This window comes from Amblyraja radiata, chromosome 1 (genome assembly GCF_010909765.2).
Source record: "Amblyraja radiata isolate CabotCenter1 chromosome 1, sAmbRad1.1.pri, whole genome shotgun sequence".
NCBI lineage: Eukaryota > Metazoa > Chordata > Chondrichthyes > Rajiformes > Rajidae > Amblyraja > Amblyraja radiata.
The window spans coordinates 100013959-100158137 of NC_045956.1; the positions used below are offsets into that span (position 1 = coordinate 100013959).

The window sequence follows — 144179 nt, forward strand, 5'->3', positions numbered from 1 at the left end:
AAGGGTGAGGGTTGGGGTCGGATGAGGGCAGGTGAGTAGATAACTTTATTAACTTTCTTTTAGGCAATGTCAGGTTGACTCTTGAAATGCTACAATTCACCTTTAATAGACAATACCTAACTGATGACAAAGTGTTTGAGCCTTTAGAGCTTCAGTATTAGATTCCTGTTTTTGTATTCTAGCCCTCTTGACTAAGTGCTAGCATTGCATTTGCCTTCTTTACTAACAATTCGACTTGCAGATTAACTTTTTGGAAATCCTGCACAGGCACTCCCAAGTCCATTTGCATCTCCGCCTTTATTCCTACTACCAAAATGCATGACTCCGCACTTTGCTGCATTATATTCCATCTGCCACTTCTCTGCCCACCCTCCCAACCTGTCCAAGTCCTTCTGCAATGTCCCTGCTTTCTCTGCACTACCTGCCATTCCACCTATTTTCGTATCATCCGCAAACTTGTCCATAAAAGCCTTCAATCCCCTCATCCAAATCATTCGTGAAGAGCAGCGGCCCATCACCGACCCCTGCGGAACTGGTGATGGGCGGGCAGACAACCAGAAAAAGCCCCCTTTATTGCCACTCTTTACCTTCTGCCATCCAGCCAACCTGCTATTCATGCTAGTATCTGTCCATTGACACCATGGGCTCTCATCTTCTTTAGCAACCTCGTGTGGCACCTTATCAAAGGCTTTACGAAAATCTAGGTAAACAATGTCCATTGTTCGACTTCTTTATGTGTCCTACTATTTACTTCTTCAAAGAATTCCAGCAGATTCGTCAGACAAGATTTCCCCTTCAGAAAACCATGCTGACTTTGGCCTATTTTATCATGAATCTCTAAGTACTCTGTAACTTCATACTTTATAATCTATCTATATATTAAAACTCTTTAATAAAAGATGGAGGATTTTAATAAAATCCTCCATCTCCCCCTCCCCACTCATTTTGTCGCCTCCTGCTGGCCAGCGACCATAACGCCTGCTGACGCCCGGCTCTGCTCCGAAGATGCCGACATTCTTCACAGCCGCTGGTGCCCGGCCCGGTTCTGTCACGCTGCCTCAAGCCAAACATCGGATCTTCAACCGCTGCTTTTCCAGCAGCGGGGGAACAGCCAGCGCGACAGAGGCCTCAGTCTCTGATCATTCCACAGTGAGTTCAGTTCAGTTCGGTTACAACACCCCCCCCCCCCCCCCCTCTCTCCCCCCTCCTCCCTCCCACCCCCCCTTGTACAGCGGGGTACCGGAGATTGGCAATTTTCCAATCGTCTGGAACCACTCCTGTCTCTGAGGGGAAGGGATGTGCGAAGAGGAGGGCAGGGTGTGGTTGGTTAAGGTAGAGTTAACTAGTAGATAAATTACAAACTTAAACAACAGTTGGAAATGGGCTGAGCGCATGAGGCAAAAAAGATTCCACTCACCATCAGCAAAGCAAAGGAGTTGAAAAATGTTTTAAGGAAAGGAATGACACGAAGCATGCTGGTTAAGCAACATTCATTTACCCCTGAGAAAGTAAAAGTTTTGAGCATTCAGGGTAGGAGATAAAATTGTGGCGGCTATTTGCCAGTAAGAGACTTGGAGTGGGAGGACCAGTGTCCAGAATCAGGATGTCCTGGCATATATCAACAATCATGCAGTGGTAAGCATAGAACAGTAATTACTGCGAAATGATAAACATCTGACATTCTGCATCATTCCCAGAACATCATCTATCCACGCAGGTATCACTGTAGTTTAATGCCCGACAAATTCTTACCATATTTCTGCTGGTTTAACCTTTAGTTATCCGATATTTTTCGTTTTGAAACTACTGTTGTCAATGTCCAAGTATAAGCATTCACATTTTACATTTACTAGTTGTTTCACTGATATATGACCACACAAGTATTGTTTTAGAGATACTTTGAGTTATGATTTTGGTATTGGACTCTTCTAAACTGTTCAAGTATTTCTTGGCTCATGATCGTTTACGGCAGCGTGAGTTCATAAGGAATCACAACAATATAAACTGGATGTGTAGGAAAGAGCTGCTGGCTTACACCGAAGATAGACACAAACTGCTGGAGTAACTCAGCAGCATCTTTCGAGAGAAGGAATTGGTGATGTTTCGGGTCGAGACCCTTTTGCAGACTTAACCCAAGGGTCCCAATCTGAAATGTTGCCTACCAGCCTGAAGAAAGGTATTTTCCAAAACATTTGCCTCCACAGATTCTGCCCGACCCACTAAGTTACTCCAGTAATTTGTGTTTTGCTCAAGATTTCAATATCTGCAGTCGCTTTTGCCTTTCTTCAGACTGATTGACAGGAATCATATGATTTGTCAAAGGTCAAACGCTATAAATAAAAATCAAACGAAGCGCTGTAGATTCAGTGAATATAGTTCGAGTCCAATTTTTTGTCTTTTTTCAGTGGGAGGGGGGGGGGGGAGGGGAGAGGGACAGGGGGAGAGAGACCTGGGGGGTGGGGTCTGGGGGGTGAGAGAGAGACGGGGGGAGATAGACCAGTCCGGCCCGGCTCTTGGCAGCTGCGCGCACAAAGAACTACGCCTCATCCGCAGCCAGGTTCGAACCCATGTCCCCGGCGCCCCAAGCGCTGCCGAATTGCCACTGGACCGGCCCCAGTGTGGTCCCCCCTGCACTCGATTGTCCCATCCCCCGCCCAGGGGGCGGCCGAAGACATCTGGACCGACGGGACACCGGCCCCCATCCAGCGCGGAGAAGCGCCAACCCCAGCTCACCTTCGCCTCTCCCACCAGGCCAACCAACAGTCCAGGCTGGACCGACAACACTAGCTGCCCCAGGCCCACATCCAGCGCCAACGCCAGCCCAACCCCGCTCCAACTCCTGAGGAACCCGCTCCCCGATGGGCCACTACGGCGACAAGTGCCAGTTCGCCCACGGCCTAGCCGAGCTGCGCTCCCTCAGCCGCCACCCCAAGTACAAGACGGAGCCATGCCGCACATTGCACACCACCAGCTTCTACACGCTGCCACTTCATGCACAACCCCGAGGAGGAGCGAGGGCCCTGGCCTCGTCTACGCCAGAGCACCAGCCTGGGCTCGGCCTCCTCCGGAGCTCCGACACCGAGATCCTGCTGAAGATGGGCAGCCGCCAGCACCACCGTCACCAACAGCACCAGCAGCTCCAGCAACAGCACCAGGAGCCCGTCCGCAGACTCTCTCTCCGACCAGGATGACTCCAGCAGCGGCTCCGAGTCGCCCATCTTCGAGCAGGGCCAGCGGCTGCCCATCTTCAGCTGGATTTTGGTGTCAGACTGAGGGGAGAGGGTGGAGGTGGAGGGCTGCAGACCAACCCAGCGGGACAGGCAGAGCGAGCTGGAGCCAGCGGCTGCAAACCCAGGGCCGCCCCGCCAGCCCAGAGCCACACCAGACACCTCAGGACAGGGATGGAACACCGGGGAGGGGACAGAGACGGCCCAGCCGCAACTCAGCAGTACCTGCAGCGACGGAGAGCTAACCCCGACCCTGGACGAAACGCAATTCTGCACACAATGCAGTACCACCGTTGCCGAGACTGTTTTTAGCTAGTGACTGACGACCTGGGCTTGTGCAGTCGGAATACCGAACTCGCTTATTAAACTGTAGTTAGTGTTTAATGCAGGCCGTGAAAGTGTTGAAGTGTTCATGGGAGGGATTGGAACACTAGGAATTGAATTTTATTTTCAAAAATAAACTTTATTCAGAATAAAAAATACACAAAACAAGAATAGTGCAAAAACTCTTCAATCGTCAAGTGCTTTATTGTCATATATACAAATCAGAACAATGAAATTCTTACTTGCAGCAGTATAACAGAATATTTAAATATAATAAACAAAAAAATGCAGTAATATATATATATATGTACCTCACACATACATTCATACATGGACATAAAACAAACAATAAAGGTGCAAAAAGGCAAAACCAATGCCCCCAAGTCTCTGTAGTTCAGAACATATTTGGAGGTTGAAGTGTTTCATAGCCTGATGGCTGAAGGGAAGAAGCTAGTCCTGAGCCTGGATGTTATAGTTTCAGGCTCCTATACCTTATTCCCGATGGCAGGAGTGAAATGAGTATGTGGCCAGGATGGTTAGTCTGATGTTGCTGGCTGCCTTTTTGAGACATTTACATACTCTATACATTCATTAGTGTCATTTTCAGTGGTGTTCGCAACTATACTTATAACAAGCACTCTTGCCACTCTTGTGGTCCCCTGTGGTGATAAGGTGTGAAAACAACTGATCAAAGCAGAATGGAAATGTAGATCAAGGAAATGTAGAATGGTTCATTGTTAGCTGAGGGGAAGGTGACAAGGAGGCATACTAACAGTAAAATTAATCAGGACAGTGAAATTAGTTGGAGAACTTGGGGGGGAGGAGGGACAAGGGAAAGCAAGGTTCTTGGAGAAATCAATAATCATACCACTGGGGTGCACGCTGCCCAAGTGAAATATGAGGTGCTGTTCCTCCAATTTTGTTGGGCCTCACTCTGACAATGGGGGAGATCCAGGACAGAAAGGTCAGAGTGGGAATGGGAAGGGGAGTTGAAGTGCTGAGCAACCGGGAGATCAGGTAGGTTTAGGCGGACTGAGCGGAGGTGTTCAGCGAAACGATAGCTAAGCTTGCGCTTGGTCTCGCCGAAATACAGGAGTCCACACCTGGAACAGCGGATACAGTAGATGAGACAATAGACAGTAGACAATAGGTGAAGGAGCAGGCCATTTGGCCCTTCGAAACAGCACCGCCATTCAATGTGATCATGGCTGATCATCCCCAATCAGTACCCCGTTCCTGCCTTCTCCCCATATCCCCTGACTCCGCTATTTTTAAGAGCCCTATCTAGCTCTCTCTTGAAAGCATCCAGAGAACCTGCCTCCATTGCCCTCTGAGGTTGGAGGAGGTGCAAGTGAACCTCTGCCTCACCTGAAAGGACTGTCGGTGTCCTTGGACGGAGTCGAGGAGGAAAGGTATTGGGCCAGGTGTTGTGTAGGAAGAAACTGCAGATGCTGGTTTAAACGGAGATAGACACAAAATGCTGGCGTAACTCAGTGGGAGAGGGAGCATCTCTGATGAAGGAATGAGTGACGTTTCGGGTCAAGGCCCTTTTTCAGATGGGTGTTGCATCTCCTGCCGTTGCTGGGGAAGGTGCCTGGGGAGGGGGTGGCAGGGCCGAATTTACGTAAGCTTCATAGGCTTAAGCCTAGGGCCTCAAGATCTAGGGGGGCCTCGGCAGAGCCAGATTTACCACTAGTCTTCATATGCTGAAGCCTAGGGCCTCGAAATCTAAGGGTACTCCGGCCAAGGCAGGACACCTGCCGTTCAACTCTGAGCTGGCCCCCCCCTCTCTATCTCTCTCTGTCACTCTCCGTCTTCGCCCGCCATCCATATCCGTGTCCGGGCCGCTTGGTCTCCGCTCTCCGCTCGCTCCTCATCCGCCGGCATGGCAGGCCGCCTTGCACATGCGCACTGCTACGGCCAGCACAAGCGCACTTGCTGCATGTCATTGTGGTATATATCATGTCTTGATTGGTGAATATGTATAATTTGTGACTTTATTTGAAGCAGAAATAATATGTGAATGCTTCATTGAGCATAATTCCGGCTGGTAACTACGCACTTCGTCTGAGCACATTATTGCAAGCCGTCTTAAATTACCCCTAAACTGTCATTTGGCAAATTTAAAAGCTGCCAAGATTGCCCGGTTGACAGCAGAGAAAACAAATTAAGTGAGAGCCCTGCAAGGTGTATAATATTTTTGACACTGTCATAGGATTTTCTTACATATACTGTCACAACGTACTGTAGTCTCTAAACAACCCTTCAGTAATTTCCCTTGTCCTCCATTTCAGAATAATAGTGTTTTAAGCCGATAACTCGACACTAGCACTGGAAATATAAAAAGTGCAGCTTTCCAGCCCCTTATCACATTGGCCACGCTCGGGTGCAAATCGGTGCCAATCCTTCTGAACCTTCTGAATTCTGTAGTCAACTTGGACAATTTTATATTTTTATCAAGCCAACAAACCTGTAGGTCTTTGGAGTGTGGGAGGAAATCTCGGCGAAAACCCACGCAGATCACAGGGAGAACGTACAAACTCCATACAGACAGCACCCGTAGTCGGGATCGAACCCGGGTCTCTGGCGCTGCATTGTGCTGTAAGGCAGCAACTCTACCGCTGTGCCACCGTGACCTCCGGTGGATTGGGAGGGGTCTCACAAGTGCAACAGCCGAGGGCTTCTCTTCATCTAAATCCGGCCCTGGTGGGCTCTGCTATAGGATCTTTGCTGGTGGGTGGTTTGGGTGAGAAGTGATAAATTAACCAGATAATTCATGCATCGTTGCGCCGATGTAGAAAGGGCAGCAAAACTGCAATACCAAGAGCCCCGCGCGACTCCCATCCGAAACTCGCGCTCCGCACCAAAGATCACTCACCTCGGGCTGGCCGGACCCGCCATTGGCTGTGGACGTCGCTTTCCGGCGGGCTGGGCTGCGCTGAGCAGCGCTCAAGGTTCCGGGTGCAGGATGGGTCTTGGCTGTCGACGTGGCGGCGCCGCCGGGGAGGGGAGGGCACGGCACGAGCGGTGGCGGCGGCGGAGTGCTCGCGCGCGCTGACAGGTGAGTCTCGAGGCCGCTGCAGGGGTTTAAACGCCCAACGGACGCCGGCGGGATCCCGCGCGCGGGGCGTTCACCGCCCGGGGAGGTTGCAGGTTGCCAGCGGTTTCCAGGCGAAGCGACAGATCTCCGAGTTCTTAGCCCGAGGGTGGCGGATGCATGCAAAACTCAGAGAGAACTGACACTCCTCAAAAGTGCTTGGCTCTGCACCGATGTGCTGCAATTTACAAGACAACGGACCACGAGTTGGATTAGTTTCACTAACTTTTTGCTTGCATGGATTCGATGGGCCGAATTTCCTCATTCTTACTTATTTTTCTCGAATAATAATAACCGGGTTGAGCTGTTTATAATCTATGGGTAAGGAAAGCCTTATGCTGGACACGGCTAAGCTTCGCGGTATTTTATTGCAATTTTGTATTGAATTGATCTCCATTTCCCGGATCTGACTTCATCCCAGTTTTATAAAATGTTACCTATTTGAATTCGGTTAGTGAAATATCAGGGGGACTGCCATCAAGACAGATAAGGTTGGGGCAGGAGAGTGCAGGGATAAGCCAGATAATTACAAGTGTTGCAGAACTTATTGGAAAATATTACGAGGACCTGGACGAATCTGTACTTTCAGAACCAGGAATTGATCAGGTCCTATCTGGCTAATTTGGTAGAATTTTTGAGGAGGTTACTGAGAGTGATGCAGTTGTAGTGTGCATGAACTTCAGTCAGGTATTTGGCAACGTCCCACATTGAGACCAGCCTAAAAGGTTCAAGTGTTTTGGATCTAGAGCAGTTTAGCTAATTAGATCTGAAATTGGCTTGGTAATTTGGGAACAAGCTAATGGTGAAATATCAGGGGGACTGGGTGGAGGAGGGGAGGGGTGTGCGTGGGCAGGGGGTGTTGTGGAGGAGGGGTGTGTGGGGGGAGGGGTGTGTGGGAGAGAGGGGTGTGTGGGAGAGGGGTGGGTTATGGGGGGAAGGGGTGTGGGCGGATGTGGCGGTGCGTGGGCAGAGGGGTTGTGGGGGGGGAGAGGTGTGTGGGATGGGGGTATGTGTCGTGGGGGTGTGGGTTGTGGGGGAGGGGTGTGTAGGAGAGGGGTGTGTGGGCAGGAGGAGGTTTGTGGGGTGTGTGGGCAGGGGGGTTGTGGGGGGGAGTGGGGTGGGGGTAGGGGTGTGGCCGGTGTGGGGGCAGGGGGGAGAGAGTTCAGAGAAAAGACGGGGGAAGAGCCGTGGGGGATAGTGCGGTATCACACGGGAGGGGGGCAGGAGTCAGCGAGGGAGACCAGAGGGGAAGGGTTGGTGGTGCGATGGGGACTCACAGCGGGCGCTGGCTGCTGGTCGCACTCCTCCACCGGGATCAGAATCTCTGCTTTCCGTTTGCCGACATCGGCGCCATCTCCGACTCTGCGTCGTGCTGGGTCGGGCCGTTTCCAGTCCCTTCCTACGAAAATTGTGTCCGGTTGGAGACCTCCGACCTCTGCCGGCCATCCAGAGCCTCCCGCAGCTGCAGTATAGATGCGATGGCGCAGGAAGGGGGGGGCGGGCGGACTGTCCCGCGGAGAAGGAACTAATCCACGCGACGCTGAATGGTAGGAGAGGCAATCAATCTGCGCACATGTGGTTTTTAAACCTCGATAACTCTTACCAGCTTCCACCGATCGGAACGAAACTTGGTGCAATCGCAGCGCAGGAGAACGGTGAGTAAGCTGGCGAAAAACCGTAGCACAATACGTACCGTTTTGGCGCAAATAGAATGACCGCCAAACCGGAAGATAACAAGATCAGAGTTTTAGTTAGGTACTGGACCAAGTGGGACCGACCCTCAACGTGTGGGGGGTGGGGGGGGGGTGGGCGGCCTGTCTCACACACACACACATACACACACACACACACACACACACACACACCAACACACACACACACACACTAACCACCCCCCTTGATATTATATTAATAATATTAATTTTCTCCTTTCACCCCATCCCCGCCCTATCCACTCACGTATAGACCCCAACTCGCAGGTGCTTCTAGAGAGGGAGGGTGGGGTAGAGAGAGGGGGCAGAGACCGAGAGAGGGACAGAGACGGAGAGAGAGACAGAGACCGAGAGAGAGAGGGGCTTGGCCTTCCCTGCATTTGGCTTTTTTTTTTTTTTTTTTGAAATTTATTATAAGACTTGACAACTTTCAACTCAGAACTTCCATAGAACTGTTTTTCAACTAATATTTAGTGGCTTTAGTTTTTTTTCCCTTATATTCCCTAACAAATTTAGCATGGTTAGCTTCTATTCCATGGAAATAGATGAAAAGTAATTGTATAATTCCTTTGCCGTTTCCTTATTCCCAACTATAAATTATGCTGTGTTTGTTAGGGCCTTTGTTTATCTTTTCATTTTTATATCTGTTTAAAATATTTTAGTCTGTTTTTCACCAGTCTACTTTTATTCTGTCCTGCCTCCTTTATCAATTTCTTGGTCACTTACTGAGATCTAAAATATCCTTGGTCCTTTTGCTATTTTGGGCATCTTTACAGCTGCTTAATTTAATATTTTCTTTAATTTTTCTTGACAGCTTTCCCTTTTGGGTTTTAGGAATAATTTTTCAACATACTGCATTATTTGTTTTAATGCTCACAGTAAAAATGTATGATGGCACAGTGTATTCTCCATGGCCAACTCTCCTCCTATTACTTTATATTTACCTTTTTCTATTTAAGATCCTAGTTTGCATTGAATAGCATCGCTTTCAATTCAAAGCGAAATTCTATCACATTTTGACATGATATTAAAGGATAAAGAAGGTTGAGATAAAGAATTCCAAAACTTAAGACTTTAAGAGAAAGCCTAATTACCAGTGGCTGCACGATCTAAGTTCATGATGAATGCAAGATCTAAAAGAGAACTTGGAGGTATTTATGTCTTGAAGTAATGAAGAATTCAGAGTGGATTCCTCAGGATCTGAACAACAAGGAAGCTAAGCGAGAGCTAGCTGTCTTCGTTAACAGCAGGCGCTTGGACTTCCAACAAACATCCACTTACCTCGGCGTAAAGCTGGACAGGTCGCTTACATTTCGTCAACACCTGGCTGGTCTCCGCGACAAGGTCATGGCACGAAGCGGCCTCATCCGACGCCTGGCAGGAACAAGTTGGGGAGCCAATCCATCAACTCTTCGCACCTCTGCCTTAGCTCATGTGTATGCCCCAGCTGAGTACTGCGCATCCGTATGGAGTAGTAGTAGACATACTAGCCTGATATGCACAAGCCTGAACAGCACCTCCCTATACTTGCAGGCATTCCACCTGCAGGGATCCGAAGGCACTCGTGGATCCAGATCACCTCCTCCATCAGGCTATCAGCAGAGAGCAGAGGCCACCCCAACTGAAGTCCCGTCACCCCTTTGCTCCACATGGAAAACAACTAGCATCCATCCAGCCAACTGAGACAAACTGGATAGCCAGCAAGTGGTCACAGGAGTGGAATACAACCTCATCTCCATTACACAGCTACATCTCTTCACCAGATAAAAGCTGTCCAGGGCCTGACCTCCCCAGAGGAGCATGGGTGAAGCTCAACAGACTTCGTACTGGAGTTGGGCGTTTCAATGCCAGCATGTGGAGATGGGGCACTGCCAGAGCCCAGCCTGTGAAAGCGGAGCAGAACAACAGACAGCCAACCATGTCATCTCTGGGTGCCTGCTCTACCACCCACCAAATGGAGCTCAGGGCCTGGCATACAATGACGCAGAGACAACAACTTGGCTGCTCAACACCCGGCTTGAGATCTAACTATTCCGTTGGTTTATGTTTCATTTGTACGAAGAAGAAGAAGAAGGATTACAAAAAATGTCGTGGCAGCTAACAATATGATTCGGCCTCATCCTATAAACAGAATGTGGGAAACGAATTTGTGACAAGCACCAAATATTTAATTAGTGGAGATTGCTGTTCATTCAGAACTAGATGTGCAACAAACTGCATGCTATATTCGAGGGAATAGAAAGTTTGAGATGTACTTCACCACCATATATTGGGAAGACCAAAACTATGGTCCATACTGGGATTTTTATTCTTAAGCCACTCTCTCGAGTAACTATTTCAGTGCAATATTTAAAGTTCTAGATTATTTGTATTCGTGTTATCATACTTAACATTGTAACCACTTGTCATGATTAATCCAATGCACGCCAGGCATGCTTCTAAGTTTCTACACTCTAACTCTAATGTAAGGTTATTCACAAAACTTCTGTCCATGCTTGCCTCATCAATTCCCCTTCAAATGTTTTTAAATTCTCACCTTTATTTCTTATTTTCTCCAACCTTGAAAGTTTCCAAGATATTTCCTTGAATTTTACCTTGCGACCATTACTGATGTCAATAGCTTAATCCTCAATAACTTTTACTTTGGGTGCCAAAGCTCTAAACTGTACAGTATCCTCCCAAGTCTCCCATGTTCTCTGTCTATATCCTGCTTTTAACAAATGTCTTAAAATTCACCATTTGGACCATTACTGGTGAATGGTATTGCATATTCTTTGCGATGAGTGACAAATTTCAGCCTTTCCAAGTACACTGGGATGGTGACGTGTTTTCGGGTGACCATATGCCAATCCCAGGAATTAGTCCCCTAGGGCATTGCAGCTTCACATTTTGGGCGGCACAGTGCTGCAGTTGGTAGAGCTGTTGCCTCACAGCGCCAGAGTCGTGTTCAATCCTGACCTCGGGTGCTCTCTGTGTGGAACTTACACGTTCTTCCTACGACCACGTGAGTTTCATTCAGGTTTCCTGCCACATCCCAAAGACGTGCTGGTTTGTAGGTTAATTGGCCTCCGCAATATGTTCTTAATGTGTTCATTTGTCCATGACCTGTTTAGTCACCAAGTTACGAAGGGATTATGCTGATTATGAAATTGTCCACAAGGTGGACCAGCAATGTACAAGCAAGAGGATTCAAAGGACCTTTTACAAGGCAGAACAGGTTAATATTGGCCAAATTGTTACCAACATGCTCGTACAAATGAAATACTAGTACACAGAGACCATTCAATGTGCAGTGAAATCAGACAATGTTCATTTGACATCACCAATACAAAACATTACTATGTACAAAAGGCTTGCAAATGATATTCGTCTTGATTGGTAAAACAAATCTCAACTGCAGGGTTGAGGCTTACTTCAGTGATAATGGACCTAATTTTGCATGTATTGCTGCTAGGAAGTCAAATTTGTCCATATTCATTCATGGTGATGTTTTTGTTAACCTGCATAGTAGTTGCTCCCAATGGCATTGAACCTTAGCAACTGCCAAGGTCTTCAGATCCTCACTCTCCAACATCAACATCCCTACAACAATCCACACCCAGCTTAAGTACTCTTGAGTCTCAATCTTCTCTCCAAGTGCGATCTCTCTTGAATACTTCCAATGTTATCTCCTTTGGAATGGTGGTAGTTAATGGAGGAAATTTTATCAAGCACTAGCTCAAAGGCCTTGGGACATAGTGTTGCTCCGAGGGTGGGCGGCGCGACTCAAGTCACAGCGGCCTCTGCAGTCCGTCTGTCTTTTTTTATTTTTTGTCTTGTTTGAATGTAGTTTATAGTTTTTTGTTTTTTTTAACTGTGTATGTGTGTGGGTGGGGGGGGTTGGGGAAACTTTTAAAATCTTTTCCCTGTACGGAGGACCTGACCTTTTCTCTGTCGGGTGTCCGTTGTCGTTGGGGCCTAGCACCGTGGAGCGGCCTCCAGCCGGTACGACCGGGGGCTCCAGTCGCGGAGCCTGCGGACTTACTTACCATCGCGGAGCTGGCTGAGTTCGGAGCGGGAGGAACTGTGGTGGCGCGCTGCTGCGGCCCGACCCCGGAGATTCAGAGGCTCCAGCCGCAGGTCTGGTGGACAGTAACACCGGCAGCCCGCGGGTCTCTGGTGGGAGACCGCTTTTCGGGGCTTCCGCAACGGCGACTTCTCCTGCCCGAGTTGCGGGGTTGAGGATGACCTGGAGCGGGGCCTTACATCGCCCGGCGCGGCTATAAATGGCCGCGGGACTTGCTAGCGCCCGCCGGGGGCTCCAACACCAAGACCCGGAGCATGGCCTTGCATCGCCCAGCGCGGCTTTAATGGCCTCGGGACACTTACCATCGCCCGCCGGGGGCTTTGACTCTGACATCGGGAGGAGAATGGGGAGTGCAGGGGAGAGATAAGACTTTGCCTTCCATCACAGCGAGGAGGAGATTCGCTGTGATGGATGGTTGTGTAAATTGTGTTGTGTCTTGGTTCTTCTACTTGTTTGTATGACTGCAGAAACCAAATTTTGTTTGAACCTCAATGAGGTTCAAATGACAACAAATAAATTGTATCATTGTATCATTTTCTGTGGGTCCAGGCAAATGTCCCCAGGTGTCAGATTTGGCCAATGAGACATTGATTTGAAACTTCAGTGCTACTCCAGCTAGAAAGGGGATAGCGTTGTTTGAATGCCTTTAACGTTTGTTTGAGAGTGTAATGATGAGAATAAATATGTGGCAATAATTAATATTTTATTTGATAGATATGATTGACGATGTCTGAGGCAGAGGACGACATTTCAGTTGCGGTAGAAAATATATCTATTGAAGATAGGTCCAGTGCACCACATGAAAATTGTGCAGAAATTTCAACTGATGTCATATCCTCTCAATTGAACGATTCTTTGGAGCATGACCGTGGTGTTGTGCCAATTGACAATCAGAGTGGTCTAGAAGAAGAGGCTACATTAAAAGATCCATTGTCCACTGAAGAAGCAATTAACATCACATCCGCTGAGAATAATGAGCTTATATGTCTTGACTCAGATTCCGACAGAAATCAGATGTTGGATACACATATATCAGCAGAGGAAAATTTCACTGAGGTATGTGATGCATTCAAAGAGTAAATTATGAATGATCAGAATAGAAAATAGCTCTCAATACTTGGGTGTTAGAGCTAGATTCTGGTCAGGACACTCTATAATTGAAGTTTATTGTGCCCATGGGCAGCAAATTTAATGATGCCATAAGCTAATTGCTGATGACTGAATATTATCTAAACTGAGCTGCCTGTTATCTTATATTTAGATAATTGAGCAAGTGTTTAAATAAATCATTGGTGTAACATTTGCATTTAGTATGTGATCAGGTTACAAGTCCTCCCCACCTCATGAACACCTGACTTATCAGCAGCCTGTACATATGAATGAGTATTTCGGAGTACAGCAGTATAAGTTTGCAGGCTGCTGTGGGGCTGCAGGCATATTTTGCACTGAGGGGACCCAGTTAGTGGCTGCAATTCACACTTGCAAACTGGTCAGATAATGAATAGTTCTAAGGAACGGAATTTGTACATGTCCAAATGCCTCTTGCAGCTCATTCCATATAGCCACCTGCTGAGAAGTTGTCTGTCAAGCTCCAGTTATTTCTTTCTCCTCTCACCTTAAAGTTTGGCCTGCAGTACTTAATACCCCTATGCTAGGAAAAAAAAACTTAGCATTCACTTTATCTATTCTGATTTTATGCTCCTCTATAAGATCACCATTTAACCTCCTGTACTCCGAGGAATAAAATCCTAAACTGCCTACTCACGCCCTCTACCAAAGGCTGTCAAGTCCTGTCAACATCTTTGTAAATCATTTCTGCACTCTTTCCAGCATAATAGCATCAATAGCAGGGTGTTCAAAATTGAATACAATATTCCTTATTGATGGCTAGCATTCCAAACGTAATCTTAACCATCCTATCAGCCTGGAATGCCCTTTCAGGAAAATATGTATTTGTACTCCTAGATCCCTCTGCTCTACAATGCTTATCAAGATCCTACCATTCACTGTAAAGGGCCTGGCCTCGTTTGACTTTCCAAAATGCAACACTTTACTCTCACCTAAATTAAACCATTTCCCATTCCTCAGCCCATTTGTCCAACTAGTCAATATCCTGCTGCAGTTCTTGATAACATCTTCACTGCCACCTAGTTTAATGTCATCTGCAAACTTACGAATAATGCCTTGTACATTCTCATTCAAATCACTGACATAGATGACACACAGTTATGGACCCTATACCTGTAGGCATAACACATCACATAACACAAAACAAACTTTCACCAACACCATCTGCTTGCCACCAGGAAGCCAATTTCAGTCTGCTGATACAGTGGAAATAGGCCCTTTTGTGTTCACGCTGACCATCGATCACCTGTTATTGCTAATTTTACGTTATCCGAATTTCTCATCCACTCCTTGCGCACTATTGACAATTTAGAGAAGCCAATTATCCTGCAAACTACCACATCTTTGGGTTGTTGAGGAAACGGAGTACATGGAAGAAACCCACATGATCACAAGGAGAATGTGCAAACTTCACCCAGACAATACCAGGATCAAACCCAGGTTTCTAGAGCTGTGAAGCAGCAGCTCTACCAGCTATGTCACTGTGCAACCCTTAACATCTGTAGTAGGAAAATTACTGGACAGGTTTCCAGTTAGCTAGGTCTCCCTGGATCCCATGCAACCTAACATTCCAGAGCAGCCAACCATCAACCTTCTTGGTTTGTTCTTCAAAACAAACTTTTTTTTTAAAAAAGTCAAATTTATGAGACACAATCTCCCACGCACAAAACCAAGTAGACTATCCCTAATCAACTAAAGATAGACACAAAATGCTGGAGTAACTCAGCGGGACAAGCAACATCTCTGGATAGAAGGAATGGGCTATGTTTTGGGTCGAGACCCTTTAGTCCGATGTTAGGATTATTGGTCTGTAGTTCCCAGGTTTTTCTTTGCAGTACTTCTTAAATAGATGCACAACATTAGCCACTTATCAGTCTTCTGGCACCTCGTCTGTATTTAATGACGATTCACGTATCAACGTTCTGCGTTTTCCTGTTGAGCTTTGGTCACGTTTTGGGTCGAGACCCTTCTTCAGACTGAACGGTCCTGTTCTTAGCCATAACTATTTTAAAGCTAATAGAACTGTGGTCACTGGTCCCAAAAGGCTCTACCATTGACACTCCAGTTAATTGCCCTGTCCAATTCACTAAAAGTAGGCCATGTTTTGCCCTCTCCATTGTAGCACCTTCTATATATTGCCTGAAGAAACTTACCTGAACATATTTAACTAATTCCACCCTGTCTAAGCCCTTGACACTATGGCAGTCCCAGTCTATATTGGGAATGTTTAAATCTCCTAATATGAGGAACCTATTGGTTTTGCTGTCTGCAATCACCCAGCATTGTTATTTCTCCAATTCCCATTGACATCTCAGAGTCATAGAGTGATACAGTGTGGAAAGAGGCCCTTCGGCATAACTCTCCCACACCGGCCAACAATGTCCCAGCTACACTAGTCCCACTTGCCTGCGCTTGGTCCATATCCCTCCAAACCTGTCCTATCCATGTACCTGTCTAACTGTTTCTTAAACGATGGGATAATCCCAGCCTCAAGTACCTCCTCTGGCAGCTTGTTCCATACACCCATCACCCTTTGTGTGAAAAAGTTACCCCTTGGATTCCTATTAAATCTTTTCCCCTTCACCTTGAACCTATGTCCTCTGGTCCTCGATTTCCCTACTCTGGGCAAAAGACTCTGTGCAACTACCCGATCTATTCCTTTCATGATCTTATACACCTCTGTCAGATTACACCTTATCCTCCTGCGATCCATGGAATAGAGTCCCAGCCTACTCAACCTCTCCCGATAGCTTACACCCTCTAATCCTGGCAACATCCTCGTAAATCTTTTCTGAACTCTTTCAAGCTTGACAATATCTTTCCTATATCATGGTGCCTCGAACTGAACACAATATTCTAAATGCGGTCTCACCAATGTCTTATACAACCTAAACATGACCTCCCAACTTCTATACTCAATACTCTGACTGACGAAGGCCAAAGTGCCAAAAGCCTTTTTGACCACCTGATCTACCTGCGACTTGACCTTCAAGAAATCATGCACCTGTACTCCTAGATCTCTCTGTTCTACAACACTACCCAGAGGCCTACCATTTACTGTGTTTGCCCTTGTTTGACGTACCAAAATGCAACACCTCACACTTCTGTGTTAAATTCCATCAACCATTCCTACGCCCACCTGGCTAGTCGATCCAGATATTGCTGCAATCTATCACAACCATCTTCACTATCTGCAAAACAACAAATTTTTGTATAATCAGCTAACTTGCTAATCTTGCCCTGTATGTTCTCATCCAAATCATTGATGTAGATGACAAACAGTAATAGGCTCAGCACCGAACCCTGAGGCACACCACTAGTCACAGGCATCCAGTCTGAGAAGCAACCTTCCACCATTACCCTCTGCTTCCTTCCATGGAGCCAATTTGCTATCCATTCACAGGGCTCAAAATTAGCAGTTGCCCGGTTGCCAATGGCAACCTACAGTCCCACCGGGCAACTTAAAAGCCATGCCATTTTGCCCGGCTTGGCAAGCACCCGGGACACCTATTGTTTAATTCTGAGCGGGCCCCCTCTCTATCTCTCTCTCTCTCTGTCACTCTCTGTCTCCGCCCGCCACCCTTATCCGGGTCTCGGCTCTCGGTTCTCCCCTCACTCCTCATTTGCCTTATACATGCGCACAACCACGGCCAGCACCAAAGATCCTATAGCGAGCCTCGCTATAGGATCTTTGGCCAGCACATCATCGGCCGTGGTTGTGCGCATGTGCCGACCTGCACAGGCGCACTACCACGGCACCATTGTCGGCGTCGGCCACTTTCTCCCTCCCTTTGCATTGTGGGAGGCCTGGCCGCCATTGCTGTCCAGTTGGCGCCTCACCGTGACCGCTGAAAACCAACGCAGAATCACTCCCTGGAGCTGGAGTAACTCCCTGGAGTAACTCTTCTTGGTTTCCTGGTCATCCAAAAATATTCAAAATGGAATTTAAACTGGAGTGGACCCACCAGCAAGCAATAATTTCATTGTCCTATCTGGGACACATGACAATAAAACTCTCTTGACTCTTGACTTGGACTTAAGCAAAAAGGGGTTCTTGGGAAATAAGAGCTACCTTAAATTTAGTTGTGTCTGGTTGGGTACCTATGGTAGGATGAAGATAATTTAATTGTGCGGGGAAGAAATTGGGTGACGTTTCGAGTAGAGACCCCTCTTTAGATTTCCTCTGGTTTTAGTTTAATTTAAAGATACAGCGTGGAAACGGGTCCTTCGGCCCACCGAGTCCACGCCGACCACCGATCACCTGTACACTAGTTCTATCCCACACATTAGCGACACAAGTCAAGAGTCGAGAGTGTTTTATTCTCTCACGTCCCAGTTGAAACAATTAAATTCTTACTTGCAGCAGCACAATAATGTTATAAACGAGAAACCAAAACAGTCTATATTTATATATAAATATATAACTATATACACACATATACACACACACACACACACAATTTTCCTCCTAGGATTAATAAAGTTCTATAGTATTGGTGTGTAGGAAGGAACTGCGGATGCTGGTTTAAACTGAAGATAGACAATAAAGCTGGAGTAACTCAACAGGTCAGACAGAATCTCTGGACAAAAGGAAAATATTACGTTTTGGGTTGGATCTGAAAAAGGTTCCTGCACACCTTTGGAATGTGGAAGGAAACAAGAGCACCCGGAGAAAACCCATGCGAGCAAAGGAAAATGGAGCAAACTCTCTACGGACAGCGCCCATATTCAGGATCAATTCCGGGTCTCTGATACTCTTAGGCAGCAACTTTATGGCCAATGTACTGCCCCATAGACTCGAACTGAATTAAAACATACAGTAGCTGTAAAGGGGGACATAGCGTCACTTGGAGATTTAAGACTGAAAATGGATAGTTTCTTTTCTTTTAGTAACCAAAGTTAACGTATAATTTTTCGTGTGTTGCAAAATAAAATATAGTGGCACAGCTGGTAGACTTGCTGCCTCACGTACCAGATATCTGTGTTTGATCCTGTCCTCGGGCACTGTCTGTGTTGAATTTGCACATTCTCCCTGCAACTTGTGTGAATGGGTAGACAAAAATGCTGGAGAAACGCAGCGGGTGAGGCAGCATCTATGGTGCAAAGGAAATAGGCGACGTTTCAGGTCAAGACCCTTCTTCAAACTGATGTGAGGGTGCGGGGGGAAGAAGAAAGGAAGAGGCGGAGACAGTGGGCTGAGGGAGAACTGGGAAGCGGAGGAGAAAGCAGGGACTACCTGAAATTGGAGGTCAATGTTCATACCGCTGGGGTGTAAACTGCCCAAGCGAAATGTGAGGTAATGCTCCTCCAATTTACGGTGGGCCTCACTCTGGCCATGGAGGAGGCCCAGGACAGAAAGGTCGGATTCGGAATGGGAGGGGGAGTTGAAGTGCTGAGCCACCGGGAGATCAGGTTAGTTATTGCGAACTGAGTGGAGGTGTTGTGCAAAGCGATAGCCAAGCCTGCGCTTGGTCTTGGAAGTGGAAAGAGAATAGTTTGTTTGGAAGTGGAAAGAGAATAGTAGAAATTGCATTAATTGCAACATGTAAAAAGAGATGAAATACTGTATTGTAATTTTTCTGCATGTCATTGTATATATCATGTTTTGAATGGTGAATATGTTTAGTTTGTGACTTTATTTGAAGCAGAAATAATATGTGAATGTTTCATTGACCATAATTCCGACTGGTAACTACGCACTTCGTCCAGGCACATTATCGCACGCGTCATGCAAGCCGTCTTAAATGACCACCTAAACTGTCATTTGGCAACCTAAAAAGCTGCCGAGGTTGCCCGGCTGGCAACAGGGGAAAAAAGTTAAGTGAGAGCCCTGCATTCAGCTATCTCTCCTTGGATCCCATGCGATCTAACCTTCCAGAGCAGCCTACCATGCGGAACTGTGTCGAACGCCTTACTGAAGTCCATGTGCACAATATCTACAGCTCTGCCTTCATCTACGTTTTTGGTCATGTCTTCAAATAAATTAATCAGATTTGTGAGACACGACCTCCCACGTACAAAACCATGCTGACTATCCCTAAGCGCTTGTCCATACAAATGCCTGTATATCCTATCTCTCAGAATACTCTCCAGTAACTTACCAACTACAGATGTTAAGCTCACCGGCCTATTGTTCCCAGCATTTTCCCTGCAGTCCTTCTTGGAAAGATGTACAACATTTGCCACCCTCCAGTCTTCCGGCACCTGTCCAGTATTTAAGGACGACTCGTAAATTTCAACCACGGCTCCCGCTATTTCCTCTCTAGTTTCCCACAATGTCCTCGGATATATATCTGAGTAATCCTTCAGTAATGTAATCTTGGACCCCTGCCTTGATGTTCTCCTCAATTAAATACCTACCCCCCCCACCCTTCTCTTTTACCCCCACTCTTCTATCTCGCCTTTAGCACCTGTACACTGGAAGACACTGCCAGTCATGTCCCACTCTTAGCCAGTTTCTGTAATGTCTATAACATCTGAATCGCATGTCCTATCCAAGCCCTGAATTAATTTGCTTTACCTGTCAGGCCTTTATTGTCATTGACTTCTGTACTGATTTGCTGTCTCCCTACTGCATTGGATCATGTCCCATTATCAATCTAGTTTCCCGAGTAGCACCAGCAAACTGCCCATCAGGATATTGGTTCCACTACAGGTGCAACCAGTCCCTCTTATACAGGTTACTTCTGCACCAGACAAGATCCCAATGGCCCAAACATGTGAATCTCTGCTCCCTGCACTATCTCCTCAACTATGCATTCATCCATTCATATATTCCTATTCCTCACTGAGAGTAATCCAGACATTACTACCCTTGAAGCCCTGTTTTTTAACCCTTTGCCTAACTTCCTATATTTACTGTACAGGACTTCATTCCTTTTCCTATCCATGTCAATTGTGCCAATGTTTACGATTTGTGGCTGTCACCCTCCTCGAAAAAGTTCTATAGCCTCTCCAAGGCAACTTGGACTCTGGCACCAGGGAGGCCATCCTAGAATTCCTAGACTATATTCTGAACTAATGAGCTTCCACTGTGACCTGATGGCTGTTGCTCTCCTCTGAGCAGTTATTTCACACACACCCTGTTGAAATAGACCCGCGCCGCTGGACTCCGACCATCGGGTCCGTTGACCCGCGCCACTCCACCCCCCTCCAGCAACCCACAGCCGTCGCCTTACCTGGAGCCTGGACTCTGCACTGGGCCTGCAGCCTTCACGCTGCTTACTCCCACTCTCCTCGATTTAATTCCACCGGGTCCTAGCGCCCGTCTGCCCAGCCGTGCTAACCTCAGTGGCTGCTCCACTGACCCTCCCCCATCCCCCCCCAACCATGTCACACCCGCTCTTCCCCACCCACCTTTCAGCCCTCTCTCCCCCCCCCACCCCCTGACCACCCACCACCCCTCCAACACCCACAACCCCGTACCCAGTCTACCCACCTGCCTTCCTCTGGCCCCAACTCCCACCCCTGCCGGGTGTTCACCATCCCCCCCGACCTCCCCCTCTCCCCCACCCAACGGTCTGTCCTCAGCAGAGGTCTCACCTTTGTCCCCCTCCGTCCCCATCTCAATGAGTTCCGCGCCCACCATGACTTGGAGAGCTTCTACCGTCGTCTCCGCCTCACAGCGCACTTCCATGGGAAGGAGTCCTCGCCCCCTAATGATGACCCCTTTTCCCGTCTCCAACGCACCCCCTCCTCGTGGAACCCCCCTCAGAAAGTCCCGGCTCTGGAACTCTTCATTCAGAACTGCCGCCGCGACGTCAACCGCCTCAACTTCTCCACTCCCCTGTCTCACTCCAATCTTTCCCCCTCTGAACGCACTGCCATCGAATCTCTCCGCAAAAACCCAGACTGGGTCATCAAACCAGCCGACAAGGGAGGTGCCGTGGTAGTCTGGCGCGTCGATCTCTACAAAGCTGAGGCCACGCGCCAACTCTCGGACACCTCCTCCTACTTACCCTTGGACCATGACCCCACTGACGAGCACCAGGCCACCATTTCTAGCACCATCACCGACTTCATCAATTCCCACGCTCCAAACTCATCGTTCCCCAGCCCCGCACGGCCCGTTTTTACCTTCTCCCCAAAATCCACAAACCCGGCTCTCCCGGCAGACCCATTGTCTCTGCGTGTTCGTGCCCCACCGAACTCATCTCCACATACCTTGACTCCATCCTATCCCCCTTGGTCAAATCCCTCCCCACCTATGTTCTAGACACCTCAGACACTCTCCGCCGCCTCCACGCATTCCACTCTCTGGGCCCTCACCCCCTCATCTTCACCATGGATGTCTGGTCACTCTACACCTCCATCCCCCACCAGGATGGCCTCAGAGCCCTCCGGTTCTTCCTCGACCAGAGGAGCAACCTTTACCCAGCCACTGACACTCTCCTCCGCTTAGCGGAGTTGGTCCTCACCCTCAATAACTTTACATTTGACTCCTCCCATTTCCTCCAAACACAAGGCGTAGCTATGGGCACACGCATGGGCCCCAGCTACGCCTGCCTCTTTGTCGGGTACGTTGAACAATCCTTGTTCAATGCGTACCAGGGCCCCATCCCCGACCTCTACCTCCGCTACATTGACGACTGCTTTGGTGCCACCTCCTGCACCCACACACAACTGACTGACTTCATCCACTTCACCACCAACTTCCATCCGGCACTCCAATACACCTGGACGATTTCCGACACTTCCCTACCATTCCTTGACCTCACCATCTCCATCGCAGGGGACAGACTCCTGACCGACATACATTACAAACCCACTGACTCACATGGCTATCTGGACTACACGTCTTCCCACCCTGCCCCCTGTAAAGACTCCATCCCCTACTCCCAATTCCTCCGCCTCCGCCGCATCTGTTCCCAGGATGAGACATTTCATACCAGGGCATCGGAAATGTCCTCGTTCTTCAGGGAACGGGGATTCCCCTCCGCCACCATAGATGAGGCTCACACCAGGGTCTCATCCATACCCCGTAACACTGCTCTCTCTCCCCATCCCCGCACACGCAACAAGGGCAGAGTCCCTCTGGTCCTCACCTTTCACCCCACCAGCCGGCAAATACAACACATAATCCTCCGCCATTTCCGCCACCTCCAACGTGACCCCACCACTCGCCACATCTTCCCAACTCCCCCCATGTCTGCCTTCCGCAAAGACCGCTCCCTCCGCAACTCCCTCGTCAATTCTTCCCTTCCCTCCCGCACCACCCCCTCCCCCGGCCCTTTCCGTTGCAACCGCAAGAAATGCAACACCTGTCCCGTCACCTCCCCCCTCGACACCAAACCAGGTCCCAAGCAGTCGTTCCAGGTGCGACAAAGGTTCACCTGTATCTCCTCCAACCTCATCTACTGCATCCGCTGCTCTAGATGTCAGCTAATTTACATCGGTGAGACCAAGCGTAGGTTGGGCGACCGTTTCGCCGAACACCTCCGCTCAGTCCGCAATAACCTACCTGACCTCCCGGTGGCTCAGCACTTCAACTCCCCCTCCCATTCCCAATCCGACCTCTCTGTCCTGGGTCTCCTCCATTGCCAGAGTGAGCAACAGCGGAAATTGGAGGAACAGCACCTCATATTCCGTCTGGGGTCCTTGCGCCCTTATGGCATCAACATTGAATTCCCCCAATTTGGCTAGCCTGTGCTGTCCCCTCCCCTTCCTTCACCCTCTAGCTGTCTCCACCCACCCTCCCATCCGCCCGCCCTCGGGCTCCTCCTCCTCCTCCCTTTTTCCTTCTTTCTTTCCCCACCCCCCATCAGTCTGAAGAAGGGTTTCGGCCCGAAACGTCGCCTATTTCCTTCGCTCCATAGATGCTGCTGCACCCGCTGAGTTCCTCCAGCAATTTTGTGTACCTTCGATATTCCAGCATCTGCAGTTCCCTTTTGAATACCTATTTTCAGTGCTCTTTTGTAAATATGCATAATTAATAAACATGTCATATGGCCAGAAAGAAAAAAAAAAGATGTTTGGCTTTATAGTGGTGCCCATACACTGTACAAGCGCACACTGTCACAAGTAAAGCATTGCCTGTTTTCTTGGGGAATTGCCACAGGCATTCTTGAACTCTTTACCTATTCCATTTCTTGGTGGTCACCCATCTCCTTTCTGCCTGCACCTTGTGTGTGACCATCTCACTATAACTCGTCGATAGACACAAATTGCTGGAGTAACTCAGTAGGACAGGCAGCATCTCTGGAGTAACTCAGTAGGACAGGCAGCATCTCTGGAGTGACGGAATGGGTGACATTTCAGGTTGAGCCCCTTCTTCAAACTGAAAGTCATGAGAGATGTAGGCGATGATGTAGAGATAGAACAAATAAATGAAAGATATGCAAAAATCTTATATAAAAATAAAAAATTATGATAAAGGAAGGCCATTGTTAGCTGTTTGATGGTGAGAATGAAAGGCTGGTGTGACTTGGGTGGGGGAGGGATGGAGAGGGAGGGAATGCAGGGGTTACTCCTGTCTATAAAGCCCTCTGTCTCCCAGATAATCCTGAGGTTGTCCAGCTACAGTTTCAGTTCCCTCACATGATTAGTGAGGAGTGCAGCTGGGTGCACTTTCCCCACCGGTGTAATCTTCAGGGACACTAGAGGTTTCCCCATACTTCTCACATTCTCACAATGTAAGCTAGCCAAGAATATAAAGCAGGATAGTAAAAGCTTCTTTAGGTATGTGAAGAGGAAAAAAATAGTTAAGACCAAAGTTGGACCCTTGAAGACCGAAAAAGGTGAATTTATTATGGGGAACAAGGAAATGGCAGATGAGTTGAGCAGGTACTTTGGATCTGTCTTCACTAAGGAGGACACAAACAATCTTCCTGATATAGTAGTGGCCAGAGGATCTGGGGTGACAGAGGAACTGAAGGAAATCCACATTAGGCAGGAAATGGTGTTGGATAGACTGATGGGACTGAAGGCTGATAAATCCCCAGGGCCTGATGGTCTGCATCCCAGGATACATAAGGAAGTGGCTCTAGAAATCGTGGATGCATTGGTGATAATTTTCCATAGACTTAGGATCAGTTCCTGTGGATTGGAGGGTAGCTAATGTTATCCCACTTTTTAATAAAGGCGGGAGAGAGAATACAGGGAATGATAGACCAGTCAGCCTGACATCGGTGGCAGGGAAGATGCTGGAGTCAATTATAAAATATGAGATAGCCGCACATTTGGATAGCAGTAAAGGTTCAAAGGTTCTTTATTAGTCACATTAGTGAAATGCGTATTGCCATTGCAGCACATAAAAAAGAAGACAACATAATAGTAATAAAGAAATTTAAACATAAAAAACATCCCCCCACAATGATTCCCATTATGAGGGAAGGCACAAAGTCCAGTCCCCATCCCTATTTCCACCCATAGTCAGGCCTATTGAGGCCTCTGCAGTTGCCTTTACGGAGGCCCGATGTTCCAGGCCATTCTCGCCGGATGATGGTGCTCCGGCGTCGGGAGAATCCTCTCAGCAGCTTGGGATACCTGGAACGGCCGCTTCCTTACCGGAGACCGCGGCTTCCGAAGCCGACAGGCCGCGCTGGACGGAGCTCCACCACTGGCGATCTCGGTGAGCGATCCCAGGCTCCCGATGTTAAAGTCAGCGCCGCCACCCGCGGCTTGCCGTTCCACAGACCCGCAGCTCCACGATGTTCAAATCGCCGGTCTCAGCATTCCAGCGTTCCAGCGCGGCGACACGGGCAAGGCATCGCCCGCTCCGCGATAGCGCTCCAGCGCTCTGCCGCCGCCAAAGCTGTGTTTCTGGCCGGTCCCCTCAGGAAACGCCGCTCCAGCCGTAACAGGATCGGTCCAAGTCAGCATGGATTTACGAAGGGGAAATCATGCATGACTAATCTTCTGGATTTTTTTGAAGATGTAACTAGGAAAATGGACAAGGGAGAGCCAGTGGATGTAGTGTACCTGGACTTTCAGAAAGCATTTGATAATGTTCCACATAGGAGATTAGTGGGCAAAATTAGGGCACATGGTATTGGGGGTAGAGTGCTGACATGGATAGAGAAGTGGTTGGCAGACAGGAAACAAAGAGTAGGGAATAACGGGTCCCTTTCAGAATGGCAGGCAGTGACTAGTGGGGTACCGCAAGGCTCGATGCTGGGACCGCAGCTATTTACAATATATATCAATGATTTGGATGAAGGGATTCAAAGTAACATTAGCAAATTTGCAGATGACACAAAGCTGGGTGGCAGTGTGAACTGTGAAGAGGATGGTATGAGAATGCAGGGTGACTTGGACAAGTTGGGGGAGTGGGCAGATGTATGGCAGATGAAGTTTAATGCAGATAAATGTGAGGTTATCCACTTAGGTAGCAAAAACAGGAAGGGCGATTACTATCTAAATGGCGTCAAGTTGGGAAAAGGGGAAGTACAACGAGATCTAGGGTTCCTTGTACATCAGTCTTTGAAAGTAAGCATGCAGGTACAGCAGGCAGTGAAGAAAGCGAATGGCATGTTGGCCTTTATAACAAGAGGAATCGAATCTAGGAGCAAAGAGGTCCTTCTGCAGTTGTACAGAGCCCTAGTGAGACCGCACCTGGAGCATTGTGTGCAGTTTTGGTCCCCTAATTTGAGGAAGGACATTCTTGCTATTGAGGGAGTGCAGCGTAGGTTTACAAGGTTAATTCCCGGGATGGTGGGACTGTCATATGCTGAGAGAATGGAGCAGCTGGGCTTGTACACTGGAGTTTAGAAGGATGAGAATGGATCTCATTGAAACATATAAGATTGTTAAGGGCTTGGACACGCTAGAGGCAGGAAACATGTTCCCGATGTTGGGTGAGTCCAGAACCAAGGGCCACAGTTTAAGAATAAGGAGTAAGCCATTTAGAACGGAGACGAGGAAACACTTTTTCTCACAGAGAGTGGTGAGTCTGTGGAATTATCTGCCTCAGAGGGCGGTGGAGGCAGGTTCTCGGGATGCTTTCAAGAGAGAGCTAGATAGGGCTCTTAAAAACAGCAGTCGGGATATGGGGAGAAGGCAGGAACGGGGTACTGATTGGGGATGATCAGCCATGATCACATCGAAGGGCCAAATGGCCTACTCCTGCACCTATTGTCTATTGTCATCCTGCAGGAGGAGAATACCAGTGCCCTAGTTACCTTCCCTACTGCACAAACAAGAGTCCCCCAAACAAGAAATACGCAAAAAAGACCTTGCCTGTAATAAAGCGGGATTTTATTGAGTGTTGAGCCATGTCAAATGATTTATTTTTTTTTAATCTGATGCTGCATTGTATAACCATTTTCTATTGTTCTATTATGCAGGCTTCAATTTCTAATACAAGTACTTGGGGATCCTGGGGAGCTTGGGGGAAATCACTGATCTCTACAGCTACAGCAACTGTGGGTAAGTGTTATAATTGCTATTCATTCAATAAGAAAACATGAATCGGTTGGATTTATATGTTTCCAGAGAAGAACAGCAACTTTACAAATTAACAGTAACTTTACACATTAAGCAATGTGTCCCAATGATGAGAATTCAAATAGCCCCCAATTTATTCGTACGCGGTGTGATTTAGCATAAAACGTAGGCAGTTCCGAACTAGCAACAGCAGGTAATCAATAGGTGACACAAAACAACTGTTGATTTTTAATTGAGGGGTAATCAAACCTTTCCACTTAATTATGTCCTCCAAAGGAAGTGACTAATTTTTCTTTGAAATAATCAAATGCTAGGTTTATATTGTGACAGAGTTTTGATCAACTTGAGTCTAAAAGTTTGGGAAGGGTGGTGATGTCATAGTCATGTAATAAGTAGAAATGCAAGAAGAAAGATAGGATGAGAAGACATTTCTGGAAGTTTCTAAATCTTTAGAATTCTGGAACTTTACATCTGAGAGTGCTCTGGTTGAGATTGATGGCATCAATCAGTATGGGTTTAAGGCGTTTGAAGATAGGACAGAAAACCAGAGTTGATGTGGACATTTGGCAATTGTTCTATCGAAAGCCATGCCTCAGAGCTTTGTGGGTTATTTCTGCATTATTCATATTCTAGTGTTTTTTAATCTAGGTTTTGAATACCTAATTGCAGGTCATGGACTGAACACTGTAAAGGAAAAAGCTGAAGCATCGCTCAAAGTACATGGCGGTTCCCCAGCATCTGAAGAGATGAAACTACCCGAGTCAGATGAAGTTGCTATTGCATCAGGTAACTGAAAAAATAAAAATTTCCCGTTCTGTTCCTGAAGGCAGTCATTTCTTCTATGTGAATGCTTCAAATGACGTAATGCCTTTTTCACCCACCTTTTCTGTGTATTGTGAATCCCATTAGGCTATTGAGTGCAGACCAAGCATGGGCCTCCCTCAGTTACATGATTCCCAGGGAGGGCGGGGTAAATTCATGGTGCTATTGAGAGAACAAAAAATATTATTTCAAAGTTTTTACCCCACCTTATTTTATCTGTAAAATATATTTAACTGGATGAAATATAATGCCATTATCTTTGTGCAGATTCTAAATGTATAACTTTTCCAATTATCTTTCATTTGTACTGATTAACGATTGTGATGGTATGTTAGCATTCATAGCAAAAGGATTTGAGTATAGGAGCAGGGAGGTTCTACTGCAGTTGTACAGGGCCTTGGTGTATTGTGTACAGTTTTGGTCTCCTAATCTGAGGAAAGACATTCATGCCATAGAAGGAGTGCTGAGAAGGTTCAGCAGACTGATTCCTGGGATGGCAGGACTTTCATACGAAGAAAGCTTTTACTCGCTAGAATTTAGAAGATTGAGGGGGGATCTTATAGAAACTTACAAAATTCTTAAGGGGTTGGACAGGCTAGATTCAGGAAGATTGTTCCCGATGTTGGGGAAGTCCAGAACAAGGGGTCACCAGTTCAAGGATAAGGGGGAAGTCTTTTAGGACCGAGATGAGAAAAACATTTTTCACACATAGCGTGGCGAATCTGTGGAATTCTCTGCCACAGAAGGTAGTTGAGGCCAGTTCATTGGCTATATTTAAGAGGGAGTTAGATGTGGCCCTTGTGGCTAAAGGGATCAGGGGTATGGAGAGAAGGCAGGAACTGGGTACTGAGTTGGATGATCAGCCATGATCATATTGAATGGCGGTGCAGGCTCGAAGGGCTGAATGGCCTACTCCTACACCTATTTCCTATGTTACTATGTGATATTTGTGAACTAAGAGTAAAAAGGAAATTTCTACAAGATATTTGATTATCTTGCTTTCTTATCTTTACTAAAATAAATACAATAAGATTGTTCCAATTTTAATATGTAATAAATTTGTGTTTACATGTAAGTTAAATTCGAGACCCTCAGCCCCAAGCGACAGTAATCTCAGTCACCGAGGCCAATCTAAGAAAACTTTTCACACGGATGAACCATCGGAAAGTGTCCAGTGCTGGTGTACCTGGATGTAGTTTTAAAACCTGCGCAGAGCAATTGATCGGAGTTTTTTGCCAACACATTCAACCTCTCACTAATTAGGTGACTTTTTGTTCCCAGATAATTGTTTTTAAATATTTTTAATTTCTCGGATAGATACCCAAGAAGCACCATCTGCAGATGAGTCACCCTCTTCTCCCGCTGCCGAATCTCGTGGCATGTTGTCAGCCATTTCTAATGTTGTTCACAACACGGTAAGAGAAGTCAGATACTTGATGAACATGGTAGCCAGCTAACTCGCCATTTCTCATTTTTAATAATGTTTCTAGCCTTCGTTTTGCTCAACCTATTAAAATGGGTCAACACGTTCAACGTGAAAGAGAATGAAAGTCAAAGTATGACACGAAGGGGCAGGAAAATAGATGCAAAGGTGTATGGCAGAATGTGAATCCAGATGGAAAAAGTCTTTTATCTGAATACATCTGACATTTGTAATAAGATAGAGGCAATGGCACAAATAATAGCAAATACAGCATAACCAGGATTGCGAATTAAGTATTCTAGGTAATCTAATATGCAAGAAGAATAGGCAGACAAGGAAAGGAGGTGGTGGACTATTGTTAATCCAAAAGTTTCAGTGCAGGTAGTGAATGTTATTTATTAAACATAATAACAACAACGGAGTAAGTACCTAAAACAGTAATTTGCTAACGAACTTCAAACATTGTGCATCACCCTAACTTGAATAAAAGTGGCCGCAGCTTAACAAACTGTATCCTGACCGAAATGCTGTGCAAGGCCCACATCACCGTCCTCTGATTGGATGGTGTTCCCAGTCTACATTTCAGGCTGGCAGAGATGCTGGTGTGCATACACGTAAGATGCCGGCGCGCATACACGCAAGATGTTGGCGCACCAACATGGAAGTTAACCGTTCAGGACGGTTGGTGAGCAGATGTGGGTGAATCGTGATGTATTATGGGTTTGGGTAGAAATAAGGAGCTGTGGGGAAAGAAGACCTGGATAGAAGCATCCAAAATGGTGCATCTCGAATAGACAAAGCATAAATGGGGACATATCGGAAATGAGACGAGTACAGCATTCATCATGGGTGATATTAATCAAACTGGCAAGGATGCTTTGGATGTTTGTGCTGTACATCAGAGGGATTATTTCAGGGAGGTTCTATAGTGGTCTGCTTTAGAACTTCCTCAAGATCAGACTGTTTTTGTTTAAATCATGTTTAATGGGATATGAGTGATAGGAGATTTGTAGTTAAGAATATCTTGGGGTGCAGTGATTACAACATGGTAGAATTCTGGATACACTTTGAGGAAGTCCTCAATTTAAAAAGGGCAAACATAATAGTACAAAGATAGTTGCCTGGAATGGATTGGGAAAATAGAATAAAGGAAAGGTGAGAAGATGAACAGTGCAACATATTGAAGCAGCTATTTCATAATGATCAGAAGAAACGTATCCAAATTTAGAAAGAGCAACTCAATGAGAAAGAGAGGCATTCAAGTTAAATAAAGGAAGGTATTAAAACAACAAGTCGAGCATACATACAGTGCTCTCCATAATGACCCATTTATTTATTTGCCTCTACTCCACAATTTGAGATTTGTAATAGAAAAAAGCACATGTGGTTAAAGTGCACATTGTCAGATTTTATTAAAGGCATTTTGGTTTCACCATGTAGAAATTACAGCTGTGTTTATACATAGTCCCGTCCCATCATCCCCCCCCATTTCAGGGCATTATAATGTTTGGGACACATGGCTTCACAGGCGTCTGTAATTGCTCAGGTGTGTTTAAATGCCTCCTTAATGCAGGTATAAGACAACTTTCAGCACCTAGTCTTTCCTCCAGTCTTTCCATCACCTTTGGAAACTTCAATTGCTGTTTATCAACATGAGGACAAACATTGTGCCAATGAAAGTCGAAGAAGCTATTTTGAGTGAGAAACAAGAATAAAACTGTTAGAGACATCAGCCAAACCTTGGGCTTACCAAAATCAACTGTTTGGAACATCATTAGGAAGAAAGAGAGCACTGGTGAGCTTATTAATCGCAAAGGGACTGGCAGGCCAAGGAAGACCCCCACAGCTGCTGACAGAAGAATTATCTCTATAATGAAGAAAAATCCCCAAACACCTGTCCGACAGATCAGAAACACTCTTCAGGTGTGGATATGTCAATGACCACTGTCCGCGGAAGACTTCATGAACAAATACAGATGCGACACTGCAAGATGCAAACCACTGGTTAGCTGCAAAAATAGTAGGATGGCCAGGTTACAGTTTACTAAGAAGTACTTAAAAGAGCAACTGCAGTTCTGGAAAAAAGGTCTTGTGGACAGATGAGACAAAGATTAACTTATATCAGAGTGATGGCAAGAGCAAAGCATGGGGGAGAAAAGGAACTGCCCAAGATCCAAAGCATACCACCTCATCTGTGAAACACGGTGGTGGGGGTGTTATGGCCTGGGCATATATGGCTGCTGAAGGTACTGGCACACTTATTTTAATTGATAATACAACTGCTGATGGTAGTAGCATAATGAATTCTGAAGTGTATAGACACATCCTATCTGCTCAAATTCAAACAAATGCCACAAAACACATTGGCCAGCGGTTCATCCTACAGCAAGACAATGATCCCAAACATACTGCTAAAGCAACAAAGGAGTTTTTCAAAGCTAAAAAAAATGGTAAATTCTTGAGTCAATCAAGTCAGTTACCAGATATGAACCAAATTGAGTATGCCTTTTATATGCTGAAGAGAAAACTGAAGGGTACTAACCCCCAAAAAAAGCATAAGCTAAAGATGGCTGTAATACAGGCCTGTCAGAGCATCACCAGAGAAGACACCCATGAACTGGTGATGTCCATGAATCGCAGACTTCAAGCAGTTATTAGTCTCCCTGTTCCTGCCGCTGAAAAAGACCCCGGCAGCATGATGCTGCCACCACCGTGCTTCACCGTAGGTATGGTATTGGCCAAGTGATGAGCGGTGCCTGGTTTCCACAAGACATGACGCTTGGCATTCAGGCCAAATAGTTCAATCTTGGTTTCATTAGACCAGGGAATCTTGTTTCTCATGGTCTGAGAGTCCTTTAGGTGCCTTTTTGCAAACTCCAAGCGGGCTGTCATGTGCCTCTTACTGAGGAGTGGCTTCCGTCTGGCCACTCTACCATAAAGGCCTGATTGGTGGAGTGTTGCGGATATAGTTGTCTGGAAAGTTCTCCCATCTCCACAGAGGAACTCTGGAGCTCTGTCAGAGTGACCATCGGGTTCTTGGTCACCTTCCTGACCAAGGCCCTTCTCCCCCGATTGCTAAGTTTCGCTGGGCAGCCAACTCTATGAAGAGCCCTGGCGGTTCCAAAGTTCTTCCATTTAAGAATGACGGAGGCCACTGCTCTTCTGGACCTGTAATGCTGCAGAAATTGTCTTATACCCTTCCCCAGATCTGTTTCTCGACACAATCCTGTCTCGGAGGTCTACGGACAATTTATTCGTCTTTATGGCTTGGTTTTTGCTCTGATAATAATAATAATAATAATGGATGGGATTTATATAGCGCCTTTCTAATATGCACTGTCAACTGTGGGACCTTATATAGACAGGTGTGTGCCTTTCCAAAACATGTCCAATCAATTTAATTTACCACTGGTGGACTCAAATCAAGTTGTAGAAACATCTCAAGGATAATCAATGGAAACAGGATGAATGTAAGCTCAATTTTGAGTGTCATAGCAAAGGGTCTGAATACTCATGTAAATGTGATATTTCAGTTACTTTTTAATTTGAAAAAATTTCTAAACATCTGTTTTCGCTTCTTCGTTCTGCAGTATTGTGTGTAGATAGATGATAAAAAAAATGTATTTAATCCATTTAACAATAAGGCTGTAACGAAACAAAATGTGGAAAAAGTGAAAGGGTCTGAATGCACTGTATGTTTGGTGTGTAATTGCTATTTAGATATATAAACCATGGCAGTTGAATTGTGTGCCGCAAGCCCCCACAAATATGTTAATAGCTGCCTAATGATTCTTTTGGTGATATTAAGTGATTAAATGTTGGTCTTAATGCCATAAGCAACTTTCCTTGCCATTTTTCAAAAGGTGCTGGGAGCACAGTTTCAGTTTAATATCTCTCAGTTTCACTTTAATTCCCAGAACCAGGGGTCACAGTTTAAGAATAAGGCGTATGCCATTTAGGACCGAGATGAGGAAAAATGTCTTCACCCAGGGAGTTGTGCATCTGTGGAATTCTCTGCCACAGAAGGCAGTGGAGGCCAATTCACTGGATGGTTTCAAGAGAGAGTTAGATTTAGCTCTTGGGGCTAAAGGAATCAAGGGATATGGGGGATAAGCAGGAACGGGTTACTGATTTTAGATGATCAGCCATAATCATATTGAATGGCTCGAAGGGGCTAATGGCTTACTCCTGCACATATTTATATTTCTATCTCATCGGAAAAATACAATCTCCCATAGTGCAGATTTCCTCAGTAAAGCGTTAAAGTGTCACTTTAAATGTTTATGTTGGAGATTCTGGAGTGAACTTGGAATCTCAAACCTGACTTGAGAGGTTTGAATGCTACCACCTTACCCTCCCATTCCAAATCCGACCTTTCTGTCCTGGTCAAAGTGAGCACCACCGGAAATTGGTGGAGCAGCACCTCATATTTTGTTTGGGTAGTTTATACCCCAGCAGCATGAACATTGACTTCTCCAATTTCCGGTAGCCCTTATTGTCTCCTCCCCTTCTCAGCTTTCCCTCAGCCCTCTGGCTCCTCCTCTTCCTTTCTTCTTCCCGTCTCCCCCCCCTTCCCACACACACACTATATTAGTCTGAAGAAGGGTTTTGGCCCGAAATGTTGCCTATTTCCTTCGCTCCACAGATGCTACCGCACCCGCTGAGTTTCTCCAGCACTTTTGTCCACCTTATTGATAGTTGACCTCTGTTGTATGTCCTCACTTTCCACCCCGTCATTATCCTCGCCTTCCACCCCATCAGCCGTCGCATACAGCACATAATACTCTGACATTTTCACCACCTCCAACGGGATCACACTACTAGCCACATCTTCCCATCTCCACCCCTTTCTGCTTTCCGCAGAGACCGTTCCCTCTGCAACTCCCTGGTCAACTCGTCCCTTCCCACCCAAACCACCCCCTCCAGTGTGGACTCCTGTAGATTGGCGAGACCATGCGCAGGCTCGGCGATCATTTCGCTGAACACCTTCGCTCAGCCCGCCTAAATTACCTGACCTCCCAGTTCAACACTTTAACTCCCCCTCCCATTCCCACACTGACCTTTCTGTCCTCGGCCTCCTCCATTGTCAGAGTGAGGCCCAGCTCAAATTGGAGGAACAACACCTCCTATTTTGCTTGGGTAGCTTAAACCCCAGGGGTATGAACATTGACTTCTCTTCCTTCAAGGAGCCCTTGCTTTTCCTCTCTCTCCAATCCCTCCCCCTTCCCAGTTCTACCAGTCTTACTGTCTCCAACTACATTTTATCTCTGTACTGCCCACTCCCCTGAGATCAGTCTCAAGAAGGATCTCAACCCAAGACGTCACCCATTCCTTCTCTCGAGAGATGTTGCCTGTCCCATTGAGTTGCTCCAGCATTTTGTGTCTATCTTGGATTTAAACCAGTATCTGCAGTTCTTGCCTACACATTCTGTTCGTATTCATTGGTTTATGAATTTTACAAATGTTGTCTTCAGCTCTGGGCACCATGTTATAGGAAAGATATTAACAAGCTTGAAAGGGTTCAGAAAAGATTTACGAGGATGTTGCCAGGATTAGAGGGTGTGAGCTATAGGGAGAGGTTGAGTAGGCTGGGTCTCTATTCCATGGAGCGCAGGAGGATGAGGGGGCATCTTATAGAGGTATACAAAATCATGAGAGGAATAGATCGGGTAGATGCAGTCTCTTGCCCAGAGTAGGGGAATCGAGGACCAGAGGACATAGGTTCAAGGTGAAGGGGAAAAGATTTAATAGGAATCCGAGGGGTAACTTTTTCACACAAAGGGTGGTGGGTGTATGCAACAAGCTGCCAGAGGAGGTAGTTGAGGCTGGGACTATCCCATTGTTTAAGAAACAGTTAGACAGGTACATGGATATATAGACCAAGCGCAGGCAAGTGAGACTAGTGTAGCTGGGACATTGTTGGCCGGTGTGGGCAAGTTGGGTCGAAGGGCCTGTTTCCACACTGTCACTCTATGACTCAAACAATTACAAATACTGCACTTTGCTTGTGTTTTACAGGGTAAAACTGTAATCACGGGTGGCTTGGACGCTCTGGAATTTATTGGCAAGAAAACAATGAATGTCCTTGCAGAGAGTGACCCTGGATTCAAGAAAACAAAGATATTGATAAATAAAACAGCCACTTTGTCCCAGGTACTTAGAAGTGCACCTCATATAATTGCCTTTTTAAAGAAAATGCAAAGCAGCTTTATTGCTTTATTATGCTTGCAGTGACTTCAAAAGCATGTAGTTGGATTTGTACTAATTGATGTTTCGATACTACAGTAAGTGGTCATTGTCCAGTTGGGGAACTGAATAGTATATTGCATGCTTCACAGAAGCACTGTTGTGTGATGGAATCTCCATTGCCTCTTCTGCATCTATAATTTCTCAGAACTATTATTTAGACTATCACACACCTATTAATGTCTTTTGAGGATTTTAATGACTGATGAAAGAAACTGAACATATTTTGGAAATTCCTGTTGCATGGACAAGACTCACCACAAATATTCATAGTCGTACAGCACAGAAACGGCCCATCAGTCTGCCATGACCATGCTGACCTTTTTGCCATCTATACTAATCTAATTTGCCCGCATCAGGTTGTATCCTTCTATGCCTTGCCTATTTAAGTGCCTGTCTAAATGCCTCTTAAACAATACTCTTAAGTGTGATCTATCCCGTCTTTTATAAAGTTGCAACTCAGAGAAAGGAATACCTTCTTCAACACCCTAGCTACCTGTGATGCCACTTCCAGGAAACTATGGCATTGAACTCTAAGGGCCCCTCTATTCATCAACTTTCTTTAACCGCATGCTATTTGCAGCATATATTCTAACCTTATTTGACTTCCCCAAAATACATCACCTTATCGGGATTAAAGTCCACCTGCCATGATCTATCCAACATGTAGCTGATCGATATTCCGTTATATAGTTCCTCATTATCCATAACACCATCAACTTTTGAGTCATCCACAAGCTTCCTAATCATATCTCTTAATTTCATAATCAACATCCTCCATTTCCTAACACCAAGACAATTTTGCATCCAGTTAGCCAACTTGCTTTGGATTCCATGTGCGTAAACCTCTCGATCAGTTTTCCATGAGGGTCATTCATATGAACCAGCAAGGCATTTGATAATGTCTAGCTCTCTGCTTTCATCAATATTCTCAGTTGCCTCCTCAAAACAAATAATCAAATATGGCAGGAGCTCCCTTACACAAAGCCATGCTAAATATCTCTGATCAATCCCTGCTTTTCCAAATGTATCTTATCCCTTTGGACTTTCTCTGAAGCAATTAAAAGCAATGTCTAGTCATTTGTTAAATATATTCATGATTGTAGTTTTGTGAAGTAACTAGATTTTCTTTACATGCTCACTTCTGATATTAAAATTCATCAAGTCCTACTTGAGAGATGTTAAGAGTTTCATTGGGAGAGGGAGCTACTGATAGTACATTGGTGTCAAAATTGTATCATAGTTGAATGTTTCTCATCTGGAATACAGTGTAAAAGATGGGCTAGTGCCTGATTATAAAAAAAGATCATTCATTACAAATTAAATAACTGCTGATAAACCTCTATATCCATCAAGATTTTCATTTTGCGATGTAAGCAACGTGGCAGTAACATTTCATAACCTTAAAATTGTTTAGGAAGGATATTTTGATTTTTGGTCCATGTAGGTGTTTCACTGTATACATTGGGGTAGACTGTGAGTATTATATCCAAGAGCTAACACGTGTAATTTTATTGTTTAAATAGATGTTAAAAGAAGCAAAAGAAAAAGAAAAACAACGACTTTTTTGTCAAATTACTGAAGAGAAGACGGCTCACTTTGGGATGATGTTTGATGACTTCCAAGGACTTTCACATTTAGAAGCTTTGGAAATTTTATCTAATGAAAGTGAAATAAAAGTAAGTATTGACATGCTCTCTTACTCTCAAACTGACTTTCTCGTTCTCCTTGAATGGATTTTTAATAGAAACTTTAATAGAAGTTCAAGACATGGTTCTTCTTTTAATGAGTCAATAAATCTGAGTTGATTTTATAATCAACACATACAAGAACTAATATGGTGATCTTCCATATTGGCCAAACACTTCATAGATTCAAGTGATGCCCTGTTAGGAAATCTACTTGGCATGGTAATTTCATGAATGATTTTATTTAGAACTCCCTTGAGTTGGTCCACCGGACGATTATAGAAATGACAGAATACAGTAAACCCTAGTTTTAACGGACCCCTTTATAACGGAACTTGTCGATGACACCCTAGCTTCTGACGCCACCAGCAAGCCCTTCTCCACGAACCGCATGGTTCAGTTGACACGGCTGTTGTGGCTCACGTTGTAGCCCCTGGGGACAGTGCTTTCTTCAGGCTGCTGCCAAAAACAGTTCACCGTGAGGCTCCTTCTCTCACCAGCTGCTGCTTCTTTCTACCGGGCATTGCTTTGTCAACTTGGCCCCCCCTCCACCTCCTCCATTCCCTGTCAACTCGGCCTCTCTCCTCTCCTCTCCATACCTCCCACACTCCCCACCCCACCTCCGTTCCACTGCCATCTCCTGCTCCTCATAGTTACTGGCATACTCATACTCCACCTCGGAAGCAGGGGGCAGACAAAACGACGGCCAACAGGAAGAAGGGGGTTCTGGTCAGAGGGGAAGGAACCCCATGGTGACCGAGTGCGTCCTGTTAGTGCCAACTGAAAGAGCTGATGGCCAGGGGTTACAACAGCCGATTTAATCAGATCATACAGCAGCTGCTGAAGAAAGGCACACGTGCAGACCCTTGGCATTGGCACCTAGTTTTGGGGTGAAACGATGCAAAGTACTGGAGTAACTCAGCAGACTGAATCAGTCTGAAGAAGGCTCCAGACATCACCTATCCATATCCTCCAGAGATGCTGCCTGACCCCCCTGAGTTACTCCAGCACTTTGCGTCCTTTTGTGTATTAACCATCATCTACAGTTCTTTGTTTCAACTAATAACATAGATATAGATAATACCTAACTGGGTTATAGCACACAATCAACAATAACAGACACTGTCCCCTCCCCCCCCCCCCCCCATTGCCCGTTATAATGAGGGTTTACTGTGTTATAGGTGTTCAAGAAATGTAACACTACCCACAACAGCGAAACCCTTTGATTGCCACCCCATCAGCAACTTCAAACATTTAATTCCCTCCAATCACGCAGCCATACCTGGATAACATCAGAATTAGCCAAAGAAAAAGTTAAGTAATATTTAAGCTATGCGATGATTGACTCACAAGAGTGAGTATAGCCACCTTTCTTTGACTCTTGTATCTGTGAAATCAATATTTTGGAGTTGGCAATGGCCAAATGTTTAACTGCACCAGCCATTATTCCTGATTTTTCAGAAAGCCTTTTCATCATCCACAAAGTATTTTTCAGAAGCGTGATAGAATACTCTTGAATGGGTCCAGCCAAAAGGCTCAAATACTTTATCATCAGTTAAGTGTGCATTGTCTATTCAAGGTGAATTGTAGCATCTCAAGAGGCAACCTGACATCGCCTAAAAGAAAGTTAATAAAGTTATGACCTTTACTCTGAGGTGCTTTTTTCCAGTCCTTTTTATTTGGAGCAGTCTTATTATTGCTAGATCAGCTAAAATTAACATAAATACAGTAAATACTGGATTTACCAGAATTGTCCATGGTCTTAATTATTTATATTTTGACATACTATAATTAACATCTACCAATTCCACAGAGCCATTTGATCTGTTTTTAATTGTTTTCAGCCATGTTTTTGTTTTATTCCTGATTATTTTTCTTTCTCCCGTCTTTTTGAACCTCTGAACCAATGCAATAGAACTTTTTAAGCTAACAGAAAATAAAATGAATGCAGGTCATTAACCCAGTAACATTACTGCAATCCGAAACTGCAAACAGCATTCGATTCTTGTGTTCACACATGGAAAGATTAAATGGTAACCTCAGTAAACTAAAAATGCATTCTTGTGCGATAGAACTTGGTTAGATTAGAATGCCGTTCTTCCCTCTTCCCCAGCATCCTGATTTAGTTCTCATTATTATAGCATGGATAGCAGGTTGGCTGGATGGCAGAAGTGAAAGGGGCAATAATGGGGGACTTTTCTGGTTGACTGCCAGTGGCTAGCGGAGTTCTGCAGGGGTCGGGACTGGGGCCTCTACTCCACGTTGTATATTAATGATTTAGATGAGGGGATTGAAGGTTTTGTGGCCAAGTTTGCAGATGATACAAAAATAGGTGGAAGGCCAGGTGGTATAGAGAAAGCAGGGACTCTGCAGAAGGACTTGCACAGGTTGGGAGAGTGGGCAGAGAAGTGGCAGATGGAATATAGTGTAACAAAGTGTGGAGTCAGGCATTTTGGTAGTAGGAATAAAGGCGTAAAGGATCGCAGCTATTTACAATATAAATGATTTAGATGAAGGAATTAAAAGTAACATTAGCAAATTTGCAGATGACACAAAGGTGGGTGACAGTGTGAACTATGAGGATGCAGGGTGACTTGGATAGGTTGGGTGAGTGGGCAGATGCATGGCACATGCAGTATAATGTGGATAAATGTGAGGTTATCCATGTTGGTGGCAAGAACAAGAAGGCAGGTTATTATCTGAAGGGTGTCAGATTAGGAAAAAGGGAAGTGCAATGAGACCTGGGTATCCTTGTACACCAGTCACTGAAAATAAGCATGCGGGTACAGCAGGCAGTGAAGCAAGCTAATGGCATGTTGGCCTTCATATCGAGAGGATTTGAGTATAGGAGCAAAGTGGTCCTTCTGCAGTTGTACTCCTGGTGAGACCACACCTGGAGTATTGTGTGCAGTTTTGGTCTCCAAATTTGAGGAAGGACATTCTTGCTATTGAGAGAGTTAACCTAGGTTCACTAGGTTAATTCCCGGGATGGCGGGAGTATCATATGATGAAAGAATGGAACTACTGGGCTTGTATTCACTGGAATTTAGAAGGATGAGAGGGGATCTTATAGAAACATATAAAATTATTGGGGGATTGGACATACTAGATGCAGGGGTCACAGTTTAAGAATAAGGGGTAGGCCATTTAGAACTGAGATGAGGAAAAACTTTTTCATCAAGAGAGTTGTGAATTTGTGGAATTCTCTGCCTCGGAAGGTAGTGGAGGCCGATTCACTGGAAGCGTTCAAAAGAGAGTTAGATAGAGCTCTTGGGGCTAGCGGGGAAAAAAGGGATATGGGGTGTAATGTATATAATGTAAATGGTGTTACCTGCCTCCAAGTTAAAGGGGGAGCAGTGTGATGTATGTAATATAATTAGCATATGTTATGTCTTGTGCGAGGGAACGCATGCGCTAGGTGAGACTCAAGGTGGCGTCCTGCAATAAAGTAGCTTGTTAATTTACTCCTGTATGTGAGAGTTCTTTTGAGTCAGTTCCACGCACCCAAATACACTACATGGGGAAAAGGCAAGAACGGGGTACTGATTGTTGATGAACAGCCATGATCACATTGAATGGCGGTGTTGGCTCGAAGGGCCGAATGGCCTACTCCTGCACATATTATCTATGACTATTTTCTAAATGGGGGGAGGATCCAGAAATCGGAGGTGCAAAGGGACTTGGGAATGCAGGTGCAGGATTCCCCAAAAATTAATCTGCAAGTCGAATCAGTAGTAAACAAAGCAAACTCAATGTTAGCATTTATTTCAAGAGGGCTTGTATACAAAAACAGGGATGTAATGCCAAGGCTCTTTGAGGCGTTGGTAATGGCCGCATTTGGAATATTGTGAGCAATTTTGGGCACCATATCTGAGGAAGGATGTGCTGGCTCTGTAGAGGGTCTAGAGGAGGTTTACAAGAATGATCCCAGGAATAAGTAGGTTAACCTATGATGAGCGTTTGTCAAGAGTCAAGAGAGTTTATTGTCATGTGTCCCAGATAGGACAATGAAATACTTGCATGCTGCAGCACAACAGAATATTGTAGGCATAAATAAAGATCAGATCAGTGTGTCCATATACCATAGAATATATATAGACACATAAATAAACAGATTAAGTGCAATAGGCTGTTATAGTTCAGAGTTTGTTTGAAGTTGTGTTTAATAGTCTGATGGCTGTGGGGAAGCAGCTGTTCCTGAACCTGGATATTGCAGATTTCAGGCTCCTGTACCTTCTACCTGATGGCAGCGGTGAGATGAGTGTGTGGCCAGGATGGTGTGGGTCCTTGATGATGCTGGCAGCCTTTTTGAGGCAGCGACTGTGATGGATCCCCTCGATGGGAGGGAGGTCAGAGCCAATGATGGACTGGGCAGTGTTTTCAACTTTTAGCAGCCTTTTCCGCTCCTGGAAGCTCAGGTTGCTGTACCAAGCCACGATGCAACCAGTCAGCATGCTCTCGACTGTGCACCTGTAGAGGTTCGCGAGAGTCCTCCTTGACATACCGACTCTCCGTAATCTTCTCAGGAAGTAGAGGCGCTGATGTGCTTTCTTTATGATTGCATCAGTGTTCTGGGACCAAGAGAGATCTTCGGAAATATGCTTGCCCAGGAATTTGAAGTACTTGACCCTTTTCACCATCGACCCGTTGATATAAACGGGACTGTGGGTCCCCATCCTACCCCTTCTGAAGTCCACAATCAGTTCCTTGGTTTTGCTGGTGTTGAGACCCAGGTTATTGTGCTGGCAACATTTGGTCAATCGGTCGATCTCACTTCTATATTCTAACTCGTCCCCTATCAGAGATACGTCCCACAACAGTGGTGTCGTCGGCAAACTTGATGATGGAGTTCGCACTATGCCCGGCTACGCAGTCATGAGTATAGAGTGAGTAGGGCAGGGGGCTGAGCACGCAGCCTTGAAGTGCTCCCGTGCTGATTGTTATCGAGGAAGACACATTTCCACATGCCCTTTTTAAGCAGGTGGGAACCTCAGACCTCAGAATTGGGAGGTTGAAAATGTCCGTAAAAACTCCAGCCTGTTGGTCCGCACAGATTTTTAAAAGACGCCCGGGTATACCATCAGGTCCAGGCACTTTCTGAGGGTTCACCCCTTTGAAGGATCTTCTGACGTCAGCCTCTGTGACTGACCGAAATACCATCAGGGCGAATGGGGGCTCGGGAAGGCACATCAGTGTTCTCCCTATCAAAGCGTGCGTAAAACGCATTGAGCTCTTCAGGGAGTGATGCTTCGCTAACATTTGAGCTGCCTCCTGATTTTGCCTTGTAGGAGGTGATTGCATTCAAGCCCTGCCACAGCTGCCGAACATCCATCTCATCCTCCAGCTTGGAGCAGAAGTCCCTTTTGGCCTTTTTGATGGCCTTACTAAGGTCGTATCTGGACCTTGTAGACCTCTGTATCTTCAGACCTGAATGCCCGGGATCTGGTCTTCAGAAGAATGCGGATCTCATGGTTCATCCAAGGCTTCTGGTTAGGAAACACTCGGAAGTTTTTGTTGGGATGCAATCCCCCACACATTTTTTTATGAAATCTGTAGCGACTGTGGCATATTCACTCAGGTCCGTTGTCGAGTCCCTGAACATTGCCCAGTCTACAGATTCCAAACAGTCCTGGAGTTGTTCCACTGCCCCCCCCCCCCCCCAGACCAACCAGCTCTGTACAGTCCTCACCTCTGGGGGTGCGCTCTTCACTTGCTGCCTGCACCGCGGTATGGTCGGATTTGCCGAAGTGAGGGCGAGGGATGGAGCGATAGGCATCCTTGATGGTCGTGTAGCAGTGGTCGATGGTGTTTGGTCCTCTGGTGCTGCAGGAGACATGTTGGTGGAAGTTAGAGAGCGATTTCTTAAGGTTGGCTTTGTTGAAGTCCCCGGCTACGGTGGTAAATGCCTCGGGGTAAGCCGCCTGGTGCTTGATGACCACGACGTGCAGCTCCTCCAGTGCCAGACGGACGTCTGCCTGGGGTGGGATGTAGACCGCGGTCAGGATGATGGAGGAGAATTCCCTCGGTAGGTAGAAGCGACGGCACTTCACCGCCAGATGTTCGAGGTGTGGAGAGCAGGAGTTGGATAGGACTGCCACGTCTGGACCCTGAGGCAGACGCCCCCTCCTCTCCCTTTCCCAGATGCCTGCATAGGTCCATATGGTGGATGGAGAACCCTTCAGGCTGGACCACTGAGTGTGGGAAGCTGGGGGTTACTCGCTGGACTGGGCCTTACTCGCTGGAGTTTAGAAGAATGAGGGGGAACTTCATTGAAACATACAGAATAGTGAAATGCTTAGATAGAGTGGATGTGGAGAGGATGTTTCCACTAGTGGGAGAGTCTCACAATTAAAGGACGTTCTTTTTGGAAGGCGATGAGGCGAAATTACTTTAGTCAGAAGGTGGTGAATCTGTGGAATTCGTTGCCACCGAAGACTAGAGGTCATCAGATGATATTTTTAAGGCAGAGATAGATAGCATTTTCGTTATTGCTGGTGTCGGGGGTTATGGGAGAAGGCAGGAGAATGGGGTTAGGAGGGAGAGATAGATCAGCCATGATTGAAGGGCAGAGTAGACTTGAGGGGACGCATGGTCTAATCCTACTTCTATCACTGACCTTACTAACTTTACTCTCTGAGGTGCCTTTTTCCAGTCCTTTTTATTTGTATTATTATTATTGATAGATTAGCTAAAATTAACATAATACTTTTAAAGACGTAGCAGCACACAATTACTTTGGAATACGTCTCGATACGTTTGATTTCTTTCTTGCTAATATTACACAGAAGCACTCTAAAATAATTCCACTCTCAGATTTATTTATAATCAATTACTAAGAGAATTTGTTTCTCCCCAGGTTCAATCAGCTTTGTTGTCCCTCACAGGAGAAGAATTGGAGAACATGAAAAGAGACCTTATAAGTATTAAAGAGGTGGTCTTATTGAAAGAATTCAATACAGAAGAAAAACCAGAGGAACAGAAAGGCATGCTAAAATTATACGTGTTTTGTTTTTTGAATCGTAATTAACTAACTGAAAATAATTAACTTTTTGAAAATAATTAATTTCAGAAACCTAACTAACAATGACTTTTGACAAAACAGAAACTAAAGGATTCTAAACTTTACCTTCAAAGCAAATATAATATCAAAGGAGTTAGAAATTTTGGAATCCTCCAGAATTTCTCCAGTCTTTCTCAAACTGTTTAAGACAAATTTAAAAAAGCTGAGCCTTCATATCAGAAGAACACTGAAAGAATTGTGTGCTTTATTTGTGACAGATTTGAATCAACAAAGCTTTGCCTCAACAGAAATTGTCATAGCTGAAGTTGTCTGTAGTATTTGCATAGTATTACAAGTCCTAGATGTAGTTATATTTATTGCCTTATACTTATCGGGAAGTTCACACCATCTGTTTTGCCAGACATAATCTTTAATAATTGAGCAGCAACTGTTTTTTTTCTCTTATCAATGGGCCCTAATGCATAAATAACATGCATTTGATGCATGCATGCTTCAGGAAGAAATCCTTATCACCTTTTCGTTTCTGTAATATTGAATGCAGTGTGAAATAGCAAAGCTTTTATTTTTGTTTTGAGCAGATGATGAGGAGTTTGTGAACATAATAACTGAGTTACTATTCGAGTTGCACGTGGCTGCTACTCCAGACAAACTCAACAAGGTAAATAGTCTTGTATATTGCCATGATATTTGCAGAAATTCATGTTGCTTAGCTGCAAAGTAGTGGGTGAGCACAGGGTTTCTTCATACTTATGTGTGTACTTGTGTTTGCTCTCTGTTTTGTTGATGGCTCCACCTTTTTCAACATTTGAATAGTAGAGATAATGGTGCTACAGTATCCCCAGTTTATTAATGCCAATTTTATATATTCCAAATATAATTCTGAGATCTTTCTGGTCTATGAACTCAATATCTATTCATTTTAGGAGATGAAGCTTTGCTGGCAAGACCAATGTTTATTTCCCTTGAGTAGCAATGTTACAAAATGTAGAGATTTTAAAAATCAAGTCTTTAATTTATCCCATCAGATAAAGCATAAAAATAAGTTTAATTTGACACCTAATTCACTTTCATATCTTCAGTATTAAAAAAGTTATGGCCATTTTCATACTCGGAAATTGGCATCTTGTTCCCTATTGCTTTTTCATTGACTTAACACAAAAGCTGTGATCGAGAACATTTAAAGGCCGATAACGTTCTTAAAATTTAAGAGAACTGAAAGAAATTTTCAGTTATTATAGATTGAAGCATTCTGAAACAAATATGAAACAATCTTACTTAGATGACTTGAAATTAAAGCATATAATTAGTTAGTTACCTAATTGTAGCTAATTACAAAATTCAATTACTAGATCTAAACATCTATCCATTTCTTAAGAATAGATTAACATTTTTAAATAGCCTAAGTGTCCAAATAACATTCACACAATAATTCAGAATATAAGGAATTTAATGTTTAATACCTGTAAATTAATGGCCATTTAAATCAGCTTGCGAGTGGGTTTTACTGGAACGGGACCATTTAGAACGTTCAGATGCGGTGAATTTATACCCCCATATCTGCAGCAAATACACTGCCGGTTCTTCGGGGGGGGGAAATCACCGTTTCGCAACGTAAAATGTGAATTAAATACATCCTAAGCAACACTTTTATACATAAAAATAAACTACTTTCTTTTACCTGGTCCTGCATAAAATCCGTCCCAGTTGTCGGCATTGACGGCTTCAGAAGCTGCTTTTAAAATCATTCCAGCGATTAACTTGTCGGGTGAAATTTTTTTTAAAACACACAGAACGGCCGTAGGAACGATTCTTTAGCAAAATCTTGCACTCCAACAAATATAATTCAGGACCAGGTCGGGAAAAAACCCTGTTTTAACCCCCCCCCCCCCCCTCAAACGCGCCAAAATCGCGCACACGGCCAGTGGCAGAATTACAGCGCCACTGAAGGTAAGTTTTGTAACATGCCTACCTTGAGGTGATGAGCCACTGCCGTGAGTTTTTTTTGAGAAGATGCTTCCTTAATTGTATTGAGTAGGTGCTGTATGGTGCTGTTTCTGACTGCCCTTGTATATTTCTTGAACCATTATTGATCCTCTCACTGAATAATTATGGTGAAGTAAAATATATGCCCAGCCGTAAATTTACGGATTATGATGGTGTACATTACTTCTGCCAGATCTGTTCTGAGTGTCCTATTTAACACAATTGTACAAGATGAAACTGTCCCCAGGCGGAAGATGGGACTTTACCTTTCAAGAACTAGGCAGTGTCACTAAAGTTTAAATTCCATTTGGAATATTTTGGAGGACCAAGAAACCAAGAACCAAGAACTAATGGGGTCATGGATATACGCACAAATAATGTGCAAACTGGATTTGGTCAATGTAAATGAAATGAATTAATTGAAGCTATTTAATCTGCAAGAATTTAATGTGGATGGAGGCACATAATCTCATCATGGAGTATATCGATTAAATATAAATTAATAAGACCAGGAAATGTTTCTCTTCAAATTGCTACAGTAAAGCTAAATTTTATGTACTTATTAAAAACAAAACTGTAATTCCAATTTTAATCTTCTATAATTATAGCATTATATGATTTTAAAGAAGAAATTTACAAAATGCAGTGGTCCTAATTTGGCAGATGATCAATTTTCTAGGCAAGAAGAAAAGCTTATGATTGGGTGAAAGAGACAAATTCTACTCTTGCAGTAGAAGCTGAAAGAAAGATTACAGAAGCAAGTGATGAAAAAGAGGATAAACAGGATGAAAAACAACAACATGAAGAAATTAAAAATCACAAAATACAAACTGAGGTGAGGTTTTCTAAGTACATCAAGTTTATGAAATTATTCAAATTGAAAAATAATTTGAATTAAGTTTTTATCCATCAAATTTGTTTCATTTAAAGAGAATAATGCCTTATTTTACAAATGATTTCTGATGGCTAATTATGTAAAGTTGTACATGTATAAAGTATTTGTTCTAGTTTCAATAAACAGCTAAGTTACTACTTATTAGGTTAAAATATGGGTTAGGTAAGCTTTGTGAAATTTTGATGTGTGCAAGTTGTCTGCTATTTCAGTCCACATAAGCATCATTACACTTCAGAATAATTAATTTAAATAATGCCGCAGGCCATTGGGAAAAATAATGATTGAGGCTTTTCTCTACATGGTGAAAGAATGAATTTTGCTAACCACTTTATGTATGATTGCTCACTGATTTCAGCAAAACCTGTCGCAGCCACTTTCTATCCTTGACCAAATTCACTCTTTTTCCCAGGGTAGGGAAATCAAGAATTGGAGGTAAGATGGCAAAGATAGGAAGTTTATTGGAAGCAATTTTTTCACACAGTTGTGGGTTTATGAAATGAGCTGCCAGAGGAAGTGGTTGAAGCGAATCCAATACAACATTTAAAAGACATTTGGAAAGGTACATAGATAGAAAAGGTTTGGAGAGTAATGGGTCAAACTCCGGCAAACAGGACTAACTTAGATGGGAAATCTTGGTCAGCAGGAAGAGTTGGGCCGAAAGGCCTGTTTCGGTGCAGCATTACTCTGATCCTCACTGAAACACAAATTGGAAATGGGAATTGTTGCAACAGGGCAATTAATATTTAGATAAGATCTACAGAATGCTAATTAATGATTAAGATTTAGCACGTGCAATTAAGAACAGATAGAAAGCTGATAATCTGTGTAAAAAATGAAATTTTAAATGTATTTTCTTGACTGAATGATACGTCACAAATTTAAAATTAATTTTATAGGACCATATATGCTGTTCAGCTCTAAATACAATATGCTGTGCTCTCAAAAACTAGTTATAGTTGATTGTCTAAAGTTCTAACTTTATTAACAAGAATGTAGGATATTTTTGTTCACTCTTTATGATCTAGGTATTACTGCCAGATACACAATTCATTGCCCATTCTCATTCACGTAGCTGGAGAACCAGCTGGGAACAGACTTCGCGGCCTCCGCAATTCACTGTTGCAATGAACACCACAGCCCCACCCAGCTCGGACCTGCCCTGCAAAGAGTGGGTCACCCTGAACCGGCTCCATACAGGGGTCGGCCGGTTCAACGCCAACATGCATTGCTGGGGGCTGCGTTCATCAGCAGCCTGCGTGTGTGGAGCAGACCAGCAACAGCACAGCACGTTATTTTCAACTGTGCTATCCTCCGCCCCCCTGGTGGAGGGGTAGACCTCACGGCCCTCGATAACAGCACATTGAACTGGATACAGTGCCTGGAGGGCGTTACATAACCTCTGCTGCCTCAAACACAAGAAGAAGATTCACCTTAAGAAGATAGTGAGAAGCTATAATCTTAGGGTCCTCATTTGCCTTAAGAAGATAGTCAGATAATGTAGTCCTTGGATGCTCCTAGACTGCTGTTGGGGGAAAATATAGCAGTTAGACTTAATGTTATTGAAGGAACAGTAATATATTTCTAAATGTGGGTGATACGGGGTATGAACTCTGAAAGGGGGAGTTCATAAACTGCTCATGTTGGTGATGGAAGTCATACGTTTGGGAGGCATTGGGAGAGTAGCCTAGGCACATAAGGCATTTTGAACGCGTTAGGGTATTGGTGCACTAGTTGTGTGGAGTGTTTTGGATGGTGATTGGGATGTCAATCAAATGCAGTCCATTGCTGTGGATAGTATTGAGCCTCGCGAGTGGCGTTGGAGCTGCAATCATCACACTCCTTAATTGTGCCTTGTTAGGCTTTAGGGTATTAGATGTGTCGCTGGCTATAAGATACTCTAAATCTCTTGTGCTCCTGTAGCCACAGCATTTATGTCTGGTCCTGCTCAGTTGCTGATTAATGATGACCTCAAGGATATGTTGTTGGAATATTAACCAATGGATATTCCCTGGAATTTCAGGGGTGGATGATAAGGCATTTTTTGTTGGAGGTTGTCACTTTCTAGCACCTTTTTGCAAACGTTACTTACAATCTGTGCCCAAATGCCCTCCGGGTCTTGCAGCTTGCAGGCACCAGCAATTTAATTTGCTGATTACAGTAAAATTCCTTTAATCGAGCACACTTGGGAATTTGGTCCCAGACAGCAGATCTTCCAAACTATCAGATGTTATGTTAATTCACTATCATGTACTTCACTTTCATCTAAAATGTTACACAATGGAATACTACATGTTTTCAGTGAGCTGTAAATATTTTTTTATATATGTTTATTTTATTAGAAGCAATTGTACAAGAATAAAGCAATCGACATGAGAGTTATACAATTTTCGTACAGCTTCATTTTTAACATTTTATAAATTGATATATCAATCGAAAAAAAGGGAAAAAAGGAAAGAATGAAAAAGAAGAAAGATGCAAAAGAGAGAGAAGAAAAGATCCCTGAACTACCAAAGAAGTGCGAGAAGAAAAAAGAGGAGAGAAAAAAAACGGAGATATGCCCCACTGTCCTTTCTTTTCCCCTCCCCACTCACCCATCCCAAGCATCGGTTTTAAATTTGTGTTCAGCCATTCTGTCGTTGAAGAAATTCAGTGGAAGGAGACCATGTTTTGGAGAATTGGTCTATTTTCTCAGCCAAAACAAGCCTAATTTTTTCTAAAAGTAGTGTCTCGGATATTTCAGTAACCCACATCTTCACTGTGGGAACTGTTATCTTTTTCCGGAATTTGAGTATGAGTTTTTTCGCAGTTATTAGGCCGTAGTCAAGGAAACGTCTTTGAAATATCGTTAACTTAGAACAGGCCTCTGACATTCATAAAATTATTAGTTGTGTATATGATTCCAGTTTAATGTTAAGTGTTTTAGAGAAGATATCGAATATTCCCATGAGCTGTAAATTTAAAGGGAGTATACGAATCAAAGCCCTGGTGAGTTCAAACGATTTTCCTGTCGTCTGATAGCGAGTTGCTGTAGAATGGAATATTGTGCAGACACCCTTATTTCTGACTTGGTAATTGAAGGAAGGTTATTGATGAAGCCTGTTGGACCAGGCAGCAATTCTTGCAGTGATGCCCTGGGCTGGGATGATTGATGACCAGTATGGACAACCATCTACATTTGTGCAGTGTTGGCTCCAACCATTGGAGAGCATTTCACTTGGCAACCATGGACTTGGATAAAGGGCTTGGTCAATCACTGACTTGATATCAAAATTCTGGTGAATAAATTGTTCTATGCACTCAACTTGGTATTTAGGTTTTGTACAATCTCTATTAATAAACAGAGTTATTTGACAGTTAACCTTCAAGCCCCCGGTTTGCTTTTATTTACAGTTTCTGTTCGGAATCAATTTCTGAAGAGAACACAGAATTATATAATACTCTTAAATTTGAGCAATAATCCAGGTTCCTAACCCAACTACTTCTAATGGAAGTGCCTGATTAAACATGAATAAAATGGCATGATTAGGTTTGAGAATGAAACCATTGCAGACGCATTGCATTGCTGTACTCCTTGGCTAAGTAATGTAAAACCATTGCAAAATAATGTATGGTGGCTGGTACTATTGGAAAGTGATCCTAGGAGGGTGAAGTGGATAAAAGTTTATCGAGAATCTTTTATAATAGTAACTAATTTCTGAACACAGGATGTTTTGATGTTATCCATTGAGAGTCTGGCTGAAGTAACTGCACGTTGCATTGAACAACTCCATAAGGTGGCTGAATTAATCCTACATGGACAGGATATCGAGAAATCGGCAATGGATCAAGCTAAAGTCCTTACTGCGTAAGACCCTATAACTGATAATTGTTTGGTATAATTTTAATCAAAATTAGGCTGTTTCTATATACCATCATGGGAACATTTGTTTTTATTTGTTAAAATTAATAATTGGAGAAACTCATCTTTTGAAATATTGAAATACTATTTCCAAGAACAGAGTTAATTGACACAGTGAAAGGGATAGTTGTCTCTACATGTCTCATGCAGGAGACTGGACTTCTTGGCAATAATTGTTTTTACTGTTTCCTTCAGAATACTATCAATCCCACTCAAATCAGTGGCTCCACCTCACTACTCCGATACTGCCACCTCACATCCTCTCCATCTCACTTAACCTAAAGAAGTATACATCTGACTTATTTTGGGGTCTCTACCTAACTTTAGCTGGCTTTGGAGAAGTTCAATCGTCCAGTTGCCATCAAGCCAAGGTTCTGGGTTTGTCCACTTTAGAAACATGGTCTCAGAAATGCAGGCTGATTCTGTAGTGCTGTGGGAATGCTACTATCGAAGATTGTTGTATCAGATGAAACTTTGTACTGGTGCTCTGTTTGCTCTGTCACATGAGCTTAAAGGGTTCCATGGCATAGTTTCAAAGACCAAAAGGGTTCTCTTGGGTATTCTGTCTGATATTGTGCCATTATTGCACCGTTGCTGTGAAAGTTTGATGCCACCTCACTACCCACAGCAGGGATTGAATCTTGTGGGTAATTCAATATCAGCATATTGCTTTGAAACATCATGATTTTGTTGCAGGCAATGCAAGATTTTATTTCTTAAAATCATACAATTTTCATTTTGCACAAACTGAAGCTATTTAAAATAAAATAAACAAATGCTTTTTTAATATTGTGAGGCCTGCAGAGATCTTTTGCTTCTCATTTTAAGAACTTCAATCATTGTGTTCAGTTGCAGTGTTTTAAATCTGCGTGAAATAAGAAGTAGCATAAAAATTTGTATCACTAAATTCTATAAAGTATAATCTAAGCAACCTTGTTAATTGTTATCCCAATTTAGTTTAAAAAAAACAGTTGCTGTTAAAATGTAATAATATTTTAATATAACTTCCTTTCATTGCTGCTGATTGAGAAAATATTTGAGCATTTAGTAAAGTCTAGCAGGTTTTCTAAGATTACTTATTAAAGCTTTTCATATGTCTCTCTTCAGGTAAGCATGATTATTTCTGGTTTGCTATACATGACATGTTGTGATCATACTTTTTCTTTTATTGATACAGGTTAACTATTGCTATGTGTAAGGAAGTGTCCACTCTTTCTCAGAAATTTATTTCCTGTTTAATTCGAGCAGGGGTAAGTTATTATAATTATGACTTTCACATAATTTAAAATTTATAAATGTAAGTATAAGGTGCCAGCTTGAACTTAAAAAGTAATCAATGGGCTTTAATAGTGATCTCCCAGTCCACAAAAAAATCAGCACTGTCATAGATACAACAATAGTTGGAGCATCAAAACTAAAAATTGCAGAAAATAAGAATACTTGCTTTAGTTAGAAAATCTGAGGCAGAAGTCTCTTACCAATTCTCAAAATGTGTTTTATGTATATTAATATTGATTATTTTACAAATGAAAACATCATGGATGTACATGCTATTCATTGCAATTAAACCAAGATGTCTTCAAAATTCAGAATGTAATATTTTATCATACTGATTTTAAAATTAATTAATATTTCTGAAATTCCTTCTGATTGTGAGTAGTTGTGTAATTAAAAATGGCAGATTTAATTTAATTGCCTTTGTGTTCTTTTATCCAGGCTAAAATGAAAGCAGAGGTTCTAAATCCACATGTTAATACTATTTTGCTGGAGGTAAGCTTAACATTTTATTTTAAAAAGCCTTCTGCAAAGCTCTGTAGTGCAATGTTTTCTTTTATATTGCATAATCATGACATATCTTGCACTCCATTGACATTTCAGTACTAAGTTCTCTAGTTTAACTTTCAGAAACTGACGAACTTTAAAAACAAAATTAGCCAGGCCCATGTTTAAAATCTGCCTGATGTTCTGTCATATAATTTATTTGACTATGAATAAATTGAAATAGATTAATGGTGATAACATCTATCTATCTATATACTATTAAAACTCTCGTGCCATCCGTCCGGCTGCCTGTCTGCCTTTTGATTCGTTGACTTTCTGCCTTTTGATTTGTTCTTCGTTGACTTTCTGCCTTTTGATTTGTTGACGGCTGCTCCTTCCTATCAGCTTCCAACACACTTCGAAACAAACTTGCAAGACAGGAACACTCTGAACCTTTCACTGCTGCAGCAGGCAGGGGAGGTGCAATTGTTTTTTTTTTAATCCACTGCTGAGGGAGGCAGGGGAGTGCTGGAATCTTACATTTGGGAACGGCTTCAGTTCCATTGGAGGAGACGAGTGCATGGTGGAATATTGGGTTGGGGGATCACACCATTGGGGGAGCAGACCCAACGGGTCTGCACTTGGTCTAGTCTATCTATAAAACTCTCGTGCCATCCGTCCGGCTGCCGTCCGTCCGGCTGCCTTTCTGCCTTTTGATTCGTTGACTTTCTGCCTTTTGATTTGTTGAGGGCTGCTCCTTCCTATCAGCTTCCAACACACTTCGAAACAGCTTCCAACACACTTCGAAACAAACTTGCAACACAGGAACACTCTGAACCTTTCACTGCTGCAGCAGGCAGGGGAGGTGCAATTGGATTGTTTTTTAATCCACTGCTGAGGGAGGCAGGGGAGTGCTGGAATCTTACATTTGGGAACGGCTGCAGTTCCATTGGCGGAGACGAGTGCATGGTGGAATATTGGGTTGGGGGATCACACCATTGGGGGAGCAGACCCAACGGGTCTGCACTTGGTCTAGTAACTCTTTAAAGTTGCCAGAATAGGCATGATAAATGGAATAGCGCCTTGGTATTCTCATTTTATTCCATAACCCAGTGAACAGTTTTAGGGATTTCAAAAAGGATATAGATATATAGAAAAGCAATATTAAGTCAAATGCAATATCCAAGCTGCAGTCATAGTTTGACTTTCACAAGGGATGATCAACGAGGTATGAAAGGTGCATAGGTTGTAACAAAGTGATAGCTTCAGTCTTCCAATTGAAGAGGATTAATGGCTCAAGAGATGGTCGGACTGGATGGCAGCAGTCTTTGCATGTAAGTCAGCCCCACATTTCCCTTTATGGGTCCCGCAAATGCTTTTCAACTTGAATTTACTGCAGTCTCAACTGTTTTCTCATAATGCACATTAACTACCTCTTGCAATTATTACACCTTTTGACCATTTCATCTTTTTTCTTCCTCTTACTAATCCTGAAATATCATAGCTATTTTTCTGTTTTATAGATACTGTGCAGGACTATATCTTGGTTTTGAATATCTATACTCTGCCCTGTTCCATTATAATTTAAATTAGCATTTTGTTTCTCAGACTTTGACTATAAGCTCTAAAATGCAGTTTTCAATGTTCAGTGAATTCAATCCTAGAGAAATGTGTGAATACACATGATACAAAATTATTGTTTTCATAGCACATGATTTTATTTTCATTTGGTTTGAAAGAAATGTGTGTATTTATTTGTGTGTAAAGATAAGGAACTAATGCTTCGGGTTCTTCTTCTCAGGGCTCTAACAGTGCCACCTACATCCAAAGTGCATTTCAGTTGCTGCTTCCAATTCTTCAGATTTGCCACATGCAGTCCAGTACCAACAAAGCAACCAAATAGGATGGGAAATTGTGGCACCACCATATTGGATTAACGATTAAGTTTCAGAAGTTCAAGCAACCAGTAGCAAACTTGCCAAAAAAATAGATTGTCACAAAAATTATACTAAGACTACAAAAAACACTAATTTCTGAAGACACATTGAAACACTAGTTGCATTTGTCTTTGAAAGACTGTTAACAGTAATATAGAGCTTTGTACTTTTAAAAGAAATTATCATTGCAATGTGTGAATCAATTTATTGACATGTTTTATACCTCCATGTGGTGCAATTTCTGCATTACATTTTTGAATTTTTGAAAATATTTTTAATTTCAAATTGTACTTTATCCAAATTTTGCAAACTACAAATTGTGTGAATATTTAAAACCACCATTGATACAAAAATATAGGCTTGCACTCCGCACCAACTGCACTTTTTCATCAAGTCAAAGTACAAATGTTATAGATATATGTACTTCAACACAGGTGTAATATCTGTAGCATTATTGAGTAATGTTGACCAGCACAACAATACAACATTGATAACATTGCAAGAGATTCTCTGTAATACTCAAGAAGCTTGTAGGAATAATTAGGAATGTTAAGTTTTATTGTAGTATGCTTTGTATTTTTTTGTTACAAATTTGAACAAAATAGGAATATGAACATTTTCTAATGATACATTTAAATGTGTCTGGGGTTTGTCTCAATCTCTCTCATTTGAACGGGAGAGTGGCATCATTTTGTGTAAATGATGTCTACAGGAGCGGGGATGCAGACCTCTACAGGCAGGCAAAGTACAAGCTGAGAAGAGGAATCAGAGCTGCCAAGGAAAGGTACTCTGAGAAGTTGAGGAGCAAGTTCTCAGCTAGTGACTCTTCTTCAGTTTAGAAGGGCTTGCAAGAAACCACCAGCTGCAAGAGGAAAGCCCCCCCCCGCTCTTTGGACAATCGTCAGTTGACCAACGACCTGAATGAGTTCTACTGCAGGTTTGACAAGCAGAAACGTAACCCTAGTACCCCCCTCTCCCCAACCAACACAGCCAGACCCCAGTCTGCAAAGACTGAACCCTTCTACACCCACTCCTCCCCATTCACCACTTCACACCTACCTAAAGCAAGACTCCAGTCTGAAAAGACTGGACCCTTTCCCACCCACCCCTCTCCAATCACTACTTCACACCCAATTACCCATCCCCTCCGTGCTGCACAACATCACTTCTCCATCATCAACATTAAAAATAGAGGAGGTGGAGAGGCTGTTCAGAAGACAGAAAAGCCGGAAATCTCCAGGACCAGGCAATGTTGGATGATCAGCCATGAGTTGGATGATCAGCCATGATCATATTGAATGGCGGTGCTGGCTCGAAGGGCCGAATGGCCTACTCCTGCACCTATTTTCTATGTTTCCCCCTCTACTCTCAAGCTCTGCAGAACAACTGGCACGGGTCTACACAGACATTTTCAACCAGTCCCTGCAAACCTGTGCTGTCCCTGCCTACTTCAAAGTCTCCACTATTGTGCCTGTTCCCAAAAGGGCAAGAATTACTGGTCTTAATGACTACAGGCCTGTCGCACTGACCTCTGTCATCATGAAGCCCCTTGAAAGGCTTGTGCTGGCCAAGCTGAAAAATATCCTCCAGCACCAGGGGACCTATGCTAGGATTTTGTTTGTTGATTTTAGCTCTGCATTCAACACCATTGTGCCAGAGCTGCTACACTCCAAACTTTCCGAGCTGACTGTGCCTGACCCCCTCTGTCGGTGGATCACCAGCTTCCTGACAGACAGGAAGCAGCATGTGAGGCTGGGAAAGCACATCTCGGACCCGCAAACCCTCAGCCTAGGAGCACCACAAGGCTACGTACTCTCCCCTCTCCTCTACTCTCTCTCTACACCAATAACTGCACCTCCGCTGACTCCTCTGTCAAGCTTTTCAAGTTTGCGGACAACACAACCCTGATTGGACTGATCAAGGATGGGGAGGAATCTGCCTACAGACAGGAAGTGACAGCTGGCGGCCTGGTGCCATCGCATCAACCTGGAGCTCAATGCTCTTAAGACAGTGGAATTGATAGTAGACTTTAGGAGAACTCTCCCTCCCCTCACCCCACTCACCATCAACAACACCACACATCAGTGGAGTCTTTTAAGTTCCTGGGAACCATCATCTCCAAGGACCTTAAATGGGAGGCTACCATCGATTCCACAGTCAAAAAGGCACAACAGAGGATGTACTTCCTGCGGCAGCTGAGGAACCACAATCTGCCACAGGCAATGATGGTCCAATTCTATATGGCCATCGTAGAGTCTGTCCTCACCTTCTCCATCATGGTCTGGTTTGGCTCAGCCACCAAGCACGACCTCCGGAGGCTACAGCGAATCGTCCGATCAGCAGAGAAGATTATTGGCTGCAACCATCCCTCCATTGATGAACTGTACACTGCAAGGACCAGGAAATGAGCGGGTAAGATCAACTCTGCCCCTCTCACCCTGGCCACAAACTCTTTGAATCACTTCCCTCTGGAAGGCGACTCCGGACTGTCAAAGCTGCCACAGCCAGACATAAAAACAGCTTTTTTTTCCACGAGGAGTAGCTCTACTCAATAACCAAAAATCTGTAGCCTCCTTTTGCTCTGGTATTTTGTTTAATTCACATGTTTAATCAATAATATTTTATTATTAATGTTTTGTGTGTCATTCCTGTCACTATGTCATTGTCACTTGCGGGCGGAGCACCAAGGCAAATTGCTTTACGTGAATACTTGGCCAATAAACTTATTCATTCATTCATAAAAGCAGCAGTTCCTCCATGATCTCTGCCTATCTTTCAAAGGAATTATAATGAGATTGCTCCAAACCATCACTTTTATATTAATTTTGATACTTAAACTAGGCATTCTGATCATGTACTATCTTGAGAATCAAATTACAATCTTATCAGACAAATTTGTGATTGGAATTTATCTAGATTATGTTGAGGTTAATCCGAGAGAAATGGATGAGATTTTTCAAGATCTTATTTTTCAATTATCAATAACTAAACAAAGCCTGTAGTTCATTAGACCTGTGGTTTACATGGATAAATAAACTTTTATCATTTTTCACCTTATCCTATTGTGTGAAATATCTAGCCCTTTTCCTAATGTATTGACGGTTAAACCCTGTACTTGGCTGGTGTTTCATGATATAAAGGAAATTCTGGAACCTCTTGTTCTCGTGTGTTTGTTCAGAGGAATTAATGCAAGCTTGAACTCCATCATGCGCTCAAAATGATGCCATTTGAGCATCATTGGGATGATGATCATAATCTAAAGTGGTACAACTGAATCAAAGGGTTCCAACTTCACAGTCTGCACTTGTGCAGAAAAAGTGCCTCCATTATCTTCATCTTGTAGCAGTGAGGGCAAAATCATCCTAGACTCCTGCACCCAATCACAATTCAGTAAATCCTGCCAGAGACTCTATTAAGAATGTGATCAGGTTTGGTAGTAATATCACATTAATAAATAGCCGTTCGTCATAGCTATGAGAAGGCAAGGCATGAGAAATGATTGTTATGGCAATGAATTACAGATAAACCTATATGCATGAAACCACATGCCAGGAGTCTAAATTCCATCAGAATCAGTAGACCGGTGGTATTTTAAATACATGACTGCCTTGTATCACGTGAAATTATTTAATTATGCATTACTAGTTTAAACAACTTACAAAATATTTACTTAATGACAAAACAGTTAAAATACTATGATTTGTAAATCACATAATATTTTAGTAAAAGCAAATCTGGCTCGAAGGCAGCAGTAAATAAAACTGCTGATTTTGATGTTTTACTTTCTCCTGAATAGAATAAAACAAATCAAATAACATTTTCTGTGCCTGATGTCTATTCTTTCGTTTAAAATAAAACAATGTTTGCAAGTAGAAAAGTGAATTTGAACCTTGCAAAAATACTTTAAAGAAAGTGTAAATTATTTGTAAGTAAGAAACGTGGATTATTTGCAAAACGTATTGTCAGTCACATTGCCATAGAATTTTGTGTAGAATGATAATATTCTGTGATTATGATAACTTTGGCCACTGATTTTTGTATGCAGAGAAACTAGTTGGTAAAGAGAATCTAAAGTTCTCCATTTCTGGATTTTCCTGGAGTATGGGTTTTCTTGGGATAATTTCCAAAGTTGCAAGTTCAGAAAATTGCCTTTGAGTTCCTCGGGTGACTACCTTTCCAAAATGAAATGGCACACATGCCACAAGGTATCTCAATATGGAGAAGGGTGAGGAGGTAATGGGGGGGAAAGTGGGTGGGTATAGATTAAAGAGCTTGTTGAAGTGCTGGAGCGGGGAATGATATTAAGAGCAAATTTGCAAGTAATTATAGAGTCGATGGTTAGTGATATTAGAGAACTTCAACTATCCCGATTATAGACTGGGACAGTAATAGTATTAAGAGCAATGGTGACAAAGAATTTTTGAAATGTGTTCCAGAGAACACACACCCCCACCTTAAATCTATGCCGTCTAGTTTTAGACTCTGCTACCCTAGAGAAAGAGACTGACCATTCACCTAATCTATGACCCTAATGCTTTTATGTATTTCTATAAGGTCATCCCTTCAACACTCCAGGAAATAAAAGTGCTGGACTGTCCTTATAACTCAAGCCATCCAGTCCCAGAAAAATCCATGTGACCTTTTTCTGCGCCCTTTCCAACATAATGACATCCTTCCTGTAGCTGTGCAACCAGGGCTGGTGCTAGGAATTGCGGGGCCCAATTAGAAAATTGATGGCGGGGCCCCTACTCTAGAAAAGTAAAAATTTATGTATGTTTATATTTCGTGTAGTATGCTCGTCTTTAACCAAAAAAAACATTAAATGCTTGATATACTAAAATTTTGAAAAACTATATGAAAGTGTCACACATCTAATAAAATGAGTGGCACTTTGAAAGATTGAATGTGTGTGTGTGTGTGTGTGTGTGTTTATGAGTGTATGCGATTGTGTCTCTGTGTCTGTGTGACTGAGTGTGTGTGTTTGTGTGTATGCGTCTGTGTGTGTGCGTGCATGGCCGGCCTTAGGGGGTTTAAACGGTTTAGAGATGTTTAGAGGGCTTCAGATGGGTTCAGGTGTGTTTACAATTGTTTAGAGGGGAATAGAGGGAAATAGGGGGGCTAGAGGGGGTTTAGTGTTCAGAGGGTCCCAGAGGGGTTTAGAGACGTTATAAGCCCCCCGTGAGAAATTGTATTTCTCTGAAATTGAAGATAGACATAAAGCTGGAGTAACTCAGCAGACAGGCAGCGCAGCGACTCTGGAGAGAAGACCCTTCTTCAGACCGAACTGAACTCGCGTCGGTGAGAGTACTTGTGATTGTCTGAAGAAGGGTCTCGACCAGAAACACAACCCTCTCCCCAGAGCCGCTGCCCGTCCCGCTGAGCCACCTTCAACTTCAGAGCCAAACAAAAAACACAGAGTGCTGGAGGAACTCAGCGGGCCAGGCGAATGCCTCACCAACTGAGTTTCTCCAGCATTTTTGTCTACCGCTAAACATCAATGATTCCGGGAATGCTGAGGGGACAGGGTGATAGAGAGGGAGTAGGAGAGCTAGAGAGAGACGAGACGGGGAGCGGGAGAGAGAGCGCGAGAGAAAGAGGGAGGGAGGGAGTGAGCAAAAGACAGAGACACAACGTGGGTCGGTCGGTGAATGACTAACCTGCACACCAGGAAGAAGCCCCTTCTCGCGGTCCGGGGCCCTCACTCATGATGGTGAGTTAAATGAAATTCTCAACGTGTCATCGATCTACATTCCTCTGTAAATGTAATTGTGTTTTAAACAAGTATTAATGACGCCGCGTGAATTTTATTCAAAGGAACACGGCGTCAATAAATGAGTCTGAAGAAAGGTTTCGGCCCGAAACGTCGCCTATTTCCTTCGCTCCATAGATGCTGCTGCACCCGCTGAGTTTCCCCAGCAATTTTGTGTACCTTCGATATTCCCGCATCTGCAGTTCCCTTTTGAACACGGCGTCATTAATACTTGTTCAAAACACTATAACATTTACTGAGGAATGTGGATAGATGCAGATTCATGACATCGCATAACAAGGTGTTAACTACTTACCGTTAAGAAGTGCTAACAGCACCAGTTAACAAATCGTTTGTGTATGATGGCCGTGCAGCGGTTGTTATGCATGTTCGTTTAAAAAAAATCCGGATGGCGAATTTAAAAAAATCTTTATTTAACAAAGAGAATTCGTATTTCCGTACGAAATACTGAACATTAGTGCGGGGGCCCCCATTAGGCGCGGGGCCCAATTGGGAGCAATCGGTCAAATCGGCTTAACGCCGGCCCTGTGTGCAACCAGAGCTGCTCGCAATACTCCAAATATGATTTTGCCAACAACTTGTACAGTTGCAACATCCCAACTCATGTACTCAATGCCTTGAACTGAGTGTATTAATTGTGGCCTTCACCACCCTGTCCTAGGGTGTTGCCACTTTCAGGGAATAATATACCCGTGCCCCTTGTTTTTTCTGTTCTGCATCACACTCCAGTACACTACCATTTACAGTGTATATCCCGCCTGGTTTAATATATCATAATGCAACACCTAACACTTGTACGTTAAATTCCTTACTTACTTTAACTCTTTCAACCGCCCACTTTGAAAAGATAGGGTTGAAAGGTAATCTAAAAGAAGCATTTGAAAACATAAACTATCTCGACAATGAGAAATTGTTCCCATTACCAGATGGATCAAGAACAAGTGGAAAGAGAATGAAGGTTTTTAGTAAAGCAACCAAAAGTGTAATGAGGCAAGATGTTTTTAGTTAGCATCGTTAGGGTCTACATTGTTTTTCCAGATGTGGTGGGGTTCAATTATAGCATTCAGATGGGAGCTTGATAAACACTTGGATTAATTTGCAGGCCTTGGGGAAATGCCAGATAGGATTAGCTAGTTTACACTTGTGTAGAATCAATACAGATTTGAGGGGATAAATGGCCATGCTCCTGAAAAAACGATTGAGCTACATTGTGGGATGTTTTTTAAGAGTAAGAGTTTTTACACCGTGGATGCAGAGGCCTTGTCACGAGGGATTTATGTGCCGGAAGAACTAAGTACTCATGAGTACATCATGAGTACATCCGTAAATAAAACACTTGGTTTTTTTTTTAATCATCTGACACTTATGTTTAAAACTTGCAGGGCTCGAACGATATTTGCACTGCACTGTCATCAGGTTCCTGATGATAGTTGTCAGCTGTTGAATAATTGAATGGAATTGAATAAATTTTATTAGCCAAATATGTATACATACATGGAATTTGCCTTGGTGCTTTGCTCGCAAGTAACAACACAATATAAAGTAGACAATTTGAGTGTCATAGCAAAGGACGTGAATACTTACGTAAATGTGATATTCCAGTTATTTATTTTTAATTACTTTGCAAACATTTCTAAACACCTGATTTTGCTGCTTCATTCTGGGTATTGTGTGTAGATTGATGATAAAAAAAAAGAATTTAATCCATTTAAAAATAAGGCTGTGACATAACAAAATGTGCAAAAGGTGAAGGGGTCTGAATACTTTCTGAATGCATTGTACATTGGTGCTAAGACCTGCAATAAGATACATGTATCAGCATTGCATCCAGTACATAAATGACTTGCAGTTTGCTCACAAGTGTAAAGGTTTATTGCTTTGTATGTGGTAGCAATGAACACACTTCTAAGATATTTTGTGCTTTAAAAGAAGTTTTATTTTCAGTCACAATTTGAGATATAATACATGCTTTATTGTGTATGGATTCTGTGTTCCTTTTCTCCTGTGTCATTACCAATGCCATCCTCCAGAGGCCAGTCAAATACAACATTCTTTACAAATGGAAGAATAAACCACATGAATGGGCCTTATTCGCTTTAATATCAATGATAATAACATTTTCTTTTGTAATTGTTTAACTGTATTTCCATTGTGGCTTGTGTGATTAGACTACTGCTAAGCTGCAAATTTTCTGGGTTAAGGAAGGGAAAAAACAGTCACGATTAAGTTACTGATCAAGACTTTTTCTTTAGAAACTAAGTCCCAAGATAAGTTGCAGTACTAAAGAAGAGTTAAAACAAAGTTTAATTAACAGGGACAATGATGAATTCTCCATGGATTCATTTATCCTTCCATAGTGGTTATATCCTCACCTCAAGCACTCAATCACCCCCTCTCATAGAGTGTGAAATCCTCCTTTACAAATCTCTCTGCAGTCTTGCCCCAGACTGCCCCTTCTCCATATCCCTGTTCATCATTGCTTGAACTCTGCCTACTTGCCTTCTGCTACTCTAGAACCTTCACCATTCAACCCCAGGCCTATGTTTGCAATTTTCCCTTATTCCTTTGAAAACTCAATTTCTTGAATAAATGCTGTACAACATATTAAGTAGAGCAATTCATTGCAGTTCCAAGGCTTTGTTTTTTATCTTTCAGCTGACAGTTTTAAACAAATCCAACCATCAACAAAAAACAGACTTTTCTGCTTCCCTAGTTAACTGGAACCATAGCTCTGAATTATTCAAAAACCTGCCCATTTTTCAAAAGGCAATTTGTAACAGCTGCAAAATTGATGATAATAGTTCAAATTACTGACAGGATAAGACCCAGACAGCAGCCTCATGGCATAAATCACAATCTAAAACTATAAAGTATTCAAACCCTTTCCTTAACACCTTGCACGAGATGTAAATATTTAAAAGTATGCATTAAAGTCAGACTGGGGAGGAGGCTACCTTCTCAAAGGCAGCTTTTGTCAGAGGTGCACAAACATATATTTAAAGAAAAGGGAGTGTGAAAAACCCACTCTTGGGATTCTTGGGGATCCAGCTAACCTAATCAGTGGTGCTACCAGCAGGTTATGCTGGGTGCTTGACATTGGTCAAAAGAATATTCTGTGCCATTGCTGCTTTCCACAATGTTAATGGAAATGAAGAGGCTCTGACTCATCAGATTAATGAGAATGGTGGATGGTAATTAGGAGGAAGTTTTCTTGCCCGTATTTGGACTGAAATCATGAAGTTCATGGAGTCAAAAGTTAATACTAAGGATTCCAAGGACTACTCCCTCCCAGCAGTGCTACCACTTCCGATGGATTCATCTTGTCAATGGAACATGACACATCCTTGGTACACAAAAATGCTGGAGAAACTCAGCGGGTGCAGCAGATTGTGATGGAGAAGTTTAGTTTAGTTTAGTTTAGAGATACAGCGCGCAAACAGGCCCACTGAGTCCGCACTGACCAGCGATCCCCACACACTTACACTATCCTACACACACTAGGGGAAATTTACATTTATACCAAGCCAATTAACCTACAAACCTGTACGTCTTTGGAGTGTGGGAGGAAACCAAATATCTTGGAGAAAGCCCACGCAGTCACGGGGAGAATGTACAAACTCCATACAGACAGCACCCATAGTCGGGATCGAACCCGGGTCTCTGGCGCTGTCAGGCAACAACTCCTGCTGCGCCACCGTGCCGCCCAGTCTGGGGTACTGTCCACAGAGCATGATTTTTGAGAGTCTGAATACTTCACACCTCTGCTGGTCCAGTGTCTGAAACAACTGTCCTAGTTAGACACATCCGGTAAGGATGGAACATAGTACAGTACAGCACAGGAACAGGTCTTTCAGCTCACAATGTTAGTGTCGATCATGATGCCTAGTTGAACTGATCTCATCTGCCTGCACATAATCCATATCCCTGCATCCCCTGCATGTGCCTATCTAGAAGCCTCTTAAATACACTATCGCATGTGCCTCCACCCCTACCCCTTCCAGGTTCCCACCACCCTCTGTTAAAAAAACTTTCCCCGCACATCTCCATTAACCTTACCCCTCTCACCTTATAGTTATGCCCTCTAGTGTTGAACATTTCCACCATGGGGAAAAGGTTCTGACTGTCCACTCATAATTTCATATACTTCTATCATCTTCCCTCAACCTCTGATGTTCCAGAGAAAACAACCCAATGTTATCTAACCTCTCCCTGTAGCTGAAACCTTCTAATCCAATCAACATTCTGGTAAACCACCTCTACACTCAAGATTCAAGAGAGTTTATTGTCATGTGTCCCAGAAAGGACAATGACATTCTTGCTTTGCTTCAGCATAACAGAATATAGAAGGCATGAATACAGAACAGATCAGTGTGTCCATGTACCATTATATAAATATAGACACACATGAATAAATAAAACTTTCTCTAAAGCTTCCGGCTCTTTCTTGTATTAGGGCAACCAGATCTGCTCGGAATACTCCAAATGCAGTCTAATCAAAGTCGTGTAAAGCTGCATCATGACTACCTGACTCTTATATTCCCCTAGCAGTGAAGGCAAGCATATCATATGCCTTCTTTACCACCCTATCTACTTGTGCTGCCACCTTTAGTGAGCTATGAACTTAGACTCCAAGATCCCTCTGCACATCAATGCTCTTAAAGTCTTGCCATTAACTGTATGTTTAAGAAGCAACTGCAGATGCTGGAAAATTGAAGGTAGACAAAAATGCTGGAGAAACTCAGCGGGTGAGGCAGCATCTACGGAGCGAAGGGAATAGGCAACGTTTCGGGTCGAGACCCTTCTTCAGACTCCATGAAGCTTCAGTCTGAAGAAGGGTCTCGACCCAAAACGTTGCCTATTTCCTTCTCGTCATTAACTGTATACTCTCTCATAGAAACATAGAAAATAGGTGCAGCAGTAGGCCATTCGGCCCTTCGAGCCAGCACCGCCATTTAATATGATCATGGCTGATTATCCTAAATCAGTACCCCGTTCCTGCTTTTCCCCCATATCCCTTGATTCCGTTAGCCCTAAGAGCTATAATCTTAAGGGCCTGTCCCACGAGCATGCGACTCCATGCGGCAAGCGCGACCTAAAGGGCCGGTCCCACCAGCATGCGCCTGCATGCGTCAAGCGCGACCTAACGTGGTCGCTTGAGCCGTACGGCCTCGCGGGGCCGTATGGAGTTGTGCGGAGCTGGTCCCGACATCGCGCGGGGCTCCGAAAAACTGACCGTGTTTAAAAATTCCGCGCGGCAACATTGTGACCAATTCTTTACAAATGGAAGAATAAACCACATGAATGGGCCTTATTCGCTTTAATATCAATGACGCCGTACGTCACGCGTGAACTTCCCACGGACTTCGCTCGAACTTCATGTCACTCACTCAACCTCCGTGCGGCCCTCGCTGCTGGTTTGGTCGCGCTTGCTGCATGCAGACGCATGGTGGTGGGACTGGCCCTTTAGGTCGCGCTTGCTGCATGGTGTCGCATGCTCGTTGGACAGGCCCTTAACTTTCTTGAAAACATCCAGTGAATTGGCCTCCACTGCCTTCTGTGGCAGAGAATTTAAGTTAAACCATGCTGAATTCTATTTGTTTTTGGCCTGACAATAGACGAGAGCATATTTATAATTCTGGACATTTTAAAAATATGTCGCATATCGTGTGTTATATGTTTTGGCAGAGCATTTGCTAGAATATTGGAATAAATTATCTCCACCTTGACAATTGCTATAACCTACAGTGAATCTCTAGGTTTTATTACAGTATAGACTTGATGACCAATATTTTAGTCAATGGGTCAAATGGGTAATACAAACATGAGCTGCAAGCTCACCTATATGAGAGTCAAGAATAAAGTGATACTTTGGAAACAGCCAATAATGGCTAACAAGTCTTGACCTTAAAAGAAGAGCCCCCTCAGTTATCAGGTCACTGCTGTCAGGAAGGGTTGATATGGTTAGTCAACAGGATGACCAGTCAGGTAATCTCTACTTCATGTTGATGAATGATTAGTGGTGGGGAGTCCATCGAATCTCACCCTCAGAGCCCATCTGGCTGATTAGCTAAGTGTCTCGCTTCCATTCCCTTTTGCCTTGCGCTGTCGTCCTCATCATTTAACCTTCGCTTTCATTCATTCCTCTCACCATGGTAACTAATGGTGTAAATGTGCCTGACACTTACCTAACCAGCCAGATTCCCAAATAAATTCAACAGGTGATAACATTCACAAAGGAACATTACAAGGAAATTCACAAGATGCAAAATTGCAAATACTTTGGGCATGCAGCTCCACAAAGGAAGCTTGACGTACTGATCTCACCAAATATTGAAAGCTGCAGAATTACTTTGTTGTGACAGTCACACAACTAAACCATATCTAGTTCAGTACTTGTCTCTTGAAACAAAACTTCACGTATAAATTGATGGCAATCTTGAACTTTCTCCAATTATACATGACTTTATTGTAAACACATTACTGATAGAAAAGTCCCACCTCAGACTGAAAATTATATACTAAAGGATCATTAAACATTAACAAATTTGCTTAGAACTTGCAATTGACGTGTTTAGGGCCGAGGCTCAGTTTGGTTTGTGAAATGACACTCTAAGCCTTGGGAAAAATAATGGTCATGAGCATGGAGATTCCACTTAGGAAATATTGTTCTCATAAACAGCGGACATTTCTCCTCTTTGTGTATACACAGCGCTGTGGCTGTGATCGTTGTGGAAGTTGGGAGGGTATACAAAGGGACAATGTCTTGATGTACCAGTTCAAATAATCAAACAATCAGGGTGGGGTGTAACCCAATGTGACTGGGAGGTTGCCTTCATTTCCAGCTTCTGCACCTATATTCTTCTACCTTCACATTGAGCTTGGGGATGGTACTGTCAAATAATCAAAAACAGAAAGTCAATATTATACTCGTCGTCAGCTACTATTTGCAGTTTTCAATACAGAGGTATGTTCTTGCCCACCGCGACCAATTGAAACATATCAACACATGTCAACAGAAAGTCATATTCCTAGAAGCCCACACATGGGTCTGGACTCCAGTAGTCTGGATTTGTAAACTTTCTGCCTTTGGATAGGTAGCTAATCTTATCCCACTTTTTAAGAATGGCGGGAGAGAGAAAACATGGAATTATAGACCAGTTAGCCTGACATCGGTGGTGGGGAAGATGCTGGAGTCAATTATAAAAGATGAAATAGCAGCACACTTGGATAGCAGTAACAGGATCAGTCCGAGACAGCATGGATTTACAAAGGGGAAATCATGCTTGACTAATCTTCTGGAATTTTTTGAGGATGTAACTAGTGAAATGGACAAGGGAGAGCCAGTGGATGTAGTGTACCTGGACTTTCAGAAAGCATTTGATAAGGTCCCACATAGGAGATTAGTGGGCAAAATTAGAGCATATGGTATTGGGGGTAGGGTACAGACATGGATAGAAAATTGGTTGGCAGACAGAAAACAAAGAGTAGGGTTTAACAGGTCCCTTTCAGAATGGCAGGCAGTGACTAGTGGGGTACCGCAAGGTTCGGTGCTGGGACAGCAGCTATTTACAATATACATCAATGGTTTTGATGAAGGAATTAAAAGTAACATTAGCAAATTTGCAGACGACCAAAGCCTAGTGGCAGTGTGAACTGTGAGGAGGATTCTATGAGAATGCAGGGTGACTTGGACAGGTTGGGTGAATGGGCAGATGCAGTTTAATGTGGATAAATGTTAGGTTATCCACTGTGGTGGCAAAAAAAGGAAGGCAGATTATTATCCGAATGGCGTCAAGTTAGGAAAAGGGGAAGTACAACGGGATCTAGGGGTCCTTGTTCATCAGTCACTGAAAGTAAGCATGCAGGTACAGCAGGCAGTGAAGAAAGCAAATGGCATGTTGGCCTTCATAAGAAGAGGAGTTGAATATAGGAGCAAAGAGGTCCTTCTGCGGTTGTACAGGGCCCTAGTGAGACAACACCTGGAGTACTGTGTGCAGTTTCGGTCTCCAAATTTGAGGAAGGGCATTCTTGCTATTGAGGGAGTGCAGCGTAGGTTTACAATGTTAATTCTCGGGATGGCGGGACTGTCATATGCTGAGAGAATGGAGCGGCTGGGCTTGTATACTGTTTAGAAGGACGAGAGGGGATCTTATTGAAACATATAAGATTATTAAGGGTTTGGACATGCTAGATGCAAGAAACATGTTCCCGATGTTGGGGGAGTCCAGAACCAGGGGCCACAGTTTAAGAATAAGGGGTAAGCCATTTTGAATGGAGATGAGGAAAAACTTTTTCACACAGAGATTTGTGTGCCTGTGGAATTCTCCACCTCAGAGGTGGAGGCCGGTTCTCTGGATACTTTCAAGAGAGAGCTAGATAGGGCTCTTAAAGATAGCAGAGTCAGGGGATATGGGGAGAAAGCAGGAAAGGGGAACTGATTGTGGATGATCAGCCATGATCACATTGAGTGGCGGTGCTGGCTCGAAGGGCTGAATGGCCTACTCCTGCACCTATTGTCTATATGAAGAATATAATTAGCCTTTCATAATTAGCATTTTGACCCTGAATCTAACGTTAATTACTTTTGTGACGAGACTTCTAAATTCTTTATGTTATTTTAACAATAGAACTGAGATATCCATTCACAAAAGGTGTTAACATTGGCCATTGCTCCAGGGATTTCTTAGTTTCTCCATTCTCCATTATATCATCTGTCCTTCTACATTTGCCATCCATTTATATAAGTCTAAAATGCAAAATCATTTTAAACCCCTCTCCTTGCGCCTGTGTGACAATCTGACAATGTCCACTTTATTCTCGCTTTAGTGGTTTTCTAATCTGCCTGTACTGGAAGATGACGGTGGAGGGGAATGGAGGTGGGAAGGAGGGGGCGGGGAGATTGGGAAGAGTTATGAGGAGATGGTGGAGAGCTTGGGACTACTTTCCCTGGAGCAAGTGGGACCGAGGGATGACCTTGTAGAAATATACAAAATCATAAGTTGCATAGATAAAGTGAATGGTCTAAAACTAGAGAGCATAGATCTAAGATGAGAGGGAAAAGGTTTAAGGAAGACCTAAACAGCAAGCCTTTCATACACAGAGTAGTGAGTATTTGGGGCATGCTGCCTGAGAATGTGGTACAATTACAATATTTAAAAGCATTTGGCCATGTTCATAGATAGGAAAGGTTTAGAGCAATAGGGACCAAATGTAGGCAAATGTGACCAGCTCAGCAAATGACATTTATATTGGTTTATTACTGTCATGTGCACTGAGATACAGTGAAAAACCTTTGTGTGCTATTTAATTAAATCATGTAATTCGATACGTGAAAATAATTGAGCCATACATAAGTACAACAGGTGGAGCAAAGAAAAAAATATCACATTGCAGAAAATTGTTTTTCAGTATTACGGTGTTACAGTTCCAGAGAAAAAGTCTGATATCGAATGATCAATGTGGCAGGTTGGAAGATTGAGACTAGACCCCAGCTTGTGGGATGATTGTTCAGAAGTCTGACAACAGAGGGGAAGAAGCTATTTCATGAGTGTGGTGGTACCTGCTTTTAAGCTTTTGGGCCTTCTGCCCAATGGGGGCAGGGAGGAGAGGGAATAACCGGTCAGCATGGACAAATTGGGCTGAAGGACCTGTTTCCCTGTTGTTTAACTGTGTGGCTCTATGAGCTATCTCAGTGCCCAGTGTCGTCATATCATCTGCTGTATATCACCAGAAAGAATATCAAAGAAAATTATCAACTTAACAAGTCATTGTATTTATCTTTCAGAAAATCACACCAATTTTTCTTTATCATTTAAACATTTTCAAATCCTCACATGCTCCCTTTTCCTTTCTAATATTTTTCCACCTTTGTTGTTAAATCATTTATCTGAATCATAACTGATTCTGCACTTTATGATTCAGCAAAAGAAAAGAAGCAGCATTTATCATCTGTTTCCACAGGATATGTGCTTCGCACAGATAATATCAGCCGGATGCTGGTGCGTAAAACATAGCTGTTGTCAGAAACCCACATTAGTCCACGTCAATGCCAGCACTACAGACATTTAGTTGAGGTGATTTATTTATTAAGAGTGTAAGAGAACACAAGATCGCCATTTGATAGGGAGATATGCACACTCTCAGAAATGGTCCAGCTAATAACACATTAATCATGATGAAGTATACACTGTACTATTCCCAATGAAGCTCCTGTTCTCCAGGTTGAACCATTAAGTAGGGGTGAGGATGCTGAAAATAAATATACAAGGGATAAAGAGAGGAAAGTGTAGTTGTTTTTACAATCATTGCACATTTTGCTGTATCATGATTTAGTGAAGATGCCCACTGACGCAGCAGGTAAAGCTGCTACTTCACAACGCCAGAGGCCTGGGTTCCGTCCTGATCGTACAGCTTGCAAATTCTCCCTGCGGGTTTCCTCAGGTTGGTGCAATTTTCTCCTGCATCACAGACGTGCGGGTTTGGAGGTTAATTGGCCTCTGTAAAAAAATTGCCCCTAATGTGCAGGGAGTGGATGAGAAAGTGGGGGAACATCGAACTAGTGTGAACGGGTGATAAGTGGTAGGCATGGATTTAGTGGGCTGAAGGGCTTGTTTCCATGCTGTATCACTAAACCAAAACTAAAAGGGGATATGTCATAGTATTGTCATTAACAAAATCTGCTCTGAGTGGGAAATGAAAAACACATTAATATTGGACTCAGAATCTTCACTTTAGTGGACTTTTTTGTTGTGTGTCATCTGAGGATAATAGAGCATAATCATCAGATTAGCATCCTGCTGCTTTTTACATAATTCCTTCCTATCTATAAAAACACAGCTGAATAAACAAGATTCCTGCAAGTTTCACCCTTTCTCCTGTTCAATGTGTTCTACCTTCACTGCTTCTTTGTATTCAGTTGAAATGGAACCATAATATTTTGCACAAGCTATGTGACTTTCTATTAATTCTAACAGTTAATTGAAAGTAATTTCCTATGTGTAAGTACCTGAAAAATGGTGGTGTATCAGAAACACCTCAAATACAACAGGCATCGGAAAGTTTATATATTCTGTTGGGAGAAAAAGTGAATTTTGCAGGGTACCAGGGAAGTTGATAAGCTTGAAAGGTGATAAATTCCAAGGACCCCAAACCATACATGCAAGAGTTCGGGAAGAGATGGACACAATGAAAGTATGGTGTATGGTGTATGGTGTACAATTTTGGTCGCCTAATTATAGGAAGGATGTCAACAAAATAGAGAGAGTACAGAGGAGATTTACTAGAATGTTGCCTGGGTTTCAGCAACTAAGTTACAGAGAAAGGTTGAACAAGTTAGGTCTTTATTCTTTGGAGCGCAGAAGGTTAAGGGGGGACATGATAGAGGTCTTTAAAATGATGAGAGGGATAGACAGAGTTGATGTGGATAAGCTTTTCCCACTGAGAGTAGGGAAGATTCAAACAAGAGGACATGACTTGAGAATTAAGGGACAGAGGTTTAGGGGTAACATGAGGGGGAACTTCTTTACTCAGAGAGTGGTAGCTGTGTGGAATGAGCTTCCAGTGGAGGTGGTGGAGGCAGGTTCGATTTTATCATTTAAAAATAAATTGGATAGTTATATGGACGGGAAAGGAATGGAGCGTTATGGTCTGAGTGCAGGTAGATGGGACTAGGGGAGAATAAGTGTTCGGCACGGACTAGAAGGGCCGAGATGGCCTGTTTCTGTGCTGTAATTGTTATATGGTTATAATGAAAGGGGGTGGTTTGGTTAGCAGTTTCTAGAGTTCTTCAGAATCTGCAATTGTTCCTGTAGGTTGCACGGTAGTGTGTGTGTGTGTGTGTGTGTGTGTGTGTGTGTGTGTGTGTGTGTGTGTGTGTGTGTGTGTGTGTGTGTGTGTGTGTGTGTGTGTGTGTGTGTGTGTGTGTGTGTGTGTGTGTGTGTGTGTGTGTGTGTGTGTGTGTGTGTGTCCGTCCCCTCTATTGAAGAAAGGAGGAAGAGGGATGACTCATCTGTCAGCCTAACATCAGAAGTGGAGAACACGGACTATTGATCAAATCTATTCGTGAAAAGAGTAACAAGATTGGCCAGAATCAATATGGATTGATGAAAGGAAAATGATGCCTGATTAATCTGGAGTTCTTTGTGGATGTGACAAATAAAATAGATAGTAGTGAACCTGTGTATTTGGATTTTTAGAAGGCGTTGGACAAGGTCTCGAACAGAAGGTTAGAACACATTGAATTGGAAATTTGTGTAGGGGATAGAAAATAATGTGGGAATGAATGAAACATTCTGAGTTGGCAGCCTTAACATGGTTGTTTCTAAGGCCCCAGCCATTCATAATTCATAGATATCAATAATGTGACTAAAGAGACCAAATGTTATATATCTAAATGTGCCAAAAATACTAAAATAGGTAGGATTGCACGTAAGGAGGAGGATGTTAAGATGCATCACAGGTTTGTGGACCAGCTGAGTGAATGGTCAAGAACATGTGCGGTGGAAAATGAACCGATAAGCCAACAATAAGAGTGAATTATTATCAATCACCTGTTATTTTTCAACAAAAATATATGTAATTATAAAATATTTACTTTATATGTAGATATGCTCCAGTCATAATGTTTTACTAGCAACTTACCTTGAATGCAAATTGAATGCCAAATTCTAAATGTCAAAATTTGAGTATGACTTCATTTACATCCATCATTAAGATTTATTTCTAGTGGAAAAATCATTCTTAAAAACAAGTTATTATAAAAGTTAACAGAATGGTTTACAGTTACAAATAATATTGTTAAATTTCCAAAATGACTTCAGCCTTGCATATATGTTAAATACCAGAGAAAGTTGCAATTCTGATGCAGTTGTGTTGTGACACATACAAAAGGATTCTGTTTTTATTTACAAATTTAGAGGATCAATGTTAGGCTACTAAATGTGTCTTATTTGCATTGACATGAATTCCTCTGGCTCTAAGGTGCAGATTTCAATATGTTGGACTTTGCTTTGGGGAGAGCTGTCAGAATGACATTAGCCCATTGATTCTCCATAGCAGGCTACTGTAAGCAAAACCTTTGCATAGATCTCGGACCTCTGTGAACAGTCAACAATTTTGTATTTCCTAAACAAATCAGAATGGGGAATCATGAACCTCAACCTGGAAGTTGCTTTGTAATACTGAAATGTGTGCCAAATCAGTTTCAGTGGAGGACAATAAAACTTGCACGATAAAATGGGATTAAAGGGAAAAGAAGAAAACGAAAATAAAACATTTTTTAAAATATCTCCAATAATAACTCAAAACAGATTTAATAAAACACCAAACTTACAAAAGTCAATTTTCAATTCTTGTAAATTATTAGGACAATGCTATAAAAAGAGTACTTATGGGATTGTGCAATTTTTTTAACGTTTAGTTAATATCCTTGATCTAAATTCACTTTTTCATACAATGTAGCTGGATGGTTAGTTACAAAGTGAGATAGTGGTAGCTGGAGGTTTCCGGAAAAATGGCAGACAGCCAACAATAACATCCTGGTTCCGTGTTTATGTGCACAGGTGCGAGCATTGGAAAATGGTCTCCTGCTCCAGTCAATGTGTCAAAAGGATTCGTGATTCCAGTCCCATTTCTGCTGGTAGAAGAGTGGGATTTCCACAGTCTATTCTAAAGAGGCCACAGACACCCAATTCACATGCACAAATTGATAAACATCATAATGTGGATAAATGTGAGGTTATCCATTTTGGTGGCAAAAACAGGAAAGCAGACTATTATCTAAATGGTGGCCGACTAGGAAAAGGGGAGATGCAGCGAGACCTGGGTGTCATGGTACACCAGTCATTGAAAGTGGGCATGCAGGTGCAGCAGGCAGTGAAGAAAGCGAATGGTATGTTAGCTTTCATAGCAAAAGGATTTGAGTATAGGAGCAGGGAGGTTCTACTGCAGTTGTACAGGGTCTTGGTGAGACCACACCTGGAGTATTGCGTACAGTTTTGGTCTCCAAATCTGAGGAAGGACATTATTGCCATAGAGGGAGTGCAGAGAAGGTTCACCAGACTGATTCCTGGGATGTCAGGACTGTCTTATGAAGAAAGACTGGATAGACTTGGTTTATACTCTCTAGAATTTAGGAGATTGAGAGGGGATCTTATAGAAACTTACAAAATTCTTAAGGGGTTGGACAGGCTAGATGCAGGAAGATTGCTCCCGATGTTGGGGAAGTCCAGGACAAGGGGTCACAGCTTAAGGATAAGGGGGAAATCCTTTAAAACCGAGATGAGAAGAACTTTTTTCACACAGAGAGTGGTGAATCTCTGGAACTCCCTGCCACAGAGGGTAGTCGAGGCCAGTTCATTGGCTATATTTAAGAGGGAGTTAGATGTGGCCCTGGTGGCTAAGGGGATCAGAGGGTATGGAGAGAAGGCAGGTACGGGATACTGAGTTGGATGATCAGCCATGATCATATTGAATGGCGGTGCAGGCTCGAAGGGCCGAATGGCCTACTCCTGCACCTAATTTCTATGTTTCTATGTTTCTATAATCAGAGAAACTCTCTTCCTTCCCAAAGAGAAGTGGTTACAACTTTGTTAATTGGGGTTTCATGTGTTTGATTTCAGGGCTGAGCGGATCCACAGCTTCGGTTTAGATTTAGGTCTACGTTTATAACTTAGAGCTTCCCTTTGGCTTTCCCTTATGCTAAAAGCTGCTAACAGTGGCCACATTTTCCAACCATTTTCACAAACATTTGTCTGCAGGTAAATAGATTACAATTGAAAACAAAAACTATTATTAGATATCTTAGGCCACATATGAATTACCAAAGGGTGGCAGTGGTGGTTATAAAGCATATTAAGGTGGATAAATCAGTAGAGCCTCACCTAGTGCATCCACGGACTTGGGTGGGAAGCTAGGGAAGAAATTGTGGAGGCCCTTGCTGAGATATTTGCATCACTTTTAGCCACAAGTGAAGCTCCGGAGGATTGAGGAGTGGCTAATGTTGTATCGGCAATGGGGACATTCTAGGGAACTACAGGTCAGTGAACCTGACATCAGTGATGAAAAATATGTTGGAGGGGATTCTGAGGGACAGGATTTACCAGTATTTGGATATGCAGGAACTGATTATAGATGGCTTTGCGTGTGGGAACCAGAAATTATGTCCCATGAATCTAATTGTGTTTCTTGAAGAGGTCACCAAGAGGATTGGTGAGGGCAGGGCAGTAGGCATTGTCTTTATGGACTTTAGCAAAACCTCTGACAAGGTCCTGCATGGTAGGCTAGTCTGGTAGGTTGGATCACATGGAATGCAATGTGGTCTAACCAATTGGATTCAAAATTGACTTGGACGAAGAACTCAAAGGGTAGCTGTGGAGACTTGCCCATGCCGACCAAAATGCCACATCTACACTAGTCCTACCTGCATGTGTTTGCCATATATTTCTCTAAACCTATCCTATCCATGTATCTGTCCAAATGTTTTTTAAATGTTGTCGTAGTATTCCATCACTGATAAACTAGTAAAGAGGGGTGATTACATGGTTGTAATCGATTTATTTCTTGTAATCTGGTGTCTACTTAAGTTTTGAGCCCACAATGACATTCTAGAACACAGAACAGGCCCTTCAGCCCACAACGTCCATGCTAAACACGATGCCGTTAAACTAATCTCTGCCTGTACATGATCCAAAACCCTCCATTCCAGCGTGTCCAGGTGCCTATCTAAAATCATCTTAAATGCCCGTATTAGATCTGTCTCCACCACCATCCCTGGCAGCACAGTCCAGGCACCCACTGCCCTCTGTGTAATCAGATGCATTTACTACACTGCTGAATATGATGAGCACGTGAGCTAAATCCAGCCTGTAATCTCACAATGAGATGGAAATTGTGCAATAACTGGTTATACTTGGACTACACACTTAGTAAGGATATAATCACTTGTGGTTCAAAGAATACTGTTTTCTGCCTGGCCAGTACATCTAGTGTAGATTATAATTTGGATGGCAGGAACACAGTCTGAGTCTCTTGGGTTCACTGACTCAAGAGTCTCAAAGTATTTTTTTCATAGTAAACTCATACAATGAATTTACCTTTGTTATTAATGAGATCAATTTCATGATTGGATGGCTTCTTGCTTCCTTGTGGTCCTGAGGAATCTGTGAAAACAATGTGCATGTGAAACATTCAGCATATCTTCCAGGTGAATCACTTTGAAATTGTAGACAGGAAAATTATTTAATTTGTAAAATTACCTTCTCCATGGAATGGAATATTTTCATGTTCAGGTGTTATGGACAGCTCCATTGAGTTTTCTTGGTAATTACTTTCTCCTTGGCAAAATAAAACAGGAAATAAATGTAATAATTATACCAAAAGATGGTTATCTGCACAGAGCTATGCTTTAGGATAAAATACGGTCACCTCTGTAGTTCCTTTTTTTGATTTTGCAGTATATATTTTGTAATGACAGAGATTCCAATATTGGGAACCGCTCCAGTAGACCAAGTGCATGTGCAGATCTTTATTTAAAATCTGTGGTTGCCTGAAAGTGGCAACACAGGTAAAGAAGGCATATGGTATGCCTTCATCGGTCAGTGTGTTGAGTGTATTAGTCAGGAAGTTGTGATGCAGCTTTATAGGCCACATTTGGAGTATTGTATGGAGTTCTGGCTAGCAAGATTGAGGAGACTTTGAAGAGGGTGCAGTAGAGGTTTGCCATGATACTGTCTGAATTTGAGAGTATGCACTGTAAGGAGAGTTTGGATAAACTTGGATTGTTTTCTCTGGAACCTCAGAAGCTGAGGGATAACCCGATAAATGTTTATATCATTTGTAAAATTATGAGAAGCATAGATAGATAGGATATACATTCAATATATGTTTTTACCAGGGTGGAAACGGCACACACTACAGGGCATAGATTTAAGATGAGAGGAGAAGTGTTCAAAAGAAATGTTGACCTTTGGTTTGTCAAACATGGGCAGGACTTAGACAGTAAATAATAGAGCACTGAAGAGTTGCAAAACAGAGTGTTCTGGCAGTACAGGTTCATGGTTCCATGAAAATGGTGAGTCAGGTGGACAGTGTAGTGAAGAAGCCTTTGGCACACTTGCTTCAATTGGGAAGGCTATTGAGTATCAAAGTAGGGACATCAGAATGCAGTTGTCCCCGTCATTGACAAGACCATACTTGGAGAAGTGTGCACAGTTCTGGTCACTTAGCTATAGGAAGGAAGTCATTAAGTTGGAAAGTGTGCAGAAGGGATTCACCTGGATGTTACCCGGCTTGTGGGCTTGAGTTATAGGGAGAGGTTGATTAAGCTGGGTCTTTATTCTTTAGAGCATTGAAGGCTGAGGGTAACTCCTACCTCAACAAGAACCTCGACCCACTACAGTTCGCCTACCGTCATAACAGGTCAACGGAAGATGCGATCTCACTGGCTCGCCACTCCGCACTGGACAATAAAAACATTTACGTCAGGTTGTTGTTTATAGCCTACAGCTCGGCGTTCAATACCATCATCCCCTCCAAGCTGGTTACCAGTTGCCCCTGTTCCATTATCTAAAGGGGCTGCCCCTTGCCTTCTATGGGAGTGTGGCTGGCGAGTCTGTGAACCGCGAGAGAAACAGGTTGCAAGGGACTCCTTGGTGCAGTACCCTCCACCCCAGGTCCCTGATGTAGACATCAGGGTCCACAGAATCCCTGTATAGAGGTACCCCCACTGGTAGCCTGCTTTTTTATTAATCAAAATTATTTATTCAAATATTAAAATATTATATACAAAACAATAAAACCAAAACAGAACCCACCACCATAATACAAGACAAACAAATATACTAAATAAACCACTTTACAACTATGTTACAATCTTTGTCAAGGATGCATTCAATCCCCCGTGTAAATGGAGTGTGTGAGGTTGCAGCCTCTGTCTCATTATCTAAAGGGGCTTTTCCTTGCCTTCTGGCTGCTCTTCTCACTCAACATCCTCATCTTTGGACACCCTGTGCGTAGGGGAGAAGGTAGGGCCGAGGATGTCCTGGTTGGGTGCTCCTGGGCCTGGCCAAGCTGGCCATCCGTGAGTCACGGGGTCAGGTGGAGGAGGGTGACGTTAGTGAGGGACTATGGGCTATCCACGGGCGCCCTGGGGCATTTACGGGACAGCTGGGCACTGTGGAGGGTTGAATGCATCCTTGACAAGGAATGTAAGATAGTTGTATAATAGTTTACAGAATACAGAAGGTAGTTGAGGCCAGTTCATTGGCTATATTTAAGAGGGAGTTAGATGTGGCCCTTGTGGTTAAAGGGATCAGGGGGTATGGAGAGAAGGCAGGTATGGGATACTGAGTTGGATGATCAGCCATGATCATATTGAAGGGCCGAATGGCCTACTCCTGCACCTATTTTCTATGTTTCTATGTTTATCGTTTGTCGTGTATTATGGTGGTGGGTTCTGTTTTGTTTTTTACTGTACTATATATTATTTTAATATTTTTATTTATTTATTTTTTTTAAAGCTGGTTACCAAGCTCACGGAACTGGGTCTCTGCGCATCCCTCTGCAATTGGATCCTCGATTTCCTCATCCACAGACCACAGTCTGTTCGAATTGGCAGAAATAGTTCTTCCTCATTAACAATCAATATGGGAGCACCTCAAGACTGCGTGCTCAGCCCCCCGCTCTACTCACTCTATACTCATGACTGTGTAGCCAGACTCAGTGCAAACTCCATCTTCAAGTTCGCCGACGACACCACCATTGTTGGATGAGTTACAGATGGTGATGAGTCAGAGTATAGAAGTGAGATCGATCGATTGGCTAAATAGTGCCAGCACAACAACCTGGCTCTCAATATCAGTAAAACCAATGAACTGGTTGTGGACTTTGGAAGAGGAAAGGACCTAAACAGTCTTTCCAGGTGAGGCAGAGGTTCACTTGCACCTCCTCCAACCTCATCTACTGTATCCGCTGTTCCAGGTGTCAACTTCTCTACATCAGTGAGACCAGGCGTCGGCTCGGCGATCATTTCGCTGAACACCTCCGCTCCGTCCGTCTTAACCAATCTGATCTCCCGGTGTCCCAGCACTTCAATTCCCCCTCCCATTCCCAATCTGAACTTTCTGTCCTGGACCTCCTCCATTGTCAGAGTGAGGTCCAGCGCAAATTGGAGGAACAGCAAGTCATATTTCGCTTGGGTAGTTTACACCCCAGTGGTATTCAGATAGCCCATGCTTTCTCTCTCCTTCCCCTTCCGTTTCCTAGTTCTGCCACTAGTCTTACTGTCTCCGCCTACATTCAATCTTTGTCCTGCCCCCTCCCGTCATCAGTCTGAAGAAGGGTCTCGACCCAAAACGCCCATTCCTTCTCTCCACAGATGCTGCCTCACCCGCTGAGTTACTCCAGCCTTTCGTGTCTACTTTCGATTTTACCAGCATCTGCAGTTGTTTCTTACACACACACAATATATATATACACACATACTAGACCAAATGGAACCAGTAGGGCCCCGCCCCCCAACGCAATAATCCACCACTCACCCGTTCCCCCAATACAACCCGTTTCCAACACTCACCCGTTTCTCCAACGCAATATTCCACCACTTACCTATAGCCCCCAGGGGAGGCCTGGTCCCCCAAAGCACTCCCTGGAGCCAATCAATCCTTCCCACATGTGGGCAGTCGGCACTTCCCGGAGCCAATGAATGGACTCGACTTTTGAGTCGGCGTCGGCACTTCATGGAGCCAATAAATCCTTCCCACGTGATTCTGCTAATGGTGATGCTGCTGCTCACCAATCGGGCCACCAATGCCAGAGAGGGACATTGCCATAATTCTGTCTCAAAATTCTGTGGGGAGTGGGCTGTGGGGAGTGGGGAGTGGACTGTGGGCTGTGGGGGGTGAGCTGTGGGCTGTGGGGAGGTGGGCTGTGGGGGGGTGGGCTGTGGGCTATGGGGGGTGGGCTGTGGGGAGTGGGCTGTGAGGATTGGGCCCTGGGGAGTGGGCTGTGGGGAGTGGGCTGGGGGTAAAATTTGCAAAGTCTTGGCTGCCGTTACCTTTGGCAACGGTGTCGGCTTGAAGATTTCACGGGCAGGTCCCATTGTAATTTCATTGTTGGACTCGGCTGCAAAGAGATGCCTTTGTGATTGGTGGACTGTGAGATGGCATTGTGACATCATCACTGGAAGCTGCTGGAAGACTGTCTCTCTTAGAAACCGTAATTATTTGCAAAGTAGGCTTTTTTTTAAACCTTAATCATTAATAACCTTTGAAATATAACATCAAATCTGAAGGAAACTTGACAAGAGCGACGATGGAAAAAATCTGAGTACGGTTCTGCAAAAATGTCAGCGCTTCCATGTACCATTTTGGCAAAGATACAATAACACACGTAGACAGACACTCACAAACACACACACAGAAACAAGACGAGACTTTTAGTATAATACAAGACCAAGTTGGGTCTGCTTCCCCAATGCACCCGTTCTCTACCCGTAGCCCCCACGGGAGGCGTGGTCCTCCAACACAAGCCGTTCCCGAACATAAGATTCCAGCACTCCCCTGCCTCCCTCAGCAGTGGGCTTTAAAAAAAATTCCAATTGCACTTGCCCTGCATGTTGCAATAGCAATTCGCCCTCCCCCTCCTGTGAGGTGAAAAGTTCAGAGTGTTCCTTTGTCGCAACATTGTATCGAAGTGTGTTGGAAGCTGGCAGGAATGATTTTAACAGTAAAAATCTTGTGAAAGTGGGCACAGACCTCGTGGGCCATAAGGCCTGTTCATATGCTGTGCTGTTCCATGCAAATACAGAATCTGGCATTAACTCACTTGCAATGATGCACTTCACCCCTGGTGCAGATCTGCCGAGGGTATTCTATGTGTAAGAAGGAACTGCAGATGCTGGTTTAAACTGAAGATAGACACAGAAAGCTGGAGTAACTCAGCAGGACAGGCAGCATCTCCAGAGAGAAGGAATGGGTCAAGACCCTTCTTCGGGGTATTCTATGCATTTCTATGCATATTCCTCCCTTTAATTCAACTTCACCTCCTTGTCTACTTTCTAAAATAATAGTCCTTAAGATGTTTCAAAACAAGATCAATCCAATAAGATTTATCCATAATTTACAACTGATTGCAGGTTGTCAAGTCAATGGGGCTGAGCTAGGATGATGTTGATAGGGTGTGGGGCATGGAAGGAAGACGCAGGGTTGGTCCATTATTTGATACTCTAGCGTAGAGATGTACCATTGGGATGCGAGTTAGTAGTATTCTCGTTGGAATCTGTTTCGTTCTTCTCCCTATCTGATGTTGATTCAAGTTGCTGAGCAAATAATAATATTCTCAATCAAGTTAGAACAGACATTTGTCACATGTCCTTAAGGTCATTTTATGATGATGCACACATTTTAAAACTCTACCATGACCTAATTTAAGGAAAGCAATTGAGCAAAAACTGCTCACATTTGAACTGTGTACTATTGATAGAAATTGGTTGTGGTTCAAGGAAAAACATTCCCTGCCCAGTCAATGTAACTGATGAGGGTATAATTCAAATCTCAGCTAACCACAGTCTGAATGTTTTGGGCCCTCTAAGACAGGGTACTGATCCATTTAACTCAAAGTGTCTTTCTAGATGAGTTCATACCACGAAAATAGTTTAATTATTGAACAGCTGAATAACATGTTTACGTTGCTGCTTACTTCTGAATAAGTTCTCTCCTGCTTTTGTACACAGTCTATGACCAACTCTTTGATATGAAATTATTTCACTTGTTAAAAGAAAAGCGTCATTTTTGGATGTAAAGGTTTCTTGATCAAGCCTTATGCACACATTGGCTGAGATTGATATCTTCTAGTACTATCCAATAGTATAAGAAACAATAATGCAAACTCCACACGATAGCACCCGAGTACAGGATCAAACCTGGCTCTCTGCTACTGTAGAACAGCAGCTCTACCTGCTGCACACTCTTATGACCAGACAGATTAGACCAATTATGGACACAGAAATAGTTGAAACAATTTAAATAATCACAAATAAATATGAATTTATAAAAAATAAGACTATTTGAACGTATTAACTAGTGTTAATTAAAATATTAATTAAGATAAGGGAAAAGCAGAAGCCCTGATCCTGTTAATGCAGTTCATCCAGTGCTTCCACACCTCAAAAAAAAACTTTAAATAGGATCCCAAATTTTCTGGAATTCCCCAACTGCGTATGTGCGACTGCCGCCCCAACTGCGCACGAGCGGATACCGGGCCCACTGCGCACGCACGGGGAGACGGCGTCATTTTCCGTCACTACCGCGTCACCGGCGCCATTTTCAATTGTGATGCGGCTGATGGGCCTCCCCCAACTGCACAGGCGCGGATGGTCGTAAATATACTTTCTTTCCCCAAATCATCCCGCGGGCCGGATTGGACCCCTTCGCGGGCCGGATGCGGAAATTTCCCGAAATTATTTAATTTCCCTAAAATTACCCGAAGACAACCTGAATTTCCCGAATTTCGAGTGATTTCCTTCAAAGTGGAAACACAGTTCATCTGTCCCTTTCAGAGGAATGCGGCCACACTTGCTGAATCAACTCAGATAAAGCTGAGGCACCAGGTACAAAGTGACCTCAGCTTAGGTCACTGCAGAGGGCCCGTAGACCGAGTTCTGAGTCCAGAGTGAGGGGGATCTGCATCTGACTTGCAAAGCGTTCCACATTTTTGGTGCTGCCATGCACAGGTTTGAAGCCTGGAATGCACACATTTAACCCGCAGTTAGCTGGTAGTCGTGTAAGGAGCCACCAGTTAGCTGACGGTGAAACCTGCCCTAAATTAACCAAAGAAGGTGCTATGAGCATTGGTAATATAAATACAAACTATTGTTCTCTGATTTAAAACATACATTTGGTTAAAAAAAACAGATCATGATCATCCCACATTGGCCATATTTTGGATGTTACCATCTCAGCTTGACCTAAGCCTTCAATTTTTCCATGTTTCATAAGGGAAGGAACATAGAACGTATAAAAGTACAGTACAGGAACAAGCCCTTTGGCCCACCATGTCAGTGGCAACCATGATACCAGATTTATCTAATCCAATCTTCCTGCACAAAGTCTGTATCCTTTTATTCCCTACCTGTTCATGTATCTGTTTAAATAACTTTTAAATGTTGATATTTTATCAACTTTGACCACCTCTCCTGGCAGGATGGGAGATTGCAACCTTCACGTGGTCCACCCTGTTTCGACTAATACAATCAACCTGACGTGCACAAACAAATAGATCAAATAGAACAAGTTGACCTACAACTTTAGGCTGTGCACGCCATATGCAAGAAGAAGAAGACCTCTCCTGGCAATGCTATACAGGCACCACCATCCTCTGTGTAAAAAGAATGGCTGCAAAAATGTCCTCTAAAATGTCCCCTCTCACCTTAAAGCTATGTCATCTAGTATCTAACATTTCCATGCTAGATAAAAAAGATTCTGACTGTCTTCACTATCTATGCCTCTCATCATTTTATAAGGTCACACCTTAGCCTCTGACACTCCAGAGAAAACAATCTCAGTTTGTCCAACCTCTACTCCTACTGAATACACTCCAATCCAGGCAATATCTAAGTGAACCTCTTCTGCACTCTGCAAAGCCCATTTCCTTCCTATAATGTGGCGACCAGAACTGTACACAATACTTCAGATGTGGCCTAACTAAAGTTGTATACAGTTGCAACATAACTTACCAACATTTATACTGAATATGCCCTGACTGATGAAGACAAACAAACAGCACATGCATCAACATTATTTACTTGCGTTGCAATTCTCAAGGAGCTGTGGATTTGCACCCCAAAGATACCTCTGTACATCAGTACTCCAAAGGTCCTGTCATTTACTATCTACTTTCACCTTGCATTTGACCCACCAAAATGCAACATCTCATACTTGTCCAGATTAAACTCCACCTTCATTTCTCCACCCATATTTTCAATTGATCTACATCCTGCTGTACCCTTTATCAACTTCTCCTCACTCTCCACAACTCCACCAATTGGTTAAGTAAATAATAGCTATCAGCTACTTTTCAAAATTGTTAATGCTGGAATCTAGAAAATCTTTATATATGAACATAAAATGAAATTAATTATCATTGTGAGGAATGCATGCATTTATATGAATGTTTTATATTTTTCAATAAAATAATTGGAATGTTCTTTACACCAGGGCCCTGTCCTATTTGTACAATGCCACATACTTGATCACAAGTAGGTCAACCCATTTCTTGCTGCAGGAAACTGAAAATACGCCAAATAATCATAGAATTATGGCTACACATTAATGATTTTTACACTTAAATTTTAAGGCTGAAATTTGGATCCCCACAATTGTGCTTACCAGAGAGCCCCGAGTAATGATATTGCAGGAAACAATGAATTAATTCTAGCACATATTTCAATAGAATGGAAAGATAATATTGAATTCACTGAGGAAATGTTAATTAGAAGACAAAACAAAAGAAGTTGTAAACATTTGACCCTTGCATTGTTTTCTGAAAGGAATCACTTTTGTGGTGATCTTTCTTCACAAATGCTTTTATTATCCCATTTAAGCAGTAGGAAATACTCAAAAATGTGAACAATTGATTCTCCAATAGTATGATTGTGACTTAAGTTTGGGCTACGTTAGAAACCTCGATGAATGGATTAACATTAATAAACTATGAAGTCCCAAAGGCTGAAAACTAATATTAAAATATATTTTCTTTAGGGTGGCACAGGGTCATAGCCAGTAGAGCTGTTGATTCACAGTACCAGAGAACTGGGTTCAATCCTGACCTCAGATGCTGTCTGTGTGGAGTTTGCACATTCACCCTGTGATGTGTGGGTTTCTTTCAGATGCTCTGGTTTCCCCCCAACATCCAAAAGCTGTGCGGATTTGTAGGTTAATTGGCTGCTGTACATTGCCCCTAATGTGTAAGGAGTAGATATGACAGGAGGATCACATAGGACCAGTGTAAACAGGTGGTGACTCGGTAGGCCAAAGGGCTAGTAACCTTGGTGTATCACCAAACTAAACTAAGAAAACATCTGCACTTTGTTTATATCCCCCTACAAAGTAGTACAAAACATACTTTATCTATTACAACATTGAGTTAGCCGTTTCAGATGTATTTTCTATATTTTGGAATAAAAACAAAATAAGCACATAAGCAGGTTGATGCATTTCTATGGAATGATGAAGAAACATAGAAACATAGAAAATAGGTGCAGGAGTAGGCCATTCGGCCCTTCGAGCCTGCACCGCCATTCAATATGATCATGGCTGATCATCCAACTCAGTATCCTGTACCTGCCTTCTCTCCATACCCCCTGATCCCTTTAGCCACAAGGGCCACATCTAACTCCCTCTTAAATATAGCCAATGAACTGGCCTCAACTACATTCTGTGGCAGAGAATTCCAGAGATTCACCACTCTCTGTGTAAAAAATGTTTTTCTCATCTCGGTCCTATAAGATTTCCCCTTTATCCTTATAGTATAAAGAATCACATTTATTTTGCACAGGTCTTCTTATGGAGTCATTTTATAATCATTTTGAATACTTACTGTGCACTTCTCTGAATTCAGATTTCTGAACAAATTTACTTAAAAATAGAACAATTTGGTATCCATGCATTCCTACAATTTATGTTGTAGACATTCACTGCATGTTCAGTAAACAATACAATACATTGAAAGGAAATTGTGATGAAAAATATTAATGACATTTTCCTCCTTAAAGTGAGAGTTATGTTAACATTTAAATCAATCAATAAATTTAAATGTCACAGTCTCTATGTCCCAAGACATATCAGTTTAAGTGCATAAAAAGACACACTGGGTAACCTGGCCCCCAACGGCAATTGAAAGCAGAATACATGAGAGTTATCAGAGCACTGCAACAATACAGGCACCATGTCACCCAAATTGGTCTTGCTCACGTCATGGAACAAAGCACTTCAGTTTTGATTATGAATTATTTTTCAAAAGGATAACAAAAAGTAACAAAATGATAAAATAGTGCCAAAGGGCTGAGAAAATAAAACCTTGTTATGATAATTTTAAGCCTCTTTTGTGATTTATTTTTTAAACTGTGAAACTTTGGTATATTCCCTGCTACATTTAACCTCGTAATCTTAGGTGTTGACACTTAGTATGAAGTGTCTGCCATGTATTGCTTTGATAAATATAAAACATGTAAAATTATTCTTCATTTAATTATTTTATTTAAAATGTTTTAATATTCTGTTATTGTACCTCCGGGGGAAAGGATTGATTCAAGACAATACTAACCGTGACAGAATGAATCTTTTTTGAACCACTGGTAAAACATGATGATAAGTAGAATAATGCAAAAGGCTGGGAACAAAGTTAACCAAATAATCTCAAGGATGCAGCTGTGCCCTGGAAACATAAGAAAATCATTATTAGCATATTGTCATTTCTTACTTTATAGTCTTTGACAATATTTTTATTTATCTGTTTGTGCAAAATAATGAAAGGAATATTTGATTAATCCCATAAAAGTAATATGTTTACAGGTATGGTCTATTCAAGTTGAACAAAGTGGACTATGGATCCATGATGGAGGAGCTGGCCAAAGTTGACTGGAAAGATACCCTAGCAGGGATGATAGTATAACAACATTGGCAGGTATTTCTGGGAATAATACAGAAGGTGCAGGATCAGTTCATTCCAAAGAGGAAGAAAGATTCCAAGGGGAGTAAGGGGCGACTGTGGCTGACAAGGGAAGTCAGGGACAGTATAAAAATAAAAGAGAAGTACAACATAGCAAAGATGAGCGGGAAGCCAGAGGAAAGGGTAACGATTAAAGAGCAACAGATGATAACTAAAAAGGCAATACGGGGAGAAAAGATGAGGTAGGAAGGTAAGCTAGCCAAGAATATAAAGGATAGTAAAAGCTTCTTTAGGTATGTGAAGAGGAAAAAAACAGTTAAGACCAAAGGGAGTCCAGAGTCCAGTGTCGGGGGAGTCCAGAACCAGGGGCCACAGTTTAAGAATAAGGTGTAAGCCATTTAGAACGGAGACAAGGAAACATTTTTTCTCACAGAGAGTGGTGAGTCTGTGGAATTCTCTGCCTCAGAGGGCGGTGGAGGCAGGTTCTCTGGATGCTTTCAAGAGAGCTAGATAGGGCTCTTAAAAATTGCGGAGTCAGGGGATATGGGGAGAAGGCAGGAACAGGGTACTGATTGGGGATGATCAACCATGATCACATTGAATGGCGGTGCTGGTTCGAAGGACCGAATGGCCTACTCCTGCACCTATTGTCTATAAAGTTGGGCCCTTGAAGACTGAAAAAGGAGAATTTATTATGGGGAACAAGGAGATGGCAGATGAATTGAACAGGTACTTTGGATCCATCTTCACTAAGGAGAACACAAACAATCTTCCTGATGTACTAGTGGCCAGAGGATCTGGGGTGACAGAGGAACTGAAGGAAATCCACATTAGGCAGGAAATGGTGTTGGGCAGACTGATGGGACTGAAGGCTGATAAATCCCCAGGGCCTGATGGTCTGCATCCCAGGGTACTTAAGGAAGTGGCTCTAGAAATTGTGGACGCTTTGGTGTTAATTTACCAATGTTCTATAGATTCAGGATCAGTTCCCGTGGATTGGAGGGTAGCTAATGTTATCCCACTTTTTAAGAAAGGCGGGAGAGAAAACAGGGAATTATAGACCAGTTAGCCTGACATCGGTGGTGGGGAAGATACTGGAGTCAATCATAAAAGATGAAATAGCAGCACATTTGGATAGCAGTAACAGGATTGGTCCAAGTCAGCATGGATTTATGAGGGAGAAATCATTCTTGACTAATCTTTGGGAATTTTTTGAGGGTGTAACTAAGAAAATGGACAAGGCAGAGCCAGTGGATGTAGTGTACCTGGACTTTCAGAAAGCATTTGTTAAATTCCCACATAGGAGATTAGTGGGCAAAATTAGGGCCCATGGTAATGGGGGGAGAGTGCTGACATGGATAGAAAATTGGGTGGCAATCAGGAAACAAAGAGTAGGAATTAACGGGTCCCTTACAGAATAGCAGGCAGTGACTAGTGGGGTACTGCAAGGCTCGGTGCCGGGACCACAGCTAATTACAATACATACTAATGATTTAAATGAAGGGATTACAAGTAACATTAGCAAATTTGCAGATGACACAAAGCTGGGTGGCAGTGTGAACTATGAGGAGAATGCTATAAGAATGCAGGGCGACTTGGACAGGTTGGGTGAGTGGGCAGATGCATGGCAGATGCAGTTTAATGTGGATAAATGTGCGGTTATCCGCTTTGGTAGCAAAAACAGGAAGGCAGATTATTATCTAAATGGTGTCAAATTGGGAAAAGGGGAAGTACAACGGGATCTGGGGGTCCTTGTTCATCAGTCAATGAAAATAAGCATGCAGGTACAGCAGGCAATGAAGAAAGTAAATGGCATTTTGGCCTTCATAACAAGAGGAATTGAGTATAGGAGCAAAGAGGTCCTTCTGTGGTTGTACAGGGGCCTAGTGAGACCACACCTGGAGTATTGTGTGCAGTTTTGGTCTCCAAATTTGCGAAGGACATTCTTGCTATTGAGGGAGTGCAACATAGGTTCACAAGGTTAATTCCCGGGATGGCGGGACTGTCATATGCTGAGAGAATGGAGCGGCTGAGCTTGTATACTCTGAAAATTTAGAAGGATGAGAGGATATATAAGATTATTAAGGGTTTGGACATGCTAGAGGCAGGAAACATGTTCCCGATGTTGGGGGAGTCCAGAACCAGGGGCCACAGTTTAAGAATAAGGGGCAAGCCATTTAGAACGGAGATTAGGAAACACTTTTTCACACAGTTGTGAGTCTGTGGAATTCTCTGCCTCAGAGAGCAGTGGAGGCCGGTTCTCTGGATACTTTCAAGAGAGAGCTAGATAGGGCTCTAAGATAGGGGATATGGGGAGAAGGCAGGAACGGAGTACTGATTGGGGATGATCAGCCATGATCACATTGAGTGGTGCTGGCTTGAAGGGCCGAATGACCTACTCCTGCACCTATTGTCTATTGTCAATGCTTTGTTTTAGGAAGCATAAAATTACAACAAAAAATATGAGTAAATGAATGGGCAAAACTGACAAAGGAATTTTTAAATATGCAAGCGCAATGTCATTCTTTTCATATTTCCATCTACAAAGCTAACAAATTACAATGCTCATAATGTATTAGGCTGCCTATTTGAACTTTAGTTGATTAATTTAGTTGAATGGAGAATCAGGTCAAGAACAGAACAGGCTGACTAAGGTCTATTTTTAGTGGTCTGTCCCTTTTTTCTAGAATATTATATTCTATGAAAGTTTGAAACAGAACATTGCCCCTTTATTTGGGAGAAATGCCGCTTCAAAAATAGTCTAAAGAAGGGTCCTGACCCGATACGTCACCTATCGATGTTCTCCAGGGATGCTGCCTGACCTGCTGAGTTACTTCAGCACTTTGTGTTCTTTTGTTTGGAAATCAGCATCTGCAGTTCCTCGTTTCTACTTCAAAAATAGATGTGCTTCCTACCATGGATCTATTCTCACAGAAGTAATGGGAGATTTCACGTATCTTCTGGCACCAGGACCACTGTATGGCCTTTACATTGATTGTACACTGTCAGTGTCCCTCAGAGTTCACTTCCTCATTTTCCATTTGCACAGTGTGATCCTTGAGAAATCATTGATTTATCTCATGCAGAGTATAGCTGCACACGCAATCGTAATGAAAGCAAATATTCCTCACATGTTTGGATATAATGGATTTATCACTATTCAGGGACAAAGGAGGTAAGTCATCCACAATAAGGAAAAAGCATTCTAGTTCCATTGTTTTATTATTTTACCACCAGGCATAATAATTATATATAGTATCTTGTTACTATGACTGACCTGATAACAGATCCTATTGATCATTATCTAATAAATAATGGAGTTTGATCAACCACAATCAGATTCTCAAGTTGTCACTTGTGGTTGATGCTACATGTGATTAGTATGGTGACAACTCAGATTGTGGATCAATGGTATTTTTAACAAGGCAATTTGTACCTGTATATTAGTAATTAAAAACGGGGGGGAAATCTAATTTGGTAAAAGAAAAATATTTAAAAATAAAATAAAAATGTGACAATAACTTCTGAACATTATGCAATATATTTATAATATGCCTTTGATAAAAACTAAATATTCTTCCAAAGTACAACCACTTCACATGGTTCTGTTGCACACATAATATTGCCAATTTTGCAAAACTATCATAAAATTAAATAAATGGTCTAATTAATTAAGATAAATTAATGTCAAAATGGACATACTTTAATAAACTTTGTGAAACAAATATTTAGTTTAGTTTAGAGATACAGCGTGGAAACAGGCCCTTTCGGCCCACCGGGTCCGCGCCAATCAGCGATCCCGCACATTAACACTATCCTATTACCCACTAGGGACAATTTTTACATTTATCAAGCCAATTAACCTACATACCTGTATGTCTTTGGAGTGTGAGAGGAAACCGAAGATCTCGGAGAAAACCCACGCAGGTCACGGGGAGAACGTACAAACTCTGTACAGACAGCACCCCTAGTCAGGATCGAACCAGGGTCTCCAGCACTGCATTCGCTGTAAGGCAGCAACTCTACCGTTGTGCCACCATAATCTTGACAAATTATTGAGGGAATTTGGTAAATTCAAACGTTTTTTTTAAATCTTTGTAATCGGGACTGACAGTTAAAGGTATGTTCTTAGAAAATAGATTGTGAAGTATATTTTTTGTACACTGGTCGCCAAATTTAAATAAACATAAATTGTGAAGAAAAATCTGGGATTTATTGTACGGATTTTGAAGTCTGCAATTTTCATAAGTTGGACACAAATTGCTGGAGTAACTTAGCGGGTCAGGCAGCATCTCTGGAGAAAATGGATGGGTGACATTTCAGCTCTGAACCCTTCTTCAGACTGATTTTCATTACAGGTTGCTTCAAACAATGCTCAGATCCATCATTGAATGTCACTTCTGGAAGTTTTGTTGAAGATGGGGTGATCAAGAACCCAATCCCCATCCCCATGGCCTGCCTTCCCCATGAGGTCCTCGATCAAACTGCAGCCCCAGATATGCTTAAGTTCCTTTGTGTGGCCTGCACTGAAGATGTGCACAAAGGAATGACCTTGTCTCACGTCAGACCAAACCAGCCTTGAGGACAAGCATGTTGTGAAGGCAAAAGACCAGAAGTACAACCGTTTAAATAAAAGAGAATGTTGGAAAGACCCTGCATCTGAGGGGAAGGAGAAAACAGATTTATGTTACAGGGCTGATTCTTTGAAGGTGCTGGGAATCTGCTTCAGAGGAGCTGGAGAATGGGGCAAGGACTGACTGGAGCAAAAAATTGCAGAGAGTTGTTGATGTAGTTCAATCCATCACACAGACCACACTCCCCTACATTGACTCCATCTATACTTCACGCTGCCTCAGAAAAGCAGCCAATATAATCCTATACTTGTCCCACCCCGGCCATTCCTTCTTCCCCCCCACTCCTGTCAGGCAGAAGATTCAAAACATGAAAACAGATTATCCAATATCTGCCTCAAGAACAGCTTCTTTCCCTCTGAATGGTCCTTCCATAAGCTCGGGTACAGTCTGATTTAATTCCATCCCATTGAGGACATTGGACTTTGTCTCTAGAATTGGTGCGCTACAACGCTGAGTACTATATTCTTCATTCTGTATCGACCCCTTGTACTTCTTATTTCACTTGAGTTTGGTTTGATTCTACCTAGGTATGACAATATCTGATTTGATTAAATAGGATGCATAATAAAGCTTTTCACTGTACCTCGGTGCACGTGACAATAATACACCTAAACCTAAAATTGCCCCTCCACCTCTGGTCTGCTGTCTGGCAGGTCTCTGGCACCTACTTGATGCAAGGTCTAGTGACCAATGAACTAAATTAATGCCAAAGGATCAAATTGGGCCTAAAGAATATATCATGTCGGTCTCTGAATGTGTTCAGATCTAGGTCCATACAAGTAGAGACAAGTGATATGTACAGATGGCCTTTCGCTGTGTGACACAATGCAGTACAGTACTGGTGGCACCAATGACATACTTTAAAGATCCAACAGCTCTAAGACAAACTTGAATTTTCCGGCAGTAGGTTAATACACAAAACACTTTAGTGTCTCAAATAATAACAAATTGGCATAATACTGTAGGACACAGAGGAAACTCTAGACTGTTGGATCATTAAAATATGTGATTAGTCCCACCAGTATCCAAGTTCCTTGATTTATATGAGATCTACTATTAATATTAATCTTTACTTTGAAGTCCACTTGCTTCTCCGGGAGCCATTATAAAAGAATTTGTCAAGGCAATCTCTTTGTGAAAGAGTCTCATATTTTCAAACTGATATGCCTTTAATACCAATGAGGAATTTTCAAACATAATCTATGAGCTGTCAACCACCTCAGCCATTGCATCAGATAGACTACCCACTGGGACTTTATATGCATATCCCTATTCCCAACTGAATCAGTCAGAGCTGTAAAATAGCTGGCCATAAATTTATTGGGAGATATCATTTTACTTCCAACATTAATTGTAAAATTCAAGACAGACCTGTCATGTTTACATTCCTTCGGGTTACTTTGTACCATCAGGTCATGCATCTCCAGTAACAGTAAAGCAGGAGTACCCTAAATATATATATATAGCAAATACCATCAAAAATAATGTTAAGAACTCACATAAACAAGTTTTCTTAAATTTAGCTACTGATGTCCACACACACACATACATACACATACATGTGTGTGTGTGTGTGTGATGTGGACATTAGTAGCTAAATTTAAGAAAACTAGTTTACGTGAGTTCCTAACATTATTTTTGATGGTATTTGCAAAGATTAAATGACACCATCAAATCCGATCTGAACAAATTCAACCTGGAATGAACAATGGGATTGTACGATGCAAAACAAACGTTATTGATTTTAGTCTCTGTTCAGGTACTGATCTATTGCTTTATTTTTATTGTTGACTACGACTTCTGGCATATCTGAGAGATGGACCAATAAATCTTGTACTTTATGTGAAATCCAGTCTCAGCATTCCTCATATCACTTGTAAACTTGATGTAAGGACAAATCTGATTACCAACTGTAAATTGTCTCTTAAATCTATCTTATGACTTCATCAAATTCAACTTGATGTACTGACCTTGATTTTCAGTAGCAGACCTCTGAAGTTTGATATGTGTGACGCACTTTGTACTTTGCATTCTCCCTGGGGTGTGGATGTTCCAGACAACATGAATGTCTTCTGGTAAAGGTTCTGCCATGTTTGTGTTCATGTCTAAAGTGGAAACATTCTAGTTACTTTGAGCTTCCAAGTGAAATAAAGACATTTGATTTGTCCGATCACGAATAATCGACTATTTTTCTGTCATTGCTGATCAGTAGACTAATTTGCAGACATTGATTGTGTGATTAGCTATTGTTACCTTGGATCTGTGACAATCAAAATGGATGAAGGTGAATCTGATGCACGTTGGTGTTTCTCACAAGATAACTATCTATTTAACAAGTGATTAATAATACTGAACCTTTGACAAGGGCTGAATCTTTGACTAGACCTTTGACAAGGTCCCACACAAAAGATTAGTGTGCAAAATTAGAGCACATGGTATTGGGGGTAGGGTATTGACATGGATAGAGAACTGGTTGGCAGACCAGAAGCAAAAAAGCAAAGAGTAGGAATTAACAGATCCTTTTCAGAATGGGCAGGTAGTGACTAGTGGGGTGCCACAAGGCTCAGTGCTAGGATCTCAGTTAGTTACAATGTACATTAACAATTTAGACAAAGGAATTAAATGTAGCATGTCCAAGTTTGCGGAAAGCTGGGTGGCAGTATGAGCTGTGAGGAGGATACTATGACGCTGCAGGGTGACTTTGATAGGTTGGGTGAGTGGGCAAATGCATGGCAGGCGCAGTATAATGTGGATAAATATGAGGGTATCCATTTTGGTGGCAAGAACAAGGCAGATTATTATCTGAATGATACCACCCGGGGCGCCGCACGATTGGCAGCCCCGTCAACAGTCTGTCTGTTGCTTCATCTTTTAAAAACATTTAGTGTGTGTTGAAAGTTTGTGTAAATGTTATCCGGTTTGTTTTATGTGGGGGAGGGGGAATGGGGAGGGGGAACCACGGGAGAGCACAGAAGGGAAGAGATTTTAACCTTTTTTTTGCCTTCCGTCACAGTGAGGAATGTGGAGAAGTCACTGTGGTGGATGTTTATGTTAAAAAGTATTTTGTGTGTTCCGTTGCTTTTTATTTGTATGACTGACTTGGCAAATTAAATTCCTCATACGTTGCAAAACATACTTGGCTAATAAAGTATTATTGTGCTTGTGATTGATTGTGTCAGATTAAGAAAAGGTGAGATGCAACGAGACCTGGAGGTCCTTGTACATCAGTCACTGAAAGTAAGCATGCAGGTACAGCAGGCAGTGAAGAAAGCTAATGGCATGTTGGCCTTCATAGCGAGAGGATTTGAGTATATAAGAGCAAGGAGGTCCTACTGCAGTTGTACAGGGCCCTGGTGTAACTGCACCTGGAGAATTGTGTGCAGTTTGGGTTTAAGGAAGGACATTCTTGCTATTGATGGAGTGCAGCATAGGTTCACGAGGTTAATTCACTGGATGGTGGGACTGACATATGATGAAAGAATGGATCAACTGGGCTTATATTCATTGGAATTTAGGATGAGAGGAGATCTTTTTTTTTTTTTTCACTGTATCGCTGTGCATGTGATGTTTTTTTGTTTTTTTTGCGAGGCAACTGAAGCAACAAGAAAAGGAAAAAACTATCACTAAAATTAAATCGGATAAGGGTGAGTTTCTAACACTGCCAAAGGATATTAATAAGAGGTTTGCCCAATTTTATCATAATTTATATACATCTAAAATAAATACAGATGATAGTAAAATTACAAATTTTTTAGATAATTGCAATCTCCCAAAATTGGATAGTTTAGAACAAGAGCAATTAGGAGCACGGATTACTAGTGAAGAAAAAAAACAAATAATAAACTCACTGAAAAATGGGAAGACCCCAGGACCAGATGGTTTTAGTAATGAATTTTATAAAAGATTTCAGGAGTCAATTGTACCAAGATTATTCAATTTATACATGCAGGCTTATACCGAAAATAAACTACCAGAAACCCTAGCAGAAGCAACAATAACGCTTATACCAAAAAAAGATAAAGATTTAGATGAACCGGGTTCTTATAGAGCTATTTAACTTCTAAATACGGATCAGAAAATTTGAGCAAAGATTCTAGCTAGAAGACTAAATAATTATATTAACAATTTAATAAAGACGGATCAAATGGGATTTATACCCAAAAGACAATCATTTAATAATTTGAGAAGACTTTTCAATATAATGTACTCTCACAATGAGGACAATGAAGATATTTCAGTTGTTACGCTGGATGCAGAGAAGGCATTTGATCAGGTAGAATGGCAGTATTTATACACGGTACTCCAAAAATTTAATACGGGAGAGAATTTTATTAGATGGGTTAAACTACTTTACGATAGACCTACGGCAAGAATATTAACTAACAATATGCTATCTTCAAAATTTTACTTATCAAAGGGTAATAGGCAAGGTTGTGCCTTATCACCATTGCTATTTGCCCTTATGATAGAACCGCTTGCCGAAAGGATTAGAAATCACCAGAATATTCACGGATATAACACTAAGGACTCAAAGAATAAAATTTCATATATGCTGATAATATCCTTTTATATATTACTAATACACAAACGAGTATACCCACCTTATTAACACTAATTGAGGAATTCGGCTCTTTTTCAGGATATAGAATAATAACCATATAACCATATAACAATTACAGCACGGAAACAGGCCATCTCGGCCCTACAAGTCCGTGCCGAACAACTTTTTTCCCTTAGTCCCACCTGCCTGCACTCATACCATAACCCTCCATTCCCTCTCATCCATATGCCTATCCAATTTATTTTAAAATAATACCAACGAACCTGCCTCCACCACTTCTACTGGAAGCTCATTCCACACCGCTACCACTCTCTGAGTAAAGAAGTTCCCCCTCATGTTACCCCTAAACTTCTGTCCCTTAATTCTGAAGTCATGTCCTCTTGTTTGAATCTTCCCTATTCTCAAAGGGAAAAGCTTGTCCACATCAACTCTGTCTATCCCTCTCATCATTTTAAAGACCTCTATCAAGTCCCCCCTTAACCTTCTTGGAATAAAAGCGAAATTATGTCTTTAAAACCACAGGATCCGAGACACATACTAAAATTCCCCTTCAAAATTGCAACAGAAAAATTCAAGTATCTGGGTATTCAAATTACAAGAAGACACAAATCATTATTTAGTGCCAATTTTATGCCACTATTAAATAAACTGAATGATATGATTAAATTTTGGAAAACGCTCCCGCTCTCATTGATAGGTAGAATTAACGCTATAAAAATGAACTTCTTACCACAATTAATATATTTGTTTCAAGCGATCCCAATATATATTCCAAAATATTTTTTCAAAAAACTTGATTCTACTATCACTACTTTTATATGGGATTACAGAGCACACAGAATTCAACAAAAGCATTTGTGTAAACCTAAAGAAGTTGGGGGTTTATCATTACCTAACTTTATGTATTACTACTGGGCAGTGCATATTAAGAACATAATGTACTGGTTGGATAGTTCCACTCAGCAGTTGGAGTGGATAAGAATGGAGAAAGAGGAGTGCTATCCGCACGATATAGGAACGATCTTGCTCTCACCGATAAAATTGAATAGTATAATATATAAGAAGAACCCAATTATTCATAACACAATAAGAATTTGGAATAAAAGTATCCTTGAAATTAAATAATCTATCAATACTAACCCCAATATTGAACAACCCCGCATTCAAACCATCTCTCATCGACAAAACATATCAACAATGGGATGGACTTGGGATTAGGAAAGTAGGGGATATGTATGAATTGGGCAAACTGTTATCATTTCAACATTTAAAATTAAAATTTAAACTGAAGGATAATCAATATTTTAAATATATACAGATATGTGACTTTATGAAGAAATATACACATAGATTTCAAATTATATTTTTAGACCCTTTAGAAGAAGTAATGAATATTAAGGCTGATTCACAAAACTAATATCATACTTTTATAATAATATATTAAATAGAGAATTACCCTCAACAGAAGCACTAAGGGAAGATTGGGAACATGAGCTAATGATAAAGATCTCGAAGGATAGATGGGAAAAGTATCTGATGAACACACATAATTGTTCTATTAATGCAAGACATAATTTAATTCAATTCAAATTATTACATAGACTATATTATTCAAAAACGAGGTTGAATAAATTTTATCCAAACGTCTCTCCCAGATGCGATAAATGTTTGTTTCAAAACGCTAATATAACACATTCATTTGTAGGATGTACAAAGTTGAATAAATTTTGGAGCGATATATTTGATATATTTACAAAGCTTTTCAAGTCCACAATAGAACCTAAAACGGAATGGATTATATTTGGAATAATAGTAGAAGATATCAATTTAAATAAAGACCAAAACTTTTTTTTAATTATGGGTTAACAATTGGAAAGAAATTGATACTTAAATTTTGGAAAAATACAACCATACCAACTGTTAAAATGTGGATTAGGAATATGATGGACATAGCACGCCTTGAAGAAATGAGACTCCGACTAATAGATAAATATGACCAATTCTTAAGGAGTTGGTCTCCTTTCATCCACTTTTTGGAATCATGTGATGCAGCGGTACTGTAAGGATTGCTGATTTCAGTTCATGCCGTGGATAGATCTACATCTCCGAATAAAGATTTGAAAATTTCTCTTTTAAGGGGCCTTCTCTCCTATTTCTACTTTCCACTTTTTCTTTTTTTTTATATACACACTTCACGTTTTTCTATTCTCTACCATCTATTTTTCCACTTTTTCCCCTTTCTATTGTTTTCTTTTTCTTGTCTTGCTTATTTCCTTCTCAAAACATAAAACTAGAGGTTGTACAGAATGGATTACGGTATGACATAGTTGGCACCTAAAATTAGGTTCCACTGTACTGTTTTGTACTGTATTAACTTCTAATGAAATAAACAAAACAAAAAAAAAAAATTTTTAAATGAGAGGGGATCTTATAGAAACATAAATTATTAAGGGATTGGACAGGGTAGATGCAGGAAAAATGTTCCCAATGTTGGGGGGGTCCAGAAGCAGGGCCCACAGTTTAAGAAAGGGGTAGGCCATTTAGGACTGAGATGAGGAAAAACTTTTTCACTCAGAGAGTTGTGAATCTGTGGAATTCTCTGTGGAAGCCAATTCACTGGATGTATTCAAGAGAGAGTTGGATATAGCTCTTAGGTCTAATGGAACCAAGGGATATGGGGAGAAAGCAGGAACAGGGTACTTATTTTGGATGATCAGCCATGATCATATTGAATAGCCGTGCTGGCTCGATGGGCCAAATGGCCTACTCCTGCACCATTATTTATGTTTCTATGAACAAAAAGTAAATGGGTATTGAAATATGCCATTGAGTTAAAAAATGGTAAAGTCCATAGAGATATCCAATGATAACTCTGTAGATTTTATAAAATAAATCTAAGTCCCTGGCGACAGTATAAGCCACTTGCAATAGTGTGCTAATGTTAATCTCTTAGTGCTAAGTCATCACTGCCTACTGTAATCTATACGGGAAAGGAAAAACATAACAACAAGAGAAATAGCCCCTTCTGCCTGTTCTGCCACTCAATGAGAAGATGTCTGATCTCTAACATCAGTACCACAAACTCAATATTCCACAATTCTGTTAAATATCTAAACTCAATTGATCTCTAGTTTGAATACACTCAGGGACTAATCACCTCAACCTTTTGGGTAGAGACTTCATCGCGTTTAGAAGAAACTAAACTTTGAATTGAAAACTGGCATTCACCTGTACCTAGGTATATTACAATACTTACCTTCAGCGGCGCTGCAGTTCTGCCACTGGCCGTGTGCGCGACTTTGGCGCCTTTGAGGAGGGGGGGGCGGGATTACAATGCCGTTTTCTCCTGCCTGTCCGAGATATATTTTCACGGGCTTCAACCTGATGCTGAAAATTAGCTCCGACTGCCGTTCTCTGAATCCTTTTTTTTTTTAAACTGCGGGATAATTTCAGCGCTGGAGTAAAATAAAAATCTACTTCTAACGCCGTCAACGCTGACAACGGGACGGATCTCACGTATGGGACAAAGCAAGGTAAGTCGTTTATTTTACATATAAACTTGCTTCTTAGGATTACTTTAATCAAAATTTCACATTATGAAAATGTGATTTGGGCCCCATACGAACCGGCAGTGTTTGGGCCCCATACGAACCGCAACGTTCCAATCGATCGCGTTCCACAAAAACCCACTCGCAAGGATTAAAATGGCCATTAATTTACGGGAATTAAACATCAAATTCCTTCCATTTGGCCTATAAAATGACAATGAGATTTTAAAATCATGTTATATTGTGAATTCTTGTGTGAATGTTATTTGGACACTTAGGCTATTTAAAAATGTTAACCGTTTCTTAAGAAATGGATAGATGTTTAGATCTAGTAATTTTTATTTTTTTATTTTTATTATTTATTTCGAACAGAATAAAATAACAAAAAGCAAGTGTGAAACAGCATACAAAAATCAAAACAAGAATATTTATAAAGTGTCATAAACACTATCTATAAATAAATGAAATCGTATGTGTCCAAAAAAGGAGCAGGAAGAAGCCAAAGCTTATTAATTCCCATCCCTTATTCAACTGCTTGCAATCTATCTATATTACTAAATCACTGATCTTGACCGCTTTTGGCCGACTGTGCTGGGATTTCCGAGAGAACGGCGCCACCTACGGCCGTCATTTTTGGCCACCTCGCTCAGAACCTCCCTCCGCCGTATGAGTGCGGAGGATTTTTTCCGTCGATGAAAAATTAGAGAGATATTAATGTTTTTACAAAATTCCCCATTCTCTAGGCTGCGCCCGCTGGCGGCAGGGGGAGGGACTATAAAACCAGGAAGTGTCGTGCCTCACTGAGTCTCTGCCAGACCAGGGTCACGGCTCTCTGAGCTGCGAATAACAGTGAACGCACGTCTACTCCACGGTGAGTCCCCTCGATGCGGCTGTAAAGTGGCTGCACCCCTTTTTTAAAAGTTTGTGTTTACAAAATGAATATTGGTTGTCGGGTGTCTGCAGCCCAATTGTTTGCCTCGCCTTTTTTTTAACAAGTTTGTGTTCACAAAATGAATTTTATTTGTCGGGTGTCTGCATCCCAATTGTTTGCCTCGCCTTTTTTAACAAGTTTGTGTTCACAAAATGAATATTAGTTGTCGGGTGTCTGCAGCCCAATTGTTTGCCTCTCCTTTTTAACAAGTTTGTGTTCACAAAATGAATTTTGGTTGTCGGGTGTCTGCAGCCCAATTGTTTGCCTTGGCTTGGCTTTAAAATCGTTGCAACAGTTGGATGCCTGCCCAAGCATCCATACGGCCCACAATGTCTATACTAGCCCTCTGGAAACCAGTACCTTCAGCCCACAACACCCATACTAGTGCAACAGACAGCGCGCCCCCCCCCCCCCCCCCCCCCCCCCGCCCCCACTGGCAAGCAGTATTGGAATTGGTGGAGAGGTGGAATATTGCGTTGATGACCAGCCCTCCCGTGTGATGCTGGGACCCGACGGGTCCCACTTTGTCTAGTTATCTTATACAAATTTAGCAGCTATATGTACACCATATGTACACCAGCCACTATATGTACACCAAATTATTTACATTTATACACTAATCAAATATTTACAAAGCCATAAAAAAAAAAAAAAGAAAAGAAAAAACCCTTATACTATACAGTATCTTAGTCATATATACAACCCATCACGCTATAATCACCCTTCCCAATACAATCAGTATAACAAATATCCCACTCACAATCACCTATCCTCATCCCAATATCCTTTTAAACAAGTGTTTTTGTACATATTTTTAAACTGAATTATGCTTGTGCTAAGTTTTATCTCCTGTTCCAGACCATTCCACAAATTCACACCACAGATTGCTATGCACATACCTTTAAGAGTTGTTCTGACATTGAGTTTTTTTTAATTATGTTCCCCTCTCAAATTATACCCACCCTGCCTTTCCATAAACAGTTTTTGTATATTTCTTGGAAGTAAATTATTTCTTGCTTTGTACATGATTTGCGCAGTCTTAACTTTAACCAGATTGGTGAACTTCAGTGTATGTGACTTTAAGAATAATAAATTGGTATGTTCAAGATATCCAACGTTATTGATAATTCTTATTGCTCATTTTTGTAATGTTCATAACGGCTGTAGGTTGGTTTTGTAGGTGTTACCCCATATCTCCACACAGTAACTCAGATATTGAATGTTTTAATTAGCTACAATTAGGTAACTAACTAATTATATGCTTTAATTTCAGGTCATCCACGTAAGATTGTTTCATATTTGTTTCAGAATGCGTCAATCTATAATAACTGAAAATTACTTTCAGTTCTCTTAATTTTTAAGAAAGTAATGGGCTTTTGACTGTCCTCGATCACAGCTTTTGAGTTAAGTCAATGGAAAAGCAATATGGAACAAGGTGCTAATTTCAGAGTATTAAAATGGCCAAATCTTTTTTATAATTCTCAAGATATGAAAGTGAATTAGGTGTCAAATCAAACTTCTTTTTATGCTTTATCTGATGGGATAAATTGCAGACTTGATTTTTTAAATCTCAAAATTTTGTAACATTGCTACTATATCCACCTATCACTTGCCAAGCTTTGTCCTGCCCCCTCCTCTCTTTTCCAGCTTTTCCCTTCTACCACAGTCAGTCTGAAAAAGGGTCCTGCCTGATACGTTGCCTGTCCATTCCCTCCACAGATGCTGCCTGATGCACTGACTTGCCCCAGCACTTTGTGATTTCCCTCAAGATTCAAGCATCTGCAGTTTCTTGTGTCTCCTGTTCATAAGTTATGAGAGCAGAATTAGGCCATACAGCCCATCAAGTCTACTCCCCCTCCCAACCCCATTCTCCTGCCTTCTCCCCATAACCCCTGGCACGCTTACTAATCAAAAAACGTTCAATCTTCACCTTAAAAATATCCATTGACATGGCCTCAACAGCTATGATCTGTGCACCCAATGTCGATCAATTTAATACTTGAAACCAGATAATTACATGAGCAGTTCCTGTTTGGTTATAAATACATGTCTGTGGTTGAAAGTACAATTTTAAATTAAAATATCCAGCTTACCTTGGTTGGACATTGAGAAATAATTAGTAGTGTTTTTGTGGCATAGATCATGCACAGTATGCCACTTTGCTGCATTGCTGCAGTTCATCTCAGTGCAAGGTCCACTGGTCTGATCTGTCAGATTTTCCACAGTGGAGTTGTGGAATTGAATGTCCATGTAACATTTAGTTATTTTCATTCCATTTGGTGTACTGTAGCTCCAGGAGGCATTGATTCTATGAGGGAAGTGAAACAGTTGTATCCTCAGTCCATTGATCCCAGGGATTTTACTTCCATCTGTCATAGATATCACCATTTTCGAAACTGTGTTGAAACAAACACGTGATGAAAATGAGGCACACGGGAACAACACAAAAATACAAAGTGCTGCAATGGTCACCGTGGAGAAAAGCACCGTAGGGATGATTAGTATGGAAATTCCTCACTGCCGTTCCCATGCCTACACTTAACAGGAAGCACAATGGCAATTCCATTATGATGACATAGAAATTGCATCAAAATGTAGTCGGCCTTTATGATTTATTTAGTGATTATTACACATCCCACTGAAAAGTTAAAGCATGTTTCCTGACATAATGTCATTTGTCATGGAGCACTTTATAAATGACAATCATGTCTTTTGACAAGTTAACAGTAGAGATTGTTTTTTTTGGCAAAAATTGCAAGATTTAATGTTTATTTGAATAATGTTCATGAAACATTTTTGGATGAGCTACACAATTCCTTTCTTGATGATTTTGGTTACATAATCATAAGCAATATAAAATATACATTTTATTGATTAGGTGAGGCTTTATGTAAGCAGGAAAGAGAAATTATTATCTGCAACCTAAATTGGGTTTGAATTTACAAGATGGATGAAGTAGGTTGATCATAAACTTGAATGGAAATTAGTGCAAGTATAAGTCTTAAGGACACTAAATAACATTTACATATGTAGACACAAAATACTGGAGTAACTCAGCGGGTCAGGCAGCATCTCTGGAGAAAAAAGGATCGGCAACGTTTTAGATCAGGAACCTTTGTCAGACTGATTGTAGTGGGAGGAACTGGAAACAAGAAAAGCATTTCTTGCTTCCAGTCCCCCACCACAATCAGTCTGAATCATTACATATTATGGCATTTGGTGGGGCAGTGGGGGGTGGAGGTGGGGGGGGTTGTTCTGGAATGCCAGTACCAATTGTTAATCCTTCCCGAGATGCCGTGGGCCTAACTCAACGAAACACCAATGAAGGGAAGTGCCCACTTGATAACATGGAAATTAGGTGCAGGAGTAGGCCATTCGGCCCTTCGAGCCTGCACCGCCATTCAATATGATCATGGCTGATCATCCAACTCAGTATCCCGTACCTGCCTTCTCTCCATACCCTCTGATCCCCTTAGCCACAAGAGCCACATCTAACTCCCTCTTAAATATAGCCAATGAACTGGCCTCAACTACCCTCTGGGGCAGAGAGTTCCAGAGATTCGCCACTCTCTGTGTGAAAAAAGTTTTTCTGATCTCGGTTTTAAAGGATTTCCCCCTTATCCTTAAGCTGTGACCCCTTGTCCTGGACTTCCCCAACATCGGGAACAATCTTCCTGCATCTAGCCTGTCCAACCCCTTAAGAATTTTGTAAGTTTCTATAAGATCCCCTCTCAATCTCCTAAATTCTAGAGAGTATAAACCAAGTCTATCCAGTCTTTCTTCATAAGACAGTCCTGACATCCCAGGAATCAGTCTGGTGAACCTTCTCTGCACTCCCTCTATGGCAATAATGTCCTTCCTCAGATTTGGAGACCAAAACTGTACGCAATACTCCAGGTGTGGTCTCACCAAGACCCTGTACAACTGCAGTAGAACCTCCCTGCTCCTATACTCAAATCCTTTTGCTATGAAAGCTAACATACCATTCGCTTTCTTCACTGCCTGCTGCACCTGCATGCCTACTTTCAATGACTGGTGTACCATGACACCCAGGTCTCGATGCATCTCCCCTTTTCCTAGTCGGCCACCATTTAGATAATAGTCTGCTTTCCTGTTTTTGCCACCAAAATGGAGAACCTCACATTTATCCACATTATACTGCATCTGCCAAACATTTGCCCACTCACCCAGCCTATCCAAGTCACCTTGCAGTCTCCTAGCATCCTCCTCACAGCTAACACTGCCCCCCAGCTTAGTGTCATCCGCAAACTTGGAGATATTGCCTTCAATTCCCTCATCCAGATCGTTAATATATATTGTAAATAGCTGGGGTCCCAGCACTGAGCCTTGCGGTACCCCACTAGTCACTGCCCGCCATTGTGAAAAGGACCCGTTTACTCTTTGCTTCCTGTTTGCCAGACAGTTCTCTATCCACATCAATACTGAACCCCCAATGCCGTGTGCTTTAAGTTTGTATACTAATCTCTTATGTAGGACCTTGTCGAAAGCCTTCTGGAAGTCTAGATACACCACATCCACTGGTTCTCCCCTATCCACGCTACTAGTTACATCCTCGAAAAATTCTATAAGATTCGTCAGACATGATTTACCTTTCGTAAATCCATGCTGACTTTGTCCAATGATTTCACCACTTTCCAAATGTGCTGCTATCCCATCTTTAATAACTGACTAGCAGTTTCCCCACTACCGATGTTAGACTAACTGGTCTGTAATTCCCCGTTTTCTCTCTCCCTCCCTTCTTAAAAAGTGGGGTTACGTTTGCTACCCGCCAATACTCAGGAACTACTCCAGAATCTAAAGAGTTTTGAAAGATTATTACTAATGCATCCACTATTTCTGGAGCTACTTCCTTAAGTACTCTGGGATGCAGCCTATCTGGCCCTGGGGATTTATCGGCCTTTAATCCATTCAATTTACCCAACACCACTTCCCTTACTAACCTGGATTTCACTCAATTCCTCCAACTCCTATGACCCGCGGTCCCCTGCTATTTCCGGCAGATTATTTATGTCTTCCTTAGTGAAGACGGAACCAAAGTAGTTATTCAATTGGTCCGCCATATCCTTGTTCCCCATGATCAACTCACCTGTTTCTGACTGCAAGGGACCTACATTTGTTTTAACTAATCTCTTTCTTTTCACATATCTATAAATAATTTTGCAGTCAGTTTTTATGTTCCCTGCCAGTTTTCTTTCATAATCTATTTTTCCTTTCCTAATTAAGCCCTTTGTCCTCCTCTGCTGGTCTCTGAATTTCTCCCAGTCCTCTGGTATGCTGCTTTTTCTGGCTAATTTGTACGCATCATCCTTCGCTTTGATACTATCCCTGATTTCCCTTGTTATCCACGGATGCACTACCTTCCCTGATTTATTCTTTTGCCAAACTGGGATGAACAATTTTTGTAGTTCATCCATGCAGTCTTTAAATGTCTTCCATTGCATATCCACCGTCAACCCTTTTAGAATTAATTGCCAGTCAATCTTGGCCAATTCACGTCTCATACCCTCAAAGTTACCTTTCTTTAAGTTCAGAACCATTGTTTCTGAATTAACAATGTCACTCTCCATCCTAATGAAGAACTCAACCATATTATGGTCACTCTTGCCCAAGGGGGCACGTACAGCAAGACTGCTAACTAACCCTTCCTCATTACTCAATACCCAGTCTAAAATAGCCTGCTCTCTCGTTGGTTCCTCTACATGTTGATGTTAACCTCAATGATATACTTGCATCTACAGGATTAGTTTTTTTTAAAGAACTAATTAATATGTAGGTGGCTGTTTTTTGCATATGGAATCATTTATTGTAAGTTGGTATATTTAGTTAGATAGTTAGATAATACTTTGGCTTTGGGTTTGGTTTTCTTAGTTGAGTGCTTGTCCTGGAGTTATAGCACAAGTACTTTGTGTTTTAATTGTAATCATCAGTCAAGATATTGAGTACAGGAGTTGACACATCATGTTGCAACTGTTCAAGTAGTTAGTGAGACGTTACTTGAATTACTGTCTGCAGTTCTGGCCATGAAGCAACAGGAAGGATGGTATTAAGCTGAAAGGGTGCAGAAAAGATTCATGAGAATGTTACTGGGACTGCATGGCTTGAGTTATAAGGAGAGACTGGACAACATTGTTTTTTTCCCCCTTGAGCATAGGAGTTTGAGAGATAACCTTATAAAGGTATCCTTGTATGTTGCAAAACATACATGGCAAATAAAGTACTATTCTGATTCTGATTCTGATGAAATGTTGAGGGCCATAGATAAGGTGAATGGTCATAGTTTTTCTCTCCAGAGTGCTGGGGCCTAAACCTAGAGGACATAGGGTTAAGATGAGAGGGCTGAAAGGGTTAAAAGGGACCTGAAGGGCAACTTTTTAACACAGAAGGTGCTAAGTACATGGAACGAGCTGCCAGAGGAAGTTGTGGAGAGTGGCACAATTACAATGTTTAAAAGATATCTGGACAGGTACGTGTACAGCAAAGGTTTAGGGGAATATGGGTTGGGGCAGGCAAATGGGTCTAGCTCAGATAGACATTTTGGTGGGCGTGGACAAGTTGGTTAACCGGGCCTTTTTTCATGTTGTATAACTCTATAACTAAATATAATGTTTCCTTTTTGCTTCATGGTTTTCAACAATCTTCATTTAATAGAATAGACATAGGGTAGCGGCAGCAATGGCTGTCTCGCCAACAGTCTGTCTGTCCCTTCCTTCTTTGGTGTTTTAATATTATGTGTTAAATGTATGTTTTTAGTGTTCTTTAGCTTGTTTTATGTGAGGGGGGGAGGGGTGTTGGGGGAAACGTTTTACTCTTTACTCGACAGAGATGCAATTTTTTTCCGTATCGTATCTTTGTCTGCACTGCGGCCTAACATCGAGGAGCTGGAGGTGTTTGCTGGAGACCGACTTCAGGAGCTCCAACCGCGGGAACCTGCGGACTTACCATCGTGCAGCTCGCGATCCCTTTGCCAGGGATTGACCTCTGAGCTCCATCCGGGGAAGCCTCCGGACTTTAACATCGTGGAGCTCATGGTTTCTGGTTAGAGACCGACTTCGGGAGCTACAAGCTGCAGGAGCTTCGATCGCCCCAACGCGGGAGCTTCGATCGCCCCAATGCGGGAACTTCGATCACCCCGACCTTGGATGGTTCTACTCCCTCGACCACCGGAGAATAAAGATGGAAGAAGATTAGACTTTACTGCCTTCCATCACAGTGAGGAATGTGGGGAAATCGCTGTGGTGGATGTTTATGTTAATTTTTATGTAGTTTTGTGTCTTGTTGCTTTTTTTTAAGTATGGCTGTATGGTAATATGAATATCACTGTACCTTAATTGGTACACGTGGATAAAATACCTTTGAAACCTTTGAATTATCGTTCAGACCTAAAGGTCTGAATGACAAATAAAGGAATCTAATCCAATCTAATCTAATCTAATTATAGTAAACCCTTTTACGGATTTTAATTATATAGAAACATAGAAAATAGGTGCAGGTGGAGTCCATTCGGCCCTTCGAGCCAGCACTACCATTCATTGTGATCATGGCTGATCGTCTCCAATCAATAACCCATGCCTGCTTCCTCCCCATATCCCTTGACTCCATTAGCCCCTAGAGCTCTATCTAACTCTCTCTTAAATCCATTCAGTGACTTGGCCTCCACTGCCCTCTGTGGCAGGGAATTCCACAAATTCACAACTCTCTGGGTGAAAAAGTTTTTTCTCACCTCAGTCTTAAATGTCCCTTTTAGTCTAAGACTGTGGCCCCTGGTTCTGGACTCGCCCAACATTGGGAGCATTTTTCCTGCCTCTAGCTTGTCCAGTCCTTTTATAATGTTATATGTTTCTATAAAATCCCCCTCATCCTTCTAAACTCCAGAAAAGCCTAGTCTTTTCAATCTTTCCTCATATGACAGTCCCGCCATCCCAGGGATGAATCTCGTGAACCTACGCTGCACTGCCTCAATCACAAGGATGTCCTTCCTCAAATTATAGTGGATGGACCTGCCCATGCCACCCAAGGTTCATACCGCCTCCCCAGCCTTGGCTTGCAACGCCACTCCTAGCTTGCAAGGCGCATCAGCAAATCCTTCTTCCCCCATCGAATTGTCTGGTTCACTTGGCTGTTGTTGCGGTTTACATTGTAACCCCTGGGGACAATACTTTCTTCAGGCTCCTGCCACCATCAGGATGCACTTGGTCACTGTAGGGCTCCCTTCTCTCTAACCAACTGACGTTTCTTCCTGTTTGCTGTTGCTTTGCCTGCTCCCCGCTTCACCGCCATCTCCTTCCCCTGTCGCTCTGTCCACTCAGCCTTCCCCCCACCCTCCACTAACGTCTCCGCTTCCTTCTACCCCAGAGTCGCCGACATACTCCACTTTGGCCGACTGTGGTGGAGAAGGAGGAGGAGGCGGCGGAGGAGGGGAAGATGGAGAGACCAAGTGGACAGAGCGACGGGAGAAGGAGGAGGAGGTGGTGGTGAAACAGTGAGCAGACAAAACGACGGCCGACAGGAAGAAGCGGCAGCTGATGAGAGGGGAGGGAACCCCACAGTGACCGAGTGCATCTTGGCATTGGCAGCAGCCTGAAGAAAGAGCCGACCAGGGGCTACGTGAGCCTCAGCAACAGCCACCTCAAACGGACCATGTGGTAGCTGTGTTTTAAGGTGAAACGACACAAATTGCAAGAGTAACTCAGCAGACTTAATCAGTCTGAAGAAAAGACCCTGCATCACCTATCGATGTTTTCCAGAAATGCTGCTGACCGCTGAGCTAATCAAGCACTTTGTGTCGTTTTGTGTATTAGTTTAGTCTAGTTTAGTTGATTGTCAGGTGTACTGAGGTACAGTGAAAAGCTTTTTTGTTGCTTGCTATAACCATCATCTGCATTTCTATGTTTCAACTGCATACAATTATAATACGTTACTTGGTTATAGTTTACAATTGGAAATAACAGACACCATTCTCCTCCTTTTGAGTATAGGAGCAGGGAGGTTCTACTGCAGGGTCTTGGTGAGACCACACCTGGAGTATTGCATACAGGTTTGGTCTCCTAATCTGAGGAAAGACATTCTTGCCATAGAGGGAGTACAGAGAAGGTTCACCAGACTGATTCCTGGGATGTCAGGACTTTCATATGAAGAAAGACTGGACTCGGCTTGTACTCGCTAGAATTTAGAAGATTGAGGGGGGATCTTATAGAAACTTACAAAATTCTTAAGGGATTGGACAGGCTAGATGCAGGAAGATTGTTCCCGATGTTGGGGAAGTCCAGAACAAGGGGTCACAGTTTAATGATAAAGGGGAAATCTTTTAGGGCTGAGATGAGAAAAACATTTTTTACACAGAGAGTGGTGAATCTCTGAAATTCTCTGCCACAGAATGTAGTTGAGAGCGAGTTAGATGTGGCCTTGTGGCTAAAGGGATCAGGGGGTATGGAGAGAAGGCAGGTACAGGATACTGAGTTGGATGATCAGCCATGATCATATTGAATGGCTGAATGGCTGAATGGCCGAATGGCCTACTCCTGCACCTATTTTCTATGTTATGATCCATTATAATGAGGGTTTACTGGATCTATAGAAACTGCAGAAACAAATGAAAGATATAGATAACAAATATATCCACCTTGTTGAATCTTGAGATTTCGTAATAAAATGAATAGCAAAGTTGTAAACAGAAAATAAATTCAATTTGTTTTAAAATCTGCCTTACCTTGAGGAAATGATGTCTGATTCAGAAAGTTGTTTTCTTTTGTGTGAGTTTCACATATAAACCAGCCTGTGGCAATAAAATTTGGAGTTGCATTTGGACACACAGATTTTCCCTGATTCCTTTCATTGATGGACTGATTTAAAGATACTTTTATCGCAGTCATTCTTCCTTGACTTCCATTGTGTGAACAGTTGATAGAACTTGTAACATTGATGAATCCAAGAAGGGAAGTTGGGTTGGTTAGTTCATGTGATGAACTCTGGTTGACACATGCTACTATGACTACATTAATAATGTCACCTGTGAACAGACAGGTATCAGTAAGTACATTTGTCACAGAGAAAAATAAATAAAAACTTACCCTGGAAGTGATTGACATTTGGAACGAGCTGCCAGGGAAGGTGGTAGAATTTATGTTTCAGAGGCATAAAAACTGGCACTTATAGGCAAGGCATAGAACCTAATGTTAGCCAATGTGATTAGTGTAGATGGGTAAACAGGTTGACATGGGCATAGTGGACTGAAAGGTCAATTTCTATCCTGTATGACCTGGGGTGAATCTAGATCATAAGATCATAAGAGATAGACAATAGACAATAGACGATAGACAGAATTAGGCCATTCGGCCCATCAAGACTACTCCGCCATTCAATCATGGCTGATCTATCTCTCCCTCCTAACCCCATTCTCATGCCCTCTCCCCATAACCTCTGACGCCTGTACTAATCAAGAATATATCTATCTCTGCCTTAAATATATCCACTAACTTTGCCTCCACAGCCTTCAGTGACCGCGTGGTGACTCTAGACTATGTAACACCAAGATCTAAGATAAGATGGGTTACCTATGTTCTAAGGTCCCTCTATTCCTCCACACCACTCTTATATGCCGTATCTTCCCTTGCCTTGGTACATAAGACCATTAGCAGAGGCTGGTAGGATGGAAGGTAAGGACTAGGGGAACTCTATTTTATTCTGTGCCCGAAGAGAAGGGGTAAGAGCAGTAAATGCTACCCTGCCGTCTATATTTCCAGAATTGCTGACTTGTTCAAATGTTTCATAATTGTTTTTTAATGCTCTTGTTCCAACAAAACCTTTCCTGTCTCCCAGCTTGGTTAGTTCCCTAATATTGGCTCCATCTTGTTCACTCAAGATAAAACAGACAAATATGAGTGTACCTGATCACAGCTGATTTAGCTATGATATCCTCACTCCCCAGAATTCAGGCTCAATTTTCATGCCCAATACTCCGCCATCCCACATGCTCACTACTCTATCTAGCAGAAGAAAGCTGCCTCATTTCCAGGGTTACATCCCTGCCCACACCAGGAGCCAGATGGGTCAAACTAATAGAAGCTCAAAACTCACCCTGCATCCTACAGTTAGTGTTTGCAGGGAAAATAAACTTCCATAAGATATATCTAACTATATTCCTAAATCTCTTGATATACAATGCCTTCAAAATATCCCAGCGAGCATACCCTAACCATACATTGTTTCATTTGACATATGAGTATACATCTTAGTTTTATTGAATGTTATGCTCTGTCATGATATACCATTATTTATTTTAAATTCTAACTAAATATGTTAAACATTTATATGCTACTGCTAACAAAGGCCAGTACCAGTGAGTGCCAGTACCTGTACTAACAGAGCTTGAGTGCCAGTACTAATGACACATTGTCAGTGACATTTATTATGAGGAGGATATTTTTCTTCACGGAGGTTTGTTCACATTGGCGCCAATTTTAGGATCACATGGAATTTTCAAACAAATGAATTTTTACGAATGTTCTTTCCCATTATTCCATTCAAAAATAACAAAAACATATTTAATTGAATCATGAATAAAGTTTATTAAATCATTAAACTCTATAATTTGATGATTAAGTACTCTAAAGTACTTCATCATTTGAATGTGTTCCTAAAGAAGAAAATGGTGGCATTCTGCTTACTAGTGTTCTTTGTTGAAAGAGCGGTCTATCTTTCTGCTTTATCTGTAACATTTTCAAAAAATAATAATATTTTAAAAATTGGACAACACTGAGCTGCCAATAAGCAGCAACCCTACTAGAAACATAGAAACATAGAAAATAGGTGCAGGAGTTGCCATTCGGCCCTTCGAGCCTGCACCGCCATTCAATATGATCATGGCTGATCATCCAACTCAGTATCCTGTACCTGCCTTCTCTCCATACCCCCTGATCCCTTTAGCCACAAGGGCCACATCTAACTCCCTCTTAAATATAGCCAATGAACTGGCCTCAACTACCTTCTGTGGCAGAGAATTCTCTGTGTAAAAAATGTTTTTCTCATCTCGGTCCTAAAAGATTAGTGCATCAGTACAACGTGAGCTTTCATCACATTGATGTGTTTATATTTCAGGAATCTTGTGGTATATTTAACACCTGCAGATATCTTTCTTTCTCTCTCCCCTTCTCTCCCTCTCCCTCCCTCCCTTTGTCTCCCTCTCTCTCTGTCACCCCTCCCCCCAGTTATTGTACCTGACTTACAAAGAATTTCCAATATTTTCAATTTTTTTTGTAAATGTTCAGTGTCAACAGTATTTTGCTTTTAGAGTGTTAATTAGCGGTTTACTTTCAATTTCATATATTTGGGCCAGCTGTCACTATCAACAACAATAAAAGAAGAGCCATTCTTTACCTGAAAATGCCATTGATGAGTCTATAGAATATCCATGCATTTGTTTTTAAAATGAGGACAATATGAAAGTAAGCTAAGTATTGAAACGAGAATGGTGCTAAAATTATGTTTTTTGTCACATCTTATCTCAAACAATGTGCAAGTTTTGCAATGGTAAATACCCAACACTTTTAAATGCATTGTAAAGAAAATATTAGCCATTGTATTATTAAAGCTTTAAAATGATAACTTAATTTCCAGTGGCGAGAACGTGAAGTCTAATTTTGGTCAATGAGCTGAAATTTCCCCATAATAAAAAAAAGTGTCTTATAATATCCTACCTAAACATATGAACCATAGAAATGGCTAACAGCACAAATATATGAGCAAACAGAAATTACTGGTTTTGTTTTTCTCTCCACTGATATTGCCTGACCTGCTGAATGTTTCCATCATAGTCTACATTTATTTCAGATTTCTAGCATCTGCAGTTTTTTTTTTCAGATTTTCAGTTTCTATGCAGTTTTATTATGAAAGATCAAAATATTTCAATTATACTTTTAACAAATGTGCTATCCTTAACTAAAGCGAGTAGAAGGGACAACACATATTAGAACATTTCTTTATACAGCACCTTTCATGTCTGCAGGGTCTCTATTACTTAATGCCCAATAGCAAGGAACCAAATGATTTTACCTTTATGACTTGCTGTTTGTGTTTGGGATTTACTTTGTAAGATTGTACACAGCATAAAGCAGTTCTAATAAAAAGGACTTGAGGGACCAATTGGTCTTCCAATGTTTTAATTTGCTGGATAGGATATATAGGGAGAAAATATTCTTGCCTGTGAAACAAACTACAAATAGGGGCACTGAATACAAGATATATTGAATTAAATATACCACTACAAGATAATAACTCCAAAGGAAAGATAAAGATTAATTTCATTATTCAAATGTTACAACCTAGAGTCTACAACTACGTTTGAGACAAATGGCTTAGATATTTTCAAAAGGGAACAGGAACAATTCTGAGTGCAATGAGAAAATGAAGCTGTACAGAAATGTCAAAGGAGGATAATGGAATGGCAGGAAACAATTAGAGTAAAAACACAGGCAAAACTAACTGGCTGATGGTTTCTATTCGTTGTATGTAAAAAACATGCATACATTTATATCAAGTAAAGGTTTTATAAGCAGGTACAACGATACACCTAACTCTATAAATCACCACTTGCTCAATTTTCCAGGCTCATGCAAGAATGTTAAATACTCTACAACATACAACTAGCATCAACATTAAAATGGTCTATAGCAGTAGACAGCAATTCAAAACAGCAATATGCACATCCAAGCACTAACACATTAACTGTTATTAGTGAGTACGCCAAGCAGAAAAATAAAACATTAATTCATTGCCATTTTTATTAATTCCCATCTGCATAATTTTGCAATAATAAAATATCTCATCCATAATGTAGATAAATCTGTTGCTTGTTGAGAAATGATCACGTAACCTCCAAAAATTGATAATCTGACTTGTAGATGTGTAATGATATAAATATAAAGATTTCCAACAAAAACACAAAATTATTTGAAAAATATATTGTGTATTAAATGTGTTAAAAATTATTGTTCTAAGATTTTATTTGTCATAGATTTCTAATTTCACATAGTACTTATTTAGAACAGTACAAACATATTTAAATCATTTACATCATTTTTTTAAATGTCACTGATTCAATGGCAAGTAATAAATAATATAAACAAAATGTTTGCACCAACTGGACCATTTATAACCAAACTCCAAAAATGTCAAATTGATTAGCATTACTACTTTACTTATTTACTGCATTCATCAATAAAATTGCAATAATAATATAGGACAATATCTCACTTGTAATAATACCATTATGGAACGATTGAAAGCAAATCAATGCACATCATGGGAATAATTATCAATGTGCCAAGGATCCTGACAAAACTGAATGTGAAGATTGAATATTTTTTTTTTTTTTTTTTAATATTTTATTTATTAGAAGCGAGTACAATGCATTGGTACAAAAATGATGTTAACATATTACATTCTCCGTACAACTTCCCTTTTTTCTTTTTAAAGAGAGAAGTGAGAAAGGAAAGAAGAAAAAGAGGTTGTGTAAAGTGAAGAATAGATTAGTGAGCGTGGGTGAAAAACCGATAAAGAAAAAGTGAAAGAGAAGGAATAAGTGAAGAAGGAAAGCAGGAGGGAGATTGTTCACTCGCCACAGTGAGATTATTTTTTTTTTAAATTCTAAATCATCTTTCACCCATACCTGAAACTGTTAGTTTTCATGATACTATGTCACCACATGAATCCAAAAAATCAATAAATGGGGACCAACTCCTTAAGAATAGGTCTTGTTTGTCTATTTTTTTATTTTTTTATTTTTTTAAATAAATTTATTCAATTATTAAAAAATAATATTACACTACAATAAAACAAGCCAGAACCCACCACCATATACAATACAAACATGTAATAAACTACTATACAACTATGATACAATCCATATTGAGGATACATTCAACACCCTGCGGAGCCCAGCGGTCCCGGAACTCCCTCAGGGTGCCCGTAGACAGGGCGTATTCCCTTTCTAATCCCACCCGGGCACGGACGTAACCCTGGAAAAGGGGCAGGCAGCTGGCTCAGGAGGAGTCTCATTTCTTCTAAATGTGCTGTGTCCAGCATATTACTGATCCACATTTTAAATGTTGGTATATTAGCATTTCTCCAAAATTTAAGTATGTTTTTTTGCTGTTATTAACCCATAATTGAAAAATGAGTTTTGGTGTGTATTTAATTTGTTCCCACTTACTCCAAATATAATCATTTCAGTGTTAGGTTCCATTTTTGTCTTAAATAACTTTGAGAATATATCAAATAAATCACACCAAAATTTATAAAGTTTTGTACAAGAGACAAATGAGTGTGTAATATTGGCATTTTGAAAAAGACATTTATCACAAATGGGAGAAATATTTGGATAAAATTTATTCAACCTAGTTTTGGAATAATATAATCTATGTAATATTTTAAATTGAATTAAGTTATGTCTAGCGTTGATCGAACATTTATGTATATGTATCAAATATTTTTCCCATGTTTCTTTTGAGATTTTTATCATTAATTCTTTTTCCCAATCTTCTCTAATTGCCTGTTGATGGTAATTCTATATTTAAAATACTGTTATACGAGTATGATATTAATTTTGTTGACTCCGCCTTGGTGAAGATTGAAGGTAATCCTTCCACATTAACCTTGACTATATTAATGCAAAGGGAAGTTGTACCACAACAGTTATGATTCATACTCCATATTATCTCCCAATGCGTTGATCAATGGACTAACTATAAACTGAAGATGGGCAAAAGTTGAAGAGGTTGCAGAAACTGTGGTGGGGGGGGGGGGGGGGGGATTAAAAGGCAAAACACCCAGTTAAAAGAATGAAGGAATCCTCTTTGGTAGCTAACAGTATGGATAAACTGCACATACTGTAAGCGATGAGTGGTCCACTTCCAACAGTGAGAAATGCAGCTGTATGCATAACAGTATTCAAAGATCACAGAGCAAATGTCAATAGCAGCTATGGTTAAGGTAATAACTGATACTAATAATTCAACATTTCATATCTCTCATACTGAGAACTGAAATGGGGTATGTTAAACAGACTAGATTTGTATGCTAGTTTGTACATGTTAAACAGACCACTTACAAAACTGTTAAGTGCTGTGATGTAAAAAAATTACAATAATTTACATATTGCTAATCTAACTGAAAGACAATTCATCAGAGTGTGAAATTGTTTACACGGCTTTTTTGGCTTAAAGAGTCCTTAATGGAAGAAATCTAGGAAATTATATGGCTATCCTGTGAGAGTAAATTAACATAATAAATAACATTTGATATTAACTATCTTGTTCACAAGATGACTTTTGTGAATGATCTACTTTAGTATTTAAACCTGGGCTTGAGATTAAACGCTAATGCCACGGACAGAATAAAGGGGGCTTTTTGTCAGTGTTACACGCCAGCCTGAAAAAAAACCTCATTTCTAACACTGTTCAAAAATGGAAACACGCTTAATTTCCCAATCGTGACCTGCTTCATTGTGATGAGCAAAATTTAAAAAGAGAAGCCTTCAAAAGATTTGGGTATTTGCCAATTACTAAAACTGTTAAGTGCTGTGATGTAAAAATGATCAAATATCATCTTTATATTGCTAATCTAACTGAAAGACAGTTCATTTGGGTGTGAAATTATTTACACTACAGACTGAATCACCAACACATTTTTCAGTCATTTTATTCAATGTAGATTATGCTACCCCAAAAGTAAAAGCTTGCTATTCAGATAGGCTATTATTCAGAATTTAATGCAAGTAGAGTGAACAAAAGCACATATCACGTCTCAACACCAGACTGCATCCTTTGCCAGACTTATATCGCAATTAGAGATGATTTAATAAACTTGCTTCAAATTATAGTATATAAACACCTTAACACGCATTCACATAAACTAACGGATACATGTTTTTGGTCTCAAAAAAGAAATACAGTATTGCAAAAAGTAATCTATACAAATTCAAATTGAAAATAAACATCAAGCAGTAAGATAGCCCTTGTTATTAGAGCCTTTCCTCCACAATATATGGATTGTAAGTTGGAAAAACTAAATAGCTTCAAAATGTTAGTGTTAATAAAGCAGTTTAGAGCATCCTGTAGTTAAAAGTTTCCTTGCTCCAGTGCCATCTCAAGTGCTCACCAAGGTAACCATCATTTTAGGATAGATCTTTAAACAGAATTTTTAATTAAACAAAAAGTTACTATTGCATCCGTGATTCTTACCTTCAGGTGAGAGGAAAAAATCGGACAAACAAATGATGTAAACAGCCAATGCGATTGTTATTATTTTCATGAGGACCATTCTTGCCATTGTTGTTTCAGCACATGGTTGGTCAGTGCTGAGCAATAGACTGTCTGTCTGTGGTAAGTTCCTTCCTATTCTCATTCAAATCCACGGAGGAGTGGGCGGAAAAAAAACTCTACTGAGTCTGTTTTGGGTTGTTGATTTGTTCAAAAAGTGTACAATTTTGGATTGCCTCTTTTTGTACAGGGATGATTAATTTTGGCAAAGCTACCATACCAATAATAAGTACATTAAAATGTTACCGCAATTATATAATGGCGTAAGTTTCTAAGCAGCTGTGTTAAAATAAGTGCCTAATTCATTTTCTGATCATTCTGACTCATCTGATTGCATTCTTGCCTCTTGGTCATAATGTTGTGAGTTTAAACTCCGTTGTGAACTTGAGTAGAAAATCCAGGTGGACACAAATGCAGCACGTCCCTACTTGTGGATATGCGATTATTTAGATGTGATGTTAAAACCCTGCACAGGTGCATGTAAACAATCCGGTGTGCTCTCAGTATGGCCTTGATTATGACATAAAGTATAACGCTAAGAAAAGCCGCATAATGATAGTTAGAAGCGCTGAGGACAGGAAATCAACTTTTCCGACCTTTTATTTGTCAGACAGTCCTCTTGCTGTGTGTGAGGAAATTAAATACCTAGGTCATGTCATATCCGATGATTGGACGGATGACAAAGACCTCTACCGACAGCGCTGTAAAATTTATCTTCAAGCTAACATGCTTATAAGGAAGTTTTCTATGTGCTCTGACTCTGTGAAGTGTTCCCTGTTCAGAACCTACATCACACCGTTATATACTGCTCAATTGTGGTCTAATTATAAGAAAAAGAGTATGCAGAGGCTCAAGATAGCATACAATGATGCAATGAGGTTGCTACTTCGTGTCCCTAGATGGCATAGTGCCAGTCAATTGTTTGTGTCCACTAGAGTGCCAACCTGTGAGGCACTCTTAAGACAGCTGATGTTTAGTTTTATGTGTCGCCTGGACAAGTCAGAGAACCACATAATTGAAGCCCTAGTCAGCCCTCTGAAAAGCTGCTATAGATTCACTTCTAGGCTAAGACGGCATTGGTGCAATAGCTTATATATCTTATAGGCTAATATGCAATTTTTAATGTATTTTTGTATCTTTTTATACTGTTTGATGTGTTATATGGACCTGTGTCTGAAATAAAGCTTTAATAAAAATCCCCCAGTGCCATTTCATGGTCCCCTGGTGTTCTGACCAACCTTCCTCTCTCAGACAAAAACAGCAAAGGATAAATGATTAGAATATCTGGTTTTCTGAACCAAATAGCTTCCGAGATTACAATAATAGAATGCACCTCAAAACAATTCCATTGATAAGTAAAGGAGAGAAAGTAACATGTAACTATATTTAATCATGATGGATCTAGCATATTTGTGTGTTCAATGGAACAGTAAGTGTTTCCTAAAGCAAATCATGAAATCTCTCCAATTAACAATACTATCACCCTCTGGGATTTGCACTGGTTTGAGCTCCAACGCATAAAAGCATGGCTCAAGACTGTGATTCCAGAACGACAAGGTCAGTTAGCATGTAGAAATACCACTCCCTTCAAGTTCTATCCCGTCACACACCATCTCGACTTGGACAAAATGTACTCTTCCATCATCATTGCTGGGTTAAAATCTTGGAATTCCCTAACTAATAATGTCACAGACTGTAGCAGTTCATCCCAACTTTCTCAGGGACATCTAAGAATGAGCATTACATGTCAGACTTGCCAGTAACACCTATGAATGAATGATGAGTTAATTGGGTAACATTAATACGGATATTATCTAGTCATAGAGTTGAGGATGTGTTGATTCCGCATGGTTTTATGTTTTCTGTGGTGATTGATGAGGTCAGTGTGTGAACCTCAGGCTCTTCATGGATGTTGTTTCAATATGGGAAGTTTGAAAGGCAGTGCACTCCTTTCATCACCTACATGGGGCTTCAGTCTTCTCCTAATGTATGGACTCATGATTCCCGTTCTGCGTAATCCTTCTCCTTTTAGATATGGCACTTGATTTTTGTCATTCCCATTTCTTCTTTACTATAATAAACCTAAAATGGAGGAAGTTCTCTCTTTGTCTATTATTCACTTTAGAGTCATACAGGATGGCAACAAGCAGTTTGGCCCAACTCATCCATGCCGACCAAGATGCCCCATCAAACCTAGTCCCATTGGCAGACCAATTTCCCTCCGGGGATGAGTAAACTTTTATCGTATCGTATTTGCCGTTGTTTTGCACATATCCTTTTAAGTTTTTCTTAACCACATACCTTTCTAAATGTCTTTTAAAAGTTGTTATTGCACCTGCCTCAACTAGTTCTCCTGGCAGCTCGTTCCATATATCCACCACCCTCTGTATGGAAAAACTTGCCCCTCAGGTTCCTATTACAATAAATCCCCTCTCACCTTAAGCGTATGCCTCTCTAGTTCTTATTTCCACTATCCTGGGGAAAACACTCTGCATATCCATCCGAACTATTTCCCTCGTTATATTATGCACCTCAATAAGATCACCTCTCAGCCTCCTGCACTCCAAGAAATCAAGTCCGAGCCTGCTAAACCTCTCCCCATTATGCAGGTCCTTGAGTTCTGGCAACGTACTTGAAAATCTTCTCTTCTTCTTACGCATGGCGTGCACATTCTAAAGTTGTAGGAAAACTTGCTCTATTTGATCTTATTTGAATGTGCACGTCGGGTTGATTGCATTCGTCGAAACAGAGCGGAACACGTGAAGGTTGCAATCTTCCACCCCAAATCTTCTCTGCACTCTTTCCAGTTTAATGGCATCCTTCTTATAGCGGAATGACCAAAACTCAATACAATTCTCTGTGCTGCCTCAACAACTGTAAAACTGTATCATAACAACCCAACCTCTAAATTTAATTCCCAGACTGATGATAATTGTATTGTTATGAAGAGTGTTATTTTTAAATTGGACAGTTACTCAGTTAATGATACAATAAAAAAAGTAAGATTAGTACTCACCATGAAAACTATTTCATTTTTATACACTTATCTGAAGCATATAGCAGCACAGCTACTTTCACCAGGATGCAATGTAGTAGAAATTATGAGGTTTCAAATAACTGTAAAAGGAAGCAGCTCATCCTTCCCTAGAAAAACCCGTCACAGCATTCGAGGAGCTAGCTCACCCTTCCAAATATAGATTCATCTTTGCATGGACAAGTATTTTCCATTATCTGTCCTGAACTTGCCTTTCACCAAATCTCACCATTATCCTTTTATCCTGCATTCCTCGTTTAACATTAAGTAATGTTTAGGACTATATGTTGAAATTCCACTTATTCTTTTATCTTACCATCCATAAGATGTCGTAGCAATCATCTCATTTCAAGTCTGACTAACCACAACAGTCATTGATTGTGAGCATCAAGCTTGTTGCTTTTTTTCAGTATTTTTCCAAGAAACGACTATTTCTCCTGTTTCCTCAGATATCAGAGCCAAACTCAATACATTTTTCATCTATCCCAAACACATTTCATGACACTGGAAAAGAAAGAAGTAGAAAAAATTACTGACAAAAATGATAATTGTTCATTATGTTTAATGTGCTCTATGCATTGGTACTCTCAGAGATAGATTTGGGGCACAGGTTTTGGTCCACTTATGGAGCTCCAGAAGAAGTCTCCTAATCTGAGGAAGGACATTCTTGTCTTACAGAGAAGGTTCACCAGACTGATTCCTGGGATGTCAGGACTTTCATATGAAGAAAGACTGGATAGACTCGGCTTGTACTCGCTAGAATTTAGAAGTTTGAGGGGGGATCTTATAGAAACGTACAAAATTCTTAAGGGGTTGGACAGGCTAGATGCAGGCAGATTGTTCCCGATGTTGGGGAAGTCCAGAACAAGGGGTCACAGTTTAAGGATAAAGGGGAAATCTTTTAGGACTGAGATGAGAAAAACATTTTTTACACAGTGGTGAATCTCTGGAATTCTCTGCCACAGAATGTAGTTGAGGCCAGTTCATTGGTTATATTTAAGAGCGAGTTAGATGTGGCCCTTGTGGCTAAAGGGATCAGGGGGTATGGAGAGAAGGCAGGTACAGGATACTGAGTTGGATGATCACCCATGATCATATTGAATGGCGGTGCAGGCTCGAAGGGCCGAATGGTCGACTCCTGCACCTTTTCGGTTCGTTGGCTTTTAGGCGTCACGCCCTTTCGGTTAGTTTGCATTTAGGCGTCCCATCCTTTCGGTTAGTAGGCGTTTCGTCTTCGTACTCTTTCGGTTTATTGGCGTTTCGGCCTCGTTTCCATTCAGTTCTTTGGCTTCGACTTCTTTGCTTCGGCTTCTCATCCGTCAGCACCATATCCGCCCATGGTGTGCTTAGGGTCCTTGTCCTGTTGGAATGTGAACCTCCGCCCTAGTGTGAAATCCAGAACACTCTGGAGCAGATTTTCATCCAGGATCTCTCTGTACTTTGCTCTGTTCATCTTTCTATCGATCCTGTTCCCAGTTCCTGCCACTGAAAAACATCCCCACAGCATGATGCTGCCACCACCATGCTTCACCGTAGGTATGGTATTGGCCAGGTGATGAACGATGCCTGGTTTCCTCCAAACGTGACGCTTGGCATTCAGGCCAAAGAGTTCAATCTTGGTTTCATCAGACCAGAGAATCTTGTTTCTCATGCCTTCTGGCAAACTCCAAGGGGGCTGTAATGTGCCTTTTACTGAGGAGTGGCTTCCGTCTGGCCACTCTACCATAAAGGCCTGATTGGTGGTGTGCTGCTGATATAGTTGTCCTTCTGGAAGGTTCTCCCATCTCCACATCGGGTTCTTGGTCACCTCCAAGACCAAGGCCCTTCTCCCCCGATTGCTCAGTTTGGCCAGGCGGACAGCTCTATGAAGATTCCTGATGGTTCCGAAGTTCTTCCATTTAAGAATGACGGAGGCCACTGTGCTCTTTGGGACCTGCAATGCTGCAGAAATTGTCTCAACACAATCCTGTCACGGAGGTCTATGGACAATTCTTTCGTCTTCATGCTTGGTTTTTCTCCAATATACACTGTTGACTGTGGGACCTTATTTTGACAGGTGTGTGCCTTTCCAAATCATGTCCAATCAATTTAATTGACCACTGGTGGTAAACTAAATTACTTTGCAAAAGTTTCTAAACACCTGTTTTTGCTTCTTCATTCTGGGGTATTGTGTGTAAATTGATGATTTAAAAAAATGGATTTAATCCACTTTAAAATAAGACTGTAACATAACAAAATGTGGAAAAAGTGAAGGGGTCTGAATACTTTGTGAATGCATTGTATGGAACCAATTATGCTTATTTTGTAAACTACCACAGCTTCCAAAATATACAAATATGACACAAATATGATCACCACAGACTTACGATGTGATCTTTCTCTGATGCTAGACACACAGGACATGATAATTGGATGCAAAGGCAATTAAAATATAGAGCAATAGAGCACAGGAACAGGCCCTTCGGCCCCAAATGTCCATGCCAAATGGTGTCAAGTTACGCTAACCTCCTTGTGCGCATGTGATCCATATCCATCCATCCCCTGCATATCCATGAGCCTATCTAAAAGCCTCTGAAATACCATTATCATATCTGCCTCCACCACCACCCCTGGCAGCACGTTCCAAGCTACCCACCACTCTCTGTAAAAAAACTTGTTCCACATATCTCTACACTTATAAAACTCTTGGATGTGTATTTATTTGTGTGATGTTTTCCTCGAAAACACAATGCACTAACAGTGAACATTTTACATCATTTCAATAGAGATTTATGCCATGATTTCAAAAGTCGCCTTATCTGAAAATTTCATGCATTATTTCTCGTTATTTATGAAGATGTTCAAAAATGCTAATTAACTTAGAAAATAAACGAGATGGTCTCGCTGATGATGTCACAATGGATCTGACTGCCTGCCACTGCTCGTGCTGTGAGTGACATCACCCCTGTTCTGTCTTCTGTTCTTCTTGGCTTCTTAACTTTCACTTCTTTAAATATGTCACTTAGCATTTTTAAACTGGTGCTCAGGTCGTGCTGGGCCCCTTAAAGTTCTAGAACATCGTGGCTGAGGTCGTTATCGCCGCGTGATGGGAAGGTGGCCGTGGCGACCATTACTCCCTCTGGGAGAGGCCGTCTGACAGTGCAGCTATGGAGAAAATAACCTGCTCCTCAACACCTTAAAGACAAAGGAAATAATAATAGACTTCAGCAAGAATAAAACGAACATGGTACCATTAATTATCAGAGGGGACTGTGTGGAGAGTGTGGCGGTCTCTGACCCCCTCCCGCTCTGCCCCCCTCCCTCTCTGTCACCTATGGGTGTGGTGGGGTATTGCGTTCAGGGAACCAGCATTCCTCGCGCGCCTCCTCCTCCCCCCCCCCCCCCCCTCAATCACTACCTTCTCCCTCTCCCCTCCCCCCCTCCCCCCCCCCTAGCAATGCTGCGCAGGTGGGGGTTATTCGGGAAGAGGGGGGGGGGGAAGAAGAGGGGGGGGGGGAGGAAGAAGAGGGGGGGGGGAGAAGAGGGGGGGGGGAGAACGAGGGGGCCGGGGAGAAGAGCGGGGGGGGGGCAGACGAGGGGGGCGGGAGGCGAGAAGGAGGGGGGGGGGGAGAAGAGGGGGGGGGGGGAGGAAGAGAGAAGAGGGTGTGGCGGGGGGGATGAAGAGAGGGGGGGCTGGGGGAGAAGAGGGGGGCGGGGAGAACGAGAGAGGGGGGGAGAAGAGGGGGGGGGGGGGAAGAAGAGGGGGCGGGGCGATGAAGAGGGGGGGGGAAAAGAGAGGGGCTCGGGGGAGAGAAGACGGGGAGGGGGGAGAAGAGGGGGGGGGATGAGGAGAGAGAAGAGGGGGGGGGAGAGAGCGAAAGAGGGGGGGGAGAGAGAGGCGTGGGGGGGGAGAGTACGAAGAGAAGGGGGGAGGCAAGAGGGGGGGGGGGGAGGAAATAAAGAAGGAGGGGGGGGGGGGAAGAGGGGGGGGAAGAAGAGGGGGGGGGGGAGAAGAGGGGGGGGGCAGGAGAAGAGTGGGGGGGCGGGAAGGAGAAGAGGGGGGGGGGGGAGAAGAGGGGGGGGGGGAGAAGATGGGGGGGGGGAGAGGGGGGGGAAAGAGGGGGGGGGGGAAGAGGGGGGGGGGAAGAGGGGGGGGAATGACGGGGGGGGGGAAGAGGGGGGGGCGAGGGGGGCGAGGGAAAGAGGGGGGGGGGGGAAGAGGGGGGGGGACGGAGAAGAGGGGGGGGGGAGAAGAGGGGGGGGGGAAGACAGGGGGGGGGGGAGAAGAGGGGGGGGGGGAGAAGAGGACGGGGGGAGAAGAGGGGGGGGGGGAAGAGGGGGGGGGGGAAAAGAGGGGCGGGGGGCTAGAGGGGGGGGGGGAAGAGGAGGGGGGGAAGAGGGAGGGGGGAAGAGGGGGGGGGGGAAGAGGGGGGGGGGGGAAGAGGGGGGGGGGGGGAAGAGGGGGGGGGGGAAGAATAGGGGGGGGAGGAAGAGGGGGGGGGGAAGAGGGGGGGGGGGGAAGAGCGGCGGGGGGAAGAGGGGGGGGGGGAAGAGGGGGGGGGGGGGGAAGAGGGGGGGGGGAGAGGGAGGAGGGGGGGGGAAAGAGAGGGGGGGGGGAAGAGGGGGGGGGAAAGGGGGGGGAGAGAGGGGGGGGGGGGAGAGGGGGGGGGGGAAGGAAGAGGGGGGGGGGGGAAGAGGGGGGGGGGGAGGAAGAAGGAGGGGGGGGGAAGAGGGGGGGGGGAAGAGGGGGGGGGGGAAAGGACGGGGGGGGGGGGGAAAAGAGAGGGGGGAGAGGAGGAGGGGGGAAAGGGGGGGGAAGGGGGGGGGGAAGGGGGGGGGAAGGGGGGGGGAAGAGGAGGGGGGGGGGAAGCAGAGGGGGGGGGGAAGAGGGGGGGGCGGGAGAGAGGGGGGGAAGAGGGGGGGGGAAGAGGGGGGGGGAAGAGGGGGGGGAAGAGCGGGGGGGGGAAGAGGGGGGGGGGAGAGGGGGGGGGGGGAAGACGGGGGGGGCGGAAGAGGGGGGGGAGGCGAGAGGGGGGGGAAGAGGGGGGGGAGAAGAAGGGGGGCGGGAAGAGGACAGAGGGGGCGGAAGAGGGGGGGGGAAGAGGGGGGGGAAGAGGGGGGGGAAAGAGGGGGGGGGGGAGAAGCGGGGGGGGGCGAAGAGGGGGGGGGGAAAGAGGGGGGGGGAGAGGGGGGGGGGGAAAAGAGGGGGGGTGCGAGAGGGGGGGGGGGGAAGAGGGGGGGGGGGAAAAGAGCGGGGGGGGGAAGAGGGGGGGGAAGAGGGGGGGGGAAGACGGGGGGGGAAGAGGGGGGGGAAGAGGGGGGGGGAGGAAGAGGGGGGGGGGAAAGAGGGGGGGGAAAGAGGGGGGGGGGGAAAGAGGGGGGGGGAGCAGGGGGGGGGGAAGAGGGGGGGGGGACGGAGAGGGGGGGGAGGAAGAGGAGGGGGGGGAAGAGGGGGGGGGGAAGAGGGGGGGGGGGAGAGGGGGGGGGGAAGAGGGGGGGGGGGAAGAGGGGGGGGGGGAAGAGGGCGGGGGGGGGGGAAGGGGGGGGGGGGGGGGAGAGAGGGGGGGGGAGAGGGAAGAGAGAGGGGGAAGAGAGGGGGGGAGAGGGGGGGGGGGGAGGGGGGGAGAGAGAGGGGGGAGGGGGGGGGGGGAGGGGGGGGGGGGGGGAGAGGGAGGGGGGAGAGGGGGGGAGAGGGAGGGGAGAGGGAGGGGGAGGGAGGAGGGGGGGGAGAGGCGATGGGGAGAACGAGGCGAGGGGGGACGGAGAGGGATGGGGGGGAGCAGGGAGGGGGGGGAGAGGGAGGGGGTCGGGGAGAGGGGAGGGGGGGAGAGGGATGGGGGCGGAGAGGGAGGGGGGGACGTTAGGGGAGGGTGGGGAGAGGAGGGGCAGGGAGAGGGAGGGGGGAGGGGAGGGGGGAAGAGGGAGGGGGGGAGAGGGAGGGGGGGAGAGGAGGGGGGGGAGAGGGGGGGGGGAGAGGGGGGGGGGGAGAGGGGGGGGGAGAGGGGGGGGAGAGGGGGGGGAGAGGGGGGGGGAGAGGGGGGGGGAGAGGGGGGGGAGAGGGGGGGAGAGGGGGGGGAGAGGGGGGGGGGAGAGGGGGGGGGAGAGGGGGGGAGAGGGGGGGAAGAGGGGGGGGGAGAGGGAGGGGGGAGGGGGGGGGGAGAGGAGGGGAATGGGGAGGGGGGCTTCACTCGGGTCCATGCCAACCCGCAGCCTCGCTCGGGCCCGGCACCTGGTAGGGAGGCTGCTGCTCTACGACCTGTGTAGGTGCAGCCTCTCTCCCCTCCCTCTGTGTACCCCCCCCCTCTTTCTGCCCCCCCCTCTCACCCCACCCCTCACTCTCTGACCCCCTCCCGCTCTGCCCCCCTCCCTCTCTGTCTCGTCTCCCTCTCTAGGGAGTGTTGAATATTGGGACCTATGGGTGTGGTGGAATATTGCGTTCAGGGAACCAGCATTACCCGCGCGCCTCCCCCCCCCCCCTCAATCACTACCCCCTCCCCCTCCACCTCTACCCCCCTCCCCCTTCCCCCCCCCCTCCCCCCTCCCCTAGCCATGCCTGCGCAGGTGGGGGTTATTCGTGAGTGGATAGGGCGGGGGATGGCGTAAAAGGAGCAAATGAATAATATTAATATAATATCAAGGGGGGGTTAGTGTGTGTGTGATGCCGAAGGCCGCCCCCCCCCCCCCAAGCCATGCCCCCTAATATTTGACATTTACACCCTAGAAAAATGGTTCTGTGTCTATGTATATCTCTAACAATTTTATACATTTCTAACTGGTCTTCTCAGCCTTCGACACTTCAGAGAGAACAATCCAAGTTTGTCCACTCTCCTTTTAGCTAAAACCCTCTAATTCAGGTATCATTCTAGTAAACCTCCTCTGCACCTCCTCTGCACCTTCTGCAATGCCTCCACAATCTTCCTGTAATGGGGCAACCAGAACTGCATATAATACTCCAAATCCAGCCTAGCCAAAATCCAATAGAGCTGAAACATGACCTCCTGACTGATATGCAATGCCCTGGCCAATGAAGGCAAGACTACCACATGCCTTCTTTACCATTCCACCTACTTGTCTTGCCACTTTCAGAGAGCGAAGGACGGACCCCAATATCACTCTGTACATTAATGCTGTTAAGGGTCTTGCCATTAAGTTGGAAATTAAACTGTTAAACCCCTTACATTGGACCTCACAAAGTGCACACCTCACACTTGCTCGGATTAAACTCCATCTGTCAATTCTCCATCCATTTCCGTAGGTGATCTATATCCTGTTGTATACTTTGAAAGCTTTTCTCACAGTCCGCAACTCCACCAATTTTGGCGTAATCTGCAAATGTACTAACTAATCCATCTGCATTTATCTCCAAGTTATTTAAATAACACCCATCACAATCCTCTGTCTTCTATGAGTAAGCCAGTTCTGAATCCAAATGATCAAGTCACTGTGGATCATATATCTTAATCTTCTGGATCAGCCTACAGAAGTGACTATCACTAAAATCCATATACACAACATCCACTGCCATACCCTTATCAGCTTCCCTCCATCAACTTCTCAAACACTCAATAATGTTCATAAGACATGACCAGCTCCAGTTAACCAGCACACAGATATTGGTTCAAGCAATTTCAGGGAAACTGTTATAAGCAGGTTACCTGATTGTGGAGTTCGCCCATGGCCGTCTGAAGGAGGGGGGAGAGGGGAAAGGGGGGAGGGGTGCGATGGGTGCAGTCGCACCCCCCTTTTTTCCACAGAATTAAAAAAAAAATTGTTGTTTAGGGAAATCTCTTTGTAGGTTTAGCACACTGGGATTTTTGAGGTGTGCCTCTACCTCGGTAGCACTGAGGTGACGGTGGAATATCGAGTGCGGTTAGGGTTTGGGTTTGGGTAGGATGCGGCCACAGCCCCGGCCACCACCACAGCTAACAACCGTCTACAGAAAGAAGATGAAATGAGTCAGGGTGAGTGATGTGACGATTTCGCGTTTACCTATTGGTGACAGGTGACTGAGCTGGAAATGTCACCTCCCGCACCGTTCCTATGAGCTCGTTAGCTGTAATTGAAATCATTTATTATTGCTGCTGCTGCCTCGCATCACCATGGTTTAAATTGTCTCCCATGTCCCACCCTCTCACGTTTAGTTATTGTATTAAGTAGCTTGACAGGTCCAGAGGACTTTCACTTCAGGTCTCAATTAATTAGTTTTTACTCCTTATGTTGTTCACTTTTTGACGGATTCACCCGAGGAGCCCGTCCATGAAGAGCCAGAGAACGGAGAGCCGGCTCCAGGAGAGCTGCCCTTCACACGGCGGCCACCTCTACACCCGCCCGGCTGCTCCGCCCCAGCCCAACATACAGCCCCCGGCACCCATGCACTGGACTGCCGCCAAGCTGAAGACAGAGCTCACCGCCCTGCGGGTCCTTATCCCGCACAACTTATAAGCAACGCCAACTCTACACTTCATTAACTCGACCAGAGGCTCGGGGTTAGCACACGACTCTGCTTTAGTTGAAAATCAGATCCATTCTCTAGACACCATCGCCTCTCTGGTGTTCACAGCTGCTCCAGCCTCAAACACCGTTGGAGTAACTCAGCGGATCAGGCAGCATCTCTGGAGAACATGGATAGAGTCATAGTCATGGAGTGACACAGTGTGGAAACAGGCCCTTTGCCCCAACTTGCCCACTCCGGCTACACTAGTCCCACTTGCCTGCGTTTGGTCCATATCCCTCCAAACCTGTCCTATCCATGTACCTGTCTAACTGTTTCTTAAACTACGCGATAGTCCCAACCTCAACCACCTCCTCAGGCAGCTCGTTCCATACAGCGCGCAATTTATTTCATATAACATTTTTATAATCCTGTCATGCCACCCACTTTTTGAAGAGCTTCGTACGGGCCTGTATCCATTGGGTTCATCCTGACACTGTCCTTGCTCACCTATCTGTACACATTTACCAGAAGGTATCACTACGTAACGTTTCGAAAAAGTTACTGAGAATTTGACCAAAATCAGTTACTCCTAAAATTATAATACAGGAAAGGGAAAAATAATATACAGTTATGTTTAAACCAAATATTACCACTGCACAATGAGGAAAATGTTAAATACAGTTTATGAACGTTCTGCAAATATGTTGAGTAGAATGATCTTTATACATATTATTTTTCTTTTTGAACTGACGCATTCTATCCGAGGAAATATCTTTCATCTTTAAATATTGAAAATAAAATACAGCCATTTTAAACATAGGTAAAACAGCAGCAGCAGTAAGTCATAAGGAAAATGTATTTTGTATATTTTTAATCAATCAAATAAACAGATGCACAAAAATATTTGCTTAACTTTTAGTCTTCTCTCGAAGAAGTAATGGATTTTCCATTATTTTCATTAGGAAACCAGTGAAGTATTGGGAACAGTAGCTAAAGTGCCCTTGGTAACTAAATATTTGTGTGAATACTAAGGAATATCACCGTCCTGCTAGATGTCTTGCATATTATTTTTGGCTTCCAAACTAAGCAATGGAAAATATTGCAAATGATTCACATAATTTGTCACTACAAGATCCTTTGCACAATTATTCAAAGTAAATTGTAAAATTTGTTTCACATAGGCTCAGAATTGACACACCATCTCATATAACCAGCCACATTTACTGGCAAATTTTAAATTCCACAGAATAACAACTCAGTTAAAGTTATAATTATATTCCATAAAATGATTCAATTCTTCAAATGAAAGTTTTATTTTAATTCCTTCCATCAAATTTTTTACAGGTTGCGCTGTGTGTATATTATGGTTGGGGTAAAACAGAGACATTGAGACCAATGGCTGCACAATAGGGATTTATTTAAACTGTGGAGAAATCAACAGGAACCAAACCCCTGCTTAGCAAGCATGCCAATTAATAATTATTCTTCTTACTGTGAAAGGAAGTAGGTCAGATTTTGTATTGAGAGCTCTGATTCATCCCCTTAATTGTAGATAATCCTGAAAGTGATGGATTTGGTGAAACAGAGGGATTTTAACCTATCAGCTTCACTATAACTCCCTGAAGATGTAAAATGGAAATATAAATCGGGGCTGTGATGTGTTCTGCAAACGACCCTCTTGAACCAAATATCAGCATGGCACAATTTGTCAATTTAATGAGACACAACAAACTATCATAACAGAATGGAGCTGACCTCAATTTGTGCCAATAACACTGGGCTTTTAAAGCCACAATATAATTTTAAGACAAATGCTCAGATTGATAGAACAAAATGGCATTGATTTGTGGGGAATTACTGGCAATTCCATGTGCAACCGCTCACACATCCCTGCATACTGTAAGATTGTTCCCGATGTTGGGGAAGTCCAGAACAAGGGGTCACAGTTTAAGGATAAGGGGGAAATCTTTTAGGACTGAGATGAGAAAAACATTTTACACACAGAGAGTGGTGAATCTCTGGAATTCTATGCCACAGGATGTAGTTGAGGCCAGTTCATTGGCTATATTTAAGAGGAAGTTAGATGTGGCCCTTGTGGCTAAAGGGATCAGGGTGTATGGAGAGAAGGCAGGTACAGGATACTGAGTTGGATGATCAGCCATGATCATATTGAATGGCGGTACAGGCTCGAAGGGCCGAATGGCCTACTCCTGCAATTATTTTCTATGTTTCTATGTAAGTGCCAGCGAGTTAGAGATTTCATATGTATGCTGGAACATACTAGCTCCAAATTGGCCGACAGCCGCCCTCTGGCACTATTTCCTTTTGCGCTTCAACATTGAACTCCAAGAGGTGCAAATTGCTTAAAACTATTTTTAAATGTTATTTTTATAATTGGTGTAACTTCAATAATGAGTAACTTTTCACCACTGCAGATATTAAAAGAATTGGACACACAAGGAATTGCAGATGCTGATTTACAAAATAAGATACAAATTGCTGGAGTGACCCAGTGACTCAGGCAGCATCTCTGGAGAACATGATTTCAAGAACAGCTCCAACCCGAGTTGTCACCTGCCCATGTAACTGCAGAGATGCTACCTGATCCATTGACCACTTGGTGTCTTGCAAAGAATTGGATTTGGAAGCCTGTCAATTCAGGAGCAGCTCCCAGTCAAATCCCACTCCTACTGGAAACCACCCAATGCTATTTATCTCCTGGAAGGGTGTGCCACCAATGTTGGGTCTTAACTTGGAGAACTGGGCTGGGGGTATTCAGCAAGTTTATGCCAGCAGAACCACATACAGTAAGAGCAACATTTTCATGAATATGAAAATGAATAAGCAATACTGGATAGATGTGGCTCAGCTCTAACATCTATTCTAACAACCAGAGCAGAGTGTACAACTCTATATTTTCTCTATTGCTAAAGCAGTTATTAAAATTGTCGAATTGCTCCCATCTCAGATCATCTTCAGCTGAAACCCTCACCTACTAATCCATCACCCTCTGTGTATATCTCCGATAAACTTTGTTCTTCAAAACTTCACTAAATAATTAAATCTCATCCCTTCGAAAAATTTTAACCACCTAATTAATACCTGTGTGCATTTTTAATATAATCATCTCAACAAAGGGTTCCACAGCTCAACCTTTAAAACTAAGAACCAATAGGTGAGAAATTCACCTTTGCCTGTCAGCATTGCTCTTACTGTGCAAGGTATTGGCTGACTATTGTACTCACTCGCACATATTATCTTACATTACCTTTACCAGATATTAATGAATGAATGAGTGAATTAATAGGTTTTATATTGGCCAAATATTCACATACAAGGAATTTTCCTTGTTGCTCTGCCCGCAAGTGACAATATGACATACAGTGACAGTTAGGAATGACACATAAAACATTAAACATTAATAATAAAACATTGTAGATTAAACATGTGAATTAAATAAAATACCAGAGCAAAAGGAGGCTACAGATTGTTGGTTATTGAACAGAGCTACTACTCGTGGAAAAACGCTGTCTTTATGTCTGGCTGTGGCGGCTTTGACAGTCCGGAGTCGCCTTCCAGAGGGAAGTGATTCACAGAGTTTGTGGCCAGGGTGAGAGGGGTCAGAGACGATCTTACCCGCTCGCTTCCTGGCCCTTGCAGTGTACAGTTCGTCAATGGAGGGAAGGTTGCAGCCAATAACCTTCTCAGCTGATCATACGATTCGCTGCAGCCTCCAGGTGTCGTGCTTGGTGGCTGAGCCAAACCAGACCATGATGGAGAAGATGAGGACAGACTCTACGATGGCCGTATAGAATTGGATCATCATTGCCTGTGGGAGATTGTGCTTCCTCAGCTGCCGCAGGAATTACATCTTAATTATTATATGTAAAAAATCTTCTATAACTGATATTTCTGAAGATGTAAAAAAGATCAGCAAAATATTTATAGTATTTGGTAAATTTTAAATAGATTATATCACTAAGTCCCAAATATTTTTAATTCTCATTTTACACATTTTCTAAATGAAAATCGTTTTTTTTTTTGCTAAGTACATTCATAGCCAGTATGCTGACACCTAGAGTGCCCTCCATAATGTTTGCGACAAATACTCATCATATATTTATTTGCCTCAGTACTCCACAATTTGATATTTATATATAGAAAAAATTACATGTGTTAAAGTGCACATTGTCAGAATTTAGTAAAGGCCATTTTTATTCATTTTGGTTTCACCATGTAGAAATTACAGCTGCATTTATACATAGTCCCCCCATTACAGGGCAACAGAATGTTTGGGACACACGGCTTCACGGGTGTTTGGAATTGCTCAGGTGTGTTTAATTGCCTCCTTAATGCAGGTATAAGAGAGCTCTCAGCACTTAGTCTTTCCTCCAGTCTTTCCATCACCTTTGGAAACTTTTATTGCTGTTTATCAACATGAGGACCAAAGTTGTGCTAATGAAAGTCAAAGAATCCTTTATGAGACTGAGAAACAAGAATAAAACTGTTGGAGACATCAGCCAAACCTTAGGCTTACCAAAATCAACTGTTTGGAACATCATTAAGAAGAAAGAGAGCACTGGTGAGCTTACTAATCGCAAAGGGACTGGCAGACCAAGGAAGACCTCCACAGCTGATGACAGAAGAATTCTCTCAATAATAAAGAAAAATCCCCAAACAGCTGTCCGATAGATCAGAAACACTCTTTGTAATTATGCTCCTACAGCTTACCCCCGATCTAGCTCAGTAAAACAAGTTCAAGTTCAAGTTCAAGTGAGTTTATTGTCATGTGTCCCTGTATAGGACAATGAAATTCTTGCTTTGCTTAAGCACACAGAAAATAGTAGGCATTTACTACAAAACAGATAAATGTGTCCATATACCATGATATAAATATATACACACATGAATAAATAAACTGGTAGTGCAAATAACAGAAAGTGGTTGCTAATAATCAGAGTTTTTTCCGAGCCAGGTTTAATAACCTGATGGCTGAGGGGAAGTAGCTATTCCTGAACCTGGTTGTTGCAGTCTTCAGGCTCCTGTACCTTCTACCTGAAGGTAACAGGGAGATCAGTGTGTGGCCAGGATGGTGTGGGTCTTTGATGATACTGCCAGCCTTTTTGAGGCAGCGACTACGATAAATCCCCTCGATGGAAGGAAGGTCAGAGCCGATGATGGACTGGGCAGTGTTTACTACTTTTTGTAATCTTTTCCTCTCCAGGGCGCTCAAATTTCCGAACCAAGCCACGATGCAACCGGTCAGCATGCTCTCGACTGTGCACCTGTAGAAGTTAGAGAGAGTCTTCCTTGACAATCCGACTCTCCGTAATCTTCTCAGGAAGTAGAGGCGCTGATGAGCTTTTTGAGTCAAGCACTGGAACAACTATTCTTTATTCTACCCAAATACAAACAAACTCCCTATACGACACCTAAACACCGCCGGTCCGATACTTGTCTCTACTCGTTCAAGCCCTTCAGCCTCGTGCGAGCAGACACCTCCAGCAGGTCACACGATCCCAAGTGCACCTCCAGAAGACCGACTCCGATCTTAGTGGGTTCACTCTTTTATAGGGCATCGGCCCCTTTGCGCGAAACTATATGGGGGGGGGGGGCAACCCCTACAAGCCAATCACACATATGGATCATATTATAGTTAGTGACAGTTCCCTAACCCAATTACAAAGTACCCCATTACAATGTTTCCACAGAAGGTTCCATAAGGACGTCAGTTAACTAAAGTAATGAAACATTTTCCCAGGATGTATAAACAATTCAAACATAGTTTCACACTTTAACCAATCATCAAATAGCAGCACAAACACTCTGCAACATTATTAACAATACCTTTTTACACCCCCTAGGTGTAAAAGAGGAGAGAAGGAACTGCCCAAGATCCAAAGCGTACCATCTCATGTGTGAAACACGGTGATGGGGGTATTATGGCCTGGGCATGTGTGGCTGCTGAAGGTACTGGCTCACTTATCTTCATTGATGATACAACCTGATGGTAGTACCATAATGAATTCTGAAGTGCATCGACACATCCTATCAAGTTCAAACAAATGCCTCAAAACTCATTGGCCGGCGGTTCATTCTACAGCAAGACAATGATCCCAAAAATGCTGCTAATGCAACAAAGGAGTTTATCAATGTTAAAAAATGGTCAATTCCTGAGTGGCCAAGTCAATCACCCGATCTGAACCCAATTGAGCATGCCTTTTATACAGTGCATTCAGAAAGTATTCAGACCCCTTCACTTTTTCCACATTTTGTTACTTTACAGCCTTATTCTAAAATGACCACCTTATTCTAAAATGGATTCAATTCTTTTTTTATCATCAATCTACACACATTTTGTTACGTTATTCTAAAATGGATGAAATTCATTTTTTTTATCATCAATCTACAAACAATACCCCATTTTAAATAAGCAAAAACAGGTGTTTAGAATTTTTTTAGAAACAGGATGCACCTAAGCTCAATTTTGAATGTCATAGCAAAGGGTCTGAATACTTATGTAAATGTGATATTTCAGTTATTGCTTTTTAATTACTTTGCAAACATTTCTAAACACCTGTTTTCACTTTTTTATTATGGGGTATTGTGTGTAGATTGATGATTAAAAAAAAGAATTTAATCCATTTTAGAATAACGTAACAAAATGTGGAAAAAGTAAAGGGGTCTGAATACTTTCTGAATGCATTGTATGCTGAAGAGAAAGCTGAAGGGAACTAGGCCCCAAAACAAGCATAAGGTAAAGATGGCTGCAATACAGGCCTGGCAGAGCACCACCAGAAATGACACCCAGCAACTGGTGATGTCCATGAATCGCAGACTTCAAGCAGTCATTGCATGCAAAGGATATGCAACAAAATATTAAACATGACTACTTTCATTTACATGACATTGCTGTGTCCCAAACATTGTGGTTCCCTGAAATGGGGGGGACTATGTATAAACACTGCTGTAATTTCTACATGGTGAAACCAAAATGTATAAAAATGGCCTTTATTAAAATCTGACAATGTGCACTTTAACCACATGTGATTGTTTTCTATTACAAATCTCAAATTGTGGAGTACAGAGGCATATAAATAAATGATGGGTCTTTGTCCCAAACATTATGGAGGGCACTGTACTATTCTTGACCATTGGCTCAATTCAGGTTAAAGAGCAAAGCTCATGTTAACATAGAAAAACATGGAAAATAGGTGCAGGAGGGAGCCATTCGGCCCTTCGAGCCAGCACTGCTCATATTTATGGTCTTCAAATTAAATCAACATCACACTGTCTCTTCTGCTTCCTTCTTCATTGGAAAATATAATAACAATTTAATTTAACTTATTAATGCTGGAATATTCAAATGAAATGAGTTAACCTAGCTCAGTGTCCGTAATTTAATTGTCTCCATAAAACAAGTTGGAACAACAGTGGGATGACAAAGACCTGTCATTTTCTTTGTGAGCATCTCGTGTCCATGAATATCTACATGGCATAACTGAAGAGCCAAAAATGATAATTTATAACACTCTCACTGTTTAAACTTATTTCTTTGGATAGAGACAGTGCTATGAAGGTTGCATTCATTGTTCATCTGTAAGTACCCTGAGATGATAGTGATCAGCCCTCTCCTGGAACTACTGTCATTCTCATGGTGATAGTGTTCCCAACATGATATTAGTAGGCAAATAAAGTAATTCTACTTATTTAATAAAAGTACTTCTAAAAATCTTCTTACTTTGAGGTCCCTCAGGTCAAAGATGAGCAGCTTTCACTCCAGTTCTGCAGGTTCTGAGGAACCTCTGCTACATTGGGGAGAAAAAATGTTTGACAAGGCAGAGAAGGGTAGAAGGAAGGATACAGGAAGTAGGAGGTCTAAGGAAGAATGGGCGAAAGAGGCAGCCAAAGATCAAGCAAAGGACAAGGTCATGCCAAAAATTAGCTTGCGGATCAAAGAATATTTCATCAAATCTACATTAGATAAAACAATTATCTGAAAATACTTTTTTTTAATTACACATGTCACAAAATGTAAAATGTTCAGGTCACAACATATCTTATCTCTTGACGCTTATGTTTAAAATAATCTGGTAAAGTAATTTTGGTTTATATTCTCTATGCATAATAAATAGGTCAAAATTCTTGTATTGCAATTCCAGAAATGTACCATGAAACAGGCCAAATGAAAGTTCACAACTGTTGTGGCATCCTCACTGCACACAACATAACAAATCTTAGTTGTGAATTTTTTTGCTAATATGTACTACAGGTGCACAACCTTTTATCCGGAGTTCCGTAAACCGAAAAGCTCCGAAAACCGGACATTTTTTCCAGGATGTCGTCTGCACACCAAAGCTCGCGTTTGGCGCCAAACTTGACCCGAAACGACCCATGGTCAACCCAGGTCTGTACTACTGTAGCGGCTGCCTCCTCCCCGGAGACCGGGGAGACACTTAAACATCTGTAAATCATTGCTTAAATGTCAGTTAGTTTGGAGGGCTTTTATGTGAAGGGGGGGGGGGGGGTGAAGGGGGAAACTTTAATTCTTAGTCCCCTACCTGGTCGGAGAGGCGGGGAGCGGGCAATGCCTTACCGGGTCGCCGTGCAGTAAGCTCCGGAGCGCTGTGGCCGCCGACTCCCAACATCGCGGAGCTGGGGCTGCAGTCGTCCGGCCGCGGGCGGCGCCGGTTGTAGCTCCGACCCTGGCAACTCTACCCCTGGCTGCGTGGCGCTCCAAATCCAGCGCGGCCCGCGGCCGGACGCCCGCAGCCCCAGCTCCGCGATGTTGTGTGTCGGCGGCCACAGTGCTCCGGAGCTTACCGCACGGCGACCCGGTAAGGCATTGCCCGCTCCCCGCTGGTATCCCAGCGCTGCGACGCCGCCGACTCCCAACATCGCGGAGCTGGGGCTGCGGGCGTCCGGCCGCGGGCCGCGCTGGATTTGGAGCGCCACGCAGCCAGGGGTAGAATTGCCGGGGTCGGAGCTCCAACCGGCGCTGCCCGCGGCCGGACGCCCGCAGCCCTAGCTCCGCGATGTTGGGAGTCGGCGGCCACAGCGCTCCGGAGCTTACTGCACGGCGACCCGGTAAGGCATTGCCCGCTCCCCGCCTCTCCGACCAGGTAGGGGACTAAGAATTAAAGTTTCCCCCTTCACCCCACCCCACATAAAATCCCTCCAAACTAAGTGACTAACATTTAAGCTATGATTTACAATGATTCCCCGGTCTCCGTGGAGGAGGCAGCCGCTCCAGACTTTTCAAGCCGCCCGCGCTACCTACCTAATCTACGCAAAATATCTTCCATTCGGAAATCCGAAAAATTCCGAAATCCGAGAAGTGTCTGGTCCCAAGGCTTTCGGATAAAAGGTTGTGCACCTGTATTGCCACCCTCCTAAAATTAATTGAAAGATAGCATTGTAAACTTTGTGTTAATTCAGTCCCAAAACGAACTAATTGCTTTCAGCTGTGACATAAATTCCTAGATGTATCCATTTTTTCTAAATATGCTGTGGCATAAGAGCACCTCCATCTAATGTTTAACTCATTTGAGACACTGTTAAATACACCTTAAAGCTGGCACAGTAGTACTTACAACAGTGAACAAGGAGACAACATTCTGGAGCTTTCATTTGGTGTTTTTGGAGATGGAAAGAGGAGAACAACAATAACCGCAGAAAGAATAAGCAGTACCACATGATGGAGATAATAATGCAGAAGGCTATACCTACAACTGGTATTCAGAAGCACTTCCTCTTCTTCTTGCGTATGGCGTGCACAGCCTAAAGTTGTAGGACAACTTATTCTTGATCTTATTTGATTGTGCATTCCGGGTTGATTGTATTCGTCGAAACAGGACGGACCACATGAAGGTTGCAATCTTCCAACCCAGCACTTCATCTACATTAACTTTACAGTACCAATGCCTAAAGTACCTTTGCTTCATCATGGAGGTTCTCACAAAGTTGTTAATCACCTACAAACTGATGTAGAGCGGAGCACACAGTGAACATGGATTTGCAGTACAAAACATAAGTTTAAGTGAATCGCTGCTTCACCTGGAAATACTTTTTCAGGTGGGAAGGCAAAGGATCCATGGATGCTGTCTGACCTGCTGAGTGTTTCTGGTAGTTTGCTATTTTATTTGTTTCCAGCATCTGAAGTGCATTAATTTTCATTAACTGCCATAAAATATCTGAGACCTCCCGACCCTAAACTAATAATATTGGGAATATCAGAATAATGCCTAAAACTTACAACAAGCCAAAGAAATTTTCTTGATTATAGTACAGGTGCACAACCTTTTATCCGAAAGCCTTGGGACCAGACACTTTTCGTAATTCGGAATTTGTCGGTCTTCGGAATGGAATTTTTTTAGCGTAGATTTTAATGGCTGGCTCAGTGGTAGAGTGCTCGGCTCATATCCGCAAGGTCGCGAGTTTGCGCCTTGATCCCGGCAGTTCCTCGGTCGCGAGTTTGAGTCTTCAGTGTAGTTTTTTCTTGCAGAATAAATGTCTGTATGAAATGCAGTGTGTTGAATGAATTCCTGAATTTATAAATGTGACCGCAGCATTGAATCACCTCTCGCACTCATGTCACCCTAGCGGGGCTACATGCCCTTAGGGGACATTTTCACACTCTTATATCCGTGTGCAGCAGAGGCGACGTGCGTTTGGCGCCAAACGTGAGCTTTGGTGAGCTTTGGTGTGCAGACGATATCCTGGGGGAAATGTCCGGTTACTTCCAGGTAGGCGATATACCCTCCCGGGCAATATACCCTCCACTTCTCTTTTATGAAGGGGATTTAGTTCCCCTTTCTTCCAGGACAGACCGGAGGTTCCGCTGTCACCTCTGCGGGCCACCCTCGGTGAACGCTCACTCAACTTTGTCTTGGGATTCCTACTCTCCCGCGCAATGTACCCTCCACTTCTCTTTTATGAAGGGGATTTAGTTCCCCTTTCTTCGAGGACCGACCGGAGGTTCCGCTGTCACCTCTGCGGGCCGCCCTCGGTGAACGTCCTGTCTCCCTGTCCCTGGGATAGCAGGCAGCGATCAAACAGCACAATACCCCCCTCCCCCTCCAACTCCAGAGGAATCCGCTCCCCGATGGGCCGCTACGGCGACAAGTGGCAGTTCGCCCACAGCCCGAGCTGCGCGACCCCAAGAACAAGACGTACCTTGCACACCATCAGCTTCTGCCCATACGGGGAGGGTGTTCCTCTGGAGTTGGAGCGGGGCTGGGCTGGAGTTGCTGATCTGGGATCTCCGTGCTTGCAATGGGCCTGGGGGTCGGTGTCCCGATGAGGGGGCTGTGGGCGAACTGCCACTTGTCGCCGTAGCGGCCCATCGGGGAGCGGCTTCTGGTGGTCCTGATGTCTCCGGCCAGTTTGCAGTTTTCCTCTGGAGTTGGAACGGGGCTGGGCTGCTGCTGGCTGTGGGTCTCTGGGATCTCCGTGCTTGCTGGGGGTCGGTGTCCTGTTGGTCCTGACGTCTCCGGTGTCTGGCACTGACCTGCTAGCATCGCCGACATGAAGACAGTGCATAGCCCCCGCGCCGGTGCAATGAGCGGGGAGCTGGAGAGGGGAGGGAAGGGGTCACACACATGGCCGGGAAGCAGAGGGGTGTAGGTGGGGTGAAACTGAAGGCAGCGACAATCTGCTGCTGCTGCCTGCCCGCTGAGTTAAAAAGTTCCCACGCAACACTCACGATACACTGTGTATCGTGCTACCGTGGGAACTTTTTAACTCAGCGGGCAGGCAGCAGCATATTGTCAATTATTAACCCTCCCGCGCAATATACCCTCACCTTCTCTTTTATGAATGGGGATTTAGTTCCCCTTTCTTCGAGGACCGACCGGAGGTTTCGCTGTCACCTCTGCGGGCCGCCCTCGGTGAACGTTTTCAAGGACCTTTCTTCAAGGACCGAAAAAATGTCCGCTATTCGGAGGTTTTCGTTATTTGGATCTTCGGATAAAAGGTTGTGCACCTGTATAATAATTGGGAAAAAATTAATATTAAAATTTTGGAAAAATCCAACAACCCCCACAATTAAAATGTGGATTATGGAGATGTCGGAGACCTTACAATTGGAAAAAATTAGACTTGTCTTAATTGACAAACCAGAATTATTTGCTGGAACATGGTCTCCATTTATAGATTATTTGAAGGGGTCCAGCACGAGAGCCTGACTGAAACTTGAATCCAGGATTAGATGAATGGTTACGTTTTATAACCTACGGACCCATCTCCTAAGCTGTATTATTGATAATTTACTCTATTGTTTTTAATTCTCTTCTTTTTTCTTTTCTCTCTTTCTATCTATAAATAAAAATAAACAATTAGAAGCAGTGTTAATACGTAATTAATAAATGAGGACCCAGCTAGCTGGGACCCCGGGACACTAGATACTAATAATATATTATTGTTAAACAAAGTCTGTATTGGTTTGGATTATGATATGCTTCTAATAAAAAGATTATTAAAAAAAAAAAAAAAAATCTGAGACATTCTACACAAATACATATTTCTAGGGACCCTGTATCATACACATCTCTATACTTATAAAACTCTGATCTTGGATGCGTATTTATTTGTGTGTGTGTTTGTGTGTAATCACATCTTCGCGAAAAAACGATGTGCTCATGATTAAATTTTTACATATTCTGGTAGAGATTTTTCCCGTGGATTCCAAAATCGCCTTATCTGAAAATCTCATGCTTTATTTCTTGAGTTATTAATGAAAATGTTTAAAAATCGGACATTTTGAAATAAAAACAACTGTCTTTCACTGATGACGTCACAATAGGTCTGCGCCGACTTGCTCACATTGCCAGTGACGTCACCCCTCCCCCCCCCCCCACCCCTCCCTCCTCCCCCCCGTTATTCTGAAGAGGCAGAAAGAACGAGCAAGTCGGGCCCTGAATTGAAGCCGCCGATCCCGCAGTCCTTTGGTTGACGCCCGCTCCCTGCTCCCCCCATCCCCTGCTCGCTCCTCTCCCCTCCCCGGCCTCTCTCCCCCCTCTCTCCCCCCTTCTCTTCCCCCCCTTCTCTGCCCCCCTCTCTGCCCCCCTCCTTTCCCCCCCTCTCTCTCCCCCACTCTCTTCCCCCCCTCTCTCCTCCCCTCTCCCCCCCTCTCTCCCCCGCCCTCTCTCCCGCGCGTTGTGGGGACGGAACCCAATGGGTCCCACTTGGTCTAGTTTCACCTAATATTGCATCTGCACACATGACTTCTTTATGCTGTGACCTGAAAGTCAGCATGATCGAGGGAGATCACTCCACAACTTGGTTGCCCTCTTTTAGTCTATTCTCACCAATCTAAACAGAACGTAAATAATAATAACAAATCTAGAAAACAAATTTGTGCACAAGCTGGTAGATTTCACAAAGCACCAACATTTGCATACGTTTGCCCATTAGATTTTGGTAATAGTGTGAACATTTGAAATCAGAATCAGATTCCACTGTGGTTAACCTAGTGTAATAATAATAATAATAATAATACACTTTATTGTCATTGTAAATACATGCAACAAAATTTCAGGCGCACTGCCATAGCGAAGCTCCAACGTAACAGATAAATAATAACGACAATGGAAACAACAAAAACGGCAAGAAAAACATCAAGTCAAGTCAGAATGTGCAATATTTCACAGTACAGTGTTGTGGCAGTACAAAATATTGGCTACGGGGACCGTGTGTCAGTGCAGAGTTCAGAATGGTGATGGCCTTGGGGTAGAAACTGTTCGTTAATCTTGTGGTGTGTGATTTAATTGACTTGTAACGCTTTCCTGAGGGCAGAAGGGCAAACAGTGATGTGTGGGATGAGATTAGTCCTTTAGTATGTGTGATGCCTTCTGCAGGCAACAAGAGCTATAGATCTCTCCAGGGCAGGCAGGTGTTGTGTTGGTGATCTTCTGCGCTGCATTGATCAAAGATCCTATAGCGAGCAAGATAGTCCACTCCTGCAATATCCAATGGGCTGACGTGTAGTACGCAACGGAGCGGAATGTCAGCCTTTTCTTCAGCCATTTCAGTAACCCGACCCGACTTTGTACATCCCTCTCGCAGTGTAATCAGCGTTGCGGGGGAACAGTTTGTGTGTGTGATATAGGATTAGATTCATAATTCTGTTAATTCATAATTCTGTTAAATTTTGTTAAAGATTAATATGTTAACAAATTATGATTCTGTTGACTTTTTTAATGTTTTTTTTAAATCATTTATTTTTAAATGGCTCATGTGATGTGTTTGAGTTGATTTTTGTATTACACTTGCACTCTGTAATTCATCTAATCACACTGTTCACAACTCTGGTATTTGGAAAAATAATAGCAATATGAAGATTGCTCTACTCTTGGAATGTTCCTTAATGTTCCTTAATGATTTTTTGTGTCTATGGAATTGATTTTCAACAATAAAATGGGTCTGGTCTTCCCAATTGCCAGAGAGTGGAATGAGATCTGTCTGTAATAGACAATAGACAATAGGTGCAGGAGTAGGCCACTTGGCCCTTCGAGCCAGCACCGCCATTCAATGTGATCATGGCTGATCATCCCCAATCAGTACCCCGTTCCTGCCTTCTCCCCATATCCCCTGACTCCGCTATTTTTAAGAGCTCTATCTAGCTCTATCTTGAAAGCATCCAGAGAACCTACCTCCACCGCCCTCTGAGGCAGAGAATTCCACA

General features: G+C 42.9%; 1 protein-coding gene and 1 pseudogene across 3 annotated transcripts; one reads left to right on the forward strand and one right to left on the reverse strand.

Annotated features, from left to right (window-relative positions):
• The first annotated feature begins 6517 nt into the window (after nt 1-6517).
• fam114a1 (family with sequence similarity 114 member A1) lies at nt 6518-55115 on the forward strand. Of its 3 annotated transcripts, none has more exons than XM_033027000.1 (14): nt 6518-6612; nt 13141-13482; nt 26838-26919; nt 27607-27723; nt 29077-29174; nt 35201-35335; nt 36955-37107; nt 43973-44099; nt 44716-44795; nt 46800-46955; nt 50720-50859; nt 52091-52163; nt 52630-52683; nt 54476-55115. In XM_033027000.1, exons 2-14 carry the CDS (start codon nt 13153-13155, stop codon nt 54575-54577), a joined length of 1647 nt encoding a protein of 548 aa, XP_032882891.1. In that variant the 5' UTR covers nt 6518-6612; nt 13141-13152; the 3' UTR covers nt 54578-55115. The 3 variants fall into 3 exon arrangements, with proteins under 3 accessions (XP_032882891.1, XP_032882899.1, XP_032882909.1); XM_033027008.1 differs by lacking the exon at nt 6518-6612 and adding an exon at nt 6677-6969; XM_033027018.1 differs by lacking the exon at nt 6518-6612 and adding an exon at nt 8285-8303.
• Nucleotides 55116-125470: 70355 nt separating this feature from the next.
• On the reverse strand, nt 125471-127214 carry LOC116974047 (annotated as a pseudogene).
• Nucleotides 127215-144179: the final 16965 nt, after the last annotated feature.

Coding starts and splice junctions, on each gene's coding strand:
- fam114a1 (XM_033027000.1), top strand. CDS start 13,153: ATGTCTGAGGCAGAGGACGACATTTCAGTTGCGGTAGAAAATATATCT. Junction 44,100..44,715: donor AAAACCAGAGGAACAGAAAG/GCATGCTAAAAT, acceptor TGTTTTGAGCAG/ATGATGAGGAGTTTGTGAAC. Junction 50,860..52,090: donor CAAGCTAAAGTCCTTACTGC/GTAAGACCCTAT, acceptor TTATTGATACAG/GTTAACTATTGCTATGTGTA.